We start from the raw sequence: 119228 nt of genomic DNA, 5'->3' as shown, positions 1-119228 counted from the left end.
AGCGGCCATGGCTCACGGGCCCAGCCGCTCCGCGGCATGTGGGATCTTCCAGGACCGGGGCACGAACCCGTGTCCCCTGCATCGGCAGGCAGACTCTCAACCACTGCGCCACCAGGGAAGCCCCCCGCTAATGAACTTGATGATGTATGTATTGACTCTGAGGAGCTACCCCCTCTGAGCCGCAGGAGCATGGTTGGGGGCCTGCATCCTCTCCAGGCCCTCCCCCGAATCCTGGCAGGGATGCCGGCTCCAGGCAGGAACTCCTGCGACACATCCACACCCTCCAATTGCCCCTTCGGTGCTACTCACACAGCACCCAAGGCTCCTGGTGACCCTCAGAGTGTCTTAATGCCACACCCCCAGCTGAGGACAAGGCCTTGGGGGCCCTGCTTGCTGCAGGCCAGGCCAACCTGTCATCACCCGGGGGCTGAGTGGGGAGCAGACCTGGGCTCAAACCCTTCTCTGCCCCACTGGGTGGTCGGGTGGGGACCCAGTTTCTCCATCTGTGTCTGGTACACAGGTAGCTCCGTGCTAGGAGGTGGGACATGCCTAGGCCAGGGAGTCAAGTTTGGGGGACTTTTAGCTAACAGCCCCCCTTCAAGTCAGATTTGGTCACTCACCCTTAGAAGCTCCTTGGTGGCATCCCCATGACTGCAGTGGCACCTGAGTTCTCCTTCCCTGGCTTCCATGCCAAGCCTTTCCTGCCCAATCCCATGGTGCCTTTGCCTTTCCTGTGTCTTCCTTTGGGTACTGTGTCTGCCCCTACCCACTTAGGCCTGGCTGGCCCTCAGCACCATGTCAGCAGCCAGGCTGCACTTGGGGGCTGTGTCCTACCATGAACACATGGCCCTGGGGCCCCACCACGTCGCCCCACCCCAGGAGCATCCCCAGTTGGACTCCCCTGTGGGCCCAGACAGGAGGGGGAATCCTGCTGCCTCTGAGAGGGGTTGGCTGGACCAGAAGGCCTCCTGCTGTCCAAGCCCAGATGACACCATGGGGAGCTCCTGGCCCGCCCGTCAGCCCCCTCACATGCAGCACCAACTTTCATCGGTGCTGGGTCCCCCGGCCTCGTGCTCCTACATCATCCAGGCCACTGTTGCTCAGCCTGGAAATCCTTCTCGAGGGGGTGAAAACAGGGTCAGCGTGCCAGCCAGTGCCCGGCGTCTGCGTGAAGGTCTCAGAGCAGCTTGTGTTCACAGAAACAGACCCAGTCTGTGTGGCGGGTCACAGCTGGGCGGGGAGCAGAGTTCCAGTGTTTATTATCGTACATATATATATTTCATGTGTATACACAGATAGTTTTCTCTCTTAGAAGTATTAAAAAATTGATCAACCTTCAATCTATAAAAAATACCTACTCTACACGATAGAAAAATCTCTCCTCCAAGTTTACATTGATTTACACCCAAAGCTTTCCCCAAAATATACAATACGAGGCAACGTCTTAAATCTTAGTGTAGAAGGTGGGCCACGTGGAGGGTGGAGGGACACAGAGCCACACACACGCTTGCTCACGCACGCACGCACACACACACCCTCACGTATGCGCTCGCACACAACGGTGGCCCGCCTGTGTGCAGGGTCTTGGCCCACCTGGGAGCACCCGGAGGCTCCTGGCTGGCGCTCAGGCTCGGGGGGCAGGCCCAGCAGCCCCTGTGGGTGATGCTGCTGCTCCTGGCAGTGCAAGTGCCGGGCAGGGGCTTCCTTGAAGGAGCCCCCAAGCCACCAGGAAGGCCTTGAACTGTGTACTTGTGAGAGCCTGCCCGCCCCAGCCTCCTGCAAAGTGCACCTTGTGGAGACAGGACGACTCCTAAAGACCTCAAACTCCCAGAGGAAACTGGTTCCAGACGTTTGGTTTCCTCGGGCCAGCGGAGATCCGCACAGGGAGGAGAGGACACACCCCTGGGAGCCACAGCCCTGCCTGAACCCCCAGGGTCAGAGGGGAACAGCAACACCCACCCGATACAGACAGCACATTCCACGCCATGACTCTCAAGTCACAGGAGCGTCAGCGCCCAGAGTTACTGCAACGAGTGGCTGGCCGTGAGCACAGACCTGTGGCCTAGAGGCCCCTGGGCCTGAAGCTGGACCAAGGGGCCCCTTCTGGTTGGGTGCCAGCCTGAGCAGCTCCAGGAAAGCTGGGGGGGGGGGGCGGCCCTACAGCTCCTGGCCAGACCCTGACACACACTGGCCTCTCCTGCTTGTCCTCCCCCTGCCCCACCATGTCTGGTGCCAGGGTCCTGGGGCTTCTATGCCATCCAGGAGTGGCTGAGACTTGGATGGCACCAGGTTAGGGTGCCTGGCGGGCACAGGGAGTAGCACCCCCGGCGGGGACCCATTTCATTCCTTTTTTCCCTGACAAGGCAGGAAGCGTGGGAGAGGTCACAGAGGGGTTCACCCCAGCCTGAGAGACTGTCCCTCATTCTCTGCAGAAAGGAGGGCATAGCGAGAGGCCAGAGCCACCGCAGGCTCCGGTCCCAGCATCCCTCCTCCCCTGCCCTGCCCTGCCCAGCTGTGTGCTCCATGGTGGGTGAGGGACCTCGGTCTCAGCTGCGTGTGTGCTGTGCTGGAGCCCCGCTGAGTGGCATTACTTGACCTCCAGGATGGATGGGTTGGTCTCCATGATGGCCACGATGATCCTGTCGATGTAGTCCTGCAGGCGGAAGTTGATCTCCTCCTGCTTCTGGATGGCATCCATGAGCTGTGGGAGGAGCTAGGGGTCGGTGCCAGGTGCCCAGACTGCGGACGCCCGCAGGGGACGGGGCGGGGCGTTACCTCGTCGCGGGAGACAGAGCTGATCTCTGCGGCCAGAGACTCAGAGAAGGCCGTGGAGAAGAGGTTCTTGGCGCCCTGGATGCTCAGGTTGATGATCTGCCCGTTGAGCTCGTCATTCTGCTCCTTCAGGCTGCGGTTGTCCTGGGGGACACAGGGTGTCACTTCTGGGCCGAGGCAGGACCACCAACTCGGGCACCGGCCCCCACGCACACCCCCATGTCGACCCCCAGAAGCGTGAGCCCAGCCCGCACCTGCTTCAGCCTCCGGACTTCCTGCTCCAGCTCACTCTCGCGCGTGCGGCTGTTGTACTCCTGCAGGCCTGCGCTGCTGCTGCGGCCCCTCCTCTGCTCGGCCTCCAGCTTGAAGAGCTGCAGATGCTCCAGCTGCTTGCGCAGGTCCTCGATCAGCTGCAGCAGCGGGGGTTGGCTCAGCTTGGCTTCAGGACCTCTGGGGTGGTCTGAACGCCAATGGGGGGGGGAACCCCGGGGCTCTGTGCTCACCTCCTGGGTCGCCTCCTTGTCCCTCTGGAACTGGTGCCTCTCGTGGCTCAGCCTGTCCCCCAGCTTCCTCCTGTTCTCCTGTTCCTCACTGAGCCGTAGAGACAGCTCCTCAATCTCATCTAGCAGCTTCTGCTTCTCCTGCAAGAACGAAACAGTTGCCGGAGACATGCCTGTCTGCCGCCCATCCATGCAGCTCTCCTCAGCTGTCTGCGCCCAACACGTGGCAGGTGGGCCTGCGAGGCGCCCGGGACTGTTTCTGGGAGGAGGCCAGAGCCCAAGTGCTCTCAGATGTCCTCAGGGTGCAGAGTTGCCCAGGGGTCCCCGGGTGGGGAGGGGACCACGGGGCACAAGGGGTCAAGCTGAAGTCAGCCCCTCAAGGACATCATCCTAGATTCAAACCAGGTGTTAATCTATGCGTGACTCTTCAGGCCCAAGGATGCCGGGAAGCCAGGCAGGGTCGCGCATCTTCCAGGAAAGGGACGGCCAGGCCCAGTGTGTCCTGGCTCCCTCACCCCCGGGGCCACCAGCCTGCTCTCGAGCAGCACAGCTTCCTGGCCTGCAGCCACACCCCCACAGGCCCATCGGCCGACAGTGCGGCTGCCCTGCTTTGGAGAACCTGTCTCAGGTCCCGATGGCCCAAAGTCACCTGGGGCGGAGGGCGGGGAGAGTCTGGCCGGCAGCTTACCTCCTCCAAGCGCTCGATGCTGGCCTTCAGGCAGGGCATGCAGGACCTCAGCTCACTGTTCTCCTCGTCCAGCTGCTGCAGCCTGGGTCACAAGAACAAGGCTGGGACCCGCAGAGCTGTCCCCCGGCCACCACACGCACCCACACAAGGGCCCTGGGCCAAAGCTTCTTATAAGCCAGGATGGTGTCTCCACACACCTCCGGTTTACAGAGAAGCTGCAGACACAGAGTGAGTTCCACGGACCCTGAGCCCCTTTCGGCTTCTCCAGGCATCTGCTCACCATCGTGGCGTTCATCACACCCACGCTGGAAATGCAAATGACCAACCCATGGACTCAACACAGCTTTCCCACCAGCGCTCCTTCCCGTCTGGTGTCCCCGCACCGCATTAGCCGTCATGGCTCCTCTGTCCCCTCTGGTCTGCAGCAATCTCTGGACTTCCTGGGCTCTTCATGACCTTGACAGTTCTGAGCAGGTCTGGTCATGTATTTGGTAAAATGTCCCTCAGACTGGGTTTGTCTGGTGTCTTCTCGTGACTGGACAGGTTGTGGGTTTGGGGAGAATCCCACAGAGGAGAGGTGCCCTTCGCATCATGGGTGACGTTGACCTGGGTCGCCTGGTTGGGGTGTGTCTGCCAGGTGTCTCCTCTGTCAAGTTCTCCTTTTCCCGTTCCTTCTCTGTTGTCTGGAGGCCAGTCATGGGGTCCAGTCCACGCTCCAGGGACCCCCAAGCGGACACGTCTGTGTGTTATTTGGTCTCCTTTGCAGGAGTCCACGTTGGGTTACACTCTGGATGGCGGTTCCTACTGTGCCCCAGCTATGCCCACTGGGAGCCATGACATACCATCGTCTGCGTGTGCTTCTGTTCAAGCACCTCCCTGCTTCCTGGCACCCCAGGCTCTGCCGGTTTTCCTCTGTCCCAGCCACAGACCCAGCCCTTCTCCAAGAATCCCCAGTTCCTTCCATGGCCCCGCTGTCCTCACCCCCGCAAGAACCCCAGGGAGCTGAGGGAGGCCACCAGGGTCCAGGCACATGGAGCTGCTAACTGAGGTGCAAAGAGCAGGCAGCGGTGACCCCGAGTCCCATCTTGCTCTGTGAGGGCCTCATGAGGCCCTGTCCACCTCGGGCTCCTGCAGCTGCTGTCCCACTCGGCCAGCAGGATGTCCCACTCAGCCAGCAGGATGCCCCCTGCCGTGCAGGCTCTGGTGCTGGCAGACACGGGAGGCAGGACGGCCCGCCCCTAGGCACCCATAGCCCGGTGGACAGGGCCCCACGGAGAGGCTGTGGCCTGCAGGTCCACTGGATGGCACTGTGCCGAGGCCCAGGAAGAAGGCTTTCCCGGGAGATGACACGGCAGGCCAGCCCCCGGGGAGGCCTCCCGTCCAGGAAGACCCCAGCACAGCTCTGTGTGCAGTCCCTCCTGCCACCTCCCACTGTTGAAAATGTGTCAAAATGTATTTTCCAGCTTTAAGAGCTGGAGGTAAACACATGCTAAAGAGCCTAGAGTTGTCATTCACAAGGGTAAAATGGCTGCACGATGAAGGCTGAGAGTGGTGCCCATTCAGTTAAGAAGACTGTGAAATACCCGCCTCCCCGTCACTACCCACCCAGGAGCGAGCTCTGCAGAGGGAGGATGAGCAGGAACCTCCAGGTGACTGTTAACTTGTGGACATCTAGGTTCTCTGCTGGTTTTCTTTGACAAACAACGTTTGACATCCACGTGTCACCGTGAGTGGACGCCCCCAGCCTGAGTTCCTGGTCCACTCCTGTGCCTTTGTGGGGTGTCTGCACAGAGTATGCTCCCCTTTTCCTGACTTATCTAAGGCTTATGCCTTCAGGGGAGCATAGGGGTAATTTTCTCAAGTTGCCTTAAAAAAGAGTTTGACTTTGATTTTGAATGGTGCAGCATCCACTGGAGAAAGATTAGAGAAAGTGACATCCAGGTAGTGTCAGTCTTTGCCTTCAAATACTTTGTGGCCTTCAGTAGAGTTTTTTAGTTTTCTTCATAAAGGTTTTTCCACTGTTCATAAAATCAAATTTGTTCCTAGGTATCGTGCCCTCCTGGGGTGGCCAGCTGTTGTGGTGAGAGCCCAGCTGCATTTCTCATCAGCCCTCTCCCGCACCTGACCTGCGGGTCCCCCGTCCCCCTCTCCCCCACCTGACCTGCTGGTCCCCCGTCCCCCTCTCCCCAACCTGGCCCGCGGGTCCCCCGTCCCCCCTCTCCCCGACCTGGCCTGCAGGTTCTCGATCTCGATGCTCTTCTCTCGCTCCATCTTGCACAGGAGCTCCTTCTGCTTGCGTGTCTCCTCCAGGACCATCTCGCAGGCTCTCAGCTCCTGCTCCTTGAGCTGCTCCTCCAGGGCATTGGCTCTGCAAGGCAGAGGGGGAGGGGAGAAACCGTCCTGAGATGCTGAGCCCAGAGCTGGAGAGAGCGGCCCTGCCCAGAGCGGGGACAGGAAGGCACTGAGACGTCCCCCAATGGCCCACAGCTCTAGTCAAGGGCAGTTCTGAAGCAGGACATGTATCCCCCCAAACACCCTTCACCTCACAGAGGGTGACTGGCCTTCAGACCACGGCACAGTCTTGACGGCAAGGACAGTCCCCATCATTCCCAGGGGGAATTACCCCCATCCTGGCCTGCACCCACAGTTGCCTCCTGCTCGCTGGGTGTGGGCAGGAGACCCTCCCGGGCACAAGCCCACCAGGTGCCTGGCCCCAGGGCACCTTGCACTGATACTGATACCAGGCTGGAGACATGGAGTACAGACCCACCCCACCCAGGTCAGCCATGGCAGACTCGAAGGCAGGTATAGCAAGAACATGGGGACAGAAGGAAGGTACACATGGGGACCCTGACCCTGGCCTCTTCCCAGACCACCACTCCCAAGTGCAGGAGACAGGAACGGACCAAACCACAGAGAAGGGCTCTGGGCCCTGCCTGCGGACGGCCGGAGCCCATGCCTCCAAGCTGCCCGTCCACACAGGGTTTCTCATCTGCTTTTTGGTGCTTCGCACCCAAGAGTGAACAGACAGCCAAAGACCACCAGACATCACAGGAAAGCTCTTAATACAAAGTGGCCAAAGCAAACAGAAAAAACGACCTGAAGGAGACACACATCATGTGGGAAACACCACAGAAGCCCTGTAACTATCACCCTCAGAGGCCTGAGACACCATGTCCACGAAACAGGAGCAGCTGTCGCAGAAGGAATGGGTAACAGAAGTAACTCTTAGCCATTAAAACTACGACACGACAAAATTTTAAATTCAATAGAATAACTGAAGGAGAAAACCAAAGATTATTACACAGAAAAAAAGAATAATGAGAAAGTTAGAGAATAAGGAAGTAAAGAAAATGAGAAGGAAGGTCCATAAGGTCTGATATCTGATTAACAGAAGTTCAGACAGACAAGAAAATGGAAGAAACTCTGAGAGACACGCTTTCCAGATTTAAAGGCTGGAAACCACGTGCCCTCAGCACAGGAAACAAGAGACCCTCACAGCGCTGGGAGAGAACAGGACCCCACAGAGCAGTGAGCCCAGCGGTGCCAGGGCCTTGGTCACAGACGGGACAGACGGCAGCGGAGCCGGCTTCCAGGGACCCAGCTCCCAGCGGGATCCCAGACTCAGCCACACTATCGATGGTGGGGGTGGAGGGGGGACACGACACAACCCCGTTTTCAGACACGTGAGGCCTTAGGAAGCCTGGCTCCTATGCTGCGAGTAAGGCATCTGCTCAGAAAGCGAGTAAGCAAAGAAGAAATGCAGGATCTGGAGAATAAGAAACCAGATGTGGAGAAAGCAGGTGGAACTCCTAGGATGGAAGGAAAGGAGAGCAGTGCGGCGGGTCAGTGCGGCTGGGAAACGCCAAGCAGCAGCGGCAGGAGTGTGTGCTTGAGGGGAACTTAGGCAAACACTGGCAGAAACGGCCCCAGGAAGTGGATATGACAGGCCCTGGGGCTGGGTGGCCGGGCAGGGCACAGAGTGTGGACTTTCCACCACAAACGTGGATAACTGATAAGTGCCCATTGGATGAGATGAACCTCCAGTCAGCTGGAGAAAGGAGTCTGGTGGCCCATCCAGATCTCCCTGGACAAGGACAGGGAGGGAGTAAGGAACGTCCTGCAGACGCAGCACTGGAGCCCCAGCCCTCGCATAAGCAGGGCCGACCCCACCTCTGGCTCTGCAGCAGGAAAGCAGGGCAGGAAAGCAGGTGGCCCCCGAGCCAGGGTCTCGACCACACAGGAGAACGTGCTTCTGCTGCTCTGTTATAGCAGTGGGCGAGGCGCCCAGGACAGCATGGCACATCCCGGTTCCCAGCCTCCAAGAGCAGGAGGACAGGTCATGAAGGCCCATCTCGCCCAGGAGAAGCCACAACAGGAGGCCAGCGTCCCCCAGAGCCTCGGGGCCCGTGTCCAGCGCTGGTACAAGTGCTCGGAGGGTGAAGAGCCTGGGGCTGCAGAGGGTTCGGCAGGGCCAGGCTTCGCCCAGAACACATGCCGTGCTCCCAGCCTCTGGACCTCTTGAAAGGGGTCTGTGACCCCAAGGCTCTGGCTGCACACAGGCCAAGTCCCTTGTCCTCTGCAGGAGAAGTGCTGCAAACTGGGGTGAGGTACACAGCGTGACCAGCTTCCCAACACCGAAAACCACACCACGTGCTGTGAAAAGTCTGCAAAACAGGAGATGGGGAAGCACCTGCTCCCTCCTTACACCGACTTCCACACGGCTGTTATTTCTAACTCAGAGCTCGCGGCTCCCACGTGGGGCTCGGTCGCACTGCTACGCCCCATGAGGACCCCATGCTTCAAGGGTGGGTCAAGTACCCGAGCACAGGGAGCTCTGGAGGCACTGGCCCCACCCCAGAGCCCCGACTTGCTGCCTTGGTTTCCTTGTCCAGGAGATGCGGAGATGAAGCAAGCCTGCGTGGGGTGGGGGGCGCACCTTTGGTCAGGACAGGTCTTGGAAGCGGGGCACACGCCAGACACCCCCAGACGGGAATCCCAGCCGGGCAGTCTGCAGGCCGGGTGTTGGCCCCGGCTTCTCCTGAGAGGTCCCTCCCTCGCCCTTTCCTCTGGGGAGAGCCCTCAGCAGGAGCCTTGCTCACCCCACACCATCCAGCAGCTGAATGGAGGGTGGTGCTCAGAGAACCTGAAGGGAGGAGAACGACCAGGGGGCGGATCACATCCCACAGGCACTAAGAGGCCTGCGCTCACCTGTGCACCAGCTGGAGGTTCTCCTGCCTCAGCCGGCTGTGCTGCTCCCCGTTGGCAGCTGTGTCCTTTTCCAGCTCCGACACTCGCTTCTCCAGGAAGACAACCTGGGGAGCAAGATGGTGGCTTGAGAATCAAGGGGGTGGGAGAGTGTGTGCCCCACGCAGACTGTCCTGGAGGCCATGCCCACCAGGCTGGAGACGCCCTGTGAACGAGGCAGCGCAGCCCTATGGGCACCAGTGAGGACGGGGGAGCACGTGGTGCCCTCGACCCTCAAAGGCAAAGGAGCTGAGGGGCCGCAGGCAGGGCCACTGCTCCGCCAGACACAGCCCACAGAGGCGGCTCACACTGGGGACTCGAGTGACAGAAAGGCCCGGGGTTTGGAGCCAGACACGCTCACCAGGCGGTGGTGGGAGGCATGACGGCCAGACCGGAGAGCTGGGGAGGGCTCTGCAGAGCTGAGATGCTGGAGGTGCTGAAGAGGTCCAGGAGGCGGGGGGCAGGGTGAGGTGGGCGAGGGGGACAGAAGGAGGTGGGAGAGAAGGTGGGGGGGGGTGTCTGTGGCCACCCTGCCCCTGCACTTCCTGGAGCTGGTCCTGGAGCCCCAGGGCCTTGGCCACAGGGAGGCTGCCCTGCCCCAGCAACCTCTCAGGAGTGGCCGATTCCACCGTCCTGGCTCTAGGATCACTGCAGGCTGCGGGCCCTCCCGCCTCCCTGGCCGGCATCTCTCCGTGGACAACGTGACACCTCTCCTGTTCACCCCGCAGCTGCCAACCCGAGGAAACCCGCCAGAGATCATCAGGGCTGGTGGACGGCGCAGCCCTGCCGGCGCCATCACCACCTCCCACTGTGTCCTCTGCGCACCTCACTCAACACACCCACTGGGGGCCTGCGCCTGAGGCCGCTGAGTTGTCCACACGTGGCCCTCCGGCCCTGCCATCCATCCAGGGCCTACCTTGTCAGCAATGTCCTCTTCCATGCCCTCCACAGGGTCTGGGGGAGGGTCCTGCAGGGCCTCCATGGTCAGGGCCCCTGACTGATGCAGGTGCCTGGGGAGAATAAACGACAGCCCTGTCCAGAGAAGGTCCTTCAGCAGAGCAAGGAGAGCAAAGAAGAGGGACAACCTCGCGGCCAGGCCTGTACACATGAACACCCCCAGGCTGGTCTGGAAAGCAGAACCCAGCAGTAGGCGGCCAGGTCTCCACCGAAGGGGACTCCGGGCAGGACACCACTACCGAGGGCTGGGTGAACAGGCCATAGTCTGTGGAGCCCAACGGGCCTGGCCTTCTTCCCTACCAGCTACTGGGCCAAGATACTTTGAACTTGGGCAATAAAACAGGACGTCACTCCTCTCAGTGATATGAAATAATCTCATCTTCCCCGAGCCGTGAAATATTAATTCAAGGTCATGACCTGTGGGCACACCGTGACTTCCACATCCTCTCCATCTCTGACTTCCAGGCACACCTCCTGGGGCAGCCATGGCAAGACACACTCGGGGCCTCTGGGGGCCGACCGTGAAAAGGGCACAAGCCCTTGGCTCTGACACATGCGGGAGGCGCCTCAGCACTGTGTGACCCTGAGGAAGCTAGGCACCCTCCCTATGCTACAGAATGGGGATCTGCAGGCTGTCACATAGCTAAGGACACAGCACAGAGCCAGTTCAATAAAACACTGTTAAAAAGTACACTCTCAGGACTTCCCTGGTGGTCCAGTGGTTAGGACTCTGTGCTTCCATTGCAGCAGGCCCGGGTTCGTTCCCAGGTTGGGGAAATAAGATCCCGCATGCCGTGCCACATGGCCAAAAAAAAAAAAAAAAAAAAGTACAGTCTCTTTACCAAACATATGAAGTTCTATTTCCTTTTCAGCACTGACTGAGCTTGCGCATTCCTTACATTTCTTTTCCAGAAACATTCTCAGGGGAACAAAAAGGAAGGGCATCTTTATCCCTGTAGACCACAATCCCCAACTGTGCCCTGGAGGGTACGTATCCGGGCATTTCTGTGGATTTCACTCAATTCCCCGAGGGCGCTGAATCCCAAGGGCCAGGGGAGGACAGGCCATCAAGTTGCCATCTAATCACTCCTCTTAACATCCATGACCTTGACCTAAACATGAGCTCCTGACGCCACTCCTGGGGCAGGAAGCTGCCCACCCCAGACCCAGAGACCACCCTGAGGAGGGTCCAAAGCCTGGGGGCTGACACCCGATCCTGATCTCAGACCAGGGGTTCAGGCATTTTCCAAGGGCTGAATCTGGGGTTAGGGTGTGTGACCACAGCATGTAGCCACCTTAGGGTAAAGCCAAGGTTCCTCCCATGGTGGGTGGGGAGCTTGTTTATTTAAGCCCATCCTGGCTCAGGAGACCTACCAGGGGAAGGGGGGGGATGCCTGATCCACCCCAAAGGGAGTCAGGTCAAGCCTGGCCGGTGGACGGGACTGCACCCTAAATGTCACCCGACCCCAGACCTGCTGTCGCCCTGCGAGGTCCCCAGGCACACCGATCCCAGAGCCATCTGCACCCAGGCGAGCACACAGCCAGGTCAGAGGCCTGGGCTGAAACGATGCCACAGGAGTGAAATGACAGCAAGCATTTTGAGTTTCCTTGGAAGGCTGGTGGCAGTTCTAAGGGCAGAAGAGCAGCAGATTCAAAGTGCACGTGTGTGTGTGTGTGTGTGTGTGTGCACCGACTGCAGACGATGCCTGTTTGTAAACAACAAACACCTGCAGGCTGGCCTTTTTTATACCAAAGGGTATCTACAAAGGAAGATGAATTCTCAGAGCAGCAGCCACAGAGGCCAAAAGCCGAGGAGCCGGGCCCTGGTGGCTCCAGGTCCGTCCATGTGCCTGGTGTGGGAGCTGGGAGGGCAAGTCAGCTTCCTTAGTCTCACCAGCTGCAGGCTGTTTGGGTAAAAGGTGGAGCGAGAAGGGAATGCTGAAACTATGATCAAAGCATGGTCTGGAATTACTAGGACGCTCCCAAGACCCAGGTGATGGAGAGAGCAAGTGAGGAGGGTGGGCCTTTGGATTCACCTCTGCTTCCCCTGGACCCTCAGCCCTTAACATGATAGGAAAAGAAAAAGAAGTGTTTTACATTCTCAGGGACAGAAGCAGAAGGGTAGACAGGGCCAGAGATGAGATGTCCAGGGCGCTGGACGCTGGAGGAGAGCCCAGGCGGCTGGCACCTGAGGGGCAGCAAGGGAGGAGCTCAGATGGGGGAGGGGCGGCCCCCACCAGGCACCCAACTCAGGACTGTAGGCCTCCAAACGGGCTGCACCACAGCCTATGAACTACCTGAAGGTCGGCAGCCAGGCAGGACCCCACTCAGAGGGAGACCTCTAGCAAGAGAGACAGAGCTCAGAGAAGGGTGGGGGAGCCAGAGCAGAGAGGCCGCCTTCAGGGGCTCCGGGGGCAGGGGCTCTGGGGGCAGGGGCTCCGGGGGTAGGAGCTCCAGGACCAGGAGGTGGGGTGGAGGGCTCTGCGGATTGGATCGCGCTCCAGAGAGGCCCGCAGAGCTCAGGGCAGGCACTTCCAGACTGGAACCACGCCTCTCACTCCACCCAGCGTAATTAACGGTGGAAAGGACGCACAAGATTCGTCCTGAAATGTCTGAGCTTCAGGGACAGGGAGAACACCTTTAAAAGCTTCCAGAAGGGAAAAGCAGTCACAAAGAAAAACCAGCAAGCACTAGACTGTCCTGCAGCAGCACCAGGACTAGAGGATAATGAGCAACGCCTACAAAATGGCTAAACGGAAACCACTTCTGATCTAGAATTCCACCCCAAGCCAAACCACAGGAGTAAAATGTCCAACAAGGGCTCGAAAATTTATTTCCTGGGCACGTCTTTTCTCAAGAAGCTACCAGAAGACGTGCTAGATAGAAAATGGAGATTAAAAAAAGGAAGAAGGGGCTCAGGGGGCGAGATGATCCAACACCTGAAACAGACACCAGGACCCGGCATCAGGGAGACATGCGGGGCTGCAGCCGTGCAGCCCACACAGCATGGGCGGAGAGGGTTAGGGCTCTGGGGTAACCATCCAGGCAGCAGCAGGGCCAGGCAGTGGAGGCAGAAGATGACGCAAATAAAAACATAAAGGCAATCACTGCTTCCAGGAGAAGCAACAACTCATCTTAGAAAGGAAATCCAGTAACACATCACATGGCTTCCTGTGAAGAATGCTGGCATCTTACAAGCCTAGAGCAGGCCTGGCAGGAGGGGTGAACGCATGTGCTGTTACCTCTCACTGCAGGAAGCCAGTGGGCAGCTCCCAAAACTGAAAAATGAAGAAGTGGTCACCAACGCTTGTTCTTTAGGAGCTCCCCCACCTCCTCCTCACCTTGGGGAGCCAGCAGGGGTGGAAAGGACACAGCCCTTGAAGGAGGTGGACTCAGACCTGGGCTGTGGCATCAGGGCCCCGCTGACCCTCCCCACCAGGTTAGCCTACAGCCCTCACATGGGAAAGACTCAACTGAACAGGAGGAAGGACAAAAGTTTCCACCACGGACCCCCAGCCACAAACACAGGGACAAATCTACTGCTTTGGAAATTCTTTTTACAACCCGTCCCCTCAAACTATTTTCAATCCCAAACCATGAGAAGTACTTTCAGAAGTTTTTAAAAAAATACCTTGAAAATAGTATCTTCTAAACAAGTTTTTAAAGCACTGTGACCAGTGACACATTTCAGAAGAGCACCTCAGTGGGCACCCAGGGTTCCTACCTTGCCACCTTCTTGCTGGAGAGCCGCTTCGATGGACTGCAGAAATCAAAACAAACAGGAAAACGGTGTCAGAGAACAGACAGGGAGGATGGAGAGGAAGCAGGAAACTCAGGCAAAAGAGATATGGGGCGGGGGCGCGTCCGCAGGCATGCAGCACCCGCTCCCGAGGCCAGCTCCATGCACAGAAAGGCTCGCTCAGCAAAACATTCAGGGGCACGGGGACAATCTCAGGGGCCTGTCACCTAGTCCCAGCCCTCAAGGAAGTTTCAGATGGTGTCACAACCGGGCCTCGGTTCAGGGGCTGGCCCCAGCGCCTGGACCCACAGGTGGCCATGCTGGGTTCGAGCCATCGGCCAACGGCACGTCCCAAGTGATTTTGGAGCCACACTGCCCTCCAAAGGCTCGGCCGTCAGAGGTTCCACACAAGGCGTGACACGGACCCGTGTGTACAGGAAAGCTCTGTTGTCGGTTTTAACTCTGGCACTGACATTTCAACCTCTACCAGCCCAGCTGCGCAGAGACTCGCAAAGCTTTCCTGCCGCCGTTTCAGGACAGGAAAGTCAGCCCCATGTCGCCTGCCTGACGTGATCACCTGCAGTGGCAAAAGGGCCAAGCTTACCATACCCCTCGTTTGCTTCCCAATTTAACTGCTAAACTATTAGCTTCAACCTATGAGAACAAGAATAGCGTCATGGCCAGACAGACACACACCCATCAGTTACTGTGACCCCCTCAGGCTGGGGCAAGAAACCCTGTCTGGGGAGACACGCTGTTCCCATCACCAGCAACTGTACCCATTACCAATGCACTGCCTCTCCGCTCTGGGCTCGTCCTGCCTACCGGCTCCTGGCCCCTGTGATGCTGTGTCGGCAGAGGGTGCTGGACAGGGACCCAGGAAAGGGCCTGCTTCCAGGTGCCCCTGCTGCCTGGGCAGCACCAGGGTTTGAACTTGGGCCCTGATCCCCACACTCCCGAATCCCACCTGGGCGGCTGCACCTGACATCTCCCAGGCAGTTCCGTGGTGGAAGTCCCTCTGGTGAGACCCCTCCCAGCGAACAGCTTTCCTGGCAGCCAGAGGGCAGACTTCTGCAAGTTTTAGAAGGTGCGGCTACGCCCTCTGCAGCCGGTGGCGTGAGCCGCTGCTCCTCCCTCACAGCTGCTGCCCCGTCTCCTCCTGAGCCCTCCTCCCAGCCAATGCCACGTTACTCCAATCCCCAGTTACAATGGTCACTCTCTATTCAACTTTCCTATTCAAGTTACTGTGTGGTCCCCTCTTCTGACTGGGCCCTGACTGATGCTGTACATTTTAACACAAGTCTAATTTCATCCTGAAGCAACAGGAATGGACAGACCACTGTCCAATGTACTGTCCCCCTTCAGGGGCTGGCATCACTTGCACCTCTGGGTAAAGCAGACTTCTCAGTTTCTACAAAATGAACCGTTTTACAGAGGCTCCCAGGTATGTGGAAAATATGTATGTTCTGAGGTTCAATGGGTAGAAATTATATCAGACGTCAAAGCTGCTGTCTGAATATGGTTTGGACTAAATCACCTTTCACCAACCACAAAGCATGACCAAATACGTTTATTTTGAGGCAATTCCATGGAAACCAATGGGTAAGATTCACATCTCCTTAAGTGAGTGTGTAGGGGAAAGTTCCTGACTGATTATAACGAGGGTTCTGATGGCATATTAACCCCCTTGTTAGTGCCTGTCTTAGGGAACAGGTGGCTGAAACTGGATGTAAGACCCCCTGGACTTGCTGGCTGGACTCGGCCACGTCCCAGTCTGTTCTCTGCCCCACAAAGCCTAGCAGAGGCGACTGTGGCCACCCTGGGGCAGGTCCTCAATGTGGGAAAAGATCACTTCCACATCAAGTACCTTTGGAGGGTGAGAGCTGAGATACGGGGAAGGCAGGTCCCTGCTCGGGAAGGACAAATGACCATCCCTGCCAGGCTGAGCAGCCATCCTGGAGCGCTGAGCACTGGGCTGAACACGAGGGGTAAAGGGAGGCTGGCGGGTCTCTGGAATCCCTGGTCTCCCTAGAAGCTCCTCAAAGAGCACCTCCAGTTCTCCTCAGCGCTGCTGGCACCCCCAGCTCCCCTCTGAAGCTGCCGATCGGCCCTATCCCTCACCTGACCAGGTGCTGGCTGGACCCCGGCCCAAGCTGTGAGCTACACAAGTGCAGGAGGAAGGGCTGAACCAGCACCAGGACACTACTGGCTGTCGGTCGCAGGGCCCACCAGGCAGACTGAGCGGCCAAGGCCAAGCCCCAAGGGCAGACGGCAGGCCCAGGAGGAAGCGTACATGCCAAAACCATTAGGATGGTTCACCTTCCATGCAACTCCCACCAGTCCAAGGCCCCTGCCTCCAGGAAGTTGCATGGGAGCCCACAGCGCTGGTCGGCACGTCCCACCCCTTCCTTGCTGCCCGCACGAGAGCGCCTGGCAGTCCCTCACTCCCTCCGCTGGGCTGGGGCTGTGGGGTGCGCCGCACGAGGGCCCATCTCTCCTCCACACAACAAGCTAATCAGCAATCTGCCTAACGGATACGTCAGCATGTGCAAACCACCCAAAATGTTTCCTGCAGCTGGAGCCTGTGAGGCTGTGAGGAGCCAGGTGCCTCCTCCTGGGACTCTGACTAGGGGTGGGTACAGGGGGCGGAGAGGGAACCAGGAGATGAGGAGAGGGAGAGGCGAAGAGCAGCAGGCATGCTGGGCCCAGCGGCCCGTTCCGGGGACAGAGCAGCCAGTGACCCTGCCGCTGACGGAGGCTGCACAGCCTCCCAGAGACCAGCTCAGGGCAGGGCTCACCCCAATTCAAACTGACGCCCCTGAAAGCTGCTCACAAGTCTGCACTGAAGACCTACTCTCACTTTAGATTTCCCAGTGCTACTTCTTGTGACTCTCAACTTCAAACATCTTTCAGTAAAACGGAGAAAGCACATCTTTCTAAAAGCAGACTTTCTCCCACATGCTGGCTGTCTTCAGGCAGGGCAGAGGCAGGGGACTGGACCGTGGCATGCACACAGGGCACCAGACCAGGAACAGCACATGCAGGGCAGGGGCCGAAGAGTCTGCTGTCCGCACGTCTGCCTGGCCTCTGGAGGAAGCCCCCGGAGTGGGCCAGGCATAGGGAGTGGCACCTGGGCCAGGGCAGTGGGGGCGGCTGCGGGCAGGCGGAGTCTGCCTCCCCCGGGACAGAGAGCAGGCCAGGCACCGCATAGGTTACCTATTCTTTTCAAGATCGTTCAGGCGAGCAGAAAGATCTTCAAGGCGGTTGATTTGTTTGTGGCACTGGCTACAGTAAAACTCAAAAGCCTCATCTGTGAGGATGCTGTGCAGCTTGGCGGCAAGCGGGTCAGCGCTGGAGGGACGAGAGGTGTGGCTTCAGGAGAGAGCAAGGATCGGGTGGCTTGACAGGGTGAGCTGTCAGGCGGATGCCGCGGAGGCCTCTGTCACCCTCAGCACCACCTCCGGGACCTGCAACACCCGGCGCAGCGGCTGGGGGCACCTTCCTGGTCAGGCTCTCAGAAGACACAGGCGCAGCCCCGCGGCTCGTTGTAAAAGAAGAACCCTGCTTTGCCAAGAAGTAAATGACTGGACACACTGCATCCTCCTTTGTCAGAAACCCATCAGCGCGAGAGCAACGCACACGGCCAGGGGGCGTCTTACTTTCTGTTCTGTAACCCTGTCAGTAACTGTCTAAGAACCACCAGAACCAAGAACTATGGGTGGATGACTTTCGTTAAAAACTCATAATTCCGTCAGCCGCGCCACGACCTAATCTCAGTGGGCTTTCAGGGCAGTGGTAACGGCAGCCACGTCTTGTGGGCATTAGGACCCCAGGCTACAGAAAAGTTAAAGTGAGACATCAATCGTAGCGCAGAAGTAACCCTGCGGACAAGGGATAAGGGATGGACACACGGAACAAATGGAGAGATCACCAAAATGGGGAGACACACGCCCCGCGGGGCCACAGCCTGGCCCTCGGGGCAGCACCACTTGGAGCACGTCAGGCAGCCCTGCTGGCTTGGCCCCCGCCCAGGCCCTTGGCCTCTGCTGTTGGCACAGCTGGAGAATTTCCAGAACTGGGGGCAGAAGGGAGAGGTGACTAACATGTGCAGGCTGTCCAACCAGGCCAGGGTCTCCCCGAGGGGCCGGCACATTCCCTGACCTGGATACAAGGGTGGGTGCTTTCTCCCAGGGCCTCCTGCAGCCCGAAGAGGCAGGAGAGCTGGGCAGGAGCCAGCTCCACGAGCGAAGGTCCTGCCCTTTAGATGCCACAGTTGAGTTTATTCAAAGCCAGAATTTTCCAGAGAGTTTGGGGATGTCAGGTGATTATAAGAAAATGAATCCGAAGAGCCATTTGTGATGTTAAACCTCCCTCAGAGGCCAGTCGAAGGGCACAAACTTTCAGCAAGAGGAATAAGGTCCGAGGACACCACAGATGATAACACCGTGCAATCAGACCTTGGAGATACTGCGGGGTCACCTGCAGCCCGTCGTAATAAAGTGAGTGGTGCAATAAAGTGAGTTATGCGAAGTTTTTGGTTTCCAGTGCATGTAAAAGTGACGTTTACACTGTACCGTAGTCCAATAAGTGTGTAAAAGTATCACATCTAAAAAAACAACGTAGGGAATTCCCTGGTGGTTAGGACTCTGCGCTTCCACTGCAGGGGACACGAGTTCGCCCTATGGTCGGGGAACTAAGATCCCGCAAGCCACACGGCACAGCCAAAAAATTAAAATATTAAAAATTGAAAAAGAAAAGAAAAAACCCATGTGCATGCATATCTTAACTAAAAAATACTTTATTCCTAAAAAATGCTCACCAGCATCTAGGCCTTCAGGGAGCTGTAATCCTTTTTTTTTCCTAAGTAGAAGGCTGCTCCCTGTTGGGGAGAGGAGCTCCTTCTATTTTTTTTTTAAATTTATTTATTTATTTTTGGCTGCATTGGGTCTTTGTTGCTGTGCGTGGGCTTTCTCTAGTTGTGGTGGCTTCTCTTGTTGCAGAGCACGGGCTCTAGGCACACAGGCTTCAGCAGTTGTGGCTCGTGGGCTCTAGAGCGCAGGCTCAGTAGTTGTGGCACACGGGCTTAGTTGCTCCGCGGCATGTGGGATCTTCCCGGACCAGGGCTTGAACCCGTGTCCCCTGCACTGGCAGGTGGATTCTTAACCACTGTGCCACCAGGGAAGCCCTGTAATCCTTTTGCAACAGTCACATCAAGGATTGCTGATCACAGATTCCCACAACAAACAATTATAATGAGAGTCTGAAATATTGTTAGAATTACCATAATGTGACACAGAGACACGGTGCAAGCAATGGCTTTGGAAAAATGATGCAGGGCTTCCACAGGCCTTCAGTGAGTAAAAAACACAAAGGGAAGTGACGGACGAGGTCCACCTGCACAGCAAGACTGAGATTGCTGAGCAGGGTTTCAACACTCACACACACACACTCTCTCACACACTCACACTCTCACACACACACACTCACACACTCTCTCTCACACACACAGCCTCCCTCAAGCTCAATGCAAACCACAATGTGATCCACAAACAGCACTGTGAAACCCGTAAAGCCGAGTTTCCCAACCCCAGCTCTGTGCCCTGGGACTCGGCTGAGGCCGCATAAACGGGGAGTGACTGGGACCATAACCGATGAGAGGAACCACAGCCAACTGTTATCCCGATAGAAATCTTAAAGTTTTGACTGTGGCATTGTTCAATTATATTACAGTGAATAAAACAAGTTCTCTGTGAATCAAAAGGAGACCCTCCCCCTTAACAGAACGTGAAGAGACAGGGCCCTGGTGCAGGGCTCTTACCTGGGGGTGAGGAAGATGGGGTCTCTGCAGCCGTGCTCCCCGTTGCAGAGGGTCTCTGGGGACAGCTCCGCCTCACTGCCCTCACCATAGTCCTCAAAATGTTCCTCGCCTCCTATCACCGTGACGACCGACTGGCTGTGCAGGTGGGACCTGCAGAGGCAAACGAGTGTCAGCTGCCGACATGGGCTGCGGGCACCCCCAGAGCCGCGGGCGTGACCTGAGCCTCCAGCAGAAACGTGCAGTGACCACACGTGTGAGTTCGTGTCCTAACAGCCGCGCTAGGGAAGGTAAATGCACAGGTGAAACTGACTTTAACAATGTACTTCACTTGGCCCAACATACCCAAAATCATCACTTCCAAAACAAGATCTTTATATTATCTATGTCCTTGTGTCATAATAAGCTTTCGAATCTGGTGTTTGCTGCAACCCGGGCACACGGCAGGTGCTCCCTGCCCCGGGGCCGGGCCACCACCTCACCACAGACCCCCCCACCCCCCGAGATCCTGTGAGCAGGCGCAGGAGCTGCCCCCTCAGAGGGGCAGGCCTGGTAGTCAGGAGGGGCCAGTCTCTGTCCGCTGCCCAGACCCACAGTCGCACGACACGCAGCGCAAGCTCCCCGAGGCACCTGACCCCAATGGTCTCGGGACGTCCGACTGCTCTCTGAAGAGCGTGTCTGAGTCTGACTGCCTCCCGCCTGCTACCAGCCCTCACCTTCTCACACAGAGACAGGAAGAAATGATTCCTTCCGACAGACACCATTTCACACTAAGCTACTTTCTGTTTCTGTAGATGAGCTGCTTCGTGGATCCACGTGCCCAGACCCCGGGAGAGGAAGCTGCCCCCGAAGTGAGAGGGAGCATGCACAGCCTCCATGGGCCGGACGTGGACGCCCGTGGGCGGCGAGGAGCCCAGCGCCTGTCCTCATGTCAGAGGGGATGTGCACTTGGTGCTGGGGACCCGGGGCAGACCACGCAGCCGTCACGCACCGCATCGACAGAAAACGGGTGACTTTAGATTATAATCGGCAACCTCGTGGCAATTCAAGATTTTCTCATTTGACACCAACGTGACTTCAACGAATCCTGAGGGCAAGTCACTGCTTAAGCAGCAAAACAGCCCAGAGCCTAGAAACTTCCAGAGAAAAACTAAGACCTCATAATGGTTTCCCAGATTTGACACTTCAACTTCGATTACTTGACCCAAATTGAATTTAAAGAACTTAGGGACTTCCCTGGTCGTGCAGTGGTTAAGATTCCACGCTCCCAATACGGGGGGCCCAGGTTCAATCCCTGGTCAGGAAACTAGATCCCACATGCATGCCGCAACTAAGAGTCCACATGCCACAACTAAGGACCCCACGAGCCACAACTAAGGAGCCCGCAAGCCACAACTAAGATCCAGTGCAACCAAATAAATATTTAAAGAAATTTAAAAGAACTTACCTATTACCTTAAAAAATACTGATCAGGGGCTTCCCTGGTGGCACACTGGTTAAGAATACTCCTGCCAATGCAGGGGACATGGGTTCGAGCCCTGGTCCGGGAAGATCCCACGTGCCACGGAGCAACTAAGCCCATGTGCCACAACTACTGAGCCTGCACTCTAGAGCCTTTGAGCCACAGCTACTGAAGCCCGTGCGCCTAGGGCCCGTGCTCTGTGACAAGAGAAGCCACCGCGATGAGAAGCCTGCGCACCGCAACGAAGAGTAGCCCCCGCTCACCACAACTAGAGAAAGCCCGCACGCAGCAACGAAGACCCAATGCAGCCAATAAATAAATAAATAAATTCTTTAAAAAAAAAAAAAAAAGAAGTACTGATCAGGAAGCTACAGCAAACGTGGCAACCCCAGCCCCACGTATTCTACCCTCACACCTCCCTCCTTGGTCACTGCAAGCCACTCTGGGCTCCCATCTCCACACGCTGGGCTTGGCCCCTGGTGGCCCTGGAAGGTGTTCCTCCAGTCCCAACAGAGCCCAATGGCCGAACGCACACGCACGACGCCCCCTTCCCTACCAGACGGTCACCCCACACCGCAGCAATCAAGGAAAGACCCTAATAAATGGAGCAATAAACTATGTTCAAAGACTGGGAGACCCATAGGGACAAGATGTTGGTTCTGCCCAAATAATCTACAGATCCAGCAAAATCCCAACCCAAATCCCAGCAGGTACTTTTTTCCAGAGACTAACAAGCTGAATCTATATAAAATCCACATGGAAATGTGAAGGCCAAAGGTGCCAACGCAGCCTTGTAGAGCGAGGCTGGAGGGTGCACATGGCCGAACGGCAGGACCAGCGGGCGACAAACCTGGAGCAGAAGGACTGAGCGATGCTGACCTGCACAGGGCACACAGGGCCAAGCAGGGCGTCCGGCACAGCCCATGCACTCGGCCACCTTGTGGGGCAATGAGGAAGGAGGGAGCTTCAAAACCGAGCCTGAGCCAATGGACATCTATACAGGAAAAATGACCCCTGCCTCACACCATGCACAAAAACTCCCTTACGGGGAGATGAAAGATCTGAAAACAAAGGCAAAACAATAAAGCTGTTAAAGAAAAGCAGAAGTAAACGTCACAGTGATGTGGAGTAAGCAGAGACCTCTGAAGCAGAACACAGACGTGCCAACCACAAAAGACAAACAGATACACTGGACTATAGTAGAATTTAAAACGTCTGTTCTCAGACACCCCAGGGAAGTGAGAAGATGACCTGCAGAGGGGGAAAAAGATGCCTGCAACACACCCGGGACAAAGGAGTCCCCTGAGACAGAGGAAGAGCTCCCACAATTGAAGACAGAGGAAAAGACGGCCCACGGGACCCGGGGAGGCCAGATCCACCCACCGCCTGTATCTGCAGAGGCAGCCAACGCAGAGCTGAGAAGCAGTGCTGGGACCATCGGGCCACGAGCCTGTTTACTATCTGGCCTTTACGGAAGAGCTTTCAGAGTCCTGCAATCAACAAAGGGGCGAAAGCCTGGAACAGGCACTGCACAGGAGAGGGTCTCCACATGGGCAGCCAGTGCAAGAAAGGCACTGCCCCCGTCAGGCACCTGGGAAACCCAAGTGAGGACCACCTGCTCTGCGCGCCCTCAGACAACAGGCGTGAAGAAGCGGAGGATGCCAGGCACTGCGAGAATGGAGAGCAGCTGGAACCCGCAGGCGGCTGGCAGGCAGGGAGCTACCAAACCCCACCTGTAAGTGTCTGACCTGCAGTAACCCCTACAGAGGAGCCTGTGCCCCAGGTGCGCCCTACGCCACCGAGGAACAAACCCGGCCACCAAAAGACGTCAGGCAGCAGCTTTATTCATGAAACCCAAACTGTGAGCAAACCCAATGCCCCAATGCCCACTGACAGGAAATTAAGAAGCTGTGGGCTTCTTAAAGGAACACTCAATAATAACCAGAATAAACCACTCACAACGGTGCACACAGACACGGATAAACCTCACAGCCACGATACCAAGTGGGAGAAGCCAGGTGGAGAAAGGATACACACTGTGTGATGACCCTTGAGTGAGGAACAAACCAGGAGCCAGGGTACCAGGGAAGGAGCTGGGAGGGGGGGCGGCGGGAGGGCTGGCGCTTGGGATAGGCATGCCATCTTCAATTAGGGAGGAAAAACACAAGCTCTGCAGGGGCCAAACAAGAAACAAAACGAAATAAAATAAGCAAAATTCCAGTTTCAAGGCCTCCCGGGGAGCCCAGGGCAGAACCGCCAGCCGTCACCTGGGCCCACATGGGCCACCTGGCACCTGGCCTCTCTGATCCGGCCCTTCCCCCTCACTGTCCTCAAACACATGGAGTCAGGGTGCCATAAAGATGAAGACGTTTGAAATGTGTCTCACCCTGGGTCATAAGAATTGTGATAACAAAATCCAAAAGACCAAGCAAATGTTTTCTCCTAGGATTCCTATCTGTACAGAGGAGCACCTTCTGACGGAGGCTGCACGGTCAGCTGGGCGCAGGCTCTTCCCAGGACCACAGCCCTCCGCAGGCTCACACTCCCCTCTGGATCACCTGACATGAACCCCACCATGAACCCATCTGCCATCAGCCCTGGGCCATGTAGATAGGAACAGACCTGCCCGGGAGCAGCAGCAGGGCGCCGTGGCCGGGCTCCTCCGTGGCGTCCAGGCATTCGGGGGGCACCAGGGTGCCTGTGTCCTCATCCGTGAAGGTCTCACACTCACTGTAGGTGCTCTCGGAGCCCATGTATGCGCTGTCTGTCACCTCGTTGGCCTAGGAGAGAGAGCCAAGAGTCAGTCCCGGGGCCCGGGAAAGGACCCCGTGGAGGGGGAGCTTGCACGTGGGAGATGTTCCTCCTGTACTTCTAAGCAGAAACAGTAGGTTACAAAACACTTCAGTATTTTCAAAAATGAAAAATAGGCACATGTTCAAGAGCAGAAAAAAATGACTGGAGGGATTTTTAAACTTAGTTATAGAAATATGCCTAAAATGGACACAAAGTATCCCAACATCACAGGATACATGCCAGAACAGCCCGTTTTGTGGCTTTCCAGCACTGGAATGAATTCTACCCCAGGAACTAATGTTCAATAGTGTAAGACTATGCCTTTTAAAAAGTCCCCATCAATATCTGCTCTGTATGTGCAACCTATTGCTTTGAAATTCAATTACGTGGTCTAACCTCAAAATACGAATTCATCAATTATTTGACCAATTATGTTTTCTGGTTAAATGTCTACTTTCCCGGACTTCCCTGGTGGCGCAGTGGTTAAGAATCCGCCTGCCAATGCAAGGGACGCAGGTTCGATCCCTGGTCCGGGAAGATCCCACATGCCACAGAGCAGCTAAGCCCATGTGCCACAACTACTGAGCCTGCGTTCTAGAGCCCATGGGCCACAGCAACTGAGGCCACATGCCACAACTACTGAAGCCCGTGCGCCTAGAGCCCTCCTGTGCTCTGCAACAAAGAGAAGCCACCTCAATGAAAAGCCCGCACACTGCAACGAGGAGTATAGCCCCTGCTCTCTGCAACTAGAGAAAGCCCGCATGCAGCAACAAAGACCCAACACAGCCAAAAATAAACTAATTAATTAATTTTAAAAAGGTCTACTTTCCCACTAAACACATCTTTGTTTTTTTACTCTTGTGGACCCAGTACCGAGCACAGGGCTGGGCGTACAGCAGACAGTAGATATTTGTGGATTGTCCAAATGAACTTAAAACTGAAGAACCATTAAACAGGCCATTTTCAATGTACAATCTCAGCTTTAACTGAAGTGCAACTTCATTGGTTAGGAGAAGTAGCCATCCTTTCATGCTCGAAAGAGTCTGAGGTTAACAATTTGCAAACAAGTAAGAATTCAGAGAAGCAACTGGAGACAGTGCACTTTGTCCTCGGGCTCTGGTGTCACACGATGGGGGGGGCGGGCTAGAGGGTCCCTGACGGCTGTCTCCGCACCTGCGCCCGATGGAGACCCAGGGCCCATCCTCGGTCTGCCGTCCAGCAGCCGTGTGTTCCCAGCCCGGGCTCTCGAGCATCCGAGCTGTGCTGCCTCATTTGTAGATCAGGGGCTGCAATGCTGATCTCAAGAGGTCGTAACCACTCAAGACTTAGAGATCACACAGGCGGGTACGAGAACAGAGCCTGAAAGCCGGGGGCTCACGTGTCATAGGTGGTGCAACCTCTGCCTCCTGCACATAGGACAGAATGAAGCAGGGAAGGCACCCGAGGTACCTACTGCACGCATTCCACGCCGCTCCTTATTTCCAAGGGAAAACCTGATATTCCTTGGAATCTCAGGCAACTAAGTCATTCACAAAGAGCGTTCATTTCAAAATCTGAAATCAGGAAATCCCTTCAAGAGGCCTCCACTCTCCTTCTCCTCACCACCAAGCAGGTGGCTCTGGGCTCAGCCTGCAGGTAGGGACACTGTCCGAGCCAGGCAGGCTCCACCATGTGCGAGGCTGGGCCCGCTGCTCCTGGGCTGAGGGACAGTTGCCCGGAGCCCTCCCCTCCCCTCTGTTCGCCCTCGACCCGGAAGCAGGCGGGTCTTGGACTTGGACTGGGGGCCTCAGAGATGGCTTCCTGTAGGGGACAGAACGTGAACCTTGAGGTCAGCGTTTAGACAGCCAACCACCACCACTTCCAGCAGAGGCTCCTCTGGCCAGTGTGGCCCCAGGTCCTCGCAGGCAGCGGGGTGCGCAGAAGCGCCGGCCAGCTCGGTGCCGGGGGAGGCCCAGAGCTCAGGCCTGTTGACCTCACCCGCAGTCATGCTGCTGAGGCCGGGCTGCAGCCGGAACCCTCCCTGGGGCCTGGAGGACGGTTCAGGGTGGAAGTAATTCCTCACAATGCAAGACGAAGCAGATGCCATGCAAACCCGACTGCGCCCACACCTCGCAAGCAGACATGCTCACCTTCCATCTTCATTCCTAAAGCAAGCCTGGCCCCGGAGCACACAGAGCAGCCCCAGGGGCAGGAGGCCCAGAGGCTCAAAGAGGACCCCAGGGCAAGGCCCAGGGAGGGCCAAGGGGACCGGGAGGACGGGGCCAGCTCGTTTCACAGACACTACCCACCTGCTCACCCCCTGAAGTCCAGGCTGTCCTGAATAAATTTCAGCAAGCCAGATAGTTTTCTAGGGCAGGCAGGCGAACACCTGCCTTTTAAGAGGGCAGAAAACTGTCTGTGAGCGTGGTCCACTGGAGGAACACCGAGGGCTCAGAGAGGCACCCCAGCAGCCCCCATGTGCCGCCAGACAGGACCTCGCTTTGCCAGCCCACCGTCTATGCCGCCAGCTTAAAAATGATTACAAATTACACGTTAGGATAAGCTCATGTGGAAATCAAAGTGCACATTAGAAAGCTTGGCTGTGTTTCCTCACCGGTTAACAAACGCTGGGCCAGCGGGTGGGCAAGGAAGCCCACGCTCACGGCCATCAGTGAGGGGCTCGAGGGCGCCCAGGCCTGCCTGGGGCCCTCGCTGTCTGGTCATGGTTCCTCCAAGGGGAACAAGCTGCCGGGCAGACCGTGGCCGGTGTCCAGCCTCCTCTTACCCTTAGATGCCAGCCTGGCCAGGGCCCGGCTCCTCACACCAGCTCCAGGAAGGGCGCGCTCGTGGAGACAGCCTTTCCATGGAATTGGAGCGCTGGGGACTCTGTCCAGACCGGTCATCAGCTTCCAGCGGCCTTCTATTTGCTCATCGTGCTGAGGTTCTGCAAAACCTGTGTGTCCACCTGAAGGTACATCACTGTCTCGGAAGGAGTTTAACCCACTCCCAGATATGCTCCATTAAACCTGCTGCTCTAGCTGGCAAGGGGGGCAAAGTTCAGGAAGTGCTTGCTGGGTTTTTCACAGTCAGATCTCCAAACAGAGTGGCTTTTGTTCTTGATTTTCTAACCTTTCTGATAAGAGTCTGAACAAAAGACCTATTTCTCCATCATCTTATTAAGGCCAAGAGTTGGAGGAGAAGGGAGGGCCAGAGAAGGCACAGCAGAGACCATGCTTATCGTTCCGCTGGCGCCTGCTCTCTGCGACTTTCCCATCGCCCCTCTAGAAGTTCTGACACGCGCTCGTCCCCATGGGCAGCAGGTCCTCTGCCAGTCCACCCTCCACCTCGCTCAGACTCTCGGACCCGGAACCTTCTTCTCATTCCCAGAACGTCAGCGACAACCCTCATTCACCGCCCCGCCCTTCCCCCTTCTCAGAATCACCACTTTCTCCTGGGGAATTCCCTGGATGTCCAGTAGTTAGGACTACGTGCTTTCACTGCCGAGGGCCCAGGTTCAATCCCTAGTCAGGGAACTAAGATCCCACAAGCCATGTGTTGAGCCCAAAAAAATTTTTTAAAAATGATAAAAATAAAAACTTTCTCCTAGGAGCTCTCCTACAAGCTGGGGCCAAAGGGATGCTCAGTCAAACACCGGAAGTCACGGGTCCCCCAAAGCGTCCCCAGCAGGAAAGGACTCGGGAGCAGCAGTCCACCAAGTGCTACTGCATAGTGCACCCTGACCAGCACCGCTGTGTGCCCAGCCAGAAAATGTTCAACGAAAGGCTTATTTATCTCTGAAGATCGCCAGCAGAGGGTCTCCAGATGTGGTATTGAATATAATACACGTAATCTTCACTCATATTGTTATGGTACTTATTAGGATTACATGATTCAAAACATTTTTAAAAAACAGCTTTCTACAAGTTTCTAAGCACCTAATTCCACTCCCCTCAAAATTACAACTAAAAATCTTGAAAAGGGGGCTTCCCTGGTGGTAGAGTGGTTAAGAATCTGCCTGCCAATGCAGGGGACACGGGTTCAAGCCCTGGTCCGGGAAGCAACTAAGCCCGCGGAGCAACTAAGCCGTGTGCCACAACTACTGAGCCCGCGTGCCTAGAGCCCATGCTCCACAACAAGAGAAGCCATCGCAATGAGAAGCCCGTGCACTACAACGAACAGTAGCCCCTGCTCGCTGCAACTAGAGAAAGCCCGCGCGCAGCAACGAAGACCCAACACAGCCAAAAATAATAAATAAAAATAAATACATTTATAATAAATAAATAAAATAAAAACCTTGAAAAGCATAAAAACACACGGAGGAACTTTTAAGGCCCAACACTGTATGATTCTAACCAGCTCTACGACATTCTGAAAAAGCAAAACGATGGAGACAGTAAAAGATCAGAGGTTGCCAGGTGCTAGTGGGAGGAAGTGACGAATTTGGGGGGCAAAGAGGATTTTTAGGGCAGCGAAACTGCAATGGTAGATACATGTCATGAATTTATCAAAACCCACAGACGGTACACCACCAAGAGTGAACCCTAATGTAAACCATGGCCTTCAGTTAGTTACAATGTATCGACATTGGTTCACCCTTTATAACAAATGGAAGATGTTCACTGCCGGGAAACTGTGTATGTGTGTGGGGTGTAATGGGAACTCTCTGTACCGTCTACTCCATTTTCTGTGGAGCAGAAAACCTAAAACTGCTAAAATGTAAAGTGTGTTAATTCTTTTAAAGCAACCAAAAAACTTAAAAAGAAATATTCCCTCCTTGTTGAAAAAAAAATTAAGATCTAAAAACCTGAGAAGCATTCCTGCTGCATACTCTGAAACGTCAGGTTCCCACCCACGTCCTTGCAAGGTGACAAGCGCGAGGTGGGGGATGGCACACCTGAGAGTTGAGGCACCATAAAGGTGGGAGGGCGGGCTTCCCTGGTGGCACAGTGGTTGAGAGTCCGCCTGCTGATGCAGGGGACACAGGTTCGTGCCCTGGTCTAGGAAGATCCCACATGCCGTGGAGCGGCTGGGCCCGTGAGCCATGGCCGCTGAGCCTGCGCGTCTGGAGCCTGTGCTCCGCAACGGGAGAGGCCACAAGAGTGAGAGGCCCACGTACCACAAAAAAAAAAAAAAGGTGGGAGGGCCACACTTGTCGGATGCCAGGGGGGTCTGCCCTGCAGAGGACAGGAGCCAGCGATCGGACAGCACCCCAAGCCTGCTCCGCCCAGGCTTCAAGAGGCAGCCCCAGCGTCAGTGGGCCTCACCCTTTTGGGTTTTTTTTCTTTTGTTTTTTTTTTGCGGTACGCGGGCCTCTCACTGTTATGGCCTTTCCCGTTGCGGAGCACAGGCTCCGGACACGCAGGCTCAGCAGCCATGGCTCACGGGCCCAGCCGCTCCACGGCATGTGGGATCTCCCCGGACCGGGGCACGAACCCGTGTCCCCTGCATCGACAGGCGGACTCTCAACCACTGCGCCACCAGGGAAGCCCGGGCCTCACCCTTTTGGATCAAATGTGTTGACGTCTTTTACTATCCTGAGTAACAAAACTCATTGTATTAGTTCCCTGGGGCTGCCAATTTCTTTTTTCTTTTTTAAATTTAATCTAATTTAAATTTCGGTGGGGTTTTTTTTGGCTGCATTGGGTCTTCGTTGCTGTGCTTGGGCTTTCTCTAGCTGCGGCGAGCGGGGGCTACTATTTGTTGTGGTGCACTGGCTTCTAATTGCAGTGGCTTCTCTTGTTGTGGAGCACGGCTTCTGGGCACTCAGCCTTCAGCAGTTGCAGCACGCAGGCCCTAGAGTGCGCAGGCTTTAGTAGCTGTGGCACGTGGGCTCAGTAGTTGTGGCTCGTGGGCTTAGTTGCTCCGTGGCATGTGGGATCTTCCCAGACCAAGGATCGAACCTGTGTCCCCTGCATTGGCAGGTGGATTCTTAACCATTGCACCACCAGGGAAGTCCCAGGGCTGCCAATTTCTAACTACCATAAACTGGTGGCTTAAGACAACAGGAATATATTCTCAGAGACCTGGAGGCCAGAAGTTGGAAATCAAGGTGTCAGCAGGGCTGAATTCTTCCTGAGGCTCCAGAGGAGGACCTTTCCTGCCTCGTCCAGCTCCTGGTGGCTAGGGGATGTCTCGGCTGGCAGCCATGTTCCTCCAGCTCTGCCTACGTCTTCATACCGCCTTCTCCCCGTGCGTCATCTCCCTTTCTCTTCAAAGGACATTGGTCATTGGATTCAGGGCCCACTCTACCCAGCATGATCCCATCTTGAGATCCTTAACTTAACGAGATCTGCAAAGACCCTTTCTCCAATGAGGTCACATTCACGGGTTCCGATGTACCTTCTGGGGAGTACCATTCAACCCACGACACCCACATACACATCAAATACAAAGAATCAGTAATAATGCCCTCACGGAAATACGAGACAAGAACAAAACGGACGACATTGATGGTAAAGTGTGTGCTGGTGTGTCAACAGGCAGGAGAGATCTGCTGCTGGCCGACCACTAAGTGAGGAGACGGGGTTCTCTAGACACTCTGAACAAGAAAAGCAGGCTCTCCCCTGACCTAGCTGCACTTCTGGAAAGTTCAAGGTGTGTCATTCCACACATAGCCTTCCATGCCTCGCCATCCCACAGTCTCGGGGTCTGGCAGCTGACTTGACAGCTGACACGTCAGGGTCCTGCACACCCTCAGCCCTGCCCGGCCACACCATGCCTCACAGCCAGCACACGTCCCAGCTGGGCACTTAGCCTCCATGTACCAGGACTGGGCCTGGCACCACCAGGTCACACAAAGAATGAACACACCAGCTGTTGCTGAATGGGGGACGCAAGGTGGGGTTGTCCCTGCCCTCAGGGGCTCAGGCCCAGGTGGGACTCTAGGACAAAGCTGTGAGGGGTGAATGCTCCCAGGTGGCTTGGAGGCCTGTGCTGGCAGAAGTGAGAGACAGTCAGGAAGTGAACCTGTGTCATCTGAGGGGTGACTAATACCTGGGCAGTTTCTCAGAGCAGGGAACAAGCTACAGAGACACAGAAGAGGGCAGTGGGATCCTGTGGGGTGTTACCATTCACAGGGACTCTCAGAAGCTCTTCATTTCACAAAGGAGCCCGTGCTCTGGCCTTGCTTGGCAGTCTGGCAGAAGGGGATAGCAATGTCACAGGAGAGCCTGCCCCTCTGCTGACAACAGGCCACCAGCCCCGGGTGCAGAGCACGGAGAGCAGACGCCCGCCAACCACAGTGTCCCCACCAGTGTCAGAATGAGCCCTGCCTGCCTGCCCTTCATGCCATTCCCCACAGAAATGTGGGGATGACCAAGAGGCACATGAAAAGATGCTCAACATCATTAATTATTAGAGAAATGCAAATCAAAACTACAATGAGGTATCACCTCACACCGGTCAGAATGGCCATCATCAAAAAATCTACAAACAATAAATACTGGAAAGGGTGTGCTGAAAAGGGAACCCTCCTGCACTGTTGAATGTAAATTGATACAACCACTATGGAAAACAGTACGGAAGTTCCTTAAAAAACTAAAAATAGAGCTACCATATGACCCAGCAATCCCACTACTGGGCATATACCTGAGAAAACCATAATTCAAAAAGAGACATGTACCACAATGTTCACTGCAACGTTATTTACAATAGCCAGGACATGGAACCAACCTAAATGTCCATCGACAGATGAATGGATAAAGAAGATGTGGCACATATATACAATGGAATATTACTCAGCCATAAAAAGAAATGAAATTGAGTTATTTGTAGTGAGGTGGATGGACCTAGATCCTGTCATACAGAGTGAAGTTAAGTCAGAAAGAGAAAAACAAATACCATATGCTAACGCATATATATGGAATCTAAAAAAAAAAAAAAAGGTACTGATGAACCTAGTTGCAGGGCAGGAATAAAGACGCAGACACAGAGAATGGACTTGAGGACATGGGGTGGGAGGGGGAAGCTGGGGCGAAGTGAGAGTAGCATCGACATATATACACTACCAAATGTAAAATAGATAGCTAGTGGGAAGCAGCAGCATAGCACAGGGAGATCAGCTCGGTGCTTTGCGATGACCTAGAGGGGTGGGATAGGGAGGGGTGGGAGGGAGGCTCATGAGGGAGGAGATATGGGGACATATGTATGCATATGGCTGATTCACTTTGGTGTACAACAGAAACTAACACAGTATTGTGAAGCAATTATACTCCAGTAAAGATCTATAAAAAAAAAACAAAAAACAGCCGTGGGGACCAATGAGTGAAGCAGGATTTAGGGTACATGAGGAAGAGAGGGTGTATCTGTCAGATGCCCGCTCAGCTCTCCCGGGAAGACCACTTGCCTCAAAGGTAACGAAGTCATCGAACTCCTCGGGGCAGGCTGGCGGCTCCTCGTCAGGGGCAGGCGTGACACTGCAGAGCTGGCCGTCGGGATCTGCTAGAGAAAGAAGACCCGGCTCAGCAGGTGGCCCAGAGTATCCCCAGAGAGGTCAAGGGGGAAGGTGCGTGCGTGGTGGACATGAGCAGGACCTGGACTGGCCATGAGAAACCCCGGGGAAAGGAGGCAAGCAGTGCAGCCCCCGGGGAAACAAGGCTTTGGGCCAGACTCCACGTTCTATTTATTTTGGCCATGCCACGCGTCTTGCGGGATCTTAGTTCCCCAACTGGGGACTGAACTCAGGCTCTTGGCAGTGAAAGTGTGGAGTTCTAATCACTGGACCGCCAGGGAAGTCCCAGACTCCACGTTTTAAAGAATCTGTCTTGTCTGGGGAGGTGTCAGTGTGATAACATCTGTCCAAGGTGCTGGACCCATGGCAGCTTTTATTTTCTCCCTTTTTACTTAACTTTACCTTCTACAACACATTTTATTTTATAATAATAATAAGTTTGAAGGAAACGCTATCGTTTCATGCTGGATAACGCTGACGTCAGCACCAGAGACCCCACTTCTCAGACACGAGCCCACAGCAGTGGCCCTTCTGCAGAAAAAGCTCTGCTCCCATGGCCTCTAGGCAATGTCAGGGCATAGCCCGTCCCAAAGAGCATGCAAGACGCCTATGTTTCCTGAAGCTGCTTCATTACTGTGATATCATAAGAAATATTTATTTGGTCTTTGTCTCCATTGGTTCCTGGCACAGAGCTCCTAAAACCCCGGGGATTTCCTGAGTGAAGGGGTGAAATGAGCATCTTTTATTCATAACAAGCCCCTTTCAGCCTTACCTGGGTTCACACCAGTGAAGTGACTCTCAGAGGATGGGGGCTGGTTGCCAGGGAACTTTCAGCCCCACTCCTGATCTCTGATCTCTCGGGATGGGGAAGGGCTGGAGATGCAGCTGATCTCCAACAGCCAGGGATTAAGCAGTCCTGCCCGTGTAATGGAGCCTCCACACAAACCCCAAATGAAGGGGTTCGGGGAGCTTCCGGGTTGGGAACACACTCAGATACCAGGAGGGTGGCACATCCCAAACTCCATGGGGACAGAAACCTCTCCATGCCAGACCCTGCCCCATATACCTCTTCACCTGGCTGTTCATTTGTAACCTTCATAATATCCTTTATAATGAACTGGTAACAGTCAGTAAAGCGCTTCCCTGGGTTCTATGAGCCATTCTAGCAAATTATCAAACCTGCGGAGGAAGTTGGAACTCTCGATTTGCAGTCAAGTCAGACAGGAGGGAGGGTGACCCGGGCACCTGGGCAGTTGGTGTCCCAGGTGGTATCCACAGAGCACAGAGGACTGCGTGGTGAGGAAAATCCACAACACAGATCACAGCAGTGACTACTCACACACATCAGTTCCTTGTTGAGTGTGTTTCACGTGACCTAACAAAACATCAGTCACTTATTCGTATGGAGTAGAGGCCTTTGAGGGCCAAGTAGACCAGCAAGCCTCCTGATGTTCCTGGGAAAAGGACTCTGAAGGGTCAGCACTGGCCTCCTTGGCCAGAGGACGCTCTTCTCTGGCATCTGGACACCACGCCCACAGGGCTCTGAGGCTTGGAGTCACAGGACAGCCTGGGGAGGGGGATGGACGCTGCCGGACCCCTCAGTGGCAGGACACGTGGCTATGTACTGTTTTTGAAGAGCTCTCAATTTGAACAGAATAATCATGCTTCCCCTCGACAATCAAGCAGATTCAAACGTTTACACGTTCAGTAACTGTGAGATGCTGCTCCAAATTCAAGACTGCAAAAGCCCTTTGGCTGCTTCCGTCTTAAGAATCACAGGTACTTTTGCTGCAGTTGCTTTGTACCATTTTCCCTAGGGGAGTGTAGCTCAGACGGTGGCTGGAGTGAAGGAGCCTCAGAGCGTGACAGGCTGGACCTGGACCCCGTGCTTGCTGCCCACCATGCCAGCCCACAGCCCTGCAGCCCCTCATTGGAGGCCTGGTCTTTGGTGCAGGTGAACTATGGCAGAACCATAGGGAGAGGGTGACTATGGATGGAAGACTTTGGCGTCTGGGGCAGGGGAGGGAGAGGACCACTTACCCCAGCGGAAAGCTGTAAAACGCTAGGCTGACTCTGCCTACCTTTCCACTTTCAAATGTTAAGTCTTGCTTGCACTTCCAAAAACTGAAACAGAGAATTCAAAACTTTCAGAAAGCAGCCAATCATCTTAGCCATGGTGGACATGTGCTCAGATTCCAGGGGTGGGTCCTGCCCCATGCAGTGGAGGCACGTGTGAACGCAGCTCGCATTTCTACAATCTCGATGGGAACTAAATATGGTTCTTCTATCAGTTTTCTCAATTAAGTATCAGTTTTTACTGTTTATTTATCTTGTTCTTCCAGAGCCTGGGGGTGGGGGATGAGCCAGAGCAATGGCCCATTTGTAACAACCCGGCTTGATTTCATTCTATTCCTGAAACAAGGCCTGTGGCGAGGACAGCAGACTCCTGCGCTCCTCTGCAAAACTGGGTCAGTACACGGAGTCAGTGCTCCACTCCTGGACGCAGAACGGAAGCCTGACAGACGCGACAGGCCAACCATGGCCATGGCAGGGGTGCCGGCAGGAAGATGTTGAGGTGAGCTCTGGCTGAAAGCAGTTCAGGTGATCACGCTCCCATTCTCCCAAATGCTACGAGTTAACAATTTCAAAATCGTCTCTGACTTGTTTTTATTCTAATTTTATTTTCACTCTCCATTCCTAACAAAAGTTGAATGATGACGTCAAATTACCAAAAAAATAAAGGAGAAGCAGGGGGATTTCCCTGGCAGTCCAGAGGTTAGGACTGCCAGGGCCTGGGTTCAATCCCTGGTTGGGGAACTGGGATCCCACAAGCAGCGAGGCCAAAAACAAAAAACAAAAAAAAGGAAAAGCAGGGCCCACAGCCCTGACCCTCCCAGCAGTTCACCCACTGTGCGGGGAGGGGCGTCCCAACCAGCACTGCCCACTCCAGAAGAGGCCGAGTCTCCTGAGGCACCCAAGCTGCCCAGCCCAGCCCCCCAGCCTTCCTGCAGCCCCAAATGTGCAGCGTGGCCCCAGGTCCCCTTCCCAGACACCCTCTGGGAGACCTGTGTGCCCCCAGCTTCACCATCCCCCGAGTCCCATCACCTCCCGGGGTTGTCCGGGCTGTCCTCCACTAGAAAGCCAGCTCCACCGGTGCTGTGTCCCCGAGCCTGGAATGGTCCTCTCGGCAAAGCTGACGGCCCTGACAGGTCTCAGCTGCCCGCTCCCACAGCTGCAGCCCCTTCATCTGCCTGATTCAAGCTCTCATCACAGCAGCCTCCCCTTAGCCTGCCCACCCGAGGACCCCACCTTATCTGCTGGCCAGGCTGGGCCCCTGACCAACCCTGACAGACACGACAGGCCGACCACCCTCTCTGCTCCCTCCGGCACATACTTCAGGAGTGGGGTCTGCTCTGCATAGGCTAAACTGGGGCGGGGGACACCAGCTGCAGTGTGGCATCATGCTGAGACCGAGCCTCACCCTCCCACACCACCACGTGGGACGCTGCTGTTCCAGAATATTCGTGCCACTGAAGAATCAAAGCACCACTTCCTAGAGCATTCAGGCTAACTCTGGGACAGCCTAAGAAGCTTTTATTTTTAATTACAGTGGAAATGTTACCAAAAAAGAATGCACAAATAATGAGACTCAGTGATGTGTGTGGGCCCCAGAGGCGGAACTTTCACCAAGTTGTCCTGACCTGGGGACTTCCCTGGTGGTCCAGTGGTTAACAATCAGTCTTGCAATGCAGGGGACGCTGATTCAATCCCTGGTTGGGAAACTAAGATTCCCACATGCCGTGGGGCAACTAAGCCCATGCGCCACAACTGGAGAGTAGCCTGCGCACCACAACGAAAGATTCCGTGTGCCACAAGAACCGACGCAGCCAAAAACATTAAAAAAAAAAAAAAAAAAAAAAAAGTTGTCCTGACCTGGAGGCTCTAATTCAGGAGGAAGTGAGGACAGAGGGCCCCCCAGCTGCAGGGGGAAGGGCCCAGGCCAAGGCAAGGAGGGAGGAGGGGTGTGGCGAGCCCCATCTCAGCATCAGGTGGAAGGTTGACCACAAGGGACAAGCAGGACCCAGGAGACAAGACATTCTCAGACAACCATCTTCTCTCACCAGGCTGATAAATCTATGCACACGAAACTTCGAGACACGTGCAACCAGGGGACAGCCTCGGGGACAGCAGCTGGCACCCCTCCGGCTCAATAGATGGGGGTCACTCTGCTCCCACGCCGGGGCCTGACGGGCTGGTGGCTGGAGAGCTCTGACAGCACACTGGGTCGCGCCCACCTGGTCATGAGTTTTCCAGGGAGCACATTCTGACTCCTGAGGCCCAGGGTTGGGACCCCCTAGGTCACGACCCCCCAGGAATTCCTACAGCTGAGCTTGCTCTGTTTCTCGTCACCTGTGGGCCTATCAGAACAGAGCAGCCACTGCCCAGCAACAGAATCGGGGACGTGGGCTCAGAGAGGCTCAGAGAGGGCCTCAGAACCACACAGATAGCCCCGGCACCGTCTCTCGCTGGCCACTGTCCTGTGCTCCTTCCTGCCCACGCCCAGGGCCCTTGACCCTTCAGAGAAAGCCCAGTCTCGGCCCTGGCTGGAAGGTGCCCCGTGGTCAGCAGCTGCTCCGTGGTCACCCCAGGGAGTGGTCCACACCACTCCCCCCAAGGCCATGGGCTGAGGGTGGACAGCAGCATGCCTAGCCTGGCTCATGTCAGGCCAAGTGTCCCAGCAATTCCCATAAGTTCTTGAACTCTAGAATGTTCTGCTGACATCCCAGTAGAGCACTCAGGGACTTTAGCACCTTCTTCCCCACAAAATGGCTTAGTCTCTGCTTACCTGAATATTCAATTTGTTTAATTACTGTGACCACATAAACACTCACCCCTCTGGCCAAGAGTATTCCAGAAGCACATTTTCCTCTTACTCCACGTCTTGTTTTTCCTGGCATGAGTGACTGCTTGCTGGTGTCCTGGGCTTGACCCCTATGCACCCACCACCCTCCCACCCCCAAGCCCTCGGGCAGAGCTGCGAAGCCTTCTCCAATGACCCACCAGTCCTGGGGCCCTGGCTCCCATCACCGCCAACCTGTGGCCAACCCATCACATGGGGTGAAGGTGAAATGAAGCTGCTGAAGACAAAGACCCACGGAGCCACCTCCTCTGGGACATGTGACCTCCTTACTGACCCCCGGGACTGAGACCAGGCAGCCCAACGCGGCGGCTCCAGCCCCACTGGGTCCGGACACCCACGGACCCAGCGGGAAGCTCTCAAGCACACGTGGCACACGCGTGAAAACCAGTCACACGGCAGACCTCAAACTCCAGGCACAGCACAGAGATCCCATTCTCTGACTATCACACACATGATTAGGTTCAAATTATTGACAAGATCTTAAAATACATTTAGAAATTGTTTAAAATAATTGATGAGTCAAAGAAAAAAATCACACTGGTTTGTTAAAACTAAGAGAAAAAAGCCTACACCTAGAGTTTCCCAAAGGTTAACCGAGGAAGCTGTGGGTGGACAAGCCAGCCCCCACCCCCACCCGCGTCCTGGGCGTGCCTGCGGTGGCCCCGGTGACCTTCCCGAAGGCCTGGCTTGGGTGTCTGCTGTGGGGTGGTGAGCACACCATACCAGGAAGAACCAAGACACACTGGAGGTGGAGAAGCAAAAATTTGCATGAAGCCACCAAAAAATTTTGTGCAAGGGATGAAGTTTTAAACAACTTTCTTTTTTAACCGCACACCTAACCTCCAAAAAATCACTGAAGGACTACAACCCACTGGTTACACAGATCCAGACACAGGCACGAAGCCTCCGCCTGCAGACTCTCAGCCTGGAGCCCAGGGTTCACCTCACCCACACCACCCCCTGTACGACCTCTGGGTGGTACTACCCAGCTCACCACACGGGCCTTGGGACTGCCCCCCACCTGGACCAGCCTCACGCCAGTCACGCCAGCTGGCCCCCAGAGAGGGCTGCCAGCCCGGAGCTGGCCCGTGAGGTCCTCCAGCCTGGCCCACCCACCACACTGAGGGCAGCTACACGGCCTCGGCATGTACCGTGCACACATGGGGTCCCCAGGCTGCGCGGGGCCTCAGACGGCGTGCATGCAGACTGACTGGGAGAAAGAGCCAGTGGGGACTTGGGGTTTAGGAAACCTTGCCCACGTGACACTGCTAGGCAATAACTTTGGGGCGGGGACAGACAAGACAGGTGACACTACCAACAACTGCTGATAAGACCCAAAGGCATCCCTTGACCCAGCCCCATCAGGTAACTGATGGTCCTGCCCAGGTCTGCACGTCCTCCTTTTCCTCTGCCAAGAGCAGGAGGAGGGAACAAGCCTGCGACTGGGACCTCCCACCACCCTCACCCCAGCACGTGGCCACAGATGGGGAATGAGAAGGAAAACTCTGTTCAGAGCTTCGGGATTTTATTTAAAAGGACAGCATATGGGCAACCGGTGAGAGTGTGAAACGTTCGCTCTGGCAGTTCTGTAAGAAACTAAGCTCACAGCCAGCACGCGACCAGCCATCCCATCCCTGGCCACAGGCCCCAAAGCCATGACAACACTGTCCACACAAAGACTTGGACCTCAGCGTCACTAGAAGGTTCATTCATTGCGGGCCCAAACTGGAGACATATTACTGTCCATCACCTGGGGGGCGGACAAACTGCATAGGCATGCAGGTGAGCACAGCTCCACACGGGAAGAGTGCCCTGACACGCGGCAGCACGGGTGAGTCGCAAGCATCACACGCGGGCGAGCACAACACGGGAGTGTGGCCAATGGTTTATTTATGTGACGTCCACGAGAGGCAAGGCTAATCCATGCTGACAGAACCAGCCAAGGAGATGCCGGCAGAAGGGAGGGGATCACTGGAAGGCCAGCAGGGAGCTGTCTCCGGGGACAGTAAGGCTCTGGGCAGGGGTCTGCATCCCAGCAGGAGAACATCAACATTCACAGAAGGGCACACAAGATTTGTGCATTCACAAAAGGTAAACTTTGACTCAAAATAAGACTGCAAACAAATACTGAACTCTAATGAATCAGTAATGACTGATACACAGGACAAGGTGTTTGGGGGAGTGTACGGCAGTATACCTGTCTAAAGTGCATCCCATTTAAAAAAAAAAGATGGATTGTTGGACAGATGTATGGGTGGATATATGATATATAATGACACAAACGCAGGAAGATGTTCCCTGCAGATTGTGGATGGCAAACACACGTGTGGGTGTTCATTGTGTAAGTCTTGCAATGTTTTTGTATGTTTGGAAGTTTTCATAAAAAAAAAACAGTTCTGGGGACTTCCCTGGTGGCACAGCAGATAAGCCTCTATGCTCCCAATGCAGGGGGCCTGGGTTCGATCCCTGGTCAGGGAACTAGATCCCACATGCATGCCACAACTAAGGAGCCCCCGAGCCGCAACCAAGGAGCCCATGTGCTGCAACTAAGAAGCTGGCAAGTCACAACTAAAGGAGCCCTGGAGCTGCAACTAAGGAGCCGGGCTGCTGCAACTAAGACCCGGTGCAACCAAATAAATAAATATTAAAAAAAAAAAATTTCTGGGGAAAGGGGCAGTAGACTTCTAACATTACAAATAAGTAGCTGAGTCAGTGAATTCTGGAGGACAGTGCGTGAGGAGCAAAGAACGAGGTGGGAGAGAGGGCCTTCTGAAACCTGGGATGTTTCAGGGGCTCTAAGGAGGAGAAGGCTCAGCAAAGGGAGCCTGAGGAGTGAGGGTCACTAATCGGGGGGCGGGGGGCTGAGGGAGGGGGCTGAGGAAGGGGTGAGGCGACAGAAGCCCACGGTGGGGTGACTGACCTCCATTTCTGATCGCTGTGATCCCTCGGTAGAAGTCTTCGAAACTAATCACGCCGAGCCCACTGGGATCCAAGTACCTCGTTAAGTCCTTCACCTGCAATGGCCAAGTGAGAATGTTATCGGAGCCTTCACACTTTGGGTGGTGGGGGGGTCGTGCATGTGACATCTCACCACATTCAGAGAAGCAGGCGGCTTGCAAGGGGCAGTGCTGAAAGTAAGGGCCATTAGGTCCTCTGACTGGAGTGCCAGCAACAGCTCCAGCCAGGGCACAGGTGGCATCTGGGGAGATGCTGCCAACAGTGCCCAGAACCATGAACCACAAACCACAGAATAAGACCCTGCTCTCAAGCCAAAAGCCATGCTTCTTGAGTGTGCTGAAGTTTTAGGCATTACTGCAGTCAGGATCCAGGCGCTATGCACAGCACAGACCCGCCCATCCCGACAGGCACCCCAGCCGTGCAGAGGCCTTAGTAAAACTGACTCCAGCAAGTAGACCCTGGACATCAGAAATAATAAAGAGTAAGTGGGATAATACACACATGATGTTGCAGAGAATGAAACTCTCCAAAAAGAAGATAAGTTTCTGTTTGTAAGTATAAACTGGATTTCATCAAAATTTAATACTTTTGCTCTTTAAAAGACACCCTTAGACAACACTGTAGATCAACTATACTCCAATAAAAATTAATTAAAAAAAAAGACACCATTAGTATAACTAAAAGACATAGACTGGGAGAAAATCTTTGCAAATCATATATCTCATAAAGGACTTGCATCCAGAATGTATAAAGAAATCTTAAAATTCAACAAGAAGACAAACACAATTCATTTTAATGGGCAAAAGATTTAAACAGACATTTCATCAAACAACATAAATAAATAGCTGATAAGCACATGAAAAGATGGTCAAGATCCTGAGTCCTTAGGGAAATGCAAACTGAAACCATAAACGGCTGTAATGAAGACAACTGACAACAGCAAGTGTTGCCGAGGAAGTGGAGGCACAGGAACCTCCGACGCTGCCAGGAAGGGTGGGAAATGGTCTGGGAAATCTGGAAAACCAGGGCCAACCACACAACACAGAAACTCTACTCTTAGGGATCTTCGCAAGAGAAAGGAAAACGTGGGTCCAAACAAAGACGTGTATGCAAATGTTTACAGCAAGCGGCATTATTCAAAACAGCCAAAGAGCAGCAGCAATCCAGATGTCCACCAGCTGAGGAACGGATAAACACGATGTGGTCCCTCCATACAAAGGACTACTCTTCAGCCACGAAAAGGAATGAAATACTGACACACATACAACATGAAAGAGCCTCAAAGACATTCTGCTAGATAAAAAGCTGGGCACAAAAGACTACAAATTATATCTTCTCACTTACAGAAAATTTTCAGAAAAGACAAACCTACAGAGCTCAGTGGTTTCCTGGGATTCTGGGGTAGAAGCAAGGGTTGACTGCAAACAGCACAAGGGATCTTTCTGGATCCCTTTACAACATCTAGAGATGTTGTAAAACTAGCCTGAGGTGAAGGGCATGACTCTATAAATTTTCTAAAATTCACAAACTGTACACTTTAAATGGATGAATTTTTTGGTATATATGTTATACTTCAACAAAACTCTCAAGAAACAAATGAATAGAAAGGTAAAAAGGATTCAAGGGAAACTGACAAATACTGAAGTAAGGCAAAGAAGATCTAATATATGGATATTAGAAGTCCCTCAGAAGAAAAATCAAAGCAAAGAACAAATATTAAAACTATACTTAAGGGACTTCCCTGGTGATCCAGTGGTTAAGAATCTGCCTTCCAATGCAGGGGACACAGGTTCAATCCCTGGTCGAGGAACTAAGATCCCACATGCCTCAGGGCAAGTAAGCCTGCGTGCCACAACTGCGGAGCCCACACACCACAACTACTGAGGCTGCACGCTCTGGAACCCATGCACCACAACTGGAGAAGCCCTCATGCTGCAATGAAGGTCCCGCATGCTGCAACAAAGATCCTGCATGCTGCAACTAAGACCCGACACAGCCAAATAAATTAATTAATTAGCCAAAGCAATCTTAAGAGAAAAAAACAGAGCTGGAGGAATCAGACTCCCTGACTGCAGACTATACTACAAAGTTACAGTAATCAAGACAATATGGTACTGGCACAAAAACAGAAATATAGATCAATGGAACAGGATAGAAAGCCCAGAGATAAACCCAAACACCTATGGTCAACTAATCTATGACAAAGGAGGCAAGGATATACAATGGAGAAAAGACAGTCTCTTCAATAAGTGGTGCTGGGAAAACTGGACAGCTGCATGTAAAAGAATGAAATTAGAACATTCCCTAACACCATACACAAAAATAAACTCAAAACGGATTAAAGACTTAAATGTAAGACCAGACACTATAAAACTCTTAGAGGAAAACATAGGAAGAACACTCTTTGCCATAAATCACAGCAAGATCTTTTTTGACCCACCTCCTAGAGTAATGGAAATAAAAACGAAAATAAACAAATGGGACCTAATGAAACTTAAAAGCTTTTGCACAGCAAAGGAAACTACAAACAAGATGAAAGACAACCCTCAGAATGGGAGAAAGTATTTGCAAATGAAGCAACAGACAAAGGATTAATCTCCAAAATATATAAACAGCTCATGCAGCTCAATATTGGAAAACAAACAATCCAATCAAAAAATGGGCCGAAGACCTAAATAGACATTTCTCCAAAGAAGACATACAGATGGCCAAGAGGCACATGAAAAGCTACTCAACATCACTAATTATTAGAGAAATGCAAATCAAAACTACAATGAGGTATCACCTCACACGGGTTAGAATGGGCATCATCAGAAAATCTGCAAACAACAAACGCTGGAGAGAGTGTGGAGAAAAGGGAACCCTCCTACGCTGTTGGTGGGAATGTAAATTGATACAGCCACTATGGGGAACAGTATGGAGGTTCCTTAAAAAAACTAAAAATAGAATTACCCTAGGACCCAGCAATCCCACTACTGGGCATATATGCAGAGAAAACCATAATTCAAAAAGACACATGCACTGCAATGTTCATGGCAGCACTATTTACAATAGCCAGGTCATGGAAGCAACCTAAATGCCCATCGACAGACGAATGGATAAAGAAGATGTGGTAAATATAAACAATGGAATATTACTCAGCCATAAAAAGGAACGAAATTGGGTCATTTGTAGAGACGTGGATGGACCTAGAGACTGTCATACAGAGTGAAGTAAGTCAGAAGGAGAAAAACAAATATCGTATATTAATGCATATATGTGGAATCTAGAAAAATGGTACAGATAAACTGGTTTGCAAGGCAGAAACAGAGACACAGATGTAGAGAACAAACGTATGGCCACCAAGGGTGGGGGTGTGGGATGAATTGGGAGATTGGGATTGACATATAGACACTAATATGTATAAAATAGATAGGTAGTAAGAACCTGCTGTATAAAAAATAAATAAATAAAATTGAAAACTATACTTAAGAAAAATTCCCTAGAATAAAAAAAAGTTTTTAACTACATATTTGTTTTCTTCCTTATTTTTTTCCTTGAGACTTTATCTTATTTTTTTTTAATTGAAGTACAGTTGACTTACCATGTTTCAGGGGTCAACTACCTATTGAGAGAATATATCACATCCCTAAGAATATCAACTCCCATCCCCAAAAGACCTCATACAAGACTTATTCTGGTGAATTTCTTAGACTTTAAAGGAAAAGAAAAAAATCCTTTGAATATGCAAAAATCAAGTGATTTATAGAAGAAAATTAAATGATCATTAACATTTCTGGCAGCAACACCAAGTAACAAGGGATATTCGAATTCCACCAGGCCATGTGTTGTTGAGGACTGGGATCCCCAACACGACTGAGAAAGGAGAAAAAGATATAAGACTGAAGATGCCAGGCAAATACCCTATAATTCTGACTTTGAATTTTAAGTACCACCATGAAGCATCACTCATGATGTACTAAAAACAAAACAATCACTTTCTATTCTGTCCACTTAGCAGTCAGCACCCCTCGCACCCAGGTGAAGGTATTTACATTCCAATTCCCATTAGAGGGAACCAGGACCCTTGGAGAAGTGCTAGGGAAAGTGCAGGCTGAGCCTGGACTATTTTGTCATCCCTGAGAGCAAAGATGCTGTGAAAGACTTTGTCAGGTCAACATCAAAGAACGCAGGAGCCAACACAAAAGTGAGCTGATCTGAGCACTGACTGGACACACCAAACTCGCCTCAACTCACAATGGAGTGACTGCAGTAAAAGTCACTGATCATCACTGGAGACACTAGGGAACCCACTTATTACTGTGAAAACTAACCCATAAAGGGAAAGAATCAAGTGGTGGGCCTGCCTTCCCTACACAGGCATAATGGGGCCACAGTATATGAACGAGGGCAATAGCTCTGTACAGAGCATCCCAGCTACTAAGCGCAGCAGTGATGGGACCAGAACAGCAGGTCCTGCCCGCGATCCTTGGTGAGGTAACAACACGTCACACATCACACAATACGATGTTCAGTGCCCCCAAGGGCACAGAAGACACACCCAAACACCACGTGTCTCCTGATGGAACAGCGAGACACTGCCTGAATCCACCCGGAATCCAACTGCCAATTTACAGGAAATACAATGATCAACATGTGTTAACAATACTGAGGAATATAATCAACAAAACCCAGTCCGTGAGACCCTTGACAGAGACAGACAAGGGACCTGCTGTCTTTAAGGGAAAAAACGATGGAGAGGAACCTTTATTAAGAGACTCAGGGGCTTCCCTGGTAGCGCAGTCGTTGAGAGTCCGCCTGTCGATGCAGGGGACATGGGTTCGTGCCCCGGTCCGGGAAGATCCCACATGCCGCGGAGCGGCTGCGCCCATGAGCCATGGCCGCTGAACCTGCGCGTCCAGAGCCTGTGCTCCACAACGGGAGAGGCCACAACAGTGAGAGGCCCGCATACCGCAAAAAAAAAAAAAAAAAAAAGAGACTCAGGAGAGGGACGTCCCTGGTGGTGCAGTGGCTAAGAATCCACCTACCAACGCAGGAGACACCGGTTCGAGCCCTGGTCCAGGAACACTCCACATCCCGCGGAGCAACTAAACCTGTGCGCCAAAACTAGAGCCTGTGCTCTAGAGCCCGCGAGCCACAACTACTGAAGCTCCCAAGCCTCGAGCCTGTACTCCTCAACAACAGAAGCCACCACGAGGAGAAGCCCGCGCACTGCAACGAAGAGTAGCCCCCTCTCGCCGCAACTAGAGAAAGCCCACGTACAGCAACGAAGACCCAAAGCAGCCAAAAATAAACAAATTAAATAAATTAATAAAAAAAAGAGAGACTCAGGAGACACACATCAACCTACTACCATGCAGGGACTTTCTGGGTCTGGACTCAACTTTTTTTTTTTTTTGCAGTACGCGGGCCTCTCACTGCTGTGGCCTCTCCCGTTGCAGAGCACAGGCTCCGGACGTGCAGGCTCAGCGGCCATGGCTCACGGGCGCAGCCGCTCCGCGGCATGTGGGATCTTCCCGGACCGGGGCACGAACCTGTGTCCCCTGCATCGGCAGGCGGACTCTCAACCACTGCGCCACCAGGGAAGCCCTGGACTCAAATTTTTTAAAGCTTTTAATCGTATTTATAAGATAACTAGAAGCTTGAATACTGACTGATGCAGGATACTGAACACTGATTATTTGATGATATTGAGGAACGGCGGTTAATTTTTATAGGTGTGACAATGATATTTTGGTAATTTTCCCAAGTGCATTGCTTTTTTTTTTTTCTTGGCCACATCATGTGGCATGTGGGACCTTAGTTCCCCGACTGGGGATCGAACCCGTACCCCCTGCGTTGGAAACATGGAGTCTTAACCACTGGACTGCCAGGGAAGTCCCAGCGCATTGCTTTTTTGATATATACTTATTGAAATATTTAGAGGGTAAGGCATATATGTGGTTACATGTACGCACCCAGCTGGCATGGCTGAGAAGTGTCAGGGCAGGGGGGCGCACACCAGGAAGGCATCACACAATTCTCTCTAGTTTTCTATAGGCTTGAACTTTCCATCGTGAAAATAAGAGAAAAAAGGAGAAAAAGACCAAAGAAGAGCAAGAAAGAAAGAGAGGAAAGATGGGGGGAGGAGAGGGAGCAAAGGAGGAGGCAGTCAGCCAGGGATAGGGCGGACCTTGGACCACAAAGGGCTGACGCATGGACAGGGCACACTCGGGGAGGGGTACAGGCAAACAGGGCGCTCAGCGGTGGAGAACCCACTCTGGCCAAGGCCCCCCACAAGCACTGTTCTGTGCTGGGCAGGCTGGTGGACGCTGCCACAGTTAGCCCTCTCCCGCATCTGTTGATGTGCGTGGACAGGGACCAGCTCAAGCCAACTGACCCACAGCTCAGGATTCTCTAGCCTTCCCCCATCCCAGGGCCCACGTGTTCCTGAGACACTGGGCTTGGAAGTCCACGCAGCAGCTGACTTCTTGAGACCATGGAGTCTGAATCCTCCCTCCTTATCTCACGAAGGCCCTCATTCCTAAATCTCCTCGCTTGCTGGGGACCTGAAATCCACAGCGGCCAATATGTCCTTAAGATTCCTAAGGGGACTTCCCTGGTGGCCCAGGGGTTAAGAATCCACCTGCCAATGCAGGGGACACGGGTTCGAGTGCTAGTCTGGGAAGATCCCACATGCCGCGGAGCAACTAAGCCCGTGTGCCACAACTATTGAGTCCGTGCTCTAGAGCCCGCAAGCCACAACTACTGAGCCCAAGTGCCACAACTACTGAAGCCCGCACGCCTAGAGCCCATGCTCTGCAACCAGAAAAGCCACCGCAATGAGAAGCCCGTGCACCGCGTGGAAGAGTAGCCCCCGCTCGCCACAACTAGAGAAAGCCCATGCGCAGCAACGAAGACCCAACACAGCCAAAATCAAAAAAAAAAAAAGTCCACTTTATTTTTCTTTATAATTTGGAGGATAAATCAATGTCCATGCAGCTGATGATTGGGGGATCGTTCTATTCTCTAAGCCCAAAGTACTCCATTCAGAGGCCTTCAGAAAAAACAACGAGCCTGGAAATTAAGAACCTGCCCTTTCTTGCAAAGAAGAGACAAAAAACCAAGCTCAGAGAAGTACACCCCCTCCAAGCCAGCTAACACCCGTCGGGCAGACAGACACAGGAGACCACAGAAACACCCCAGGAGAGAACCCCACTCTGCAACCAGCTGCAGGCAGATGGGCCCAGCTTCCACGCGGTTATTCTAACAAGAGAAATTTACTGGCAAATCATATTGTTTCTGCTACAGACGTGCAGACATAATCTGCAGAAGCCAGAACAACTTCTCCAACCACAGCTAACTCCAGCCACAGAAGCCCCAGTCACAGAAATCATGGGAAAGCACAGCCCTTCACAAGGAGAGCGACCCTCCTTCCTGCACCTGCTCCTTACCACTGTCCTTGAATTGTAACATTTTCAAAACAGCTTGTCTTTTATCAGAAGCACCTCAACCTAACTGACATTTACAGAACACTCCAGCCTATATAAGTAGAATCCTGACAAGTGTACATGGAACATTTATCAAGACAGTCTATATACTGGGCCATAGAACAAGTTTCAAAAGACTCAGGTCTCAAGTCAACATCATTAACCATTAGGGAATGTAAATCCCCACTGTAGTGAGGTGCATGTGTATCTGAGTGGCCAGAATGTAAGACTGGCCACACCACACACACCAAGTGTTTGGAGGATGAGCATTGGACTTCTCCTACACGCTGCTGCCAACTGGAAAATTCCACAACCACTTTGGGAAACTGTCTGGAAATTCCTAAGAAGGTTAGTCTTATTCCTACCACACAATCACACGAAAGAAGTCATTTCACTTCTAGGTGTTACTCAAGAGAAATGAAAGCAGACGTCCAAAGCAAGACTTGTAGACAAAGGATTTGTAATGGCCAAAAAAATGGAGACAACCCAAATGTCCATCCACACAAGAATGTATAAAATGTGGTATTCCATGGGGGGAAAAAATAAGCAGCAGCAGCCATGGTGACAAGAAGCAAAATGCTCTAGGGCCTCCTATAGCAATTCATAAACTTCACACCGACGTGCGGGTGGGCAGGCGGGGGCAGGAGAGAAGCTGATGGTAGCTCACCCCGAATGTCCACAACGAGGCCTGCAGCTCGCCCACCTAAAGGCATCTGACCTTCTTTCTAGGAGCATCTATAAAGCAGCTAAACTACGTGCCGTATATATACAACGGCTTTCCCTGCTGCCGAGAACTCCTCTCAGCTGTCCTGGGCTGCTCTGCCCAAGCACCTGGAGGGACCAGCCAGTGCCCGAGGCATCCAGAGGCCATCTGCCTCTGCACCTGGAGGGGTGATCCTAGATCACCTGTTACGATGAACTGATTAACCGCCCCTGGTTTAAGGGGGAGGGCTTAGAAAATTCTAAAATAAAAGCATCGTGCTGGTCTTAGATGGACAAGGTTACTCCTCATGTATCATGTTCAGGAATCCACTTTTGTCTTTAGACACAGGTGTTGCAGTGTCGCCAGCCGTGTCCTTTGTGGATGGAAGGCGCCCACTCAGAGCCCAGCTGTACCCCGTGACTGGGAGGCTCTTCTTGCTGTGCTTTGGGACAGGGACACCAGAAGCTGCCGTCTCCCTACGTCTGTCATCACTAGGAGTTTGGAGGCTTGCTGTTTGAAGATCTTGGTGTGGGAGGTGGGGGTCAGGGAGGCTGGGGTCTGGGGCAGGGGCACCTCCAGCCGCTTCAGGGAACGCAGCCGTTCCGACCACCTTATTTCTTTAACAGCTTTATGGACATGCAATTCACCAATTTAAAGGGTACAATTCAGCGGTTTTTCGTATATTCACAGAGCCGCTCCAAGTTACTTTAAAGACAATAAAATCTTAAAATGCACATGAGAATACTCGGGAAAATAGTCAAGTGGAAACACTCAAGCTTTATGCAAATGTGCTGAAAAGATGAAACAGAATTTACAGGAGTAACAGAGAACATGTCTGTTCAACTTATGCAACCTCGTTAATCAGGGTGAAGAGGAGGCACTGCTGGACGCAGAGGCCTCTCCACCCCTCCCTGCATCTCAACTCCCAGAAGGGGCACTGTGGGCCCCCCCAAGGGGCTACGAAAGGGTCCCCCTCACGGCTCTTCTCTGGATCAAGGACGATCAGGCCCTGCTCCCGGACATGTGAGGGCAGCGTGCAGTGTGCCCTCCAGCCTGTCACCTCTCTGCACATAACAGAAGTGGAGGCGTCATTCCTTACGGGACACCCCTGGACTCCTAGCCTAACCCAGGCCCCTTAGAATAAGTAAAGGAGGAAAAGAAGAAACCGCACAGTTATCCAGCACAGGTACGCACAGGTATGCAGCTCAGCAGCCGCGGCGCTGCAGGCTGAAACAGGACAGACCACCCCCACTCCCGCCCGCCTGGCTCCATTCGGAAGCCCTTCTTTCTGCTCTTCAGCTTTGGATGGTTTTGGGGGTTCACTGCCTCTACGTCTAACTAATGTGCTCCTGGTGCTATTTCGTGGCTTGTCAAATTTACATGCTGCATTTTGGCCTCCTATGATGAAAAGCAAGAATTCAACACCACCCTCCCACCCCAGTTTAGCTAGGCCTTCTGCAGCATTCACATCATGGAGTACAGAAATATTTTTCACTGGAGAGCACTGCCTTTCTTACATAATTTCTTCCTCTGCTTAGCAATTCCCTTGCTTTCCATGCCTCCACTGTCCACACACCTACTGCTCTATGCAACCTTCCCCAGACCCCCACCCCCCGGCCCCACCCGACTCCTTGTGTTTCCTCATGCCGCTGCTCCTAGCCCGCGTTCCCACCTTCCATGCTGGGAACCCTGTGTCCTCCCCTTTCTTAGTGCCCCTCATCTCACAGAAGCCCCTGCAGCTTCGTGAGGAGGGGGTGCGTGGTGTGCATCCTGAGCATCCTTATCTGAGGCCAGCACTCTCCCCTTACCTGGGCAGGTGCCTGCACCTGGCTGTAGGGTGGAAACCTGTCCCAATGCAGTGGGAAGGCCATCCACCCCACTCCTGCACGTGCTGTGGCCTCTGATACCAACCCCGTCATAATGCTTTGTGTGCGGCCTGTTTTAATCTCCCTTCTCTTTATTGGCAGGATTCGCCATATTTGTTGGGGGTACTTTTTCCTCACAGGAAGAGCCCTTTCACCTGGAGACGCAGTCCTCCTGAAGGTCCCTATGACGGTGTCTCTGGGCCCCTCCCCACAACTGTTGGTCCGGCAGTGCACCTCATTAATCACGCTCTCGTCCTTATCTTTCATCTCCTAGTATCTCTGCCTTTTAAAGAACTTTCTGGGATGTATTCTTGACTTGATCTTCGTTTTTAATTTCTTATTAAAGAAATGCTTTTATTTCATTTTTAATTTCTCAGGGTGTGTTCTAGTTCTCTGAATGTGATGTGTTCTTTAACCTGACAATATAAATCGTTTCATTTTCCAAGTTTTCTTCTGCTCTCTGCACTGACTCTGTTCCCTTCAAGTGCCTTCCACTTTTTCTTTTTTGTTTTTGGTCTCTGCCTTTCTTGCTGGAGGCTTCCCTAAAGGATCTGAGGTCCCTGACCATCCCTCTATACTTAAAAGTGGTCACTAAAAAGTTGACAAGCTGGGCTTGTCGACTGGGGACCTTACTGCAGTTTGCCTTGGGCAGAGACCTGGCTCTGTGTCGTCAGCTGCTCCAGGACTGGACGCTGTGGGGACAGGGTCCTTAGAGGGCTTGTGGATATGATGGGATAGCCGTGTGCGGCAAACATGAAGGCCAGTGCGTGTGTTAACTGTAGCAGATAGCTGGTCACAAAGAAGTAAGCTGTTGTGCTGTGAGGGCCACATGGCTGGACCTGAGGGTGGCCAGTAGGACCCAAGGGCTGTTGCCTGCCAACCACCAGCAAGAAAACAGGGATCCCAGCACTACAACCACAAGGAACTGAATGAGCGTGGTGGAGGACCCTGAGTCCCAGGTGGGAATGCAGCCTGGACAGACACCGGGCAGAGGGCACAGCCAGTGCAAAGGGCAGGAGGAGGCAAATCCGTGGCACACAGGGAGCCTCAAGGAGGCCAGTGGCTGGAGCAGAGGGAGCGAGGGGTTGGCAGCAGAAAGGTGGTCAGTGCCCTGGGAGAGCTCTGAGCACAGGAGTCACAGGATTTGCCTTAACACTACTATCTGGCTGCCTGTGAGCCAAGGCTGCAGGGTGGGGCAATGAGGCAGTGCTCCCACAAGCCAAGCAGAGCAACAGGCGAAGCCTGAGAAGTGGTGGGACTCTGGACGTATCCTGACGACAGAGCCAGCAGCGTTTCCCAATGGATCATAAAGTCGGGTGAGAGAAAGACGTTTTGGCCCGAGTTGCTAGAAGGGTGGGACTGCTGTTTACTGAGATGGGGACACTGCAGGTGGCACTCAAAGCTTCAGCCATGAGTCTGAGACGGCCATCTGACATCCCAGCATGAGCCCAGCATCCAGGAGTGCGCCAGGCTGGAGAAGTGATGTTGGGGGTCATCAGCACAGAGGCCACATTTACAGTGTTAGCCTGGGAGTGAGTGAGACCGAAGGGGGAGGAGCAGCCCTGGGCCTCCGCCCTGGGTGAGGAACCAGCGAAGTGAGACTCAACAGCCAGTGGTGTTCAGTGCTGTGTGTGGCAGGGCAGGCCGGGCAAGTGACGCACAATCACAAACCAACGTAACCATGACAGCACAGGTGTCTAGAGCATCTGCGGCTTTCCTCACTCTGACCTAGAAATGGGGCTGCCTCGTTGAGCCTTCACTTTCCGAAGGCTTTTAATGCCTACTGCTACTTTACCTTCAGAAAGGCTATGATGGCACGCTTTCAAAAATCTTAGTTGTGATAAAATATACATAAAATTTACCATCTTAACCATTCTTAGGTGCGCAGCTCAGTGGCATTAAATACACTCACACTGCTGTGCACCATCACCCCCAGCATCTCCAGAACTTTCTCATCTTCCCAACTGAAACTGTCCCCACTAAGCACTAACACCCCACACCCTCCCTCCAGCCCCTGGCGACCTCTATCTACTTTCTGTCTCTGAATCTGATGTTCTAGAGACCTCGTAGAAGGGATCATACAGGACTTGTCCTTTTGTGTCTGGCTCATCTCACTGTGCAAAATGTCCTCCAGGTTTGTCCGTGTTGCAGTGTGTGTCAGAATGTCCTTCCTTTTTAAGGCTGAATGGCAGTCGCTGTATGCATACACCATGTTCTGTTTATCCATTTATCTGACCATGGACACTGGTGTTGCTTCCACTTTTTGCTGACTGTAAATAGTGCTGCTATGAACAAGGATGTGCAAATATATAATGGTATAATTTTAGGAAGAAAAAATGTACATGCTGTGTGATTCTAACACAATGACATTTAGCGACCTGGGTAAATATTATCATATTACTTCTCAAGAGGGTCTACGTGTAAAACGCTAGTGGTTTCATCCCATTTCCTAGTCTCCCTCCACAGCTACTGAAGCACTTTGAATTTTATGTCCTCTGTTTGAAACTGGTTGTTTTCCTTTCTTGGATCATGGACACTTTCCCCTACTGTATTAGCATCCTGTGGCTGCTATAACAAATTACCACAAACTTAGTAGCCTAAAACTACAGAAACCTATTCTCTTACAGTTCTGGAGGTCAAAGTCCAAAATGAGTCTTTAGGCTGAAATCAAGGAGTTGGCAGGGCTGGTCCCTCCTGGAGGCTCCAGGGGAGAATCTGCCCCCTGGCCGTCTGGCTGCCAGCATTCACTGAGGCTGGACACCCCAAGCCCGACTTCCAATGCCACACAGCCAAGTCCTCTTCTCCTCCCACCTCACTGTTATAAGGATCCTTGTGGTTCCATTGAGGGCCCACCAGGATAACCCCATCTCAAGGCCCTTAATTTAATCACATCCACAAAGTCCCTTTTGCCATGTAAGGTAATGTTCACAGGCTCCAGGGAATAGGACCTGGATATCTTCCAGGGCCACTGTCAACCTACCACACCCAACTTACTTTTTTAAAATAACACTTTATTGAGATACAATTTCCACCCTTACTGTTTTAAGTCAATCCACTCCTCTTGGAAGAAATTCAGCTTACCTGAATGTTGATTTTATTTTACTTTATTAACATTTATTTATTTATTTATTTATTGAAGTAGAGTTGATTTACAATGTTAATTACTGCTGTCCAGCAAAGTGATTCAATTATACATATATATACATTCTTTTTTATATATATTCTTTTCCATTATGATTTATCATAGGATATTGGATATAGTTCTCTGTGCTATAAAGTAAGACCTTGTTTATCCATTCTTTATATAAAAGCTTACATCTGCTGACCCCAACCTCCCACTCCATCCCTCCCCCAACCTCTCCCCCTTGGCAACCACCAGTCTGTTCTCTATGTCCGTGATTCTGCTTCTGTTTCACAGATAGGTTCATCTGCATCATATTTTGGATTCCACATCTAAGTGGTATCAGACAGTATTTGTCTTTCTCTTTCTGGCTTACTTCACTTAAGTATGATAATCTCTAGCTGCATCCATGTTGCTGTACTGAATGCTGATTTTAAACCTTTATTCTCACCCGTTTGGCAGGGGCCCACTGCCATGGTCCATTTTGCTCAATGCTATACCCCAGGGTGAGAGTGGTGCCTGGCCCACGGCAGGTGCTCAGTAAACATTTACTCAGTGAAAGGAGGGCTCTGTCACAGGGACCAGCAGCTGGACGCAACAGTGGGGGGCTGGTCGAGACCCCCTTAATGCGGCCAGATCAAACCATGCCCCAGAAGAACATATGCGTCTCCCAGAGCAGGTGGCTGCCCAGAGTGGACTTTCATGTCCCCCTTTATGGGGACAGACCCCCACCTCCCCACTGGGGAACCAATGTCCTCTTGGACCCTGTGCTCTGCCTCAAGGAAAGGCCTCTCTCTCCTTGGTGGAGCAGGCAGCCCAGAGTCACCATGTAGGGACAGTGCCTAAGAAAGACACCGCCACAGAAGCCCAGACTGCTACTGGTGGCCCCTGGGCCCAGGCTGGCATGGCATGAGTTGCCCCTGAAAACAAGCTCTTCACAGAGTGAATCACGCTGATTAGGATGGACTTTCTCATAAAAGTGTGGTACAACCCTCGCTTTGTTCCTAGGAAGGTCACACAAGCATAGGAAAGAGCTGGGGGCACACATTTCAGGGCCTTCCAGCAGCCACAGCTCCAGAACATGGCAAAGCCTCTGATTTGCACATACTCACTTTTCTAGATAAGAAGAGACACAGCGCCACAGGCCATGTGAAACAACAGATAAAACCCCTACTTTAAGGTACCTAACTGCCCTCGGCCCTAAGGCTGCCCCTGTGTGCTCCAGACGGTTACAACCCAGGGCACTGGGTAAGCACAGCCCGGGACCCAAAACTCTTTCCCTTGTGCCTTCAGCTCCCTCCTGGGTGTATCTGAAGGCACAGATTTACAAGTGGCACAAGGACTTCATTATGTGATCATTCTGCTTAAACAAAGAGCTCTGAGATGGTCCTCTGCCCCCCGCAGGCTGCCCAGGTGAGCCAAGCCCCCCAGGTGAGCTGTACCAAGGGCGATGTTGGGAAGACGGCCTGCGAGCGTCACTCTTTAAGTCCCCAGAAGAAGACACCCTCTATAAGGAGAGCTGATGCTGCAAAGTCACCACCAGAAACAAGGCAAACCTCAAGTAGCGCCCCGCCCTCGAGTAGCGCCAGTGTTTTGCTTCACTTGGACAACCGACTTATGACGTGGGCCAGAGAGGCCAAGGCAATCAGCAGGGGAAAGAAGAGATGACAAGACGCAAAAGACCATCCTCCCATGCAGGTCCCAGAAGACCCAGGAAGACCGACACCCCCACCCCAGAACCATCAGGACATACCTCCTCCACTCCCCACACGGCACTCAGCACAGTCTCTCCCCCACCCCACCCCATCCTGCTCGCTGGGGTTTCGACCTGCACCTGGCCCAGGGTGGCACACGGCTGGGAACAAATGCGCGAGTGCCCAGAAGACAGGCTCTCTCCCTCAGCCCTTCGGGTCTTCTGGCAGAACCGTTTCCCCACAGGAAACCCAGTACAGGAGCCAACAGTTACCTGGTTCAGCCACCTGACTGGGGAAAACGCCCTTCAGATGTCACTCCCCAGCACCAGACCAGGTCAGAAACAGCCACACCCATGTAGTCTGTGGTTGGGTTTCAGTAGTTTTGTTTTGTTTTGAGATTTGTTTAAACCTAAAAGTGACAGTTCCTAGATTGTGACAGTACCTAGGACAAATCTTGAGAGGACTAAAAAAAAAAACTCCAGAAGCTCTAAAATGTGAAGTGTTAAACCTTGGAGCTAAATAAAGCTAACTGTAGAACGGGCCTAATGTCTATGATCATCACAATTTTTAAAAAATTATCAAGGGATCATGCAACAGTGGAGAAAACTTCTAAGTCAGCACAAAATGAAAATTCTTCAGGCTCTCATTCTGTCCACTATCAGCCTGTTTTCTCTGCCTTCATCTTCTGCACTTTGCTCTTTAAAAGTAGAATGCTAAACCAAAACAAAGACAGTATTTATTCCTTAATGATATAGACTGATGGCATCCATCTGAAACATGTAAGAAGGGATAATAGCACAAAAGAAAGGAACTCTACAGAAACTCATAACATTTTTACAGCTCCACAGGATTTTAGAGGCTGCTTGAGCTGACCCCCACATCACAGGTTAAGAAATGGAGGCCAGTCAGCACTCACTGTGACACAAAAGATACACACACAAAAATACTGTTCACTAACACTTTTAGAGAAACATCAGGTCAAACACACTCATAAGAAAAATGCAAGTTAAAACTACACTGATATACCATTGTCCCTGTATCAGACTGGCAATACTTTTCTAGAGGACAATTTGGTGTTAAAAACATTTAAAAAATCATTTAAGATCTACACATGTTTCCCCAGCAATTACATTCTTTTTTTTTTCGGTACACGGGCCTCTCACTGCTGTGGCCTCTCCCGTTGCGGAGCACAGGCTCCGGACGCGCAGGCTCAGCGGCCATGGCTCACGGGCCCAGCCGCTCCGCGGCATGTGGGATCTTCCCGGACCGGGGCACGAACCCGTGTCCCCTGCATCGGCAGGCTGACTCTCAACCACTGCGCCACCAGGGAAGCCTCATTCTTAAGACTTTAACCTAAAGACATAATAAAGATTGTGCAGGAAGATTCAGCTAGGAAAAAGCTTATAACAGCAGAAAAATGAAAACCTAAAATACCAAAGACAGAGGATTAACTGAATAAATTCTAGCACATTCATTCACATGATGGAAAAGTAGGCATTAAAATCATGTTGTAGGAGTAAATCTACCAACATTGAGAGATGATGATAATATACTGATTTAAAGTAAATTAAAACTGTAAGTTAACTGTGACTCTAGTTTTATTTATCTCTCTTATATAAATAATGATTTAAAGCCTAGAAGGTTGAAATGATTCACAGTGCCAGATGGGATTTTTGTTTTCTCCTTTATTTGCATGTTTTTATGTAAATGTACATTACCTTGTTATTGCTTTAAAGGCAATACCAACCTGAGAACAGGTTCTTGATTCACATGTTACAAATGCTAAGATTCCTCCTACGAGAAAGTTCTTAGTGTAAAAGAGAAAGCCAAATGTTCCTCTAAATGCGGATTAAGCTCCACTAACCAGTACTTCTCGCAAAAGGCATCATAAGGCAGGCTCCTTGAAGGCAGTTTTTAAAAATAAAATCACCAAGAGGAAAATATCTGGCAACTTTGTGGCTTTTCTCTCCTCACCAGCCAGAGTGAATTGAATCACGCTGATAAGGATGGACTTTCTCATAAAAGGGCTTTCTGTTTCCCACAGCAAAAAAGTCAGCCTTGTTTTTCCTGGATTTTAGTAGAGTAAACCAACCCACCCAAAGCTGGAATGAAACACAACCGTAAACAAGTGGAAAAAGGAGAAGGGTGGGTGGAGGAGGGGAGGAGAGGGAGGCACCTGCCCCCGCAGCGTCTCTCCTGACTCTTGGGAGAACCACACTCGACAAGGGAGACTGTCCTGAGGTCCCCTCTGTGGTCAAAGAGCCACTTGATAAGCAGCCAGCGGAACCAGAGCTCCTGCCCAGAGGGTCACTCACAGGCGCTGCCCGTGAACCCCACGCACACACGGGAAGCACAGCTCTGTGCTTTCCCACAGCTCAGCACACAGGGCCACTCCGACAGCACAGAAAACAATATATCTCCTCCCGACTCCCTTGGAGTGCTGCTCCCAGGAAAGCACCACCACCTGGACCGTGGACAGCTGAGCAGGAGAGCCAGCTCCTGCACACAGCCCTGTCCAGCCTCTGCTCCTCTGCAAACAGCAGCAGCCTTCACGAGGAGTACCCAAGGCTCCAGAAGGAAAGGAAAAAGTGCTTTAATTCAAAGTATGTGCGGCCCCGGCCCCCCATTCTCTCCCCAAGTGCCCCTCACACTGACTGGGCCTGGGCGAGGCAGAGGGGCAGGACCCAGGAGGGAACCTCTATGGTGACCGCCACAAAGGAAGCCTGTGTCCAGGCCCAAGCACTGACTTTCAAGCCTGACCAAAAAACATACTTGTTTACTGATGACTTAAAAAGGCCACAAAGGCCCCACTAATACACCCAGCTAGTGAGGCCCCAGTCACCCGTCACCACAGTGTTGGGACTTTCTCCCCAGGAGGCAGTGCCCCAAAGTGGAAAGTAATGGGACTTTGGGTCTGACAGCTCCAGGTTCAGATGCAGCCTCTCTCAGCAACTGTGTCTTCTCAGAGCGGCTCCTCAACGAGCTCCTGGTCTCACCCTCGACACACCTGCTAGGGCAGGACAAGGGTTTTCCCTCACAGCCAAGTTCTCCACCTCTGTTCCTGGTCCCACCCCAGAGAGCGGGATGGAAAGTGCCCACGGCACAGCAGGGCCCTTGGGTCACTGTGTGCAGCCAGGGTCCAGATGCATGGCTCTGGGGCAGAAGTCTCCCAGTGATGCAGCAGCACCTCCTGGGCACTCGTTAGGGATGCAGACTCTCAGGCCCCACCCGGGAACTGCTGAAAAGGAGACCTGCTGGTGAGACCTGGCACTGTGGTCTAACAAGCCATCCAGGCCACCCGATGCCACTGCAGGTTGAGACCCTCTGAGCAGAGGGAGGAGCAGAGGCCTGGCCCCAGGAGGACTTCATGGGACCAGACAGGACAGGACTGAAGGAGCCAAAGACCTTGTTTATTAATATGTAACTCCAGGGGATTCCCTGGTAGCACAATGGTTAAGAATCTGCCTGCCAATGCAGGAGACACGTGTTCAAGCCCTGGTCCGGGAAGATCCCACATGCCGCGGAGCAACTAAGCCCGTACGCCACAACTACTGAGCCTCCGCTCTAGAGCCTTTGAGCCACGGCTACTGAAGCCCGCACACCTAAAGCCCATGCTCCGCAACAAGAGAAACCACCGCAATGAGAAGCCGGCGCACCACAATGAAGAGTAGCCCCCGCTCGCCGCAACTAGAGAAAGCCCGCACACAGCAACAAAAACCCAACGCAGCCAAAAATAAATAAATAATTTTTTTAAAAGAATGTAACTCCAACCACCATCCCCAGACTCCCCAAGACACCCACAAGCGGGAATATTAACCCCACCTCCAAAAAACAGTGCCATGTAGGGACCCTCCTATTTCATAGGTTGTGAATCTGAACCTGGATTCCTCCTTCCTTAAACACACAATCAAAGGGCAGACTGTGTTATTACATCACAGGAAGAGGGCCCGGCTCAGGACAGGAGAGAGCAGGGCAGGACGAAGTGCTCCAGCCCATGCATGGCGCCACCAACTGGGCACGTCCCAGCTCGCAGGAGAGTTTGTGTACAAAATCTCTTTGTAGTAGAAACTACAGAGTATCAGACATAAGGGATTATTTTATTACCATCACAGGAAATTTCAAATCCATATTTAATTTTTGTGACTTGTCTATCTGTGGGTGTTTAAATAAATAAGCAGCATTTTCTCGGGGAGGGGGTGGATGTGGAGACGGGACACGCTCTACTGTCAACAGCAACTGGGAGAGATTTCATGTCCTAGGATGTACACTTCTGGAACATTTTTTGCAGTAATGGAAAAATATGACTTCAGTCATCAGGAACATCAAAGGCTGAAGGAACACGGACCCAAGCTGATCTTCTCAGGTCTCAAGAGGCTGGATGAGGAAGAAGGTGGGCGGGCATGGACAGAGCTCGCCTCCCCAGCTGTGCCTCCCAGACTCAGCACACAGCATCTTCAGAAGTGAGTCTGTCTTTCCTCAAGGGATAGAAGGGTCTCACTGTGTCTCTTGAGCAGCTTGGTGAGGAAGATGCATCTCCAGCTTTCTGAGATACCAGAGGCAGGACGCTGGGGCAACGCAAGGGGCTCTCTTCCAGCAAGAGGGCATCCTTCAGGAAGTTAGAGTGCCAGCCAGGCCACGGAGCGCCCACCATCACCTGTCCTCAGGGGAGAGGGGAAGGAGGGGGAGAAAGGAGCCGCCTGGTCCACCTCTCCCTGCACTTCTGGCTTCCACAGAAAACAGTTTCATCCCCAACATGGTATCCCAAGTCTTTTGAGCCACTTAGTAAGTTTTCAATACAAAGAAAAGGAACACAGCAAGGTAAGGTCCAGAAATATTTTAAGCAGTTCCCAAGTTTTGAAACTATTTACAAGCTCACCACATGTAACATTAATAATACAACATAACACAACACATAACCAGGTAAATGTAACATGGTTTTGGAGCATGACTATACTTAGGAAGTGAAAAGGTTAACACTGAATATGCTACTTATACATACAGAATTGGAAACAGGAGATTCTTAGGAGGCAGAATGTTTTTCACAAAACAGAAATTAATTAAAAATCAACCAAAGGAAAAAATAGGGTCTGATCTGTTGAAGGGTCCCAAATAATCAGACACGGCAAAAACAAACACACAGAAACCACAGACAAGAAACGAAGCCTCCCTTTAAAAGAAAAGTATTTACTCTTCCTACCCAATTTCAAACAGCCCCCAAACCATTAATTCCTAGAAGGCAGGAAATGTGTTCCTAATTTCTTTTGGCAACTCCCCCTAAAAGGCCAGCACTAGCTTCCTGCACACCTTTTAGGTAACCACACACCCCAGGGCCCTTGAGCCACAAGCCATAAATATACATGCAGCTTTTTAAAGTTCCTCTAGGGCGTCCCAAAGGGAATTAAAATCTAGAGAACACGGCTCTGCACACAGTGAACCCTCAATCACTCAGAGTACCCCCCACCCCGGGTCAGCACTACACCTGCCCTATTCATTGCTCACAAGCACCTGTGAACCAGGCACTGCCAGGACCCTCACTTGGACAGAGGCCTGGAGCAGGTGAGTATCTTGCCAGGGCCCCCAGCCTTTGGCCCTCACACCCCTTCCTCAGCCCCCTCTGCGTTCTCCATCCCCCGGGGGCCTCAACATTCGTGTTTTCCGGAGGCTTCACTGGTGACTCCAGCTGGACGCCATCGGCCACGGCTGGTCGCCCATAGCACTCCCCCTTGTCCTTGCTGACAGACCCCCATCCTGTCCGGGTCTTCCTTCCTTCAGCCATGTGTGTCTGCAAATACCTGGGAGGCCCACCAGGCACATTCATGGTGGGCAGGTGGGAATGGAGACAGAGATGACAAATAGCAGCATAAGTAAAACATGGACTTTGCTAGATGCTTTAAGTGCTAAGGGGAAAAGCAAAGTGGGGAAAGGGGAACAGAGAATGCTAGAGGCAAGGAATGGCCTGTTAGTGTGGGGGAGGCCCAGCAGGCAAGGCTGCCTGGAACCAGGCCAGCAGAGTGGTCCTGACTGGTCAACCAGTGGTTCTCACACACCTCACCCTGCAGAGTGAATGCTGTGTCCCTAACAAGCCTCTGGGCCCTGCTGCCAGTCCAGGGACCCTACTTGCAGGGACCAGTCCGGGGAGTGCCTACAAGCAAACTGGCCAACAAAGCGGAGTGGGGTCAGTGGGCCTTGGGAAGACTGGGGGAGAGTTCCTCAGACAGGAACAGAGGGACCTGGCTGCTGCAGCCCAGACGGGCAGGATCTCAGGACGCTGTCAAGGGTCACCCGCCGGAGGCTTGTCCTGTGTGAGGACGCACTTTCTTCATTCTCGGAGCCTGGCTGTGTTACGTGCTGCTGAGTCCTTCTACATACTGACCTCTCAGATTCTACGTCCAGCCCAGATTGGTCTCTAAGCTCCAGGCCAGAGAGCACTGGACATCCATGGAAATGTCCCCCAGACCTAGGCCTAGGCCCTCCATCCCACCCGCACCTATTCGGCCACAGGATGGGACAGTTACTGCCCCCTGGGGTCCCTTCTAGCCTCCCCCAGCTCCATCCCCTTGAGTACCACCTAATCCAAGCGGTCACCAGCCTTGGCCGAACGCTTCACCAGCCTCCTATCGGGTCTCCCCGTCCACCCCTGTCCTCTCCAAACAAACCATCTTCTGGAAGAGTCAGTCTCATTTCCGACCCTTCTCTACTTAAACTCCTTGGCGCCTTCAACCCACCCTGGGACTAAAGACCAAATCCCCTGCTAGGCCTGGCCCAGAGCCTCCTCTGCCCCCGAGGCTCCTTGTCCCCCTCAAGCGTCCTCTTTCCTCCCACTCAGGCCTCTCCACAGGCTGTGCCTCCACCTGGAGCGCTCTTCCTCTCCACCATTTGCTTCACTAATTCCGCTAAGCCTCAGTATGTAGGCTCAAGAGTTACCTCAAAAAAAAAAAAAAGAAGAATAAACAAGAATAAACCGACTTCCTTGAGGGAAACATTCCCAACTAGGCTGGATTCCCTGTTACACAACCTCAAACACTCTGCTTCTCCCGCGCAGCACTTGTATCATCTTGCAGCTCCTGGGGACGACCTGTCCCACGTCCTGAGGAGGGCAGGAAGTGGGCCAGCCCTCCTCACCGCCATGTCCCCATGCCCCCGCACCCACAGCACCGCCTGGATGGGTTAGGTGCTCACAGACGCCATTGCACATAGGTGCTGAGTGAACGAATGACAGGTGCCCGAGCCTGAAGCCACACCCGGGTCCCTCTGACTGTTTTGTGTCCTTGAACACATATAACATCCACCTTATAGATGGAAAAATAGGGGCCCAAACATGAAAGAACACTACATCCAGAGGCCACGTGCTACAGCACAAAGGACTCCTAGTGCCCTGGGCTTAGGTCCCTGGCACATGGGTGCCGGCGTCCTGGGGTCACACTCCCAGCACCGTCCAGGGCTGAGCTCCTGCAAACCGGGAAGAGAAGGACCTGTGGGCGGGGAGCACTGCCTGCAGGTTCTCCAGGGACTGCATTTCAGAGCCAGTAACAGGAAGCCCTCGCTGAGCAGCTGAGGTATTTCCAGAAGCACAGCCAAGGGCTTTCTGCCTCCTCTCTTTAGTACCTACTTCGGCTCCCACAGAAAAGCTCTGAAATGCCAAAAAAGCCTGAGTAAACCTCTTCCATGTATCTATGACTCCAAGCCCAAGGCAATAACCTCCATTTCCCCATCACAAAAATTAGCTCTTGCTTAGAACTTAGGTACATGAAAAGTGACCCGTGTGGCTGGGGGTACGGCAGCATTACTTCTAGTAGAGAAACACTGGAAAAAATAAATGCTTACCAGTCACAGCACAGCAACGTAATGGAATATTCTAAGGTTAAACAACCTAAGTTCATGTTTGTGGACTTTGTCAAAATATGAAAACTTTCACACACATGTGAAATACAGACGAGAAAGGCTAAGTCAAATCATCTGTTGACCCAGATTTCCTGCAGATAACATTTGGGGGAGAATGGAAAGGGGCAGCAGAGCCTGCATCTGGTCATGTCCCCCCAGCCAGGGGACACTGACAAGTCCTGCTCTGCCTGGGTCACAGGATGATGGTGGAGCAGACAGAAAAGCCTGCAGGCAGATGCCTAAGCCTGTCCTGACAAATGCATGTCTGGGACGCTGAGGAGAGAGAAGGGCCAAAACGGAGCTAAATGCAGAACACGGGAGCTTCTCTCCACTCCCTCCCGAAGTCCAGGAAAATGCAACTCCAGAGGCAAGGCCCCAAGGTTCCAGAAGATGCACAGGAACAGACAAGCAGGAAGTTGATTAGAGGAGAGAACACAGAGATATAAGCGCACAGAGGGGATGCCGGATGACGCAGCACTGGGCGTCATACCTGAAAAGAAAAGCCTGGTAGAGGGTCTAACAGGGAAGCCCCAGCAGGGAGGCCGACTTAGGAGATGCAACCACAGGTACTCCCAGAGGTGGGAGGTGAGCCCCACTGGAGCCCCAGGGTACAAGCAGAACAGTCAGACCCCGGAAGACAGGCTAGAAAGAAATACTGACAGGTATGCAGAAAACTGAGCAAAGGGAAACATTAATGTGATCACTAATTCCAGGAAAAGCAAAAGGCTATATTAGAAAGGAAGTGTAATCACCGCACACTAAACGGGTCAGCCATCAAAAATATCTGCAGTCAAAATAAGACAAACTCAGAATGCCTACTTAGCCAAGACTGGGATTAACCATGTTGAAAGAATGGAGGAGACGGAAGGGAAATATGTGGGTGTACCTTCCACAAGAAAAAGTCAATAAAAAGTACCTAAAATTGGAGGAAAACACCAAGAGAGGAAACAGCCAGGAGCCTGGGAGCGGGAGGTGGCAGTCAGGAGAGTGCAGCTACTTTCATCATATGACGTGCAGTACACTATTTCACTTTTTAAACTATACACATGACAAAAAATCAAACAGAAACGTAAAACTAAAATAAGTAGGTACTTCCCTGGTGGCGCAATGTATAAAACTCCATACTCCCAATGCATGGGGGCCGGGTTCGATCCCTGGTTGGGGAACTAGATCCCACATGAATGCCACAACTAAGAGTTCGCATACCGCAACTAAGGAGCCCGCCTGCCGCAACTAAGGAGCCCACCTGCAAAACCAAGTAAATAAATTAAGAAAAAAATAAAATAGGACTTCCCTGGTGGCACAGTGGTTGAGAATCCACCTGCCAATGCAGGGGACGCGGGTTCGAGCCCTGGTCCGGGGAAGATGCCACATGCCGCAGAGCAACTAAGCCCGTGCGCCACAACTACTGAGCCTGCGTTCTAGAGCCCATGAGCCACAAATACCGAGCCCGCGTGCCACAACTACTGAAGCCCACACGCCTAGAGCCCATGCTCCACAATGAGAAGCCATAAGAAGCCAGCGCACCACAATGAAGAGTAGCCCCCGCTCGCCGCAATTAGAGAAAGACTGCATGCAGCAACGAAGACCCAACACAGCAAGAAAGAAAGAAAGAAAGAAAGAAAGAAGAAAGAAAGAAAGAAGGAAGGAAGGAAGGAAGGAAGGAAGGAAGGAAGGAAGGAAGGAAAGAAAGAAAGAATATAAAGTAATTACCAAACACACGTAGTAAGCTGAAGTGAGAGAGTAGCAGGGACACGGCAGGAAGAACGGGCCAAAGTGAATAGACTTCTCCGCCGGGGTCCTGGCTTCTTGTCTGTGATTTTCTACCAGACAAAGCAGAGAGGGCAGAGGGCAGCCCGGAGGCCTCCTGAGGGGCCGGCAGAGTGGGCCCCAAGTAAACACTGGTGAAATTAATGTCCAGATAAATACAGCAGTGAGGAAAAGAGGCATGTTAAAATATGACTGGGGAGCGTGGTCTTTAAAGAGATGCAAACATCTTCAGAACTCTCTGGGACAGTGGCTCTCCAAACATGACCTCAGGACCAGGGGCAGCAGCATCGCCAGGAACTGTGCCAAGGAAACAGGCCCCACTCAGACCAGATCAATTAGACACTCTGGGGCAGCCCAGCAGCCAGTGACTACGGGATCTACAGGTGATTCGGATGCGTGTAAACATGTGAGATCAGGCCACAACTCAGCCACTTCAGGAGTGTAAGACAGCTGTTCTCAACCAACCAGTGGTCCAGGGACCCCAGGGGACCCTAGTGTCTGAGGAAGGGGGGTCTGCAAAATCAACGCTAGTTCCATAACATCCTAAGACGTCCTTTGCCTTCTTTCATCACACTTTCTCCCGAATGTACCGTGGAGTTTTCCAGAGGCTACATGACACAACAGATCGCTTGCAGAAGCAGATATTAAACAAACCAGCTCTCGTCAATCAAGCCAGACATTTAAGACATTTGCCAAAATGTAAAATAATGCCTCTCCTCTCGCTATTTTAGAAAAGTTATTTTTCAAAAATATGCCATTAATGTTAACATGTGATAGATTATTTTTTAATGAACTAATAAAAAGATACTTTAGGGACTTCCCTGGTGGTCCAGTGGTTAAGATTCCACGCTCCCAAAGCAGGAGGCACAGGTTCGATCCCTGGTCGGGGAAGTAAGATCCCACATGCCGCACCACACAGCAAAAAAAAAAAAGATGTTTTTAGTTTTACTTTCTAATACAGCAGAGACCAACAGAAATAACCCACATAAACGAAGGCTCTTTGGTACTTAACGACACTGAACAATGTACAGGAGTCTGAGATAAAAAGTTGATGAATCAGTGGTCTAAGGCATTGACAACCTACATACACAAGGAGTCTCCTGCCCATCACCCAAAGGTCACAATATATACTGTACCATCTTTTTTGTTGTTGTTTTTGGCGGTATGCAGGCCTCTCACTGTTGTGGCCTCTCCTGTTGCAGAGCACAGGCTCCGGACACGCAGGCTCAGCGGCCATGGCTCACGGGCCCAGCCACTCCGTGGCATGTGGGATCTTCCCGGACCGGGGCACGAACCCGTGTCCCCTACATCAGCAGGCGGACTCTCAACCACTGCGCCACCGGGGAAGCCGTACACTGTACCATCTTTAAAGGCTTTCTACATCACTAGCAGTGACGACAGGATCTTTGTGGCTTAAACCAACCCCACACAAGTCCATTCTGCTGCACTCTGTTGATATCTAAAACCCACAGTGAACGAACCTCAGGACCGCAATGTGCAACACCCGCCATATACACTTAAGGTATGTGTATGTACACGCTCCACAGCAGCACCCAGCCATTTTCATGACAAAACACAAAGCATAAAATACATGAAGTTGCCCTGAAACAAGAAGTTATTTTTAGCTCCCTAAGCATTTCTAAGGTCCTTTCACACATTTGTTCAAGTATGGGTTTATCCCATTTGAGTACTGTCACCAGAGAGAGGAAAGGGGCTCTCTCTAAATTCCCTTCTCAGTGAGACTCTGGGCTGAACAAGATATTCATGCCCCTTGGGGGAGCAGAATCTCCTGATAAATAAGAATATGGTTTTATCACAAGCTATTCCTAGTTTAAGAGGAGTTTTAATTTCCCATTTCAATCCCTGTGTCAAAGAGAGGGGTCACTGCATACCTTGTGTACTCGATGAACCAACAATGCTAGACGGGGCACTGAGTCAATAAGAAGGAAAACCTGGGTGCATAGGTGTAACATTCCTTTCACTTGTTTGGGAATAAAGGAGTTTTTTGTTTCTTTTTGTTGGTTGTTTTTAAGATTGATAAAAGCCACACAACCTAACATTCCGTACAAGATGTAGTGTAGATTACATCAATGAACTTCCCATATTGTATTTTTCCTTTTTATTTTTAAATACGTCAAGCTCACTGAAAAAGTTCGAGGAACACAAGAAACACCTACATCCCTCCCCTAGAGTCAGCAATGACTAACGTCTTTCCACATTTGCTATAAGTCTCTTTCCACACACGTGCTTTTTCTGTGGGACTGCTGAAAGTAAACCACAGACGTCCTGATACCTCTCTAACCCTTCCAGCATGTATTTCCTAGGAACAAGACCCCCCTACATAATGACAACAGTATTATGACCCACAAGGAATTTAACACTGTTATTATCAAGTGTTCCATCTATACTCAAAATTTCCCAACCATCCCAATAATGGCCTTTGTAGTTTTGTTTTCTTTTAATCCAGCATCCAGTCAAGGGCCAGGCCTTAGTGGTCATGATTCTTTAGTCTTCTTCAATCTACGTGTTCGACCCTTTTTACGACACTGATATTTTATTATATGAGGGTTTTTTTTTAATATTTATTTATTTATTTAGGCTGCACCAGGTCATTATTTATTTATGGCTGCACTGCTCTTTGTGCTATGTGCGGGCTTCTCATTGTGGTGGCTTCTCTTGTTGCGGAGCATGGGCTCTAGGCTCACGGGCTCTAGAGCACAGACTCAGTAGATGTGGCATATGGGCTTAGTTGCTCCGCGGCATGTGGGATCTTCCCAGACCAGGGCTTGAACCCGTGTCCCCTGCATTGGCAGGTGGATTCTTAACCACTGTGCCACCAGGGAAGCCCTGCACCAGGTCTTAGTTGCAGCACTCAGGATCTTTAGTTGCGGCATGTGGACTTCTTAGTGTGGCATGTATGTGGGATCTAGTTCCCCGACCAGGGATCGAACCTGGGGCCCCTGCATTGGGAGCGCAGAGTCTTATCCACTGGACCACCAGGGAAGTTCCACAACACTCATATTTGAGGAGTCCAAGCAGCTGTCCTGTAGATGCCCTACAGCATGTGTCTGACTTTTTTCTCATTACTTGACTCAGGTCAAACATTTTTGGCAAGAATGTTGTCCCTCCCACTGCATCCCATGGAGGGGCATAGTCTGTCCACTACCGGAGAGTCTGAGTTTGATCACGTGCTCAAGGCGGAATCCACCAGACTTCTCCAACGTAAAGAGATCTTTTCCCTTTGTAATCAATCATCACTGGAAAGACACTTTAGACTGTGTGAGTATCCTGCCGTCCCTGCCACCAACAAAATGTTTAAACCACGTTTTTTGACAACCACTGATGATCCTTGCCTGAATCAATTATTACCTTGGTGGTTGCAAAATACTGATTGTCTAAATCTTTCCGACTTTCTACCTTAACTGGCATTTGTCTATAAGAAGCCCCATGCACCCCCTTTGGAGTATCACTATGAGTGATTTTTATTCTCTGTGCCATGGACTTTTTAAATTCAATGTATCCATGATCGTTATTCTTTTTTGTGCTCAAAATGCCCCAGATTTGCCCATTAGGAACCCATTCAAGCTGCTCTTTTTTTTTTGGCATGTCCCCATCAATTTTTGAACACTTCCTTGCTTTCTGGTACAAGATAATCCAGGCTCACATTGAATTTTCCCTGCCCAGAACCTGGAATACAGCATTTCTCCAAGGATCCCCGATCCCTTTAGTGGAAAATGGTATTTGGCAACTAAAATCTGGGGACTAGGTGTACTCAGTGCTACTGGGGTATCATTGCCCCTAGACCCTCTCAGAAAACAGGGTTAGGAATGTTTGTTAATCATGTATTCATACTCATACCTCCGATTTAAATCACCAGACAGCAGGGTCCTTCCTCACCTCTTCTTCACATTTCATCTCCTTCCTCCCAGGGAACTCTGGTTCCCAACGCCAGTACATGTGCTCATTTTATCCTAAAATATGGCCAAAGTCAGTTCAGAACTACTACTCTGATCTATCAACAACAAACCTACTCTGTAGTATATTTCTCTGTAGTTCTTTTTTTCTTCTGAATATATCCCACTAAAGGAATACAGAGTACTGTGTGTGTAACTGGAATTACTCTTTCTTATATGGTTATGTTATTAATTCAATATACTTCTAGGTTCACCTGTTTCTATTTGAATTCAATATGTCTTTTTTTCTATCATTGTTGCTTTACTTTTTGAATATGCAGAATATCTGCATGGTTCAAAAAGTCAAAATTATATAAAAAGGCATACTCGGATAAGTTTCACTTCCATCCAGATCCCTTACCACTTGCCCTCACCTACTTGGATAAGTTATTTTAATTAGTTTCTAGTCTATCCTTCCTATGTTTCTTTTTGCAAAGAGAAGCAGATATATATAGTCAAAATTTTTTTCTATTGAAGTATACTTGACTTACAATATACACATATTCTTACTTCCTCTTCTTTCTTATTTCACATTCTTTCTCCCTTCTTTTCTTTTCAGTCAGGCCCTGTCCTAGAGCCTCTGACTATGGAAACCTCAGACGGGTTGAGGATCAGACTAGAGGCTGAGAGGGTAGGTTCCTCCTCCTCTGAACTGAAGACTGAAGTCCATCACTCAGTGTTCTGGACCTCAGATCTTTTTTTTTTTTTTTCCTCTTTTTCTTTTTTAAGTTGGGGTAAATTAACCATTTTTAACCATTTTTAACCATTTTTTAACCATTTTAACCATTTTTAAGTATACAGCTCTGTGGCATTAAGTACATTCACACTGTTGTACAACCATCACGATTATCCATCTCTGGCACTTCTTCATCTTCCTCAACTGAAACTCTACCTATCAAACACTAATCCCCCTCCCCCGGCACCCACAATTCTACTTTCTATCCCCATTGTTTACTCTAGCAGGCCTCATATAAGCACCCATTCTTTCCTACCACATAGTATGCATATTAATTTGTATCAATACTTTCTTTTTTCACTTAATACATCTTAGAAATAACTCTTACCAGTTCATAGAAATCTTCCTTTTTTATTTTTGCAGCTGTACAGTTCTAAGTTAAGTTGATGTACCTTGGCTCACTCATCCTGGGTGGACATCTAGGTTGTTTCCATTTTTATATCACAAATAATGCTGCAATGAATAACCCCATGCATCTGGTGTTTCGCACCTGGGGAGGTATATCCTCAGGGTAAATGACTGGAAGTGGGACTGTGAAGTTGAGGGTAAATGCACACACAGATAATGCCAAGCTCCCCTCCAAGAGGACTGTACCACCCTGCACTCCCACAGCAATACCAGAGCATGCGTGTTTCCCAAAACGTCACCAAGAGAATGTGTTCAAGCTTTTACATATATGCCAAGAGTGAGAAATGCTATCTCAGCGATTTTAATTTGCATTTCTTTTATCATAAGCGAAGCTGAGCATCTTTTCATATATTTAAGGGCCATTTGTGTATCTTCTGTGCAATGTCTTCATATCTCTTGTTCATTTTTCTATCAGCTTTGGTCTCTTTTCCTTTTGACTTTTTTTTTTAATTGATTTTATTTATTTATTGTTTGTTTGTTTGTTTGCAGTACGCGGGCCTCTCACTGTTGTGGCCTTTCCTGTTGCGAAGCACAGGCTCCGGACGCGCAGGCTCAGCGGCCACGGCTCACGGGCGCAGCCGCTCCACGGCATGTGGGATCCTCCCGGACCGGGGCACGAACCCGCGTCCCCTGCATCGGCAGGCGGACTCTCAACCACGGCGCCACCAGGGAAGCCCTCCTTTTGACTTTTAAGAGTTTTTATATCATCTGTGATTCACATGTTTTTAAAAAATCTTATTGAGAGCTCCTACTCCAGAACACTGGGGCCAAAGAGGTGCCCTGGGCTGGCTGTGCTTCCCGCTTCTCCCAGATGAAGACCTGTGCTCCTGTGCGGGCGTGGTCAGGAGCTCCAGGATGGACCTAACACAGAGCCAGCCATCAACTCTGGCAGAGCCAGGAGGCCAGCCATCCTCTGATCAGATCTCTCCCGCAACTCACACCTTCGAACCATCCTCATGTGTTTGTCAAGTGAGAAAAATATTCTCACTGGTTGAAGTTTTTAAAGTTACTTTAGTAGGCTTTCAAAGGAAATGCTAATCTCTCTAATCAGTGTAAATTTTTATTTACTTTTATTGTGGCTCAAGTAATCTATGAGTAAAATTAAAATTACCATTTAAAAAAATGTTTTTTGGCTGTGTTGGGTCTTCGTTGCTGCACGCAGGCTTTCTCTAGTTGCGGGGAGTGGGGGCTTCTCTTGTTGCAGAGCACAGGCTTTAATTAAGCACGCAGGCTTCGGTAGTTGTGGCATTCGGGCTCTAGAGCGCAGGCTCAGTAGTTGTGGCGCACGGGCCTAGCTGCTCCGCAGCATGTGGGATCTTCCCAGACCAGGGCTTGAACCCGTGTCCCCCGCACTGGCAGGCAGATTTGTAACCACTTATGCCACCAGGGAAGCCCCGAAAAATAATTTTTAATACTTCCTTCAAGACTTTTATTTTCACATGGATAACTTTTACCCAGTTAAAATCGTGGTATACATACAATGAATTTATATACGACTATTCACTTATATCAGAAGTGATAATCTAGGCTACACTGGAGACGTTGCAGTTATCATAAAAGTACTTTCAATGGCCACCTAAACAGTCTTCAGTGGGTGCCTAACCCTTTTGTCTGATATTTTTATTATAATTAATGTTTAGACCCTGTGCCCAGAATTTAAACGAAACAAGTGTTTGAAAAGGAAGCAACCCCTAACTTGGTGCCCTTTACAATGTGATCTGTGTAGTCCACATGGAATTTAATTCTTCCTAAATGTTAGATCCTACACTGGAATAATCCCACATGACTCTGAATCTCCCTGAGGACAAGTAAGCCTTAGGCTTCCATTAAAGTACAGCTGGCCCTCCGTATCTGTGGGTTCCACATCCACAGATTCAACCAAGGATCAAAAACATTTTGGGGGCTGGGGCTGGAGGGACTTCCCTGGTGGTCCAGGGAAGTTAAATTAATGCCCCACACTTCCACTGCAGGGGGTATGGGTTCAACCCCTGGTCGGGGACCTAAGATCCCACATGCTGTGCAGAGTGGCCAAAAAAATTGGGGGAAAGAAATTCCAGAAAGTTCCAAAAAGCAAAACTTGAACTTGCCACCTGCTGTCAACTATTTACCTAACATTCACACTGTATTTACAACTGTTTATGCAGCATTTACATTGTATTAAATATTATAAGTAAAACAGATGATTTAAAGCATATAGGAGGAAAAAATGATAAAACCAAAAAAATCAACAGAACATTGTAAATCAACAATATTTCAATAAAAAATATTATAGAACAAAAAATAATAAAGTATATGGGAGGATGTATATAGGTTATATGCAAATATCACACCATTATGTATAAGCAACTAGAGCATCCATGGATTTTGGTATCCAAGGGGGCTAAGTCCTGAAACCAATCCTACCCTCCATACAGAGGGACGAATGTATACATCTGAGATCTTCAATTTTAAAAAACAGGTCAAAAAGCAGGTTCAAAACAACAGACATGGAATTATACCATTTTTGGACAATGAAGCATTATTACATATATTTTAATTTACACATTAAATACTTAAATAGTTATCTCTGGATGGTGGATTATAGGTGATTCTTATTTTTATATTTTGCTTACTGGTGTTACTTCTATTTTTTTAAACAATGAACATCTGGGACTTCCCTGGTGTTCCAACGGCTAAGACTCCGTGCTCCCAATGCAGGGGGCCTGGGTTTGATCCCTGGGCAGGGAACTAGATCCCACATGCCGCAACTAACAGTTCGCATGCTGCAACTAAAGATTCTGCACACTGCAACTAAAAGAACCCACGTGCCGCAACGAAGGTCCCCCATGCCGCAACTAAGACCAGGAAGAGTCAAATAAATAAATAAATAAATAAACATTTAAAAATAATAATAGAAAATAAACAATAAACATCTATAAAAATAATTTAGCTTCTACCCAATACGACCTCAATTGTGTACTTCTATACAGTTATGTGTGTGTGTATACAAAAAAGTCTGGAAGGAAATGCACAAAAATGCTAATGCTGTTTTTCTTGTGATAGTGGGATTATTGGTCATTTTTTGTTTTATATTTTATAACTCTGTATTTTCCAGTTTTTAAAAATAATAAGCATGCGTTACTTTTATACTATGAAAAAGACATTTTTTAAGACACTAACAAAATTGCCTGGGATCCAAGCACAGAAAGGAACGTCATCTGCCTTTTAGCAATTCCTCCGACACACAGACCCAGACACACACACACTACCAGCTCTCACGTGCACCTGCTCCCGCACGCACACTCATTCTCTCTCTCTCTCTCTCTCTCTCTCTCTCTCTCTCTCTCTCTCTCTCTCGCTCTCGCTCTCGCTCTCGCTCTCGCTCTCTCTCTCTCTCTCTCTCTCTCTCACACACACACACACACACACACACACACACACACACACACACGCACGCAAACCCAAGACTAGGACAGAAACTGTAAAGGAAACTGAAGCAACTAAAAGGTGTGGCCAAACGTCCCCAGGGAGTTCCAACTGCCCACCAGCAGAGGAATGGAAAGGAATGAAAAGCAGGGAGACCTTCTCTGCATTGACACCTCCTCCAGCAGCCTCCTTTTACAAGTGCTGAGGAGGATGGACAGGGTCCACAAGGTTACTGAAGGGCATTCACGGCTCCAACGTTCAGGGCTTTCTGGAAAGGACCCGTGACTGTTAAAATGTAAATGCTTAAGTGAGTGCTACACTGTGAAAATAACCTTTACAATTATAATTAATTCCTTTGAAAAATAACACCAAAAGAAATGAATCCTTCTCACAATACTCTCACAGTTTATTTTACAATTTCTGCTTTATGATAAGTTGGTGATGACTACAAAAGCATTAGTCCTCTCAGTACGAAGGGGTCACGTCAACGAGGAATCTTCATAGACAGTCAAGGCCTTAAAGATAACCTATTGCAACTTCAGAACTAGTGCCTGGGCACATCTGACTATAAATTCCTGGTCAAGAAAATACAACCAGAGAGCTCCGCTGTAGTCTTCTTTCCCCTTTCAATTCCTGCCAACACTGTGTTCTATTACACCACACCTGATCTATCACCAGATGAGGTAATGAGAGCCAAACACACCATGACATTGCTAAAGAAAGAGGGACACAAAAGCCATCTGTATTATGAATGGGAACTGCTTCTATTAAAAATTCAGATAATCCACTTAAATAATTTAAAACACTTCCTTCATAAACAGATTACTTAAAAGATACTGAAAGTGCTACCTTTGAAAATTTGACAATAATCAAGATAATTGAGTTGCGATCATCAAGGACAGTAATGTGACCAGCCTAAGAGACTCATGAACTCACTATTTTGAAATCTCAAGGTGGAAAGTACAGCAACTTATGGTCTTTATTGCTGTTATCCAGCTTATCCAAACTGTTCCTACAGTTAAAAAAAAATCATAAATGTTTAAAAAAGAATTCTTATCTTTTAGAGATACATACTGAAATATTTATGGGTGAAATGATATGTCAGGTATGTGCTTCAAAAGTAATCTGGGGGTGGGGAGTAGGGAGTTCACAAATGAACCAAGACTTTGGGAAACTGCAATGGCTTGGGGGCAGGTAGAGTGTTTCACTAAACTATGCTCTCTACTCTTATGTATGTTCAATACTTTTCATTTTAAAAAATTAAAAATATTTATCATGAGGTATAATTCTTCACTTTTCTCTAAATTATTTCACTATCAAGGAATATTTCTTCTCTTTGCTCCTCTATAATGTATTCTGACATTGGACTTGGAAAAGCAAGACTGAGTCATAATAAAGGCTAGCAAACCTTACACAGACACAAAAATTAACCTTTTGCTACACTGTTAATTATCTGCTTCAAAACAAGAGCTCTCCTCCACCATCCCAGGAAACCTGTGCAAGTCTGGTACTTAGATCACATCCAACACTGCTTCTTCCTGAGAAGTCTGGGACAGCAGACAGAAGGGGCAACGTCACAAGAGATCTCCCTCACTTGCCCATCCCCACCAAATCTTGAGTCATCCTGGCCTTACCCCCAAATTTAAAATTCCACCAGGGGCTACCAGAACAAAGAATGTTGACTCATTTCTACTTTGTATTTAGAAAAAGCTCAGCCCCAAATAACAACCCCAATTTTTTCCCACTGTGATCACTAAGAATGATACAACAAAAGGTGGTTCTCAAATGAAAATGGTTTTATTAAGTCAATAAGATGAAACTTTATGGGATTATTTAGGGGCGCCAAACCTAGGAAGTTGAGAGCCACCTAAACATTATGAGCCCAGAAGACCTAGGTGTAGTCCCTGTTATTGCATTGACAATCTGTGAGGCCTTGGAAAGTAACTTAACCTTTTTGGGCCTCTAGTTTCTTACCTGTAAAGTGGGATGAATCCCTTCTGCCTCCTACTACCTCAGAGAAAGGTTGATGATCCAGTGAAAACATAAATGAGCCTCATATAAGCTATAAGGCACTCTATTAAGAGTCAGATTATGGTAAAGAAGAACAAATGTGCCACTTTCCTAACATTCTTGATTGGTGTAATGAGGAAGGGAATGTTTGCAGAGAAGACACATCACACTAATGAGAAACAACCAAGGATACCCAAGGTGCTCTCCAGCCGAGGGACAAGAAGGAAAAGCATAAAAAAAACTTAGACCAGGACTTCCCTGGTGGCGCAGTGGTTAAGAATCCACCTGCCAATTCAGGGGACACAGGTTCAATCCCTGGTCCGGGAAGATCCCACACACTGTGGAGCAACTAACCCTGTGCGCCACAACTACTGAACCTGTGCTCTAGAGCCCACGAGCCGCAACTGCTGAGCCCACGTGCCACAACTACTGAAACCCACGTGCCTAGAGCCCGTGCTCCCCAACAAGAGAAGCCACCGCAATGAGAAGCATGCACACTGCAACGAAGAGTAGCCCCCGCTCACCACAACTAGAGAAAGCCCGCGTGCAGCAACAAAGACCCAAAGCAGCCAAAAATAAATAAATAAAATATTTTAAAATTTATTAAAAAAAAAAATAAATCTTAGACCAGCAATCACAATCCATACTAACCATACAGGAAACTGTCAGTCACGTATCTCTCTCTCTGCCCATTACACTGAGATGGAAGACCTGTCCTGAGCAATGTCTTCAACCCAGAGCTAAACAGGAGCTCACACTGACCTAGACGCCAACATTCAGGATGCCCCACAGGGACATGCCCACGCTGAAAACTCAACAAGGAGCCCTGACTCAGGACGACCCAGTTCTTTACATGACAGCTCAATGGACACTGTGAATACTCTGGGGGCACACAGATCCTTTATAAAGGTTCTTAATGTTATGGCAGACACCCTAAATAGCAGGATGTCAATTTTACCTCTTGGCTTAAACATGCATATGTACCTGAACACCCACTTAACAAATACCCACATGTATGAAAAGTCAATAAAATACAGAAACTAGCAGATCAACCTTTTGTGATTTCCCACTACTAAGTAAAATATTTAAAAATGAACACCAGTAACCTATTTGATGTCTATTTGGGTTAACAGCAGAACATACACAGCCCTGCTGCTGTCTCCACATAAACTTTCATAAGTGCTGAGATGGAGGAAGACCTGGATCTTGAGGCCCACCTTCTCCCAGAGCAGCCGCAGCCCTGGGAGCTGCACAGGACTCCTGCCATTGCCCTGTGCATTCCCGTCACCTGTCCAGCACCTCACCTGTCCTACAAGAGTGGAGATGGCCCTGATGGAGTTCTGCTCGAGTTTGTATTCACCGCTGTGCTCTTAGGCTCATTCCCGTCCCTCTGGGGTTCATCCCTTTCCCTTCCGCGCAAAAGGTATGGAAATGACCGTTTTTCACGTTCACTGTTTCCCCAACAACGAATCTACCTAAAACATAAGCCAAACACACACAGTAAAGTAACTGCGCTCAAAATAGATTAACATGATCTTAAGCATCCAAGTGCAGCCTGTCCTTTGCAGACCAAAGAAGTGAATTACTTCAGCCAAACCAGACCTGGGCCCTCAGTTGGGGGAACCGCTGGCACTTCTCCATCCACGGGGCACTTTTATTCGGCAGCCTAGGGGCATGTCCCCACGCCAGGAGCATCTCTCAATTTAGGAGAGATAAGCTTGTGTGGCTTGGGATGGCAGGGAAAGAAACTGACTCCCGGGAATAGAACCTCTTTAAAGGGGGAAGAGGTGCTTCAGTGAAATTCAACCAGAGGTGAGAGTAGAAGAACTGAATCAAAAGAGAACGCGTAACCGGCACTCCGCGAACACCGCGCGGGGCCCGTCTGCCACGCTGCGAGTTACCTGTTCTGCCCCATAGACGGTGGCGAACTGGACGAAGTCTTCGATGCGGACGAAGCCGTCCCCATCCCCGTCCAGGGCATCGAATACGGCTCGGAGGCGGGGGCCGTCCTCCGGACACCCCGCGGGCTCGCTCGTTAGGGGGCAGGTCTGGCTAAAGTCCGAGGGCCGGTCCGGGTCCCCGGGACCCAGCTCCAGGGCCGGCTCGCCCACCGCGGGGGACGCGAAGGAAGGAAAGAAGTCGACCTCGCCCCTCAGGTGATGGCTGCGGCTGAAGTCCTGCGCGCGGCCAGACGCGCTGTGCGGGGGGCCGTCACCCTCCTGCTCCGTCATCCAGGAAAAGAGCGGGCCGAGTTCCGGCAGCGGCGGGTCGGGGTCGGAGTCCCGGCTCGAGCGCTGCGGCTGCCGCTCCCGCCCCGGAGCTCGCCCAGCATCCGCGCCGGCCGCGAGGTCCTGCGGGCCGAGCCCAGGGCGCGGGGCGGGGGCGGCGGGCGCTCCGGGCCCACCGGGCTCTGGGTCTGGGCCCGGGCCGCCCGCTGGGGAGGCCGGCCAGCTCGGGTCCATCTTCATGGGCGCGACCCCAGCCGCGGCGCGGGCCCGCGAGGCCAGTGGTGCGGCGGGCGGCGCGGGCGGCAGACAAAGGCGCTCAGGGCGCGGCGGCGGGCGCGGGCATCCCCGCGGCGGCGCGGGCGGGCGCGCGCGGGGCGCCCGGACTGCTCGGGCTGGCGCTCGGGCCCTGCTTCGCCCTCGCCCATCTTCGCGCCGCGCCTCAGCTGTCCTCGGCCCGGCGGCGCGGCGGGCGCGGGCCCATGGCGGCGGCGGGCGGCCGAGGGAAGTCGAGGGGGAGAGCGGGGAGAGGACGCCGAGGAGGGGGACGCCGAGAAGGGGACCCTGAGGAGGAGGAGGAGGAAGAAGACCCTGATGAGGAGGACGACGCGGAGGTGTACGCTGAGGGGGACGCAGCCTAGGCGGAGGACGAGAAAGCACCCGAGGTACCGGAGCGCACGCCACCGCCCTCGCCCCGCCCCCCGTTCGGCCTGACGTCATCACGTCGCGCTGCACGCTGGCCCCGCCCCTCGCCGCCTTGTTATAAAGGCAGGCGCCGGCGCGGCTGCGTGGTTTGGGGTTTTCGGTCCCTCGCGGTGTACTGAAGTTTGGGAGCAAGAGGTGGGAGCAAGAGACTGTGGGCCCGGGCTTGACGTCATCGACCCACGCACTGGACGGATGGACTGAGTCCTGAAAGTGTAAAGCGCTCCCACAAATTGATAAGCAACGAACACGATTCTAATGGGGCGGGGAAAGTGCAAGTGGCGCCCTCCGCAGTCGCCCGTCGCGCGGAAAAGCCCAGGCGTTGACCTGCGGCAGCAAGAGCAGCAGCCCCCGCCTGAGTGTGGAAGGGCCCTGAAAATGAGGTCCATCACTTGTGACCGAAGGAACGCGTGGCCAAACACTGATACCTTTTTTAAAATCTATGACAAGTGCTTTTTTTCCCGTAGGATATCCAGTGTTCATCACCAGTGTACGGTCAAGCCTCCCAAGCACTGCGGCTGTCTTTGACAACTGACATGTGTTTCTCTAGATGTCACTATCGTCAGTGGGGACACAGGGTGCCAGGCAGCAACATGGGCACCTTGAAGCAGGCATGAAAGCGGAGACATGCTGGATAGGAGCCGGTGAGCTGCCAGGCCTCAGGCGAGGTGCACTTAACATTACAGTCTTCATTTAGAGCCTGTAATGAGATGTATCGGGGAAAGCACCAGCACTAGGTATGTTCATAAGCATCTTTGGCAAGAACCAAAGGAAACTGAACCTGTTTCCAAGTGTACTGTGAGGAGCAGTGTGTTAATTAACTGATTCATCTCCCATGACAAAATCCCAGGGCACATGGCACCAGATTTTGTGAGGTTGGCATTAGGGAAAAGAAGGGCAAAGGAATACCGCCCCGCAACCCTAAAACTATATTCTCAATTTCTTATAAGAGCTGTATGCTTTCATGAGGAAGATACTGCATTCAAAGAAAATAAATTATCTCCAGTTTGGCAAGAATCTGAAATTGGACTGGTGCCTTTGACCAGATACAGTTTTCAGAGGTAGTTACAGTGATGTGTCAACCTTTCTAAATAAGGGTATTAATGTGGAGGAGGTAAAACCAAATGAGGCGAGGGCTGTGCCCCGAGGAAGCAGCACTCCTACTGCTACTGTGCCAATTCATGAAAAATCTGCATTCCTTGGCTGGCTGATGCACCCAAACAGAACCCCAGCATGGAAAGCATGCACCTACCTGCTTAGACCACTTCAAGAAACTCTGTTCCTGAAATATTAAAGGTAACAAGTTCCTGGGCACTTGGACTGGGCGTTTGGACCTCAAGCATCCCCTGTAGACATTTTTTTTAATATATGAATTTATTTATTTATTTATTTATTGTTGGCTGTGTTGGGTCTCCGTTGCTGCGCACGGGCTTTCTCTAGTTGCGGCAAGCGGAGGCTACTCTTCGTTACGGTGCGCGGGCTTCTTATTGCGGTGGCTTCTCGTTGCGGAGCACAGGCTCTAGGCATGTAGGCTTCAGTAGCTGTGGCTCGCTGGCTCTAGAGTGGAGGCTCAGTAGTTGTGGTGCATGGGCTTAGCTGCTCCATTGCATGTGGGATCTTCCCAGACCAGAGAGCAAACCTGTGTCCCCTGCATTGGCAGGTGGACTCTCAACCACTGCTCCACCAGGGAAGTCCTCCCTTTAGACATTTTTGATCTCTAACATTCAGGATGAAATGAATCAACTCAAGGGAAGCAGCCCCTGCTGCCATTTTAACCTGCTCCTCCATGCCCACCCCGTGCACATTTTAATTTAGCCATGTAACAGGTACCCAGAAGAGGAAGGGAGAGGGTGGGGTACAGCTCACATCTGTTGGCTTTTGAGTCTGAGTGAATGTCTGTGAAAACCTCCCTCTGTGAGTCTTTCTTTTTGAAAGGTACCTGGGTTAAACACTTATCTTTTGGAACTCTCAAGCAAATGGGTCTCCTTGATCCCTCTTCCCTGGTGACCTCTGACCTACGGAGAAAGATGGGAAAATGAAGACCAGCAAGGTGACTCAGCAGATTCTTAGCTGTGTAGCACAGCCCTGTTGGACCTGACAAGGGAGCAAAGGGAAAGTAGGTCAAGAAGCCTCAGTGGAAGAATGCACATGTCTCTCCTGGGATAGGGCCTCTCCACCACCTGGGTGAGATCTGGCCACTGACAGGAGGAAGGGGAAGGTGACAGGCAAGGATAAATTTGATCACAAATCTATCTTATTTAATGCACATTTTTAAAATGCGGAAATACACCAAAATTACAAAAGAGATTACATATGATTTCTCCCATTTTTGCTAGTCTGATGAACTTAAAACGGCAGCTCATCTTGTCTTATTTGAATTTAGCTGAATGCTAATGTGGTTGAGTGTATCTTACTGTGTTTACTGACCACTAGGATCTGTGAATTGCCCAATTGTAGCACTTGCTTTTCTTTTGGGTTCTCTGACTTTTTCTTTAGGTAAAATCCCTCATATGTTTTTGATGTTGCAAGTATCTTCTCCCTGCCTGTGACCCCTTCATGAACTCTGCCTGTTAGGGAAGATTAGACATAAATCTTTCATTTTGGGTAGTCAAACCCATCATTTTTATCCTTGGTGGCTTTGCTAATCATAAGGAAGATGGACTTTTCTATAGCTGGTGCTAGCTGTCTGTACAGAAACCTTACAACTAGATCCCTATGTCACATCAGATACAAAAATAATTAGAGCCATCAAAGACATAAAAGTGGAAAGCAAGGGAATTCCCTGGCACTCCAGTGGTTAGGACTTCATGCTGCTGAGGGTGCAGGTTCGATTCCTGGTCAGGGAACTAAGATCCTGCAAGCCACAAGGTGTGGCCAGAAAAAAAAAAAAAAGCAAAACTTTAAAACTTTAAGAAGACATTGAAAAATAGCTTTATGACCTTGGAGAAAGAAAGTTTCTCACACAAGAATAAAAATTACAAACCATTTTTAAAAAGACAATGACTTAAAGTTAAATACATTAAAATTTAAACTTCCCAAAAGTAAAGGGACACAAATCAAATAGAGGGTGGGAGGGCTGGGGGAGAGGGAAATTTGTTGAAGTGAAGGAACTGTTTCATATCTTGATTGTAATGGTGGTTCTATAACTGAATGTGTTTGTCAAAATTCACAGAACTGTACACGACAAAGAATGAATTTTACTGTATGTAAATTATGCCTTAGTAAAGATTAATTTAAAAAAATTATCCTTCTGTTTGATGAAAGACACATCATAGACTGGTGTCTTAGTCTGCTCATGCTGCTGTGACCAAATGCCATATACTGGTTCGTTAAAAAGCACATTTATTTTTCATAATTCTGCAGTCTGGGAAATGCAAGATCAAGATGCCAGTGTTAACCTAAAACAATTAAAAAGCCAGTTATTTTACCAGCAACATGGGTTTACTCAGAAGCCACAAAGAGTTGTAATTGGAGACATGCAACTATGTCCAGCAAAGGAAAGGAAATGCTTTTATAGGGGAGAAGGAGGAGTTGAGAGGAGCTGTCATAAACAAAGAGCCCATTGGAGGAAACTGGGAGTTCTAGGTGCAGTGGCTTTTCATTGGCTGAGTTGTGACAGTCTTTCATTGGCTGGACTGTTGCTGGTTACAGAGAAATTGTTTCTTCCTCCTGCTGGGTAGTAAAGTAGTATCCCTTCCTGCTGGGACATGTTGGGATCTGTGCTGATGTTGAGTGGTATGCGCATGAAAGCTCCCCCGTCTGGCACCCTGGTTCCATTTTGGTGAGGTTTCCTTTCATTACTTTTCACACCAGCAAATTCCTTCCTGTTGAGAGCTCTCTTCCTAGCTTGTGGTGAGGGTCTCCTTCTAGGTGTGTCCTAGCATGGGGAAGACAGCCATCTCTCCCTCTTCCTCTTTTTATAAGGCAGCAATTCTATCATGGGAGGTCATCTACATGAACTCATCTAATGGTAATTATCTCCCAAAAGGCCCCATCTCCAAATACCATTGCTTTGGGGGCTAGGGCTTCAACACATGAATTTGGGGGGACACAATTCAGTCCATAGCAACCGGGAAGAGATATTTAAAACAGATGTAACTGACAATGGATTTATTTCCAGAATACACAAGAATTCCTCATAAAACAGTAAAAGAACAGCAAACTAGTAGAAAAATCAGCAGTGAATACAAATAAGCAGTTCCAGAGGAAGAAACTCAATTGGCCAATAAACATTAAAAAAGATGCTTAACCACACTGATAATCAAGGGAATGAGTAACGATAGCATTTGACATCAACCAGTAGAAATTTAGTCTGATGTCAACCAAGTGTGGGGATTCACAGAACTAATACAGCTGAAGCTCTGTGTCCCCTTAACCTGGCACTCCTGCTTCTCCACCTTCAGGTCCAAGAGGAGGAAGGAAAGGGGTGTTGAGGCAGCCCTGGTTTCCGTAGTCCCGTGAAGAGCTTGCTGGCTGGCTGAGGGGAAGTCTGTTGTGATGGAATACTGAGCAGTTTCAGCAAATGGATCACATCCTCACACAACCACATGGGCAGACTTCTAAAACAAGCTGTGTGAGAAAGCAAGTTACAGAACAGATACTGTGTAATACCATTTTTGCAAAGTTTCAATACATATATTGTTTTTGAACACCTTCATTTGTAGTAAAAATACCACAACGAAAGTGGGAATTATATTGAGGGGGACAGAGGAGGAAAGTGGTAAAAGGTAGCTGTACCTGTAACATTTATTTCCTCCCAAAACAGGCAGACTGGGAATAAACAGGACACAGTACCAACATCTGGTAAACCTGGCGGGTGAGTACATGTGCGTCTGGGCTTGTCCACATATTTTAAGGATTTCATAATTAAACACTTTTTAAATTCAGTAAGTAAATCCTGTACCCAAAGTCTCAAAGATATCCACCTCTATTTATAGCTTTTCCTTTCTCAAGTATGTCGTTAAGCTATTTGGAATTTTTTTTTTTTTGGCTGCGTTGGGTCTTCATTGCTGGCACGGGCTTTCTCTAGTTGCGGCGAGCGGGGGCTACTCTTCGTTGTTGTGCGCGGGCTTCTCATTGCGGTGGCTTCTCTTGTTGTGGAGCATAGGCTCTAGGTGCACGGGCTTCAGTAGTTGTGGCACATGGGGTCAGTAGTTGTGGCTCGCAGGCTCTAGAGCGCAGGCTCAGAAGTTGTGGCGCACGTGGGCATAGTTGCTCTGCGGCATGTGGAATCTTCCTGGACCAGGGCTAGAACCCATATCCCCTGCCCTGGCAAGCAGATTCTTAACCACTGCACTACCAGGGAAGTCCCTGGACTTTTAAAAAATGTGGTGTAAAATAGGGACCCACTTTTGTTTCTCTCACTTAATGAGCCGGTTTCCCAGAACCATCTGTTCTTCCACCACCTATTTGTGAGACCATCCCTATCAGCCATTTGAAGATTGAAAGTAAGTTGTGTCCAAGGTGGAGTGATGTTGGGAACCCAGACCAGAGAGTTGTGGAACAGTTCTCGGGGCGTCTAAAGAAGCCCACCTCCCATGGGGACAGGACAGATGCTTCTGTGACAGGTCCCTTCTCAGCGAGCACTACGGGCTGTGCTGGGCCGGACATCTGCATTTGGAGCAAGCCCTCCACCCAGAGCTCCAGAAGGAGCCAGCCCGCAGTCAAGGGGAAGCCTCTCAGCTGGCCAGTGGTGGACCTAGTGCCCCAGGGAGGCCATGGATATGCCCTGGAGATGGACAGCAGGAGGGGGCAGAGCTTTATTCTGGAGGACGAAGTGACCTGCCACAGGCCCGTGATGGGGCCAGAGCAAGGGAGGAGCAGGGCCACCAAACAGCCTGCCACTGGGCGCCCCAGGAAAGGGGTTCTGGACCTGGCTGAGGGCTCAGCACCTCTACCTCCTGTCCCACCTTCTCCTCCCACCCAGAAGAGGCTGGCCTCCCCCTCCCAGTCCTGAACTGCCATCCTGGCTGGGTCACCTGGGATGAAGGGGCAGGGAGAAATGAGGGGGTTTCCAAGGGGCGGGAGGAGGCGTTTTACAGGCGATGGGTATGTTCATCCTCTTAATTGTGGTGATGGTTTCACGGATGTAGAAATGTCAGAACTCACCAAACTGTAGATTTCACTCATGTGCGGTCTTCTGAATGTCAGTTATACCTCAATCAAGCTACAAACTGCTGGCCAAATATTTTCAATATAAAAATTTTAAAAACTACATATACAGGGCTTCCCTGGTGGCGCAGTGGTTAGGAATCCGCCTGCCAATGCAGGGGACACGGGTTTGAGCCCGGGTCCGGGAAGATCCCACATGCCGTGGAGCAACTAAGCCAGTGCGCCACAACTACTGAGCCTGTGCTCTAGAGTCCGCGAGCCACAACTACTGAAGCCCGTGCACCTAGAGTCCGTGTTCCGCAACAAGAGAAGCCACCGCAATGAGAAGCCCGCGCACCGCAACGAAGAGCAGCCCCCACTCGCTGCAACTAGAGAGAAGCCAGCGTGCAGCAACGAAGACCCAACGCAGCCAAAAATGAATAAATAAAATATTTTTAAAAAGAAAAAAAAAAAAAACTACATATACATTTTGTGTAGAGTAAGTAAACTGAGAACAGAGTCAATTTTAGGTCTAGATCACACGCACCCTCCCCGTGGCCTCCTGAAGCCAAGAGCACAGTCCATACTCCTGTTTACTGATATTTATTCAGTGGGGAAGGATTTTTTTCTCACCTTCAAGTTTAGTAAAGTACATTTCTTAGAGTAAAAATAGACCATGAGTTTGTAAGGCACAATTTAATTCCTCCTGACTCAGCCGAGGTTTGGATGATTTTCTTATTTTAACATTTCACTCTGCAGTTGCTGGCACCTGGTCCCATCTTCCTGTGAGGACAGGCATCTCCAGTCCCCACAGCGCCCAAATCCCACACCTCCCATGCCTCCCCTGCAGCCAGAATCACAGCCCACGGCGGGGGGATGGGCGCCAAGCACCAGGCTGGGAGAGGTTTGTACGCAGATTCAGAACTTCCTTTCTTAGCCTCGGGTCACATTTTCCAGAGGTGAAGATATAATTCACACCATTCTCCTCCCATGGGGTAAAAATTGTCCAAATTACATGTGATGGTGGAAAAGTTAAACGTTAATTCTGCATATTCCTAACATTCCTTATTCCTTCTTCAGCAGACGCCTGTCAGGTGCTGTCTCATTGAGATGCTCTGATGTAGGGATGCGATGAGGTGCCCCCCAAATACTCCAAAATGTGAAAATAAAGTTATGCTCTGGGAGTTGAGTTAAGGAACTCCATACTAATAACATGTGTCACCTAGGAAATAATGCAAGATAATCAGTAAATAAATGACTGAAGAGTTATAGAAACCTCTGTCTGCTGACAGGGTAATGTAGGTCTAATCCCAGAGACCTGGACCAGGATGCAGCGGTAAACATGAAATCCAGCAATCCCATCTGAGGGGCTGTTCCCTTGAAGGGCCCGATTAGCACAATCAAGGAAAAGGTAAGTCCAAAGAAGGATCTGGTCCCCCACGGCCCCTAGGACAGAAGAGCCGAGATGGGCAGAACTCTGGCCCAAGAGGTGAGCAGGGAGCCTCTGCCATCTCCCACTGGCCCTCGGGTTTTGCCAGAGAGGGGACCTGAGACTCATGCGATCTCACACACACACACACACGCACACACACATTCTCAGCACGCTGGTCTACACATTGGTTTCTAGTGAGTGTGTTTGATGTGAGTCAGGACCCACATGGGATGCCTGCTCACACGCGTTTTCTAGAAGCAGTGGGAGTTGCCAGGTTCATATAATGCAGTCAACCCTTGGCCATGGTTTATTGAGCAAGAGCCAGACCCTGACCCGAAGGGAGCACCTTTCCCAAGAACCGGGATGTGTGTCTGACAGAAGGAATGCCGTCTCTTTTGAGGGGGCTGGGCTACAGCTTGCACACAGGGCAGCTGGGACCTGGGCAGAGAGAGCAGAAGGGCAGCGAGGGGAGGGGCAGGTTAACAGGGCAGGTCAAGTGGGAGAAGGAAGAACCCCCGAACCCTGGGCCCCAGCTTTGTCCCCAAGCTCCAGTGCATCCCACCCCTGGAGCCTGTGAACTTCCCAGGATCTCCCCCCACATCCCCTCTTTGTATCTGTTACAGCATCCAGCAGAGACCAGCCTAAGTGCCCAGAGGGAAATGCCCCAAGGGGCCCACGCCCAGTCCCCTCCCCGGCCTGGGAAGCCCTGACCCCGGAGAGCCCCTCTGCCCTGCTCAAGAGGACACGGCTGCCCGGCTGCAGCATGATCGGGCCTCGGGGCAGAGCCAGGGGTGAGCAGGACCCCGCCTGGACAAACAGCCCAGGGTGGGGGCGTGACCACTGCAAGGCAGGCTCAGTCTGACCCACATGAGAAGGACAAAGCAATGTGAGGGTCAGAGGAGAGGGGAACATCTGCTGAGCCTCCAACTGGCAAGGTGCTTGGGGATTTACCATCTCTCCCTGCTTCACTCCGCGAGCCCACGTGCATGGCCGAGAGGAAGTTCCGGAGGGACAGTCGTGCTTGTGCCAGCCCCCAGCCAGGGCACCAGGCAAAGGGCTCAGTGTGCACCTGGTGGGTGGACCGCGTCCGGGCAAGGTCAGCCTCAGCCTCCCAAGTCTCCTCCTCCATCTGAGTGGCCCACCCCTGGCAGGTCCCACAGTGCGCGGGGCCACCAGAGACCTACGTGTGGAGGATGCCAACCAAGGGACCAAGAAACAAAAAAGCACGACCTCCAGCCCTTTCCAGGGTGACCGCAGACAAAGCACAGGCAAGCCAGTGAGTTTTACCAAGTTACCATGGCAACAGGAGTCGGCAGAGAAACTCCCCCAAACTCCAAGTTAACAGTTTAGATAAGTGAATTTTAAAGTTCACTGCATCATGGCGACGCCTCGGGGACACCTTCTGTGGCTCACAACACACAGGGGTCATTCACATATTCATTCAAAAAACTGTACAGGGCTTCCCTGGTGGCGCAGTGGTTGAGAATCTGCCTGCCAATGCAGGGGACACGGGTTCGAGCCCTGGTCTGGGAAGATCCCACATGCCGCGGAGCAACTGGGCCCGTGAGCCACAACTACTGAGTCTGCGCGTCTGGAGCCTGTGCTCCGCAACAAGAGAGGCCACGATAGTGAGAGGCCCGCGCACAGCGATGAAGAGGGGCCCCCCGCTCGCACAGAAATGAAGACACACAGCCAAAAAAATAAAATAAAAATAAAAATGTACAACGTGGAGCAGGGGCTGGAAGGCTGCACCCCGGTGGTGGGCAGCCCTATGCTGTAGCCATGATGTTTCCTGTTTATTTTTTTAATTAACTTATTTGTTTTGTTTTGTTTTTGTTTTGGCTGTGTTGGGTCTTCATTTCTGCACACGGGCTTTCTCTAGTTGCGGAGAGCAGGGGCTACTCTTCGTTGCGGTGCGCAGGCTTCTCATTGTTGTGGCTTCTCGTTGCAGAACACAGGCTCTAGGCACACAGGCTTCAGTAGTTGTAGCTCGCGGGCTCTAGAGCACAGGCTCAGTAGTTACGGCGCACGGGCTTAGTTGCTCCGCAGCATGTGGGATCTTCCCAGGCCAGGGCTCGAACCCATGTCCCTTGCATTGGCAGGCGGATTCTTAACCACCGTGCCACCAGAGAAGCCCGGCCGTGATGTTTTTATGTGTAGTTCTGAAAAGACGTGAGGCATCCTCATGCCATGGAAGGGGGACTCGGAGTGGGCGGGGTCTGTAAATCAGCTTCCACAGCTGAGGTTCACACATAAAAGATGATCCTTCCTTTCAGGGAACCTGGCATTTTCTAAGGGAATTGTAGAGATTGTTAATGTGGAAGGGGACAACCTAGTTCTCTGCCAACTGCCACCAAGTCCGAGTGCCACTGCTGGGGCCGGTGTTAACTCCCTCACCACGTGCACCTGGCCCTCCTTTGCCAGCTCGTCCCAGAGCCCACCTGGCAAGTGAAACGCGCCAGGTGTGCCCGTGACCCACAAGCCCCCAGCAGGTGTCCTGGACCTGCAGGATGACAGCCGGGGCTGGTGGACTAAGCCAAACAGCAAGGCAGATTCCTTACAGCCAAACTGACCACCACATGCAGACGATGAGCATGGGCACGGACCTCATGGTGTGTGCAACTGTGATGTTTAACTTTGTGTCAGCTTTACGGGGCTAATGTGTGCCCAGATAGCTGGTAGATCGGTATCTCTGGGTATTTCTCAGAGATTAGCATTTGATTCAGTAGATGGAAGACCTGACTTCATCAGTGTGAGCTGAGAAAGGGCAAGTTCCCTCGCTCTCTGCTTGAGCGGGGACATCCACCTTCCGGTGCCCTTGGCTGTCGGAGCCCCTGGTTCTTGGGCCTTCGGGCTCAGACTGAATCACGCCATCTGCTTTGCCGGGTCTCCAGCTTGCAGTTGGCAGATCATGGGACTTCTCAGCCCCCACAGTCACATGAGCCAGTCCCTATAATAAATCTCCTCCTGCAGATCTATATATATCCTACTGGCTCTGTTTCCTGGAGAATCCTGACTAACAGTAATAAAAGGCTCACTCCTTTCATTCTCTTCTGTCCTCCTGGAGCTACGCTGCTGTTGAGTCCCAGGCCTTTGAATGTGGCTGGCGGGACACCCTCCCCAGGGCCTTCTCTGTCTCCTCCAGGGACGGCAGGCCTCAGCTCTCTGGCACGTGGGGTCTATGGTTGCAGCTCCCCAGGAACTGCCTTCATGGTTCTTTCCTCCTCCCGTGGCATCACGAGCGCCCATCTGCCTGCCTTGCTGGTAGACTTGATGCCACCACACCCTGGTCTCTGTTTAAATGGCAAGCGGAGCTCCTTCTGCCCGGTGGCCTCCCTGCCATGCCCCTGCACCCATGAAGGCGGGAAGGAACTCAGGTGGGTGTGGATATCTGGGGCAGAGGGCTCAAGCTCAGGACTCTAGTGGCAGCACCAGGAGCTTGCAGGGCAGGCAGCGCCCCCCGCCCCACTCCAGGACCAGCTGTGGAGGACACCCCTCCCACCAGGGGAGCAGACAGCCTCCCCTCGCCTCAGGGTGGGCTCCCCCTGCCTCAGGACCAGGGCTTCACGTATTAGGTAAAAAGTGTTTTCTAAACTCTTCACAGGAAAAAGACAGGAAGTAGACACACCACTAAACGCCCAGATCACCAGTGATTCTGTTCAGGTGCCCTCCTTCTCCTTCTAAAAACATTTGTGAAGTCCAATGAATAGATATTTTCACAGGAAAATGATTATTTTTTAAGTAAATGCATTTTCTGGCAAAACTCTAGGACCCGTGCTTATGCAAATGGACGGTACAGATGGGGGCAGGGAGGAAGGGGGCACCCAAGCCGCATGTCCAGCCAGAGGGCAGACCAACAGCTTTGAGCACCTTGAAGTTTGTAACAAACAGCACAGAAAACAAGCCCAGGATCCAAGTGGCCGCCTTAGGTCCTGGCCTGGATGTGTGTCAAAGAGTGGTCATTGGGGAAGAATTGAGGGTCCAGAGATCCCCCACCCCCTGGGCCTGAGGGAGGGTGCTGGTGACAATGGGGACAGGCCACCTGGAGGACCTAGAAAGTGAGCCCCTAAATGACCAAGGACTAAGTCCTCTGGGGATGTCCCAGCAAAGGACAGACTCCAGGGCAGGTGGGGAGCAACCCTGCCCGTGTCACTGGAGGCCGGCAGAGGTCCCTTCTGCAGCATACACCCCCGGGGACAGGACCCAGGACACAGGTCTTGTGGAGAGGCTTAAACACGCTTCTCCAGCCTCCCTAGTTTGGCATCTCTTTGCCAAGCAAAGGTCTCAAAGCGGGAGAGCAAGGAAGAGAAGATAGCCTGAAATGCCCCCTTCTCTCCACCCAGGCCATGGGAGCCACCTCAGGACACCCACTGGATGCAGGCAGGAGGGGAAAGGAGGCCAGCCTAGGCAGGGGCTGGGGTGGCGGGACAGCCCTGACCCTGGGTTGTGCAAGGGGGACACCCCTGCGTCCTGGCCTCCTCAACACTCTCGAAGCGCTGGAACCCAGACCTCCCCGGCGTGTGTGAGCAGGTCAGCAGGCCAGCCACACTGCCTAGTCCCTGCCCCCCATGCATGGGAGACAGGGCCATGAGGAGGGAATGTGGATGCAGCACGGTTCCTAGAGGAAAGGCCAGTCTCTGCTTCAGACACTCTTGTTGGAATTGTCAGGTTTGGCGCTCAGGCTGGGCAGGCGGGAGGCAGGTCGCAGGGATCCGAGAGCAGGTGTGGACCAGCTCCTCTGCAGCACACTGTCCCCTGCCTGTCAGAAATGCCAGCAGACACAAGGTCACTGGAGAGCACTGAGGGGCACCCACCTCCTGCACAGCCCTGGGGGTGTGAGTGGCCAGGCTGGGGCAAGCAGCAGGCCACCAGGCTGTGTGCGTCTCCTGGAGGTGGATACAGTGGCCCCCTCTGCCCCCTCCCAGCCCTCCATCAGTACTCCTCACCCCAGCGACCGGGGGGCCTGCCCAGCACCCACACTCTCCCGCCACCTGGTCGCCCGCATGCCCCGGGCACTGAGAACGTGTCTGCCGGCCACCAAACCACAGATGGCCAATCAGCAGTTCCTGTCCTACAAACAAGCCCACCTCTGAGACTGGGGTTCTCCACAGAAGCCCACGCCAACTGCAGCTTCATGGTGTGACTGAACGCTGTGAGCTCCTGGGTGTCCCTCCAGCACTCCCGCCCCCAGGACGGGACAGGAGCCAGCCAAAGTCCTAGAACGTTCCTGCCACCACCCTGCGACGGGGACCCAGGAGGCTTAGGGGCCAGGTCCCAACCAGGGCGGTTACATCTCCTCAGCCATCCTCAAAGGAAGCTGCTGCTCAGAGGACTAGGATGAGCAGGTCTCAAGGGCTGGCCATACCCCTGGGACTGGTGGGGGAGGAGGGGAAGCAGAGAGCAGTGGCACCTTCCCCCACCCCCATGGGCCCAGCAAGCCCTCAGGCCCCCAGAGAGGGTCACCCAGGGGAGCTCCCAAAGAGAGACAGGGTTCCCAGCCTCTTCAGGCAAGCCATACAGGTTCTGGTTTTCAGGGAGGCCCCGAGGTCTGCAGTGCAGCTCCGTGGGGCTGGCCCCTCCCAGCACCACCCATTTGCCCTGGAAGACTCGAGCCTTGCCCTATGTGTGGAGCAGGGGAACCCAACAGTGCCCGAGAATACATCTAGAAATACACGTAAGAGACTGAGGAGAAAGGCATCAGGCCCAGCACAGTGACCATCAGTCCACTAGGTGGGTATTTTGGGGAGGGGGCCAAGGACACAGGTGACCCCTGAAGGTGGGAGTGGCACATCACCTAGAGCTTAGCAGAGAAGGATGAGAAGTCCGCCAGCGACTGGATGTCGTTAGGGAATGTCAGCCAGGCCCCACCATCAACCACCAGCAGGGCCCCCGTCACATAGGATGCCAAAGGGCTGGCCAGGAAGAGGGCGCTGTGGGCGATCTCCGTCTTGTTCCCCAGCCTCTGCAGGGGGCTTGCCAGGACCTTTGCCCTCATGCTGGCCTGTGGGCCACCTGGGAAGCAGTGGGAGGCTCAGCCCCTGTAGGCCCCAGGACCCCGGGGCCCTCCACCCTCCCCTGCCCAGCTTTCCCTGAACCACACCCGGGAATGTTGGGGGCATCGTTAGCATCATCCTGGGGGAGCAGGAACAGGCCAGGTACAGTAACACCACTACAGAACCAGCACAGGGCCTTGCTCTGCTCACCCTGCCAAGGCTCTGGAGGCTTCAATGGGGCCCCACTTTGTGTCCGGCTCACACATCAAGGCCAGCAGCCCCTGGCCTCTAGCTCTAGGGGGCAGCTGCCCAAGTCCAGCTGACCCTTAGTCCATTGCAGGGCTGTGCAAACTGTCCCCAGCCTGGAGACGGACTCTTTGCCCACCCTGGGAAGCCATGAGGATTTGGCACTGATCCCAGGCCTGTCCCAGCCAGGTGGGAGGGGAGCCCTCGGAGGCACGGTGGAGGGGGCAGGGGTGCCTGTGCTTAGGGGAGCACCCGCTGGGGGGCCTGGGCTTCCCGGGAGCCTTACCCAGCCGCCGGAAGCCCTCTGTGCCGCTGATGGGGCCGGGGGCAAGGCTGTTGACGCGGATGTTCTGGGGGCCCCACTCCACAGCCAGGTGCCGTGTCATCGCATCTGCACGGGAGGCCGGCAGGCATGAGGGAGAAGCAGGGCTGCTCTGCCTTTAGGGAGGCCTGGGTGGGGGTGGGGGGACACTGCCGGCCTCCGGGGACAGGGATGGGGAGGAACCCACGTGGGCAGACCAGAGGGGGCGCCCGTACCCACGGCCGCCTTGGCAGAGCCTGCATGCACTTGGAGCACCTGCCCGCGGGTACCCAGGGTTGCAGTGATGTTCACGATCACCCCTCCATGGCGCTGCAACACACGAGAGGGGCAGTGAGCGGTGGCCAGAAGCGGGGAGGCCCTGGCCACGGGACACTCACATGGAAGAACTTCTCGTAGAGTACGCGAGACACGTTGAAGGTGCCCAAGGTGTCGATGTCCATCACGGTCTTGAAGGCGTTGGAGGACAAGGCACTGGCAGGGCACAGGAAGTTCCCGGCTGCACCTGCCAGTGGAAGGAGAGAGCGGATGGTGCTGGAGCCCCGGGCAGTTGAAGCATCTGGACCCTCGGGGTGGCCCAGGTTGGCCAGGGAAGGAAACCTGAGCATTTGGACAAGTTCCTGAATGACGGGCAGGATGGGTTTTATGGTTTGGATTGTGTCCCTAAAAAAATGCGCTGAAGTCCCAACCCCTGGTGCCTGTGAACGTGACCTTATTTGAAAAGATGGTCTTTGCAGATGTCATCAAGGTAAGAGTAAATCATACTGAATTAGGGTGGCCTAAGCCCAAGGATTGGCATCCTTAAAAAGAAGAGGACACAGACGTGCACAGGGGATGGCAGTGTGTGGAAGGCAGAGGCTGGAGGGGTGCAGCCCAGAGCCAAGGCCCACCAGGCAGCAACCCCAGGAGCTGAGGGCAGGGCCTGGGACAGAAGCTCCGCCGAGCCTTGTTTTCAGACTTCTGGCCTCCAGACTGTGAGAGAATATATTTCTGTTGTTTTAAGCTGCCCAGCTTATGACTTTGTTAGTGGCAGGAAAATAAGACGCAGGATGTTTTTAAAGGAAATTTCAGCAAAAATGAAGCTGAATGTAAAATAGGGACTATAGTGAACCGTATGTATCAATATCGGTTCCCCGGTTGTAACAAATGCAAGGTGTTCATAGTATGTGGAGTTCTCTGTACTATCTGCTCAATTAGTCTGCGAATCTAAAACTATACTAAAACAATAACATGTAGTCCTTTTTCTTTAAGGGGGAATTTCAGGACACAAGAGTGGCCCTACTCTATGATTCAGCCTAGTTCACAGGGCATCCTCTTGAGCCACAGCTGCACTGACCCGGAAGGAGCTGAGCTGGGCTGAGACAGTGGCCTGGAGCCAGGACAGTTCTGGGGCCTCCAAACAGGGAGATCTGGTATTGCTGACCTGTCAGAAGCCCCCTGGCCAGAAGGCCGAAGCAATGTGGAGGAGACATTAGTGACTTGAGAGCACGGCCACCACCACTGCCACCATGTGCCTCCTCAACAAGCCCAAGGGTGAGATGACCCCAGAGGAGCTGCAGAAGCGGGAGGAGGAAGAGTTTAACATGGGTCCACTCCCCGTGCTCACACAGTCGGTCAAGAACAACACCCAAGTGCTCATCGATTGCCGCAACAAGAAGCTCCTGGGCCGTGTGAAGGCCTTTGATAGGCACCGCAACATGGTGCTGGAGAAAGTGAAGGAGGTGTGGACCGAGGTCCCCAAGAGTGGCAGGAGCAAGAAGAAGTCCAAGCCAGTCAACAAGCACCGCTACATCTCCAAGATGGTCCTGTGTGGGGACTCGGTCATTGTGGTCCTGTGGAACTCGCTCATGCATAGCCAGCAAGAAGGGGCCTCCTCCCCGCAATCAGAACTTGCCCCCTCGTTTTTCAAAGACCTGCCCTTTGCGCTGGAAATAATAAAGTACTGTGATTTTTCTAAAAAAAAAAAGGAAGCCCCCTGGCCTCGCTCAACAGTGACTCACAGTTAATGAGAATGTCGATCTTCCCGAACTCCTTCAGAGCCTGCTCCACGGCTGCCATGATGGCCAGGGGAGCTCGGACGTCCAGAGATAAAGGGAGGCACTTCTGGCCAGTGGCAGCAGCCAGCTTTCTGGCAGCCTAGAGGCCGGACAGGAAGAGAGAGGTGGGCAGCAGGCCGGTGGCCTCAGCCTGGAGGAACAGCCCTTCAGAATCTGATAAGGATGATGAGCCAGGTTCTGCCAGGAAGCCGGGCTCTGCTGCTGAAACCCACTCTGCAGAGACACAGCTGGCAAGTGGCCACTCCCTAGGGCCATGACCCCTGGTGGACGCTGCTAAGACAGCCCGCACCCTCTCCCCTTTCATCACCCTCCAGGCCCCTGGTCACTAGTCACAGGTCAACGGCAGCTCCAGCTGACGTCCAGTCCCTGCCCCGAGACCAGCCATGGCAGTGGAGAGACTCTCCACCCTCATGACCCTGGTGAGCCCAGATATCTGTCTTGGGGCCACAGTACCACCCAACATAAGGGTTCCTGTACAGGACCCAATAAGTAGATTCTTTAAAAAGACAAGGATGTCCCTGCGGGCCACTTCCATTGAAGCTCTGTATTTGGAACAGGGGCAGGTTTTGGTGTAATCATCCTCTGGACCTCAGGACCCTCCAGGCCCAGGCTCCCAGCCCCCAAAGCTACCCATGGACATGTGGGCACAGGAGAGACCCCTTACCATCGACACTCTGGGAAGACTTCTGCTGGCGATGACTGTGTGGCAGCCGTGCCTGCAAAGCCAGAGGGCAGGTGTGAGGGCAGCAAGGTGCAAGGGACACGCCCAGCCGGGCTCCTGCCTGGCGCTTGAAGCAAAGGTCCCCCTCCCCAAAGGGTCTCTCAGGCTTAAACACCAGCCTAGGGCTGAAGGCACAGCTAGCAGAGGACACAGGGGCCTCTGTGGGGCTGAGAGACTGTGGCAGGACCTCAGGCAGGCACCACTGGTTTCTGGGCTGGGTCTCTCTGGCATGAGGTATGCCAGCCATGCGGGGATGTGGGCCTTGCCCCAAACACCATGTGAGCAGCTGTGAGTCTTGGACACAGGGCCCAGACTCTGCATGAGTCCTGCTGGGTCCACCTGGGTCTCCCCGGGAGGCTGGAGTGAAGGACAGAGAGCCCATTCCAGGGCCAGGGCACCTCCCCTGCCTTACCTCCCGACAAACCCAGCCTCAAACTCAGTAACAGTACCAGCTACCACCTGCTAAGCCAGTCCCACTGAATCCTCAGGACACCACAGCACAGCTGGCCACGCTCTGCTCAGAGAAGCAACAAAGCTTCCAGCTAGGAAAACAAATTCACCTGGAATGGATGAGTCCCAAAATCTCGTCCAGTGGGACATCTCTGAAAAGCAGGGTCCTGGAGGAAACCAGCTTCACCTCCCCTAACCCCAGCCTAACTCTAGGCCTCTCCTAGGTGGGGGTGACAAACTGTTGACCTGGGCCTGAGACCACAGACCTTGTGTCCCAGGAGACACTGTGCTCTGCATGGTGCCAGGGTCCAACTCGGCCCACACTGACCCTGGCTCAGCAAGACCCTGGGGGACACTGCAGTAGAATTACCTCAACCTTTGGATCCTCCCGCTTTGTACAAATGGGGGTGCTGAGGCCAGAGCCCAACAGTCTAGACTAATCTCTAGGAGAGGCTGTAGTCTTGCCTCTCCCCGGACAGCACTTGACCCCTTTCAGATGCTCTCTGATGGCCCTGGGGCTAGAGGGGTTCCCACCACCCACCGGCATTTTGCCCAAGATCCCAGGGTCCAGTGGGGTCTATGCAAGGGGGTGGGGAGCAAGATGGGGCACAGAGCACACAGAGCAGTGCTTACCGCATGAAAATCTCAGCAATCCGGAACCCGATTCCAGAGCCGCCGCCTGTGATGAAGGCTACCTTGTCCCTGAGAGAAGAAAACAGAGGCTCTTTAAAGAGGCCCCCGTTAAATGGGGGCGGGGAGGAGGTGCTCCTGGAGGACACTGACCCTCTGCACTGGGCACTTCTGTCAAATTTGAGAAACGCTGCTTTTTAAAGCCTGCATTCCTCAGCTTTTTGAATCTTTGGGAAGAATGTCTCTATGCATAAAAGTCTCTATGCAGAAAGTTATCAATTAAATGAGAAATGTTTTCAAAACATACAAGCCTTCCTCCAGCCACCTGCTAAGTGGATAGAGTAGACGGTTCCTGGAGAAAGAGAAACACGCATGGCTTTCCTGACATAAGAGAAGCAGTTTTGGCCTAAGCCATTCTATGATCTAAGCCTGGTCACAGTCTTGTCCTCGAACAGGTCTCAAAAGAATACAGAAACTGGGACTTCCCTGGTGGTCCAGTGGTTAAGACTCCATGCTCCTGATGCAGGGACCTGATCCCTGGTCAGGGAACTAGACCCCGCATGCCACAACTGAAGATCCCACATGCCATCCCACATGTCACAACTAAGACCCGGTGCTGCCAAATAAATAAAATTTTTTTTAAATAAAAATGGGTAGGGGTCACATATATATGCTGTCTACAAGAGACCCACTTCAGACTTAGGGACACATACAGACTGAAAGTGAGAGGATGGAAAAAGATATTCCATGTAAATGGAAATCAAAAGAAAGCTGGAGTAGCAATACTCATATCAGATAAAATAGACTTTAAAATAAAGAATGTTACAAGAGACAAGGAAGGACACTACATAACGATCAAGGGATCAATCCAGGAAGAAGAAATAACAATTATAAATAGATATACACCCAACATAGGAGCATCTCAATACATAAGCCAACTGCTAACAGCTATAAAAGAGGAAATCGACAGTAACACAATAATAGTGGGGGACTTTGGGCTTCCCTGGTGGCTCAGTGGTTAAGAATCTGCCTGCCAATGCAGGGGACACAGGTTCAAGCCCTGGCCCGGAAGATCCCACATACCGTGGAGCAACTAAGCCCATGCACCACAACTACTGATCCTGTGCTCTAGAGCCCGTGAGCCACAACTACTGAGCCCACGCACCACAACTACTGAAGCCTGTGCACCTAGAGCCTGTGCTCTGCAACAAGAGAAGCCACCACAATGAGAAGCCTGCACACCACAACGAAGAGTACCCCTGCTCACTGCAACTAGAGAAAGCCCGCATGCAGCAACGAAGACCCAACACAGTCAAAAATAAATAAATAAATTTAAAAATAATAATAATAATAGTGGGGGACTTTAACACCTCACTTACACCAATGGACAGATCATCCAGACAGAAAATTAATAACAAAACACAAACTTTAAATGACAAAATAGACCAGATAGATTTAATTGATATTTATAGGACATTCCATCCAAAAACAGCAGATTACACTTCCTTCTCAAGTGCACATGGAACGTTCTCCAGGATAGATCACATCTTGGGTCACAAATCAAGCCTCGGTAAATTTAAGAAAATTGAAATCATATCAAGCATCTTTTCCGACCATAACGCTATGAGATTAGAAATCAATTACAGGGGAAAAAAACATAAAAAACACAAACACATGGAAGATAAACAATACATTACTAAATAACCAAGAGATCACTGAAGAAATCAAAGAGGAAATAAAAAATACCTAGAGACAAATGACAATGAAAACACAATGATCCAAAACCTATGGGATGCAGCAAAAGCAGTTCTAAGAGGGAAGTTTATAGCAATACAAGCCTACCTCAAGAAACAAGAAAAATCTCAAATAAACAATCTAACCTTACACCTAAAGGAACTAAAGAAAGAAGAACAAACAAAACCCAAAGTTAGCAGAAGGAAATAAACCATAAAGATCAGAGCAGAAATAAATGAAATAGAAACAAAGAAAACAATAGCAAAGATCAATAAAACTAAAAGCTGGTTCTTTGAGAAGATAAATAAAATTGGTAAACCACTAGCCAGACTCATCAAGAAAAAGAGGGAGAGGACTCAAATCAATAAAATTAGAAATGAAAAAGGAGAAGTTACAACAGACACCGCAGAAATACAAAGCATCCTAAGAGACTACTACAAGCAACTATATGCCAATAAAATGGACAACCTGGAAGAAGTGGACAAATTCTTAGAAAGGTATAACCTTCCAAGACTGAACCAGGAAGAAATAGAAAATATGAACAGACCAATCACAAGTAATGAAATTGAAACTGTGATTAAAAATCTTCCAACGAACAAAAGTGCAGGACCAGATGGCCTCACAGGTGAATTCTATCAAACATTTAGAGAAGAGCTAACACCCATCCTTCTCAAACTCTTCCAAAAAATTGTGGAGGAAGGAACACTCCCAAACTCATTCTATGAGGCCACCAGCACCCTGATACCAAAACCAGATAAAGATACTACAAAAAAAGAAAATTACAGACCAGTATCACTGATGAATATAGATGCAAAAATCCCCAACAAAATACTAGCAAACTGAATCCAACAACATATTAAAAGGATCATACACCATGATCAAGTGGGATTTATACCAGGGACGCAAGGATTCTTCAATATATGCAAATCAATCAATGTGATACACCATATTAACAAATTGAAGAATGAAAACCATATGATCATCTCAATAGATGCAGAAAAAGCTTTTGACAAAATTCAACACCCATTTATGATAAAAACTCTCCAGAACGTGGGCATAGAGGGAACCTACCTCAACATAATAAAAGCCATGTATGAAAAAACCCACAGCAACATCATTCTCAATAGTGAAAACCTGAAAGCACTTCCTCTAAGATCAGGAAAAAAACAAGGATGTCCACTCTCGCCACTATTATTCAGCATAGTTTGGAAGTCCTAACCACTGCAATCAGAGAAGAAAAAGAAATAAAAGGAATACAAATTGGAAAAGAAGAAGTAAAACTGTCACTGCAGATGACATGATAATATACATAGAGAATCCTAAAGATGCCACCAGAAAACTACTAGAGCTAATCAATGAATTTGGTAAAGTTGCAGGATACAAAATTAATGCACAGAAATCTCTTGCATTCCTATACACTAACAACAAAAGATCAGAAAGCGAAATTAAGGAAACAATCCCATTTACCATTGCAACAAAAAGAATAAAATACCTAGGAATAAACCTACCTAAGGAGGTAAAAGACCTGTACTCAGAAAACTATAAGACACTGATGAAAGAAATCAAAGATGACACAAACAGATGGAGAGATATACCATGTTCTTGGATTGGAAGAATCAATATTGTGAAAATGACTACTACCCAAAGCAATCTACAGATTCAATGCAATCCCTATCAAATTACCAGTGTCATTTTTTACAGAACTAGAACAAAAAATCTTAAAATTTGTGTAGAGACACAAAAGACCCCGAATAGCCAAAGCAGACTTGAAGGAAAAAAACGGAGCTGGAGGAATCAGACTCCCTGACTTCAGACTATACTACAAAGCTACAGTAATCAAGACAATATGGTACTGGCACAAAAAGAGAAATACAGATCAGTGGAACAGGACAGAAAGCCCAGAGATAAACCCATGCACCTATGGTCAACTAATCTATGACAAAGGAGGCAAGAATATATAATGGAGAAAAGATAGTCTCTTCAATAAGTGGTGCTGGGAGCACTGGACAGCTACATGTAAAAGGAAATTAGAACACTCCCTAATACCATACACAAAAATAAACTCAAAGCAGATTAAAGACTTAAATGTAAGACCAGACACTATAAAACTCTTAGAGGAAAACATAGGAAGAACACTCTTTGCCGTAAATCACAGCAAGGTCTTTTTTTGACGCAACTCCTAGAGTAATGGAAATAAAAACAAAAATAAACAAATGGGACCTAATGAAACTTAAAAGCTTTTGCCCAGCAAAGGAAACTACAGACAAGACACAAAGACAACCCTCAGAATGGGAGAAAATATTTGCAAATGGAGCAACAAAGGATTAATCTCCAAAATATATAAACAGCTCATGCAGCTCAATATTTAAAAAAACAAACAACCCAATCAAATAATGGGCAGAAGACCTAAATAGACATTTCTCCTAAGAAGACATACAGATGGCCAAGAGGCACATGAAAAGCTGCTCAATATCACTAATTATTAGAGAAATGCAAATCAAAACTACAATGAGGTATCACCTCACACGGGTTAGAATGGGCATCATCAGAAAATCTGCAAACAACAAATGCTGGAGAGAGTGTGGAGAAAAGGGAACCCTCCTACACTGTTGGTGGGAATGTAAATTGATACAGCCACTATGGAGAACAGTATGGAGGTTCCTTAAAAAAACTAAAAATAGAATTACCCTAGGACCCAGCAATCCCACTACTGGGCATATATGCAGAGAAAACCATAATTCAAAAAGACACATGCACCCCAATGTTCATGGCAGCATTATTTACAATAGCCAGGTCATGGAAGCAACCTAAATGCCCATCGACAGACGAATGGATAAAGAAAATGTGGTACATATATACAATGGAATATTACTCAGCCATAAAAAGGAACGAAGTTGGGTCATTTGTAGAGACGTGGATGGACCTAGAGACTGCCATACAGAGTGAAGTAAGTCAGAAAGAGAAAAACAAATATCATATATTAACGCATATATGTGGAACCTAGAAAAATGGTACAGATGAACCGGTTTGCAGGGCAGAAATAGAGACACAGATGTAGAGAACAAACATATGGACACCAAGGGGGGAAAGTGGCGGGGAGGCGTGGTGGTGGGATGAATTGGGAGTTCGGGATTGACATATATACACAAATATGTATAAAATAAATAACTAATAAGAACCTGCTGTATAAAAAAATAAATAAAATAAAAGTTTTAAGAAATGGATAGGGGTCAAACTCTATCCAAGTTAAAAAAAAAAGAATACAGAAACTAACGATTGTCATCAGCAAGAGAAGTAACAATAGCAAAGATAATAAATCAGGTTTAAAGACTCCCAGTTGTTTCCATGGTAAAGATTAGCCTGAAGTGCGCAATCATCAGATCAACTGGAACCTCAGGGATGATGACCCTTGTGACTTCAATCAATTAAAGCTTGGTCTCTCAACCGCCCAAACCCTTCATGAATATGCATGCACCTTTAGCTTAAAACTTCCCCAAATTTGCTGTGCGGGGAGACTCCGCTTTGGGGAAAATCTCCAATGTTCTCCTTACTTGCTGCTGACAATAATAAATCCTTCCCTCTCCTGACCTTTGGCTTGGTTGTGTCCTTTGACACTCACTCCCACCTCGGAGCATTGCTAATGAACACCCACCATCACCCACAGGACAAACAGACCGTGCTCACAGCCATGCAAAGATCAGAACACCAGCAGTTGCATCTCTGGGGCACCTGGACCTCCGGACAGTCTGGCCATCAGGCATGGGGTCCTCACGCATCCCAGTAAAACCGCAGTCCCCGTGCAGCCCGCACCGCAGGCGCCCCCGCCCCCTGCCCGGCTCCCTGGGGCGCCCCCGACACGGCCCTCACCGAAGCAAGTCCGGACAGAAGAGGTGGCGGTACTCCGGGAGACAGTCGTCCTCGCTGACGTCAGGCGGTGGCTGGGCCATGGCGCTCGGTGCGGGCCTGGGAGGCTAGAACAGCAGGGGCCCGCCGGGAACAGGACTCCGACCTCGTCCTCTGGGGACAGGTGGCGCTGTGCCCGCGCCCTCCTCTCTGGCTGGCCTGGGACGAGGAGGCCCGGCCCACCCGGCGCTCGCCCCTCTCGGGACGCTCCGCCTCCGCGTGCTCTCGCTCCTCCCAGGAAGCCCCGCCTCCGCGTCCCCTCGCTCCTCCCAGGACGCTCCAACCACCCCGGCCCTCCCTCTTCCCAGGACTACCGGGTCCTTCCCGGCCCTCCCCCCGCTTCTCCCAGGACGTCCGGCCGCATGGCCGCGCGGCCTGCTGGGACTGGAAGTCACTCTGGGCGCCAAGGTGTGCGCAGGCGCAGTGCGGCGGGCAGGTTCTCGCGGCGGAGGCGCGGTGAACGCGGATGGGAGCTGTCCGCATTCCCGACTGCTTTTCACAAGGCTGGGCGTCAGTGCCGGGGTCGGAGCCGGCCGGACAAAGGGGACACTCGGTTCCTGGGCTAAGGTGGAGCTCGCGGGCCGGCCCAGGGCCCCTCGGCTTCCCTCACCGCCCTGGGCCCTGCTGTGCATTTAAAACACCTGGTCGGACTCGCTTAGCATTTAAAGTTCCTCGCCTCCTGGACGCTTCCCTTTCCTGTTGCAAAAGTGTGACGTAGAAGAGGGAAGGAGAGTAGAGCCCAGAAAAGCCATGGGAAACAAGGAAGGCCCTTCTCTCGAATGGCCAGTCCCAGGGTTGGCTCCCAACACGACCCTCTCGCGGCCAGTAAAGTCAGTACACTTCATCCGTGCCCTCATGTGTAGGCACAGAGAGCAACCAAAGCCGGGAATCCGGGACCAGCGCTTCCGTCGGCAAGACGTCAAATTTGAGTGAGGACCAAGTCGGCCTCAGCAGGTGTAATGATGTGTGGTGTCCAGTACCTGTGACAAGTGACCGGGGACACACCTGAGGACCAGGCGTAAGTGTGTAGTGTCAGTGTGGTCACCAGCCTTTCTGCCCTGGGGGCGGCTTCAGTTCCCTGCCTACCCCTTCCTGCAACCCTCCAGTCCTGCCTAGGGCTCCTCCTTCAGGGAGAGCACTAGCTCAGGGGCTCAGCTTGGATTCCCCAGATTTCAGGCTGGAGATCTCTGGACCTCTGCCTGTCTCATACATTCAACAAAGTTATTGATTCCCTCCTGGTGTGTGAGAGATGGTAAGCTTCATTTCTACTTTCAGGCTGCTTACAACTTTGCATAAAGGCCTCATCCTTACCTCAGAGATGGCAGAGGCTGTAATGAGCACTCCACCCCCACGCACAGCACAGTGAATTTTAATGTCCCCACTCTGGGGGAAGGGAGGTCACACTACCAGCTTTTGGAGGCACCCCAAAGCTTGTCTGGCACTTTGGTACAGAAAGGATTTTGTCCAATCTCTTGCTTGCTTCGGATAATACTAAAAGGCACATAAAGTTGGTGGCTCAACCCCTCTGGGCTGGGGTGGGGCAGCAGGTGGATAGGCGGGTGGGTCTGGGACAGATGGGCAGAGCATGGGTGTGGGCTCAAGGTCTTGTCGACAGAGGTAGTTGGTCCTGGGTGGATGCTGGGGTGACCGAGGGCACCCTGAGTGCTCAGGCTGGATAGATGCTGCTGGGGTGGCCTTCGTCTGCCCAGTCCACCAGCTCACTGCTCTGGAACCACAGCTGGATCTCCCTCTGGGCCCCCTCCACGGAGTCGCTGGCGTGGATGACATTCCTGTGCCAGGTGGCAGAGGTAGGACACAGGCTTCAGTGTGCACCTTGGGGGTCCCAGGGACAGTCTGCTGCGTGCACCTTGGGGGTCCCAGGGACAGTCTGCTGATCCCCTACTGTCGAGGGGAGCAAGCGGGGTGATTGTACAGAGGTGAAAGGAAGAACAGGGGAGCTGCAAAACTGGATTACAGCCTGATCTCAGCTTCTTACCCACAACCTCATCTGTCCCGTGCTAACCCCCGGGGTGTCTGGCGATAAAGTGAGGTGACAGACAACGATGGCAGAGCACATATAAAACACCCACGGAATGCTTTATCTTCTCCTGTGTGCATGAAAGGGTTTTTAAAAAAACTGCACTAGCAAACGTTAGGTGTGATGTGCCATCAGTAAAAGTCTCCTCTGGCTTTACTTTCCCCTGAGCAAGAAGCCCAGGTCTGGTGGATCTGCCTTAGCAGCAAGCCGCCACCCCAAGCCCCTAGTGAGCTGGCCCTCAGCTCCAAGTGGCCAAGTGTGTTAGGGCCCCCATACCTGCTGATGTGGATGCTGAAGTCTCCCCGGATGGTGCCAGGGGCAGCCTCAGCCGAGTTGGTGTGTCCTATCATAGCCCTCGAGGTGCAAACCACATTGGGGCCTTCCCAGACCTGCAGCACAGAGATAAAGGAGGTGGGGAGAGGTGGGTATCACCAAGGGCTCAGTCCAGGACCCTCCACCCCTCCCACCACCCCTGCCCCGCTGTACCATGGCCACCACCGGACCGGAGCTCATGTAGCTGATGAGGGCTGGGTAGAAGGGCTTCCTCTGCAGGTCGTGGTAGTGCTCGGCAAGGATGCTCTCTGGTGCCTGGTGCATTGGGGGAAGGAGGTGAGAGGAGGCCCTGGAGAGGGAGCCCCACCAGGCACTGGGACAGTGACATGGTGTACTGATCACAGGGCCCTTTGCAGACGACACCTACATGGGGCAGCACTCCAGCCACAAAAGCACAAGGCAGACACCTCCCCACCCCTCCCCTTCTACTGCCAACACCAGGATGTCTTCCTGACGCAGGGCTGAGATGTGAGAAGCCCCCCATCCCAGTCCCCTCAGGGACACCCACAGGCCAAGAGCCCTGGTACCTGCAGCATCTTCATCCCCACCAGCTTGAAGCCCCTCCTCTCAAAGCGCTGGATCACATCCCCAACGAGCCTCCGCTGCACCCCGTCTGGCTTCACCGCAACCAGGGTCCGCTCCAGGGTCCAGGAGGGTCCTCCTTTAGAAGAGGGGGGTTCGGGGCTGCCGAGGCCTCACCCTTTCATGTCTCCCGGACCTGGGTTCCCCTGCCAGGACCCAGGGGTCACCTGGACTTCAGAGTGTCTGCCTCAGGCAGAGCAGCTCTGGAGGGGAGAAGTGTGGTGTCCACAGCCAGGACTGTCTAGCATGGTGCTACCCCTTGGGACAAGCAGCACAGGGGGTCCCTGGGGACTTCAGCCTGTCAGAGGGGCCATGGGCCCTCCCAGGCAGTGGCAGAAGCTGCCCATGATAGAGCTGAGTCCCCTGAAAAGGCATCTATCTTAGACAGCCTGGAGGCCTAGGGAGGCACAGTCCAGCTCAGAGGCCACCTGGAGGCCCAAAGATGCCACACTGGAAAGAAAGTACAAGTCTTGGCCTGATTTTCACTCTTGTCCTTTGTGGCGCTAGCACAATGTCTGAACCCCCAACCTGCCACATCAGGAAGGAACTACCACCCATCTTCTGGGTCTCAGGTGAAGGAATGGCAGGGGACCAGGGAGACAGAAGTGCACTTTCCCCACCGGCTGGGCCACAGACAGCGGGACAAAGGGACCTGGGGATTGAGGAGAAAGGTGGAGGGGTTCCTGTCTGCAGGTGGGGAGAGTTGAGAGGGCTCCTCCCCTCACACCTTCGTTGGCCAGGCTGCTGTGGGGTTCCAGGGTGGGATGCTTCCAGACCTAAAGTCAACACTGCCACAGTCTTCCCCCTCCTGGGGAGACACTGCCCGGAAGACCCCCCAGCATCGTCACCCTCCTACAGCCCCAGGCCACTTCCAGAGTTATGCTGACCCTCAGCATTGGGTCCAGGGTCAAGTGTACTTTTGAGAGGAGCCCAGACCCTGGATGTCCAGCTAATTCCTGCAAAGAGGGAGGAGAAAACTGGAGGAGCGATGAGACATAGGGTCCAGGAGGGCCAGTGTCCCTGGAGGCATCTGCAGCTGCCTTCCCATCCCCAGGAGGAAAATAAACCAAAGTTGTGCAGGGCCTGGAGAGCAGACAGTGGGTTCCCACCACATCCCTTCAATGAACCGCGCTGGAGGAAGTCCCCGCATCCTTATTCCGTCCCCCAAGCCCAGTGCCTGGGGGCCCTGCTGCCAGCTGGCTTGTGCCTCAGCCGGTGGCAGTTCACTCTTGCCAGCATTTGGAACGCCAGGACATCTGCTGCTCAGGAAGAGCCTGAGGGTCAGCAGCTAGGGCAGAGGTCCCTGTGGATACCAGCGGGCAGGGATAGGCCAGAGGGAAAAACGCCCCAGGACGGCAGTGTTCATCTGATGAGAATGACCCCTCTCAGGAGCCCCGAGTCCGCTGCAAAGTGTGGCCACCAGGCTTCTGGCTTCCTCCTGCCCTGGAACCCTGGGGACCCCCTGCCCTGAGCACGGTGAGGAGGTGAGCGGGGGCGTGGGGGGCTGGGTGGGAGTGAGCGGTGGTGGGGGGGGGGTGCGTGCAGGGCCCCAGCCCGGCGAGAACCCGACGGTCGCGCAGCTCCAGCCGGCCAGTCCCGAGGCCTCAAGCCCCCTGCACCAGGGCCCGCACGTGCGCCAGCAGAGGCCTGCGGCGCCTCAGCCCGCCCCACCTCGCGCATGGCCGCCGGGTGGGCGGACTCACCAGAGCTGGAGCGCGCAAGCAGGCTGGCGACCGGGGCCCGCGTGCGGCACATCAGCCCCCGCAGCGCCGCGCGCCCGGAGAGACCGCGCATGACTCCCTGCCCGCGAGTGCTGTCTGAGAGCGCAAGAGAGAGGCCCGGGGATGGAGGGGGAGGGGCAGAGGGAAGTGGGAGGGAGGAGGGTGGAGGGAGAAAAGGAACCTGGGGAAGGGTTGGAGGGACAGAGGGAAGCGGGAGGAGGGAAGGGGAGGGAGGTGGAGGGGCAGAGGGAGAAAAGGAACCCGGGGAACGGGCAGCGGGAGAAAGGTAGGAGGGAGGGAGGGGAAGGGGGAGAGGAGGAGGGGTGGAGGGAGGGAGAGCGGCGCAAGGCCCCCATGGCCTCTACCCTCGCGGCCCCACACCGACCCTGATTCACTCAGGCGGCCTAAGGAAGTATTTAATGTCAATTTCTGTTAAAATCAGAAGAAAAAAACAACAATGATGATGAACACAGCATGGATTGTATTCGTCTTTATACGAACACAGTCCTTAAGTATCAGTTTGAGTTCATGCAAGTCCTCCTGCGCCTGTCTTGGGCTGCACCCCGCCCTAGCAGGAGGACCTGCTTCTGGGGGGCGGGGGGTGTCCTCCCACCTGAGTCTCCCTCGGAAATTACACCCTGCATCAGGGGAGGGTGGACCTGGATGGTCAGGCAAGGTCAGGCAGGACATCTCTGCATTTGGATGGGGAAAATCCCACCTTTATTCTCAAGTGGACATGTAACTGCATTCCTCTAACTGAAGGAATTTAGCTTCCACTGAAACCCTTACGGTGCCTGTGACTTTATCGCAAGCAGAAATCACAGATATTCTCATTTACTATATTGTTCCAGTTGAGAAGATGGCGCAGTACTGTTTGAAATATGAGATCAGCTGCAAGATCTTATGTAATGAGTTTTCGTTTTCTTTTTGTTTTAATTTTATTTATTTATTTTTGGCTGTGTTGGGTCTTCGTTGCTGTGCGCGGGCTTTCTCTAGATGCGATGAGCGGGGGCTACTCTTCGTTGGGGTGCACAGGCTTCTGAATGTGTTGGCTTCTCTTGTTGCGGAGCCCAGGCTCTAGGCCCACGGGCTAAGTTGCTCCGTGGCATGTGGGATCTTCCCGGACCAGGGCTCAAACCCATGCCCCCTGCATTGGCAGGCGGATTCTTTTCTTTTTTTTCTTTTTTCTAATTTATTTATTTTTGGCTGCGTTGGATGTTGCTACACGCGGGCTTTCTCTAGTTGCGGGAAGTGGGGGTTAGTCTTCATTACAATGTGTGGGCTTCTCATTGCGGTGACTTCTCTTGTTGCGGAGCCCGGGCGGGCTCTAGGCGCGCGGGCTTCAATAGTTGTAGCACACAGGCTTCAGTAGTTGTGGCTCACAGGCTCTAGAGTGCAGGCTCACTAGTTGTGGCGCACGGGCTTTGTTTCTCCGTGGCATGTAGAATCCTCCCAGACCAGGGCTCGAACCCATGTCCCCTGCATTGGCAGGTGGATTCTTAACCACTGCACCACCAGGGAAGTCCTGTAATGAGTTTTTCAAAAAGCATATATACTTCTTTATGCTGTTGTGGATGGAATTGTTTTCTTAATTTCATTTTCAGTTGTTCATTACAAGCATATAAAAATACAATTGAGTTTTGTATATGGATCTTGTATCCGGAGACTTTGGTGAACTCATTTATTAATTCTAACAGTTTTTTAGTGGATTCCTCAGGATTTTGTACATACAAGGTTATGTCATACAGGAATAGAGATAGTTTGACTTTTTCCTTCCCAATCTGGATGTCTTTTTTTTTTCATTTTATTAATCAATTGCTTGGCTAGAATCTTCAGTACAATGTTAAATACAAGTGACCTTCTTTTTCCACTGTCTTAAGACGGGAGATTAGATTATTGTTTTGAAATATTTTTTTCTTTCTTAGTATAGACATTTACAGCTATAAATTTCCCTCTAAACACTGCACTAACCATATTCCATAAGTTTTGATGTGTCTTCATTTTCTTTCATCTCAAAGTATTTTCTGATTTCCCTTTTGATTTCGTATACTCTAAAAACTACAAATCATTGTTGAAAGAAATTACAGAAAATCTAAATAAATGACAAAACATCCCACATTCATGGATTGGAAGACTTAACATGTTAATATGTCAATGCTCCTCAAACTGATCTACAGATTCAACTCAATCCCTGTCAAAATCCTGACTTCTTTGTAAAAATTGGTAAGTTGATTCTCAAATTCAGTGGGTTTGCAGGAGACCCGGAATAACCAGAAACTCCTGAAAAAGAACAAAGCAGGAGAGCTCACACTTCCTGATTTCAAACTTATCACAAAACAATAAAAATCAAGTCAGTGTGGTACCAGCACAAGGATAGACATATAGACCAATGGAATAGAATTGAGAGTCCAGAAATAAAACCATACCTCTGTAGTCAACTGATTTTGGTGAGGAAGCCAAGATCATTCAATGAGAGACAGAATAGTCTTTTCAACAAGTGGTGTTGCAGTAGCCAAGACATGGAAACAACCTAAATGTCCATCAACAGGTAAATAAGTAAAGAAGATGTGATACACATATACAATGGAATATAACTCAGCCATAAAAAAGAATGAAATAAAAAGAAAGAATGAAATAATGCCATTTACAGCAACATGGATGGACCTAGTGATTATCATATTAAGTGAAGTAAGTCAGAAAAAGAAAGACAAATACCATATGATATCAGTTATATGTGGGATCTAAAATATGACACAAATTAACTTATCTACGGGACTTCTCTGGTAGTCCTGTGGTTAGGACTCTGTGCTCCCAATTCAGGGGGCTCAGGTTCGATCCCTGGTCAGGGAATCAGATCCCGCATGCCACAACTAAGACCCAGTGCAGCCAAATAAATAATTTTTTTTTAAAAAAAGACATGCACCACAATGTTCATTGCAGCACTATTTACAATAGCCAGGACATGGAACCAACCTAAATGTCCATTGACAGTTGAATGAATAAAGAAGATGTGGCACATATATACAATGGAATATTACTTAGCCATAAAAAGGAATGAAACAGTTATTTGTAGTGAGGTGGATGGACCTAGAGCCTGTCATACAGAGTAAAGTAAGTCAGAAAGAGAAAAACAAGTACCGTATGCTAACGCATATATATGGAATCTAAAAAAAAAAAAAAAAGGTACTGATGAACCTAGTTGCAGGGCAGGAATAAAGAGGTAGACATGGAGAATGGACTTGATGACGTGAGGTGGGAGGGCGAAGCTGGGGCGAAGTGAGAGTAGCATTGGCATATATACACTACCAAATGTGAAACAGTTGGCTGGTGGGAAGCAGCAGCATAGCACAGGGAGACTGGCTTGGTGCTTTGTGATGACCTAGAGGGGTGGGATAGGGAGGGTGGGAGGGAGGCTCAAGAGGGAGAGGATGTGGGCACATGTGTATGCATATGGCTGATTTGCTTTGTTGTGCAACAGAAACTAACACGGTATTGTCAAGCAATTATACTCCAATAAAAATGTATTAAAAAAAGTATCATTTAAAAAAATTAACTTATCTATGAAACAGAAGCAGACTCACTGAACAGACTTGTGGTTGCCAAGTGGGAGGAGGGTGGAGAAGGGATGGATTGGAAGTTTGGGATTAGCACATGCAAACTATTATGTATGCAATGCATAAACAACAAGATCTTATTGCATAGCACAGGAAACTATATTCAATATCCTGTGATAAACCATAATGGAAAAGAATATGAGAAAGAATATATAACTGAATCCCTTTTTTTTTTTACATCTTTATTGGAGTATAATTGCTTTACAATATAACTGAATCACTTTGATTCAGCACTGAAAAGATGCTCAACATCATTAGTCATCAGGGAAATGCAAATCAAAACCCTGAGAGACAACTTTATACCCGCTATCATGGCTAGAACCAAAAGGTCAGATAATAACCTGTGTTGGTGAGGATGTGGAAAAATTGGAACCCTCCTACATTACTGATGGAAATGTAAAATAATGCAGCCACTTTGGGAAATAGTCTGGCAATTTCTCAAATGATTAAAAATCGAATCATATGACTCAGAAATTCTACTTCTAGGTATATACCCAAAAGAAATGAAAGTACATGTCCACAAAAACTGGTACACAAATTTTCACAGCAGCATTATTTATAGTAGCCAAAGGGTGGAAATAACCCAAGTGTCCATCAGTTGATGAATAGATAAACAAAATGTGGTCAGTCCATGCAGTGGAATAGTATTCGGCCATAAAAGGAAGGAAATACTGACACATGCTGTAACCTGAATGAACTTTTTTTTCCCCTAACTACTGGACCGCAAGGGAATTCCCTTGAAGGAACCTTGGAAACATTATGCTGAGTGAAAGAATTCAGTCACAAAAGGCCACATATTGTATGATTCCATTCATGTGAAAGTACAGAATAGGGAAGTATACAGAGACAGAAAGTAGTATTAGTGGTTGCTTAGGGCTGGGGGTGGGGAGTGGTGGGGGAATGGGAGGGTGATAGCTAAACGGTATGGAGCTTCTTTTTTCTTAATATTTATTTTATTTTATTTTGGGCTGCTTCAGGTCTTAGTTGCGGCACACAGGATCTTCTCTGCGGCATGCGGGCCCTCTAGTTGAGGCATGAGGGCTTAGTTGCCCTGCAGCATGTGGGATCTTAGTTCCTCGACCAGGGATTGAACCCGCATCCCCTGCATTGGAAGGTGGATTCTTAACCACTGGACCACCAGGGAAGTCCCTGGAGCTTCTTTTTAGGAGATGAAAATGTTCTAAAATTGACTGTGGTGATGGTTACACATATGTGTGAGTACACCAAAAATCATTGAATTGTAAATTTTATTTCATTTTATTTATTTATTTTTTTTTTGCGGTACGTGGGCCTCTCTCTGTTGTGGCCTCTCCCGTTACGGAGCACAGGCTCCGGACGCACAGGCCCAGTGGCCATGGCTCACGGGCCCAGCAGCTCCGTGGCATGTGGGATCCTCCTGGACTGGAGCACGAACCCGTGTCCGCTGCATCGGCAGGCGGACTCTCAACCACTGCGCCACCAGGGAAGCCCCTGAATTGTAAATTTTAAATGGGTGAATGGTTTAGTATGGAATTATTTCTCAACAAAGCTGTTTTTTCAAAGATGAAAAGGCAAAAAATAAGAAAAAAAACCAAAAAAAAAAGACCAAAAAAATGAAAAAGCATTTATTATTATGTCACATATTTTAAATGTGTTGAGACATCTTGGCTGTTTCATCAAACCACTTCCAACCCTGCACAGGTCAGGCCCTACACTGCTCTGGGACTCTGAGGCTGCTGTAGCCCAGCCCCAGACTGATCCCTGTTCCCAGAGACAGTGCAGCACTTGGCTCACGGTACTGCTCTGTGCAAGGTGGCCACTTCCTGTTGGGAGGTGAGCCTGCTTCCCCACCCCCTTTGCATCTGGGCTGGCCCTGTGGCTGGTTGTGTCTGCACAAACGCTGGGTAACATCCTCATCTGGGCCTTAGAGATCTACACTTCTGCCTTTGCCGTTTGGGATGCACGGGCTTGGACTTTCCTTTCCGTGTAAAGAAGCCTAAGGCAGCCACAGAGAAAGAGAAAGAAAGAGCCCCCAGCCCCCAGCCATCCCTACCAAAGCACCAGAAGTGTGGGTAGTCATCTTGAGAGTTCCAGCCCCAGCTTATGCCTCAGGGAGCAGAAGAGCCACCAGCTGAACCCTGCCCAACTCCCTAACTCAGCAAAGAATCAGCAGAAAGTATCCTGGCTGTTGTGTGAAGCCGTTCAGATTCGGGGTAATTTGTTGAGATGCCTCCCACTCAACCCAGCCTGGCTCAACTGAGCTCACCTGAGGTGTGGAATCCCTTGGCTTCTCTGTGGCCAAGCCAGGGCTCAAGTAGAAGAGTGGCCCTAGGTCCACTGCTCCTCCGACCACAGTTCCCTGCATCCTCTTCTGTCCAGGATCTGTGCAGCTTCTGTGTGAAGACTTCAGGCTCACAGGTGGCTGGCTGAGTGAGTTAGGAGACCTGAGTTTCGACCCTGGTCCTTCTTCTAAGGCTACACCTTTACCCGCCCTGAGCCCCCATCCCCTCCTCTGGAAAGTGCTGCTGACGGTGTCTCAGGGAATAGGGTTCTGGCACATGGGCTGCTTCTTGCTCTGTCCTGTCTCGTCCTGTCCCCTCTGGTCCCTGTTCCTGTCCCTCTCCTGCACCCTGACGCCCTCCTCAGCCTTCCAGACCCACTGCCACTGTGTGGGATTGCTGGGGGATTTACCTCCCCCAGAGGCAGAGATGTGCACCCTGCATCTCCCTGGCCCCCATATCGCAACAGTTCTGGGGTGCCTTCAGAGGTTCCGGAGAGATCAGGCCAGAGTTCCATGACCTGGGCCTCCTTCTCTTCCCTTTCCAGACCCACTTCCTACTCCCCCTGAGTGTCCTCTGGGACCACGTCCTAAAACATCGTTCTCACATTTTCACACAGGTCCACATCAGGGTCCACCTCCAGGAAACCCAGCCTCAGAAAGGAAGATACCAGAAGGAAGCACTTTATGACCACATTTGATACAGCAGAGCACAAACACGAGGCTGTTCATTTCTCCTCTGATGCTGACTCTCCTCCCGCGTCCGGCACTAAACGTGGAAGCACTTTATCAATACATTTGCTCGGTATTTATTTCTCCGTGACCGCATTCCTCCCTTCTAGACTCTCCTCTCGCATCTTTTGAGGAGTGGATCTCATAGCCCTCAGATCATTTTCAGTTGTTACAGGTCCAGTTTCACGTGGGTTAAAACCCCCGCCATGTATCCACCTGAAGAGTCCTTTCTCTCCTTCCCCCAAGCCGGCCAGGTTTGGTCCAAGTGAGGCTGGTCTGCAACAACGTCCTTTCTCTCAGTCTCTGTCCTCATCTGGTGCATGACTTTCTTGTCTCCAAGTTGTTGACATTCAGCTTCCTCCTGGCAAGGCAGCCCTAGTTCCTTCTGAGACTTAGGACGACAGACATCCTGTCTCGGACCCTGCACCCCTGAGCCCTTCAGATAGAGCCAGGGCCCAGGGCCAGTGGTCAGCTGTCCTCACCTTGACCCACAGACCCCAATCAATGTTCCAACAGGATTGTTTTGTGGTCTCGAATTACAATACGGAAATGCAAGGTGCCTGACTACCCAGACTCTCTGAAGAAGATGAGGGTGAGAGGGCTTGTTCTGCAAGCTATCAGTCCTTGTTACATAGCTGTAATAATTCCGACCATGTGTTGGCCCAGGTATTGACAAGTAGACCAAGGGAACAGGATAGAGAACCCAGAAACAGACTCATACATGTACGAGCACCAAATATATGACTGAGGAGCTGCTGCAGATCAGTGGGAAATGCAGACTTTTCAATAAACATTGCTGGGTCAATCAGGTATCCATATGGAAAGAGAGAGAGACCTAATCCTACATACACAGAAATAAATTTCAGGTAGGTTAAAGGCCTAAATATGAAAGGCAGATCTATAAAGCTTTCAGAAGGTAAGAAACTATAAGCAGGACCTTCTAAGGGGAAGAATTTCTTTAGGCACAAAAGGCACTAATCATAAAGAAAATGATTGACAAATTCAACTACATTAAAATGAAGAACTTCATAAAAAGCACCATGAAGACATTAAAATGGCCCAGATCTAAAACACTGACAATACCGAATGCTAGCAGGAATGTAAAGGAACACTAGTTCATCACTGGTGGAAATGCAAAATGGAAGTTACTTTGGAATATATTTTGGTGGTTTCTTACAGAACTAAACATACTCTTACCATGTGCTGTAGCAATCATTATACTTGGTATTTACTCAAATGAGTTGAAAATGTATGTCCCCAAAAAAGTGCACATGGATGTTTATAGCAGGTTTATTCATAATTGCTTTATTCATAAATTGCCAAAACTTGGAAACAACCAAGATGTCCTTCAGTAGGTGAATGGATAAATAAACTGTGGTGTATCCAGACAGTGGAATATAGTTCAACAATAAAAAGAAATACAGGGGACTTCCCTGGTGGCCCGGTGGTTAAGAATCCGCCTGCCAACGTAGGGGACACGGGTTCAAGCCCTGATCCGGGAGGATCCCACATGCCACGGAGCAACTAAGCCCAAGCGCCACAACTACTGAACCTGCACTCTAGAGCCCACGAGCCACAGCTACTGAGCCCGCGTGCCACAACTACTGAAGCCCACGCGCCTAGAGCCCATGCTCTGCAACAAGAGAAGATATCGTATTGAGAAGCCTGTGCACCACAATGAACAGTAGCCCCCGCTCGACGCAACTAGAGAAAGCCTGTGCGCAGCAACGAAGACCCAACACAGCCAAAAATAAATAAATTAAAAAAATAAAAATATTAAAAGAAAAAGAAGAAAGGGTGGGGAGTAGATGAAACAAAGCTGTCAAAATGTTGATGATTGTTGAACTGGGGTGATAGGTATGTGAGGGCTTGAGTGTATGATTTGATTTCAGTGTATGTTTGAAAATTTCTATAATAAAAGGTAAAAAACAAAACAGGTCTTTAAAAAAAAGAAAAGAAAAAAGAAATGTGCCATCAAGCCCTAAAAGGATATGGAGTAAACTTAAATGCGTATCACTTAGTGAGAGAAGCCAGTTTGGAAAGGCTATATACTGTATGATTCTGACTATATAACATGCTGGAAAAGGCAAAACTCTGGACATAGTAAAAAGATCAATGATTGCCGGGGGTTGGGCACAGGAAGGGATGAACAGGCAGAGCACAGAGGATATTTAGGGCAGTGAAACTACCCTGTATGGTACTATAATGATAGATACATGTCATTATATATTTGTCCAAACCCATAGAATGTACAATACCAAGAGTGAACCTTAATGTAAGCTACGGACTGTGGATGATTAGGATGTAGGTTCTTTATCTGTAACAAATGACCGCCCTGGTGGGGGATGGTGATAGTGGGGGAGGCTGTGCATGTTTGGGGGCAGAGGGTATATGGGAACTCTGCACTTTCTGCTTAATTTTGCTATGAATCTAAAACTCTTAAAAATAAAATATATTAAATACACACACACAGACTATGAAGAAAGAAAAAGACAAGTCACAGAACAGGAAAGAATATTTCCACCACTTAAAACCTGTGCACGTCTAGTGCTCTATGACCAGAAATCAGTGAGTAAAAGACCAATGGCCCAACAGCACAGCAAATACTTGAAGATTCATTTCTCCAAAGAGGAAATTTTAACGGCCAGTAAATAACGCAAAGGTGCTCAGCCTCAGGAGTAATCAGAGAAACGCAAATAAAGTCATGGTACAAATCTCCAAGTCTGAAAATTCCAGATATTAGCGAGGATGTGGACCACTGGAACCCCTCACTGCTAGTGAGACTCTCAGCTGACCAAACCCGTTTAGGTGAACAGCGTGGAGTTATCAAGAAAGGGAAAAGACAAGCTACAGAGCCAGAGAAAATATTTGCAACTCATAAATCTGATCAGGGTCTAGTATGAAGAATTTATAAAGAACTCTTACAAGTTAATAACAGAAAACCACTCCGCCCACACCCTCCCGTAACCCTCTCCCCTTGAGTGTGGGCTGCACCCAGTGACAAGGAGAAAACAGCAGGAGATGGGAGGTTGCCTTCAGGATTGGTGACCAGACCCGCTGATCTGCTTCTTCCTTTCTCCTCCCCCACATCCTGCGTAGAGCTCCAGCTGCCCTACGGGCAGGTCCACGTGACAAGGAACCCAGGTCTCTGGCCAACAACCAGTGTGGACCTGAGGCCACAGCCACGGATGTGAGTCTAGCCTTGAGATGACTGAAGCCCCCGTTGACACTTTTGCAGCCTGACTAAGGATGAGATGAGTGGGGAATGAGGGGCGACAGCCTTGAATTTCTGGGACATTCCTGCTTGGAGAGACCCTGCCCTGCAGGGTGGGAGGAGGGGGCAACCCAGTAGAACCAGACTCCGTACCAGCCCTGCTGCTACTGTCTCCTTGCCCTACACCGGCTCTCCAGCTGTTTCTAATCTTGTGCCTCTTTGGGTAAACGTGGAAGTTTCCAGGTTGCCCCTTCCCCAACACCTGCAAACCAGCAGCCTCTCAGGAGACCCTGAGTCTGATTTTCACTGACTTCTAGTTACCTAATTATTGTTATAGATTTCTAATTTAATTCCATTGTGGTCAGAGAGCATATTCTGTATCACCCAAATTCTTTGAAGTTTATGGAGAACTGGTTTTTTGTTTTGTTTTGTTTTTGGCAGTACGCGGACCTCTCACTGCTGTGGCCTCTCCCGTTGCGGAGCACAGGCTCCGGACGCGCAGGCTCAGCGGCCATGGCTCACGGGCCTAGCTGCTCCACGGCATGTGGGATCTTCCTGGACCGGGGCACGAACCTGTGTCCCCTGCATCGGCAGGCGGACTCTCAACCACTGCGCCACCAGGGAAGCCCAAGAACTGGTTTTTAAAAATTATTTATTTATTTGGCTGCACTGGGTCTTAGTTGCAGCATGCGGGCTCCCAGCTGTGTTATGCAGGATCTAGTTTCCCAATCAGGGACCGAACCCAGGCCCCCTGCATTGGGAGCACAGAGTCTCAACCACTGGACCGCCAGGGAAGTCCCTTGACGCTCTTTTAATAGGTGCATACATATTTATTTCTTCCTTATGAATTGACCCTTTTATGGTTATGAAAAAAAAATTTTTTTGGTGATACCTTTTGTCTTGAAGTCCACCTTATCTAATAGAAATATAGGGACTCCAGTTTCTCATGTTTATTATTGCATGCTGGGTCTTTGTCCATCCGCTTACTTTCAACCCATCTGTGTCTTTATGGATGTAGATAGCTGGGTCTTGCTTTTTAGAAAATCCAGTCTGATAATCTCTGCCTTTTAACTGGAGTGTTGGAGTGTGTAGTCCATGAATAATTAATGTAATTATTGATATGGTTGGAGTTAGGTCTCCTATTTTATTATTTGTTTTGTGTTTGCCCCCTCTGATTTATATTATTTTCCTCCTTTCCTGACCTCTTTCGGATTAAATGAATATTTTAAAATACCTTTTAATTAATTTATTGGATTTTTAGGTATACCTTAGCATTATTTTTATACTGGTTGCTCTAGGGATTGTAGTTACATCCCTAACATTACACAGACTATTTAGAATTTATACTGTGCCACTTCATGTAAGATGCAGGAATCTTGCAACCATGTAGGTCTGTTTTCTCCTCCCCCCTGTCCTGTCTGCTCCATTGTTTCTGCAGAGAAGTCATAGGTTGTTTGAATTGTTATTCCCTTGAATGTCATTTTTCTCTGGATGCTTTCAATATTTCCTCTTTTTGTTTGGTTTTCAGTAGTTGACTATTATGTGCCTGGGTGTGATTTTCTTTGTACGATTTCTTCTTAGGATTCACTGAGCTTCTTGAATCTGTACATTAATGTCTTTCACCAAATTTCTTATGTTTTTTCTGCCTCGTTCTCTCCTATCCTTTTGGGACTGCAACTTTAAACATTTTAGACCTCTTTTCACCCCTGCTCGGGTCACTGCAGGGGGAGCCAGTGTGGGTGGCTTCTTCTCGGAGCTGGGGTCCCAGGTAGCCTGACCTGCATCTGCCAGCCCAGGGAAGCTGGTGAGGGCTGCCAAGGGGGAGCACTCAAACCAGAGCATCACTCTTGGGGTATCCTACCCTGGCAACATCTGCCCCTGTCACTCACTGCCACCAGGGGACCACTTTCATCTTTCTCATCTTCTGTAAATTGCCGGGATATGGGATATTTCCAGTGTCTTCTTTTGGACTGTCTTTTTTTCAGTGTGTGAATTTCCTTTCTATCTTAGGTATATTCACCGTTTATCACACAAAGCACATGTTTTCTCCCATTTGTCTTTTGACTTAATTGATGACGTCTATCCTTTCACACTTTTTATAATTACGTAGCATTTTAAAAAATGTAGTCAAATAAGTAACTTTTTCTTCATGTTCCCCGGTTCCCTGTCTTGCTCAAGAAATTCTTTCCCATGACTGTATTCTAAGGGACGTGTTCTAGTTTCCTTTTAATATTTTTATCATTTTATTCTTTTTTTAAAAAAAATTATTGGATTATAGCTGATTTACAATGTTGTGTTAGTTTCAGGTGTACAGTAAAGTGAATCAGTTATACATATACATATATCCACTCTTTTTTAAATTCTTTTCCCATATAGGTCATTACAGAGTATTGAGTAGAGTTCCCTGTGCTATAAAGTACGTCCTTATTAATTATCCATTTTATATATAGTAATATGTAAATGTCAATTCCAATCTCCCAATTTATCCCTCCCCTCTTTCCCGCCTAAAAATATGGAACGCTTCACGAATTTGCATGTCATCCTTGTGCAGGGGCCATGCTAATCTTCTCTGTATCGTTCCAATTTTAGTATATGTGCTGCTGAGGCAAGCACTATCATTTTATTCTTGACAGTTGACAGCCTGATCCAGTTGGAATTCATTTTTCTGTGTTGTGTGAGGTAGGATACAGAACCGTGTATCCGCAAGACCTCGAGAAGGGGCCTCCTGCCACTGGGCCTGTTTCCATCTTCACATTTGGCCTCCCAGGTGGGTCCTTTCCATTTTTTAAAAAATATTTATTTATTATTTAGGCTGCGCTGGGCTTCAGTTGTGGCATGCGGGACCTTTTTGCGGCATGCATGTGGGATCTAGTTCCCTGACCAGGGATTGAACCCTGGCCCCCTGCATTGGGAGCATGGAGTCTTACCCACTGGACCACC

At 51.0% G+C, this 119228-nt stretch overlaps 3 protein-coding genes, 1 non-coding gene and 1 pseudogene across 11 annotated transcripts; 1 reads left to right on the top strand and 4 right to left on the bottom strand.

The window, feature by feature from the left end:
- Positions 1–1242: 1242 nt before the first annotated feature.
- RAB11FIP3 (RAB11 family interacting protein 3) lies at positions 1243–79076 on the bottom strand. Of its 6 annotated transcripts, none has more exons than XM_060031370.1 (15): positions 77197–79076; positions 40243–40336; positions 32297–32388; positions 23803–23960; positions 19722–19871; positions 17120–17254; positions 13889–13924; positions 10124–10217; positions 9172–9275; positions 6188–6328; positions 3961–4042; positions 3276–3413; positions 3027–3182; positions 2776–2916; positions 1243–2701 (listed from the first exon to the last, which is right to left on the bottom strand). In XM_060031370.1, the coding sequence occupies exons 1-15, from the start codon at positions 78238–78240 to the stop codon at positions 2588–2590; spliced, it is 2679 nt and encodes an 892-aa protein (XP_059887353.1). In that variant the 5' UTR covers positions 78241–79076; the 3' UTR covers positions 1243–2587. The 6 variants fall into 6 exon arrangements, with proteins under 6 accessions (XP_059887353.1, XP_059887354.1, XP_059887359.1 ...); XM_060031371.1 differs by adding an exon at positions 13407–13442 and having other exon boundaries at positions 3027–3413; positions 32297–32391; positions 77197–77875; XM_060031376.1 differs by lacking the exon at positions 17120–17254 and having other exon boundaries at positions 77197–77889.
- A 3227-nt stretch (positions 79077–82303) lies between these two features.
- Positions 82304–102011, bottom strand: DECR2 (2,4-dienoyl-CoA reductase 2). Of its 2 annotated transcripts, none has more exons than XM_060031369.2 (9): positions 101762–102011; positions 96164–96232; positions 95024–95075; positions 94303–94438; positions 92683–92807; positions 92521–92614; positions 92270–92374; positions 91539–91756; positions 82304–82791 (listed from the first exon to the last, which is right to left on the bottom strand). In XM_060031369.2, the coding sequence occupies exons 1-8, from the start codon at positions 101839–101841 to the stop codon at positions 91539–91541; spliced, it is 879 nt and encodes a 292-aa protein (XP_059887352.1). In that variant the 5' UTR covers positions 101842–102011; the 3' UTR covers positions 82304–82791. The 2 variants fall into 2 exon arrangements, with proteins under 2 accessions (XP_059887352.1, XP_059887351.1); XM_060031368.1 differs by lacking the exon at positions 82304–82791 and adding an exon at positions 89382–90503.
- Positions 93339–94230, top strand: LOC132438547 (small nuclear ribonucleoprotein Sm D2 pseudogene; annotated as a pseudogene).
- A 1293-nt stretch (positions 102012–103304) lies between the features above and the next one.
- NME4 (NME/NM23 nucleoside diphosphate kinase 4) lies at positions 103305–106595 on the bottom strand. 2 transcript variants are annotated; one of them, XM_060031366.1, is made up of 5 exons: positions 106454–106595; positions 104696–104829; positions 104322–104423; positions 104112–104224; positions 103305–103699 (listed from the first exon to the last, which is right to left on the bottom strand). In XM_060031366.1, exons 1-5 carry the CDS (start codon positions 106542–106544, stop codon positions 103516–103518), a joined length of 624 nt encoding a protein of 207 aa, XP_059887349.1. In that variant the 5' UTR covers positions 106545–106595; the 3' UTR covers positions 103305–103515. The 2 variants fall into 2 exon arrangements, with proteins under 2 accessions (XP_059887349.1, XP_059887350.1); XM_060031367.1 differs by having other exon boundaries at positions 103305–103587.
- Positions 106596–118794: 12199 nt separating this feature from the next.
- Positions 118795–118901, bottom strand: LOC132439057 (U6 spliceosomal RNA). Its single transcript, XR_009522289.1, has one exon. It is a non-coding gene; the product is annotated as a U6 spliceosomal RNA (small nuclear RNA).
- Positions 118902–119228: the final 327 nt, after the last annotated feature.

This window comes from Delphinus delphis, chromosome 15, assembly GCF_949987515.2.
Source record: "Delphinus delphis chromosome 15, mDelDel1.2, whole genome shotgun sequence".
NCBI classification, from domain to species: Eukaryota; Metazoa; Chordata; class Mammalia; order Artiodactyla; family Delphinidae; genus Delphinus; species Delphinus delphis.
This window is presented reverse-complemented; position numbering and strand designations above follow the sequence as displayed.

Excerpts from the sequence above, each read along its gene's own strand:
- DECR2 (XM_060031369.2), bottom strand. The coding sequence starts at position 101,841 with ATGGCCCAGCCACCGCCTGACGTCAGCGAGGACGACTGTCTCCCGGAG. Across the intron at positions 92,375-92,520 it reads CTCTGCCAAGGCGGCCGTGG|ATGCGATGACACGGCACCTG; the intron begins GTACGGGCGCCC and ends CCTCCCGTGCAG. Across the intron at positions 91,757-92,269 it reads AGAGGGCTTCCGGCGGCTGG|GTGGCCCACAGGCCAGCATG; the intron begins GTAAGGCTCCCG and ends ACTGCTTCCCAG.
- RAB11FIP3 (XM_060031370.1), bottom strand. The coding sequence starts at position 78,240 with ATGACGTCAGGCCGAACGGGGGGCGGGGCGAGGGCGGTGGCGTGCGCT. Across the intron at positions 23,961-32,296 it reads ATGACTTCGTTACCTTTGAG|GCCAACGAGGTGACAGACAG; the intron begins GCAAGTGGTCTT and ends TCTCTCTCCTAG. Across the intron at positions 9,276-10,123 it reads AAGAGGACATTGCTGACAAG|GTTGTCTTCCTGGAGAAGCG; the intron begins GTAGGCCCTGGA and ends CTTGCTCCCCAG.
- NME4 (XM_060031366.1), bottom strand. The coding sequence starts at position 106,544 with ATGCGCGGTCTCTCCGGGCGCGCGGCGCTGCGGGGGCTGATGTGCCGC. Across the intron at positions 104,830-106,453 it reads GCTTGCGCGCTCCAGCTCTG|GAGGACCCTCCTGGACCCTG; the intron begins GTGAGTCCGCCC and ends CCTCTTCTAAAG. Across the intron at positions 103,700-104,111 it reads TTCAGCATCCACATCAGCAG|TAGGGGATCAGCAGACTGTC; the intron begins GTATGGGGGCCC and ends TCCCCTCGACAG.